General features: G+C 45.7%; 3 protein-coding genes across 13 annotated transcripts in view; 1 reads left to right on the forward strand and 2 right to left on the reverse strand.

The window, feature by feature from the left end:
• Window positions 1-49326: 49326 nt before the first annotated feature.
• On the reverse strand, window positions 49327-52533 carry THAP11 (THAP domain containing 11). The gene has a single exon (XM_075577131.1). The coding sequence runs from the start codon at window positions 52396-52398 to the stop codon at window positions 51526-51528; it is 873 nt and encodes a 290-aa protein (XP_075433246.1). The 5' UTR covers window positions 52399-52533; the 3' UTR covers window positions 49327-51525.
• CENPT (centromere protein T) lies at window positions 51953-105517 on the forward strand. Of its 6 annotated transcripts, none has more exons than XM_075577127.1 (22): window positions 51953-52508; window positions 54296-54421; window positions 55253-55394; window positions 56307-56448; window positions 56981-57074; window positions 57339-57481; window positions 58447-58519; window positions 60088-60230; window positions 62306-62704; window positions 82552-82704; window positions 83420-83572; window positions 86998-87174; window positions 87475-87681; window positions 88641-88817; window positions 89482-89688; window positions 90658-90825; window positions 91505-91711; window positions 93222-93422; window positions 95757-95853; window positions 99758-99925; window positions 102000-102104; window positions 104772-105517. In XM_075577127.1, exons 2-22 carry the CDS (start codon window positions 54318-54320, stop codon window positions 104893-104895), a joined length of 3384 nt encoding a protein of 1127 aa, XP_075433242.1. In that variant the 5' UTR covers window positions 51953-52508; window positions 54296-54317; the 3' UTR covers window positions 104896-105517. The 6 variants fall into 6 exon arrangements, with proteins under 6 accessions (XP_075433242.1, XP_075433240.1, XP_075433244.1 ...); XM_075577125.1 differs by lacking the exon at window positions 51953-52508 and adding an exon at window positions 52576-52671; XM_075577126.1 differs by lacking the exon at window positions 51953-52508 and adding an exon at window positions 52716-52849.
• Window positions 105518-120134: 14617 nt separating this feature from the next.
• Window positions 120135-144179, reverse strand: part of TSNAXIP1 (translin associated factor X interacting protein 1) — a 93669-nt gene continuing 69624 nt past the window's right edge. For 5 of the 6 annotated variants that reach the window (XM_075577133.1, XM_075577132.1, XM_075577136.1 and 2 more), the window contains exons 11-16: window positions 143318-143446; window positions 142474-142632; window positions 139829-139938; window positions 138630-138753; window positions 137225-137328; window positions 120135-121214 (exon numbers count right to left, since the gene is read on the reverse strand). In XM_075577133.1, coding sequence (XP_075433248.1) covers window positions 121010-121214; window positions 137225-137328; window positions 138630-138753; window positions 139829-139938; window positions 142474-142632; window positions 143318-143446 — 831 coding nt within the window. In that variant the 3' untranslated portion in view covers window positions 120135-121009. Of the gene's footprint in view, window positions 121215-131760; window positions 134790-137224; window positions 137329-138629; window positions 138754-139828; window positions 139939-142473; window positions 142633-143317; window positions 143447-144179 lie in introns of those variants that run through there. The other variant, XM_075577137.1, reaches the window with a different exon arrangement.

Consider the following 144179-nt stretch of genomic DNA (forward strand, 5'->3'; position numbering starts at 1 on the left):
CCTTGAGCCCTCCCCGGAATCAAAACTGCTCAGTCTTTCCCCAGTCCGGTTCTCACCAACCCCCAAAGATCCTTCCGACACCCCCAAACTGGATGATGATCCCCGGGAACAGGTGACTGGGACAGGGGCATTAGCTAGGGCGTGGGGTTGGGCATAGGGACAGGGAATGGGCACCCGCGGGGTTCCGACCCGCTCTCTGCCTTCGGATAGTCCCGTATCATTGTGCGGACGTGCCGCTGGTTGGGCCTCACCCGACTCAGCTCTCCTCGCAGCCTGCCAGCTCTTTGTTGACACAGGTGATCGGGAAGCACTGCCCGATCGCCGAGGCGTTGTGGTTCTCTCTCTGGTCGTTCTGCTACCTCCGCCGGAAGTGACGTCATCACCGGAACCGGATACTCCGCCATCTTGCGATGGATCCCCAAGCGGGATCTCTTCCTCCACAACGACATCCGCCGCCGGAAGTGATGGGTCTGCTCTCCGCTCCGCTCGGGCCTGGGCTAGGCCTTCCTCCGCCGTTGCCACCACCGGCGCCTGGGAAGGGTAAGGATGCATCTCACCGCTCCGTCGGCTCGGGATGGAATCCTCTCCTCCTTCCGCGCTGCAAGTCACCACGGCCGTGGGACTCCGCCTCTCGGGTTGATTCTGCACCGGCGACACGAGTCTCCGCTCCGCCGCGACACAGGTAAGTGCCGGTTCTTTTCCAGCACCGCTGTAGTGGTCCGCCGGTAGGCGCATCACCACCGTCGTTAGGATCGCTTGTTCCTCTTTCGAGGAGCCGAACTCCGACTCGGGGAGTGGCACTCCCGCAGGGGACCGACGGTGAGGTTCCGGGTTCTCACCGCGGTTGTAGACCCCTCTCTCTTCAGGCTCCGTTCTGATCATTAGGAGCGATCCCCATTCTTCGGGATCAACTGGTTCGGTGCAGGCCGCACGCGGGGCTTCAGCCGTCAGCATGGCTGTGTCCGCCCCCGCCTTTACTACCAGGGAGCCTCCTGGCAATAAATAGGAATATACCCCAATGTCCACCTCACTCTTTGTTGTGCTGGTTACGGGAGACACTTTGCACAATGGTCTCTCCTGTTCACCAGCTCGCAACTGTTGGACAGGAAGCTCACACCCAGCTCCTCCCTCAGACAACTCGGGTCTTGGCTGGCAGAGATAGAGACCACTCCCCCTGGTGAATATTTGGGGAGGGTCCCACAAGTTAATTGGATGCCCCGGCACAGGGGCTGAACTGTTCACAGTCCTGGGGGGCGCGGCTTCAGGTTTCGCGCCATACCTCCCCGCAGGGTGGAATTTTTCTTTTGGCGCCAATCCCGGACAACTTTCTGCAAGTTTTGCATTTGCAGCATTTTCTGCAACTGGCCCACGCGGTCTCCCCGGGTAGCGGGAACCGCCATTTTGGATCGCTCTGCAATCCATATTCACAGCAGCTGCAACTTCATATTCCTCTATCTCATCCACTAGCCTCCCTAGGGACAGGGGATCACCCCGTATCCAGGAGCACAGCATCCTAGCCACGACAGGATGGTCAGGTGACGCTCCTCTCAGAATTCGATCACAAAAGTACACCTCCACCTCAGTGGCCTTAATACAATCCCCCTTTCGCATCTCCTGTAAGACGGCTCCAATCCGCAGGAGGAACCCAGGTAGATCCTCTCCGTCTTCCTGATAAAGACTGAAGTACCGCTTCATCAATTGTCCCATGTTCTTTTTACACGCACACACACCATGTGCGCTCTCTCCATTAGCCTCCGTCCGCCATTTTGGACTATCCGCACCGCGCGGATCCTCCATTCTTGCGGTCGCCATTTTCTCGCACCAACTATCGTACATGGGGCTCCGTTCTGCGGGGCAGCCACCACACCGGTACAATAAAGATTAGCTTCAGATGCACCACCACATGTGTACCTTATCTAGGTGTGACCCAGTGTTGCACTACCTCAGGCTAGGCTCACTCTCTCAGTGTCTGCTGTGACTCCTTCCTCCCAGTCTGTGCTCCCTACGGTGAGTGTCTGGAATGGGCTAGGTACTCTGGCTCTGCCATGCAGTACTTGGGGCGTCTACCTGTCTTGGTCAGCCTAGCGCAGACCCTCTCCAGGACTCCTGACCAAGTTAACAGGCTATCCCTTCTGGCATCCTACCAACTAGCACTGCCTCAAGGTGACTCGGTCAGCTATAACCCGGCTCCAGACCCCTCACTCCCTTCAGGCCCCTAGGTCATCCCTGCGAACTGACATACTCCATCAGCCCCCTGACCACCCCTAGGTCCGTCCCTACGCAGCACAAAGTGGCAGCAGACACTCTCCCTGTTCCCAAGTGACCTAGCTAAAGCCTGTCCTGTTGACAGATCTGATCTCAGCAGCTCGCCTCCAAATGTAACGGTATTTCTGGCCCGGCCTGACCCACCCAATCTCACATTGGCCCCTGTGGTCTAACCGGACCCCATTACAGTGTAGATATGCCTGATGGTGCACCTGTTGGCTACAGGACTCCTGAGTCTCCCGCATGATGGTGTGTGGGGAGGACCCGTCCAGACAGGCAGCTGAGGTAGTGTGCTGAGTCTCACCTAGTTCCAGTGCAGCGCCTCCACCTCACCAGGGTCCCTGCGTCCGCAAGGGGATGATCCTGGCGAGGAACTCCTCCGTGGTGCTCCTCTCTGTACACTCATTCCAGATAGATACACGAGAGGGTTTCTGGCTGAACTCATCTTTATTGACACGGCAGGGCAGCTGCCCTCCACAAGGAGTATCTTCAGCCGCTCATCTCGCCAGTGCTCCCTTTAGATAGGTATATCACCTAGATCAGGGATTCACTATTCCCGCAGGAATCACTGTCCTGTGCCAGGTCCCTGGACACAGCCTCCCATGGAGTTACTATATCATAACTGACAGAACTCTTCCTCAACTGGACTTGAACTAGACAGCAACTCTTTCAGCACTCAGGTAGAACTTTCCAGCAACTAACTTTGCAACACAGTGCTGTGCCTTATGTAAGCTTCTGAGGCTGACACACCTCTGACATCACTAACCATGGAGTCAGAGCATGTGACCAGTCCCAGCCATACACAGAGCACCCCACCAGGGTGTGAGGGAAAACCTCCATGATTACTGCTGGCATGCCCACACTTACCAGGCCTTACTGCCAGCAGGAGAGATGACTGTAGGCATTTTACATGACCGCTACATATATATACAGTGTTCGACAATTATATACATTTACTCGCCCGGGGCGGGTAGATTTAACCCCAGGGCGAGTAAATATTGGCCCAAGCAGCACACGTGTGTTTTTTAAATTTCCCGCGCTCGCGCTGCTGCTTTTCCCGCGCTCGCGCTGGAGAAAAAAAAAAAAAAAGCCGGAGGCGGGTTCATGTTGCTGGGGGAGATTACCCCGCCTCCGGCTCTCTGAGCAGTGGCCTCCCTCCTCAGCGCTTCTACTCCTCCCCCTTCCGGCAGCCAGCCGCTTCCATGCCTGTCTGCCTCAGGCCCCTGCAGGGCCATCTGTCACCCCTCCCATCGGGCCACCCGCCCCCCCTCGCACCGGGCCACCCGCCCCCCCTCGCACCGGGCCACCCGCCCCCCCTCGCACCGGGCCATCCGCCCCCCCCTCGCACCGGGCCATCCGCCCCCCCCCTCGCACCGGGCCACCCGCCCCCCCCTCGCACCGGGCCATCCGCCCCCCCCCCCTCGCATCGGGCCATCCGCCACCCCCCCACCCTCACACCAATCTCTCCCGGCCTCCGTGACCCCCCCCCCCTCACCCCACGCGGCGTCGGTGTGCCGCCTCTACGGACAGTCTGCCGATCTGTCAGCTGTTAAGGAAACCCCTGATGGCCAGCTCAGTTGTTAGCAGGGGAAATCCTCTAACTGGCTCTTCTCCCTGCTCTAAGCAGGGGAAATCCCCTAACCGGAGCCTCTCCCTGCTTTAAGCAGGGGAAATCCCCTAATGGTGCCTCTCCCTGCTCTAAGCAGGGGAAATCCCCTAACGGTGCCTCTCCCTGCTCTAAGCAGGGGAAATTTGCGCGCGCGTCTGCTGCTCCTCCTCTTCCTATATATCCTCCTGTATAATTGTGTCACCTCCTACTTACAAGACCTGCACTGATCCGGCCATGGAGAGGATTGTGGACACATGCTTGAGGTGTGGGGAATTTAATGCCTTTAATAAATATTTATACTGATACATCCGGTCCCCGGCGCTCCCGCTGCCCGCGCGGCTCATGTCTTTCTCTTCCCCCCTCCCTCCCGCTGCCTGCGCGGCTCGGGTGTTTCACCCCCCTCCCTCCCTCTGCCCGCGCGGCTCGGGTGTTTCACCCCCCTCCCGCTGCCCGCGCGGCTCGGGTGTTTCACCCCCCTCCCTCCCTCTGCCCGCGCGGCTCGGGTGTTTCACCCCCCTCCCTCCCTCTGCCCGCGCGGCTCGGGTGTTTCACCCCCCTCCTTCTGCCCGCGCGGCTCGGGTGTTTCACCCCCCTCCCGCTGCCCGCGCGGCTCGGGTGTTTCACCCCCCTCCCGCTGCCCGCGCGGCTCGGGTGTTTCACCCCCCTCCCGCTGCCCGCGCGGCTCGGGTGCTTCACCCCCCTCCTGCTGCCCGCGCGGCTCGGGTGTTTCTCTTACACCCCCTCCTCCCCTCGCTCCCGCTGCCCGCGCGGGGCGGCAGGTAGTAGCAGGGTGTTTCCCCGTCCCATCCCGTGTGTGTGTGTGTGTGTGTGTATGTGTGTGTGTATGGGTAGGAGAGTGTGTGTGTGTGTGTATGGGTAGGAGAGTGTGTGTGTGTGTGTGTGTGTGTGTGTGTGTGTGTGTGTGTGTGTGTGTGTGTGTGTGTGTGTGTGTGTGTGTGTGTGTGTGTGTGTGTGTGTGTGTGTGTGTGTGTGTGTGTGTGTGTGTGTGTGTGTGTGTGTGTGTGTGTATGGGTAGGAGAGTGTGTGTGTGTGTGTGTGTGTGTATGTGTGTGTGTATGGGTAGGAGAGTGTGTGTGTGTGTGTGTGTGTATGTGTGTGTGTATGGGTAGGAGAGTGTGTATGGGTAGGAGAGTGTGTATGGGTAGGAGAGTGTGTATGGGTAGGAGAGTGTGTGTGTGTGTGTGTGTGTGTGTGTGTGTGTGTGTGTGTGTGTGTGTGTGTGTGTGTGTGTGTGTGTGTGTGTGTGTGTGTGTGTGTGTGTGTGTGTGTGTGTGTATGGGTAGGAGAGTGTGTGTGTGTGTATGGGTAGGAGAGTTTGTTTGTGTGTGTGTGTGTGTGTGTATGAGAGAGTGTGTTTATGGGTATGAGAGAGAGTGTGTGTGTGTGAGAGAGAGAGAGAGAGAGAACATGTAGGACACCAGAAGTACCCCCCACGCCACCCAATCAGTCATCCCCCCACCCAGTCAGTCATCCCCCCACCCAGTCAGTCATCCCCCCACCCAGTCAGTCATGCCCCCACCCAGTCAGTCATCCCCCCACCTAGTCAGTCACCCCCCACACCCAGTGAGTCATCCCCCCCCCCACCCAGTCAGTCATAGTCAGTCATCCCACCCCCCTGCCCTGTGCCCAGTCGCCCAGTCACCCCACCCAGTCAGTCAGTAATCCCCACCCAGTCAGACACCCCGTCACCCCAACCCCCCAATAACCCCACCCGTCACCCCACCCAAACACCCAGTCAGTCACCCCAGCCCCCCAATCACCCCACACCCCAATCACCCCACCCAGTCACCCCAACCCCCACAGTCACCCTCTCTCTGTCTCTCACCTGTCCGTCTCTCTCACCCTCTCTCTCACCCTCTCTCCGTGTCTCTCTCACCCTCTCTCCGTCTCTCTCACCCTCTCTCCGTCTCTCTCAACCCCTCTATCACCCCTTCTCTCAGCCCCTCTCTCACCCCGTCACCCTCTCTCTCACCCTCTCTCCGTCTCTCTCACCCTATCTCTCACCCTCTCTCCGTCTCTCTCACACCCTCTCTACGTCTCTCTCTCACCCTCTCTCCGTCTCTTTCTCACCCTCTCTCCGTCTCTCTCACCCTCTCTCCGTCTCTCTCACCCTCTCTCCGTCTCTCTCACCCTCTCTCCGTCTCTCTCACCCTCTCTCCGTCTCTCTCACCTTCTCTCTCCGTCTCTCACCCTCTCTCCGTCTCTCTCACCTTCTTTCTCTCACCCTCTCTCTCACCCTCTCTCCGTCTCACCATCTCTCTCACCCTCTCTCTGTCTCACAATCTGGATATTTTATTTACCCTGTATATCTTAACTGCCCTATACCTACACCGAAATAACCTATACTGCTTTCTTCCAGATCTGACTCAAGCTTCACACGGAAGACATCGGAACCCCCCCTAACCCAGAAGACAGGTAGGGAACACATTCCCTCCAATGTATAACATTGCAGGAATGAGGGTACCTGGACATTGAGGGACTGCGGATCAGGTAAGATCCCAGGCGGGATTGCTGCTTTAAATATTGTGAAGCGGGGACGTCCAGGCACTAGTTAAGGGGTGCAGGAAACTAGTCATTCACACCTGGCTTTTTTTTCTAGATTCGACATTTATACACACATACACACACACACACACACACACACGTAACAAGGACTAATTGTGGTATAATGTAATACAATAAATAAACTTATGTCAAAAACGAATGTTCTTACTAGAAATTTATTCAATTTATTTCATTTAGGGTTTTTTTTAAATGCGGGACTAGGGGCGGGGTAGGGGCGGGGTAGGGGCGGGACTAGGTGGCGAGTAGATTTTTTTGTTCGGCGAGTAGATTTTTGGGTGATTTGTCAAGCACTGTATATATATATATATATATATATATATATATATATATTTTTATATATATATATATATATATATATATATATATATATATATATATATATATAATCAAAAAATAAATAGATGATACCGTTCTGTGGCTAACGAAATGCTTTTATTTGTGCGAGCTTTCGAGATACACTGATCTCTTCTTCCGGCGATGTTACAATGAATGAAGCAAGGATAACTTAAAAACAGTGTCTCTTGGAATGTTATCTGTGCTTGTCCTTCCCCCGGTGTGGATGTGTTTTATGGCTAGAGGTGTCAAAGGGTAACTGAAAGCAAGTGAAGAAAGAGTGTGTATGTGTATCAGTGTGAATAAAAATGAATGGAGAGCCCACAGTATAAACAGTGCTCTACACAAGGTGTGTGTGGAGTGAGAGGGATATAAATGGTGTGGGTGGGTGTGGAAATGTGAGAGTTTGTAGCACAACTAAAAGTTACCCTTTGACACCTCTAGCCATAAAACACATCCACACCGGGGGAAGGACAAGCACAGATAACATTCCAAGAGACACTGTTTTTAAGTTATCCTTGCTTCATTCATTGTAACATCGCCGGAAGAAGAGATCAGTGTATCTCGAAAGCTCGCACAAATAAAAGCATTTCGTTAGCCACAGAATGGTATCATCTATTTATTTTTTGATTATTGAAGCTCGGCTAACACGGTACTGATACCTCTACACACACATATATATATATATATATATATATATATATATATATATATATATATATATATATATATATATATATATATATATATATATATGTATGTATGTATATATATATATATATATATATATATATATATATATATATATATATATACAGTGTTCGACAAATCACCCAAAAATCTACTCGCCCAACCAAAAAATCTACTCGCCACCTAGTCCCGCCCCCAACTCCGCCCATAGTCCCGCCCCCAACTCCGCCCATAGTCCCGCCCCCAACCCCGCTTTAAAATAAAATATATAAACAAAATACATTTAATAAATTCCTAGTCAGAACAACACAGGGAGAGGGGAGGGTGACACAGGGAGAGGGGAGGGTGACACAGGGAGAGGGGAGGGTGACACAGGGAGAGGGGAGGGTGACACAGGGAGAGGGGAGGGTGACACAGGGAGAGGGGAGGGTGACACAGGGAGAGGGTGGGTGACACAGGGAGAGGGTGGGTGACACAGGGAGAGGGGGTGACACAGGGAGAGGGTGGGTGACACAGGGAGAGGGGGAGGGTGACACAGGGAGAGGGGGAGGGTGACACGGAGAGGGGGAGGGTGACACAGGGAGAGGGGGAGGGTGACACAGGGAGAGGGGGAGGGTGACATAGGGAGAGGGAGAGTGACACAGGGAGAGGGAGGATGACACAGGGAGAGGGAGGGTGACACAGGGAGAGGGAGGGTGACACAGGGAGAGGGAGAGGGTGGGTGACACAGGGAGAGGGAGGGTGACACAGGGAGAGGGAGGGTGACACAGGGAGAGGGTGACACAGGGAGAGGGAGGGTGACACAGGGAGAGGGAGGGTGACACAGGGAGAGGGAGATGGTGGGTGACACAGGGAGAGGGTGGGTGACACAGGGAGAGGGAGGGCGACACAGGGAGAGGGAGGGCGACACAGGGAGAGGGAGGGCGACAGGGAGAGGGTGGGTGACACAGGGAGAGGGTGGGTGACACAGGGAGAGGGTGACAGAGGGAGATGGTGGGTGACACAGGGAGAGGGAGGGTGATACAGGGAGAGGGTGACACAGGGAGAGGGAGAGAGGGTGACACAGGGAGAGAGGGTGACACAGGGAGAGGGTGGGTGACATAGGGAGAGGGAGGGTGACACAGGGAGAGGGAGGGTGACACAGGGAGAGGGAGGGTGTCACAGGGAGAGGGAGGGTGACACAGGGAGAGGGAGGGTGACACAGGGAGAGGGAGAGAGGGTGACACACTCACACTCACTCAGACACACTCACTCAGACAAACTCACAATCACATAATCACAGTCTGTCACTCACACACACAAACACTCACCCGTAAGGCAGGGGGTCGCACATGGCTGCGGGGGCCTCCGCACGGCAAGAGGGCCTCTGCAAGGGGCCGCGCCCCCTCCAGAGTGGGACGCCGACGCCGCAGTATTCACTGATAGATGTACTGTAGAAGGGCCGGTAGGGGATTTCCCCTGCTTAGAGCAGGGAGAGGCACCGTTAGGGGATTTCCCCTGCTTAGAGCAGGGAGAGGCTCCGGTTAGGGGATTTCCCCTGCTTAGAGCAGGGAGAAGAGCCAGTTAGAGGATTTCCCCTGCTAACAACTGAGCTGGCCATCAGGGGTTTCCTTAACAGCTGACAGATCGGCAGACTGTCCGTAGAGGCGGCACACCGACGCCGCGTGGGGTGAGGGGGGGGGTCACGGAGGCCAGGAGAGATTGGTGTGAGGGTGGGGGGGTGGCGGATGGCCCGATGCGAGGGGGGGGGGGGCGGATGGCCCGGTGCGAGGGGGGGGCGGGTGGCCCGGTGCGAGGGGGGGGCGGATGGCCCGGTGCGAGGGGGGGGGCGGATGGCTTGGTGCGAGGGGGGGCGGGTGGCCCGGTGTGAGGGGGGGCGGGGTGCGAGGGGGGGGCGGATGGCCCGGTGCGAGGGGGGGCGGATGGCCCGGTGCGAGGGGGGGCGGGTGGCCCGGTGTGAGGGGGGGCGGGTGACCCGATGCGTTTCCGATGGGAGTGGTGACAGATGGCCCTGAAGGGGCCTGAGGCAGACAGGCGTGGAAGGGCTGGCTGCCGGAAGGGGGAGGAGTAGAAGCGCTGAGGAGGGAGGCCACTGCTCAGAGAGCCGGAGGCGGGGTAATCTCCCCCAACAACATGAACCCGCCTCCGGCTTTTTTTTTTTTTTTTCTCCAGCGCGAGCGCGGGAAAAGCAGCAGCGCGAGCGCGGGAAATTTAAAAAACACACGTGTGCTGCTTGGGCCAATATTTACTCGCCCGGGGGTTAAATCTACCCGCCCCGGGCGAGTAAATGTATATAATTGTCGAACACTGTATATATATATATATATATATATACATACGCGCACACACAATCACACTTCTCATTATGCTTTACAAACATAGAAACTGTCAGACAGTAACATACACTCACTCAGATACACACATTAATGGTTATATACAGACATATGCTCCCTCTCATTCTCACTACACATGCACCCTCTCGGTGTACAAAAAAAACAATGCATATACAGTAAACAAACCCCAATGCGTATAAACAAACCCCAATGCATATAAACAAACCCCAATACATATAAACAAACCCCAATGCATATAAACAAACCCCAGTGCATATAAACACACCCCAGTGCAAATAAAAAAAAGAAACCAATGCATAGAAAAAATAGCCCATTGCATATTTAAAAGCCCCCAATACATATACCCCCCCTCCCATGCATATAAAAACAACACCCCCTCCTCCCCACCCCCCTAATACTTTTAAAAAAAAACAGACTTACGTTGTGGATGGTTCGGACTGGCCCGGTGTCTGCAGGGGCCCCGGCCGGCGCTGCGAGTTCTGCAGGTCTTCTCTGTGGGTCCCGGCTCTCCCCGCAGCTGCAGGTCTCTCTGTCCCATGTGCTTTTAACGCTGGCGCACACGAGAAACTGGGCCAAGCTTACTTCCGGCACGCTGACATCAGAGATGTGCGCCGGCATTGGAAGCTTCGCGTGAGACAGAAAGAAGAGGCCTGCAGCAGAGGGAGATCCGGGACCCGGCCACGAGAGTACTGGCAGCCGGCCAGGCTAGAGGCCCAGCTTGCAGCGCCGGCCGGGCCCCCCGCAGACACCTGGCTCGGGACACCTGTCCCGGCTATCCCCCCTGTCAGGGAACGGGCCTTGAAGGAGTCTATTACTCTGAAGCGTTGCTAACATTGCGAAGCAACGTTGAGTTGTGAAGATTGTTACTGTTTGAGTGCTGTGGACAATTGGCTTAACCGTCAAACGCCCCATACAGCACCAGGACATGTATAGGAGTGAGGAATACATGTGATCACATTACTACTGTATCCTCTGTATCACAGGCATGGAAGGAGGAGGACAGCGACGAGGAAGAAGCAAGAAACAGCGCTTCACAGGTAAATGGGAATGGCGGAGCTGTGAATCTGTCGCACACACGGTGCTATTAGCTGTTGTACAGGACACTATTTATGGAAAAGTCTGCAACACTTTACAGTGTAATAATACACTTCCCTGAAGAAGTAGTTAATTCTACGAAACTAGTTGGATGTAACATTCTATTGCCTTATATCTGCTTACATTGGCCTTTGTCTATGTGTTGGCCTGTCCTGTTTTTATTTCATCCTGTGTGCTGTTTTGGACACTTGTGAGAGACTCTGTAAGACTGTTCAAACTTCCCTATTGAATCCACCACTGCTGTGAAGACAGCAGCAAGCTGCGTTTTAACCTCTGTGCAGAGGATACACCTGCCGAGGTACAGGAGCAGCTTCATATCGGCTAGGAAGCAGGAGCGATTTCACCGAGCCCCAGTACCAGCTGCTGAACCTGGCTGCATGAAGGGAAATCCCCTTGGGAGTGAAAAGACTGACGTCCTGCCCCAGAATCAACTGAGCTGCAGCAGCAGAGGGAAGCAAGCACCTGAATCTACAGCTAACAGCCGAGTGGTAAACAGTGTGATACACACTACATGCCTTTTACCAACCTTTTTTATGTACGCAGATATATTACCCCCTTTTTAATTCTATAATATATTGTTGAATTTGCTTCACTATTTGGCGTTGTGCGCTGTTTTCTTTTGTTTCCATTCTCTTAGTGTGTGTGGGGTGCTGAGCCACCCCTGCGTTTACAGCTGCAGACGCCATTATCCCCAACACGGTTATGTGGCACTTATTATTTAATGTTTAATTATCTCACTGTGGGAGTTGTGGTTTAATTTTTTATACATTTTTTATCACTAAATTGATGGTATAGTCACTGTACTGTATATATTTATACATTTAAACTTTATAGGTAGTTAGGTAGTAGCGCACAGTTTTGTTTTTTGTGTTTACTAATAATACAGAACCTGCTGGAGATGTTTTAATGAAGGTTAGTGGGTCCCTGTTTCCTCGGGTCTCATGGGATGGGAGCGTTCCCCAAATCTGAGGTTTGTGATCCTATTACATGGGGGGGGGGGGAGAAATACATAGAAACAAAAATAAGGAGGGACAGAGATAAATAAAAGAGATTAGATTAAAGGTGGAGAGAGAGACTGACAGGAGAGAGATAGGAAAGGCAGAGAGTAGGGAGACTTCTCATCCAAGGTGATGAAACAGCTGTGACACATGGACACCTTCTCTGAGAAACCTTCCACTACCCATGTGGCATTACACCTCCACCATAGGGGGTCCTGCGTCTGGGGAGGGTGTGTGTAAAGGATCCTGGGGAGGGGCATATAATGGAGTTCTGGGGAGGGGTATATAATGGGTACTGGGCCTAGTGAGGTGGGTATAACGGGTACTGGGCCTGGGGAGGGGTGTATAACTGGGTACTGGGTCTGGTGAGGTGGTTATAACGGGTACTAGGCCTGGGGAGGGGTGTATAACTGGGTACTGGGCCTGGGGAGGTGGGTATAACAGGTACTGGCCCGGTGGAGGGCGGTATAATGGGGTATTGGGCAGGGGGTATAAGTGGCACAGGAACTCTTGCAATACAGAGTATCACTGTCCCTGGTTACAAACAGTTCATGTCTCCTGCAGGTCAGCGGACGCACAAAGGTGGTGCCCTTTGTCCTAGAGGACGATGATGCGGACGATGAGGCAGACGACGAGGCGGACGATGAGGCGGACAACGAGGCGGGCTACGAGGCGGGCTACAAGGCGGGCAACGAAGCGGGCTACGAGACGGGCTATGAGGCAGACAGCGAGACGGACAGCGAGGTGGACAGCGAGGCGGACAGCGAGGCGGACAGCGAGGCGGACAGCGAGGCGGACAGCGAGGCGGACAGCGAGGCGGACAGCGAGGCGGACAGCGAGAAGGACAGCGAGAAGGACAGCGAGGCGGACAGCGAGGCGGACAGCGAGACGGACTTCAAGGCGGACAGCGAAACGGAAAGCGAGACGGACTTCAAGGCGGACGACAAGTGGGGTGACGAGGGGGACAACAACGAAGGGGAATACGAGAGGTGTGGAGGGATGTGCTGCTTCCCCTTTCACAGGCTGGGGAGAAGATCCCGGGTGCAGGTAGCAGAGGGGCCAGGGTGTAGAAACAGGGGTATTCTAGGGGCCCTGAGAAGTTGGTTTAACGGCAGGAGAGGCAGATAAGATCAGGAAGGCTGCGGGAGAGCAGTTACTAGAGGGAGATAGGGATATTGGGCATGAGAGGGTGAGAGAGAACAAGGAGCAGGGCCGGTGCACGGGTTTCATGTGCCCTAGGTGAAACTTAAAATTTGCGCCCCAGTTGTATTAAAAAATAATAAGATAAATAAAATAATAAAACAAACAGTGGCGTAGCTATCGGGGCTGAGACCGCAACCCAGCGCGACGCATAATAAAAATAAAAGGGCGCCAAAATACTGGATAAAAAAAAGAAAAATAATTTAAAAAAAAACATAAATAAATAAAAAATAATAAGAGGAAACAATTATAATTATTATTAATGCGCCCCTAAAACCTTTGCGCGCTAGGCGACCGCCTAATGGACGGCCGGCCCTGTGAGATATGCGGGAGGAAAGGGGGTGAATGGGATAGATATGCAGGGGGATGGGGGAGCAGGTGAGTTATACACAGGGGCACAAGGGCCCCATCACCCGCATCTCTATATACTGAGTGTGCCCCTGTGTATAATAACGCTGATCTGTGCTGCTCCATCTGATCTCACTGCGCAGTGATCCAGGGACCCTCCGATCGCCATTTAATGGGGTCAGGAAGGAATTTTTTCCCCCATTGCACAGCAGGGGTTATGTTTCGCCTTCCTCTGGATCACAGCAACAAACTGCCCTTTGTGCATGACTTATCAGTGAGATCTTTATACACCCTGCATTGGTCTTCACCCCTTTGCTGCCGGAGGGGCCTGCAATGCATTGCTCTGCGTGTTACTATATCGCTCTGCAATGTGCTGCAGGCCCCTACCAGCAAAGAGATTAATTATTTCAATAAAATACTCTCTTTAATCCAACCTATGTGTAGTGTCTTTTCTATCCGTTGTATCTATTGCTAACAGCTCAGTGATTTATACCCTGGACGCTGCACTAGTGTCACGCTGCCAAGCCCGGATGTGAGACAGGTTTATAGGGTCACATATACACTTCTGCCAAAACACACGTGCAAACAGGAAGCCCCTCTGATCTGTCATATCTTTTATTACACAAAACGGTATCTAAAAGGGTAAAAAGAACATACATGGGATTCTGATACAAATATCTCTCTAATTACAAACCAATTAGCAAATCATTCAGATTAGAGTCGAGCGAAAAGAAAGGGTTAAGTATCTCATGTACAGTATATGCAGTGCAGGCTGTTCTGCAGCATTACATGCAGGGGGCAACGTGTAGGGGATATAAGTAATGCTGATCTCAGAGCTGACCGGCTGACCTGCTCTACTGGCTGACCGGCTGACCTGCTCTACCGGCTGACCGGCTGACCTGCTCTACCAGCTGACCGGCTCTAATGGCTGACCGGCTGACCTGCTCTACTGGCTGACCGGCTGACCTGCTCTACCAGCTGACCGGCTCTAATGGCTGACCGGCTGACCTGCTCTACTGGCTGACCGGCTGACCTGCTCTACTGGCTGACCGGCTGACATGCTCTACCGGCTGACCTGCTCTACTAGCTGACCGGCTTCCCTTCTTTCAGCTAAATGACCTGAATTGTGGCCCCTATCTCCCAATTAAACGTGTTATTGGCATATTCTTGTTTGACTCGTTCTATACAGACATTTTCTATATATTTATTGTGGGATTTGATAACATCTGTAAGATCTCTCAGAATATCACATTCTGTACGTTTGTGCTGAAGATTTTACCATTCTCAATGTACTTAATATTAGTTTTTGGCTTCAATTATTTATATCGAGTCCAAAATACCTTTATACAGAATGCTGTTCCCTTTAGCCCACAAATGCTGCTTCATTAAAGCCCAAGGGTGGCACTTTATGCATTCGCAGACTTTTAGGCAACATCCCCAATTTCCAAAAGTGGGATAAAATCTGTGCATTTTTAAATGGTTAATTTTTACATTTATCCATTGTGACAAAATATCAATTTTCTCACTCAGACTACTAAATCCCTCCCCAAATACACTGGCGACACACTTTATTCGAGCTTGGCTAGTCCCACGAATTCGGGTATACCCGGGTGTATTGAGGTTTGTGACTGTTTTCTGCCCGAGTGCATTGAGGTATTTTCCAAGCAGGGATTGAAGCATTTTATTCCCGCTGGCTGCAATACTGCACAGTATATATATATATACTGCATTACAATTCATGAATTTATGCCATCTGGTAGACACGCGAAGCATTGCAGCCTATTAAATTCTAATCATTATCATTTAACAGATCAGCCGCCCATCAGCCAGGCATGAACCCAGGCTGGGAAGGCAAACGCAACGGGGCTTGTCAGAGGTGAGGAGCGGCGCATTCCAGGTATCTGCCAGGTACATACCGGGTATTTGCTCGAATAAAGTGTGTCGGTGCAGTATATCCGTTTCAAATAACAGTGTGTGCGCATCTCCTTCCGTCTCACTGGCACGTCGTCCTTACGGGCGCCACTCCTTGTAACTCCACGCTGCCCTCCAGTGGTAAAAGAAATAAGATACATCTACTATACTCGTCTGGCAGCTGCTCCCGTATAAGGTGGGTAACTCTGTATTAGGGGTCTTGGTTAGAGTATATTTTATACATATGTCGGATAGATGAGGAATTAATATTCCTAACGGGTTAGTGTGAGAGGCCTTAGATCTTATCCTATATGCACGCAGCCCTCGCCTCTCTGACCTTGAACACATACTTCAATCTGATTTTTTGAGACTTGAAACTGGATTTCCCAAAACAAACTGATTTTAAACACTGACAAGACTGTAACAATGGTATTTGGGACCAGAGCTAAATTGCTAAAGCTTCCAATGACAGAGCTTCAGATAAAAACCAACTCTAATACCATCCTAGCCCCTGTTACTTGTTTGAAATATCTGGTCATATAGTTCAACTCCCATTTAACATTTGGGTTGCACATTGATACCCTGACATCCAAATCCTATGCCAAACTTGGTATACTTTATAGAAACAAATCCTCCCTAAGGCCCTCATGCAGTAAGCAGCGATAAGCCACTTCTCACCAGCTTATCGCCAAAAAAGCCTACAGCGATTCAGTAATCCCAGAGAAGCTGGCAATAAGAGCAAAAATTACCGGTTTTTTTGCCGGAAAAAAAAAAAAAAAAAATCGGCAGACGCGCGGTGATAAGCCACTTTTCGGCACTGATCGCCAGCTTTTCAAACATGCTCAATTCTATAAGTCCTGATCAGCTTATTGCGGCTGATCGCCACTTTAAAATTGCTGTTTCTTCTGCAAATTGTCCTGCCACAAAAGTTGGCAAGAAGGTGGGGTGAAGCAGCGATGAAAATAAAATGCACGTGTCCCGGAGCTGATATCCATTAATATCAGCACCAGAGACCCCTGGCATGAATCTGATGCATAAAAAATGCATTTACCGGCAACTTCATTACAGCCAAGGCAATGAAGGGGTTATACACCCGTGCCAGGCTTATTGTGGGTAGCGGGGGTGGGTGAAGGTGGTATTTGGCCCTGGGTGAGTGTTTAGGCCTTGCAGGGGGGTTGCGGGATGACTAAGCCTCTTCTTTACCTTAGCGGTTAATACCGCTAAGGTAATGAAGGTGTTAACCCCTCCCGCTACCCCCCAACCTGGTAGGCCTAAACACCCTTCCTTGGGGCCAAAACCCCATTCACCCACCCCCACTACCCACAATAAACAAAAATACACAAAACAGCCCCACTACCCACCTCCTAGGTCCCTAATAAACCATTACAATATTCATAAAACCATTATTTTTTTTACACACAGGATTAATACCGCAGTCCAGCAGGGGACCCCGGTAGTCCAGATGGGTGTCCGCAGGTTCCACAGTTCACCCTGGGGGGTGCCCACCGGTGTCCGGGGGACTTCAGGTTGTCCCCGCTAGGTTCCGTGGGCCTCCAGGTGGTCCCCGTAGGTGTCCGTGGTCACCAACGGCGTCCACGTGGTTGTCTGGGAGCCTTCAGGTGGTTCCCACAGGTGTCTAGGGGCCCTCAGGTGGTTCCCACAGGTGTCTGAGGGGCCCTTGGGTGGCCCCGTGGGTGCCTGGGGCCCCCACAGCTGTGGGGCCACCGGTTCTTCCCCGCAGGTGTCCCCTGTGGTTCCTCAGGTGGTCCCCGTGGTTCCTCAGGTGGTCCTTGGGTTGTCCCCGTGGGTCCCCGCTGGCCTGCTGCACCTATCCTGTATATAAAAAAACATGGCCTACATTTACATCAATACAGCTCCCCCACCCCACCAAACACATTCAGTACAGTAATGGGCAAAATAACTATTATCAAGATACGTGGTCATCTCTCCCTCTTTACTATACAGACTTGCACAGACGATAGTTGCGGGCTGTGACTCCCAGACAGGCAGAAAGCTGCAGTGATACCCAGGGGGGGGTGGAGAGACCCCTGATCGCTTCCTCTCCTGCAGCATCTCCTCCAGTGTATCATCCCATACAGGAGTCACATCCAGGGGGGGGGGGGGAAGGATCCCATCCTATATTGCAGAGGAAGGATAGCTGTGCCTGTCCTACCCCTCCTTGTCACATGGGATTAGGGCTATGTTATTGAGTGAGGGGTTGTATGTTTGTATTAGTAGGGACAGGCAAGGCCGGAGCCAGAAGGGTTTCTCCTGCCTCTGTCCTCCCTGTCTCCTGACCCTTCCTGTAGCCGGACATACAGAATATTGATAACAGAAGAGGAAATAAAACTAAGAGGTGCCGGCAGGAGAAGGCCGTGTCATATCTATTCTTATTACATTTATATCATGTTTTGTGCCTTGATCCTTCATTTAATTAACACAAAGAAAATATGAAACAGAGGCAGTTACAGGGGCAAACTCTCATATATTCCCTTTATAATAACGCGCAAAGCAGCTCCTCCCCTAACTGCTCCTTTTATGTGTCATATCTCCTCCTCAGCCCCTAAGGCTAAGGCCCCGCTCCCAGAGTCAGCGCACCCGCACTGCAGACAGGCGGTGCGCTGACATACACAGACCGCGATATGCGGTCTGTAGGGAGCCGGAGCGGGAGGTGGGCGGGAGTGGGAGGCTTGACAGGGAGGGGGGGCGTGGCTTGAGCGGAGGGACCCGCTACTCTCCCCCCCCCCCTCCCTCCACAGACTCGGGCTGGAGCTGGAGCTGCTGAGGGTAACTTTAAACACACACACGCAGGCACTCATACACACACACACACAGGCAGGCACTCACGCACTCATACATACACACGCGCGCACAGGCAGGCAGGCACTCACGCACTCATACACACACACACAGACAGAGACAGGCACGCACGCACTCAGACACACACACAGACATGCACTCACCTGCTTTCACTCCACACTCCTCCCCGCTCCCCGAAGCCTCTCCTCCTCCCGAAGCCTCCCCTCCTCATTGGCTCACAGCCACACCACGTGACGCGTCAACGCTAGGAAACACAATTCTCTTGTGTCTCCTAGCGGCTGACGCGCCACAGCGTGTAGACATTTATTACAAGATTTAATAGGGCATCAAATGAAATAAAAAAGATTTTAACTAAGCATTGGGGGATTTTACAAAATGATCCAATTTTAGGTAAAGTCCTGAAAAACAAACCAGAGATCGTGTTCAGGCGGGCAAGGAACCTGAAAAACGTCCTAGCTCCAACAATTTTAAGGAAATTAGAACCAGACATGAGGGAAACCCCAATACCAAATACAAATATGTGGTTACCAGCACCCCCCCAAGGATGTTACAAATGTGGAAGAAATAACTGCTTGACCTGCAAACACATAACTAATAAAAGTATCGAATTTAAATCAAAGACCACAGGAGAAGTTTTTAAAATTAAGCATTTTATCAACTGCAATACAGATTTTATTATTTACTTGCTTACCTGCCCCTGTGGTCTCCACTATATAGGAAGAACCAAGCGAAGTCTTAAAGAAAGGTTCACTGAACATAGACGAAACATCCTAAAAGGCTTCACAGGTCATGGAGTTTCACGCCATTTTTTAATTAAACACAATATGTGTACAGAAGGTTTAACAGTCACGGGTATAGAACACATTGGAAAAACAAATATGAGAGGGGATAGACTTTTAAAATTGAGAAAACAAGAGACGTATTGGATTTTTAAACTACAGACACTAAGCCCCAAAGGTCTAAATGAGGACTTAGATCTCCTTGCCTTTCAATGAAGGTGTGGGTTTTTTATATATCTTATAATATAGTTTTAAACACAGATTTTTAAAACTATATTTATATTTTTAACATATGTTTTTATTAATCCAATACGTCCCCCTCCATCTAGGTTCTCCAAATGTTATTTTAGTGTAATGTGGGTTTTTTTTTTTTTTTTTTTTTTTTTACCCAGGTGATCCATACTCTTCTTGTATGGGATGCAATTTAATCATGCATTTAAGGCTATTCTGTTGAACATCACAGGACTCACCGATTGGGTATCCAATTAAGTAAGGGAGTTCATCATTTAAGTGTACTCTTGGAGTGTTGTATAGTATTTTTAGCACATTTTTATTATATGCCATTTATTGATTTATATACTTGTGGCAAATTTGAGGAATATCCCAAGATGTAATGTTGAAATGTTAAATTGAGTTAATGAATTCAGGATTTACATTTACTCTTTATGTGTTGTTTAGTGTTTGCATATTTGTTATGTAGTATAAACAGTGGGACTTTGTAATGTTTAATAATAATGTATCAATTCATTCAAATGTTATGTTGTTGTATTGTAATTTTTCTTTATACACCTTGTTTTTTTGTGACATGAACCATTACATGGGGGTTGTGCTGAGATGCACTGTTGTACTGAGGGTGTGAGATTGTCATTGGAAGCCAATTAGGCTAATTGATGACCGCTGTCTAGATGGGTATTTATAGTTCACTCTAAACACCCCCATGGTATCCCTGATGAAAGCACGTCACGTGCTGAAACGCGTAGGAGGAGGAGTCTAGAGGGGTTGCAGCTCTTGTGCATCCCTGTCTCATTGCCCCAGTCCTGGTGGTCTAACGTGGAGTCCCTTGGAGAGTGTACTGCGGAGGCTGTGGAACTTTGAAGCTGTGTGAGGTGTGTGAAATTCGGCTCTCAGCCCCTGTGTGCTGCGGCAGCTCCAGGCACAGCCGGGAAGGGTTGGTGCGTCACGTCCGGCCGTGACGTCATACCCGGAAACCCGGCGCCCTGTGAGTAGTTCCATCCCTGGTGTGCAAGCCCAGGAGAGCTGTGCAGCGGAGTTTCTGCAGCGAGGCTGTGAAGGAGGAAACAAAAGGAGCCACCAGCGCAAAGAGTTTGAAGTCTGGGTGGGCTTTTTCCATATTTGATGCCTACGGCACCTTCCCATTTCTACACACTTCATTACCTGCACAGTTGGTAGCGCTTTCCATCCCAGCTACCACTCTGGATTTATACCTCTCAAAGGTCACTCTTGCCCGAGTCTGTCACATCAGACAGGGGCATTAACTTGCACTTACATCACCTGGACAATCTCCAACTGGCAGAGACTTGTGTTACTCATTTTATATATTATATTTTTGTGTATTCAATCATGCTATTTTATGCTATTGTTTTATATGTGGTTTATACATAAAATTGGCTGCTGAGCCTGATCCCAACTAATATAGCGCTTCCCTGGTTGTTTTCTTGATATGCGGTCTGTAGGGAGTGGGAGCCGGAGCGGGAGGTGGGCGGGAGTGGGAGGCTTGACAGGGAGGGGGGGCGTGGCTTGAGCGGAGGGACCCGCTACTCTCCCCCCCCCCCTCCCTCCACAGACTCGGGCTGGAGCTGGAGCTGCTGAGGGTAACTTTAAACACACACACGCAGGCACTCATACACACACACACACACACACACACAGGCAGGCACTCACGCACTCATACACACACACGCGCGCACACACAGGCAGGCAGGCACTCACGCACTCATACACACACACACACACAGGCAGGCAGGCACTCACGCACTCATACACACACGCGCGCACACACAGGCAGGCAGGCAGGCACTCACGCACTCATACACACACGCGCACACACACAGGCAGGCAGGCACTCACGCACTCATACACACACAGACAGAGACAGGCATGCACGCACTCAGACACACACACAGACATGCACTCACCTGCTTTCACTCCACACTCCTCCCCGCTCCCCGAAGCCTCTCCTCCTCCCGAAGCCTCCCCTCCTCATTGGCTCACAGCCACACCACGTGACGCGTCAACGCTAGGAAACACAATTCTCTTGTGTCTCCTAGCGGCTGACGCGCCACAGCGTGTAGTCAGCTGTGCCGCCAGGGGGGACCGGGACCGGCTCGCGAGGATTCCCCTGCTGGTGGGGAACTCGCGACATGGCCGCCCGCGCCAACGAGCGCAGCGGGACCGAGGCCTAACACTGCCCCAATAAATGTGTGCATGCTGGGAGGAGGTGCTAAGACTACAGCTCCCAGCATGCTTTGAGCCGAAGAGACCTGATTTCTGTCCCCACCCCACAATCCTTCTGTTCTAACATTGAGATGCCTGATAACCAGACTTGTACTGTATGTATGTAGGTCTTTATTTATATAGCGCCATTAATGTGCATAGCGCTTCACAGTAATAACACACGTGACAATCATATACCGTAAATAACAAATAATACAAATAGCAAATGATGGGAATAAGTGCTTCAGACAAAAAGTAACATTTCGGAAGAGGAGCTCCGAAGAGCTTACAATCTAATTGGTAGGGAGAGTGTACAGAGACAGTAGGGAGGTGTTCTGGTAAGTGCATCTGCAGGGGGCCAAGCTTTATGTATCATGTGTATAGTATTATCCACGGTGCTACTCACATGCTTCTTTAAGCAAGTGTGTCTTAAGGTGGGTCTTAAAGGTCATTCCAGAGGTGTGGGGCAGTGAGAAAGGTTTAAGGCGGGAGAGAGCTTTAGATAGAAAGGGGGTACAATGCAAGAGTCGGGATGGTGCATAGCAAGAAAATAGGGCTGAGATGTAAGGAGGGGCAGAAGAGTAAAGCTTTAAAAGTGAGGAGGAGAATTGAGTGTGAGATACGGGATTTGATAGGAAGCCAGGAGAGGGATTTCAGTAGGGGAAACGCTGAGACAGATTTAAGAAAGAGTGGAGGGGCGTGGTTTGGAGCCTGACAGGGATAGTCGGGTTTGGCTGAAGCTCCCTAAGATAAACATTGACTGAGTAATACTAGTCCAAACTCAGAAAAAATAATAATTATTATATGCCAAGAATCCCAGAAGCAGACTTGCTTGCGATCGCGGGCTATTCGTGCCCCTCTGCTGGACCACCCATGGGTCGGGTGACCGAGGGGGTGAACACCACGGGAGCAGAATAATAGTGAGTGGCGAAAAAGGCAGTGACATTGCGGGACCACCGAGCTCCCAGTACCTCCTAACACACACGGCCGATCTTACAAAATGGCCGCTGGGCACCAATAAAGAAGATAAGAGCCAGCGGCTATAGGCGGAGCGGTCTACGGCTATCTGCGCCACCGGGGCTTTCAGACTTGCCTCCCATCTAAGGGCTGGACTGTAAACGGGATGTGCGGTGGTGGTGCGGGGCTCTGGTTCGGCTTTGTGGCATCTAAAATGGCCGCCATTGTCCTGTGACAGAGAGGGAGCTGTGTGCTGGGCTTACCTTCAGCCCTGCCCACGCCCCCCTCCGCCTTCCTGCGCCCCCGCTGTGAGGAGGGGGACAGAGCAGAGCAGCTGATTGACTGAGCTGTCTTGCTCCGTGCGTTCCAGCCTGCGTTTCAGCCGGATCCAAGATGGCCACCACCAGTTTGAATTAAAGGCACAGCTTCCCCAGGAAAAATAAATAAATAACAAACACAATTTTTTTTTTTAAAAACAGCCTGATCCTAATTAAGGTGCTGCTGAAGCATAATAGTAACATTCAAAAGCAGCTATACATGCCTTTGCCACTAGGCAACGCCCACGCCTGAAAACCAAATTGCAGTTTTATTAAAGTGGCTCGTCTACAGAGGAGTGACACAGCAGTCACCTGCAATATTGAATGACTTTGCTCTTTAAAAATGTTCTAAGGGGAGCGCATGCGCGTCGGCAAGGTAAATAGTTGCCTAAAACTTGGGCTCCGCCCCCAGCGGCAGTAAAAAGAATCTAAAGCGGCGGATAAATATCGCAAATCCAACAGCGGCGGCAAAATCAATGGGGTTTGTCAGAGTAATATCCCCCTTAGTGATATTACTTGGTTGTTGATGGTTAGGAGGCTGGAATATATTGTTGATAACCTTCCAGAAGTTAGCTGGGTTTGATGTATTCTGGTGGAGATTGTCAGAGTAATATTGTGCTTTTGCATGCCTTGTTTGCCTTGTGCACACGTTCCGCATGCATCTGTAGTGATTGAGATCCTTGGTAGTGCCAGTTACTTTGTAGCTTTTCCACAAGGCATCCCTGAACTGGTAGAGTGCTATAAGGTCAGGTGTAACCCATGGAAGGTGGGCCCCCCGTACCCTTATTTTGCGTAGTAGAGCATGGGTATCGCAGAGTTTTAAGAACTCGGATTGGAAATAGTCGAGCGCAGAATCGGGGTCGGGAATTAAATCGATTCTGTGCCATAGGCAGTTGCTAAGGTCATCCAGAAACTGTTGTGGGTTAAAGTTTTTAAATGTTCTAGTGAGGAGAACTTTAGGGCTTGAATGGGGCGTTTTAATTTTCCTTACACAGTACACTATTGCATGGTCACTGAAAATATCAGGAAGGATGCCAGAGGATTGGATTCTGCTGGGGTTTGAGGAGAGAATCCAGTCTAGCAAGGAATGGTTATGCGATTTCAGGTTTATCCGTGTGGGTTGGGAAATGAGTTGCGATAGGTTAAGTGACTTGAGTTGTATCTGGATTTTGTGGTTTTTAGGGTCAAGCCAATTGAAGTTGAAATCTCCAAGAACTAGCAGCTCACTCTTCTCATTCAGAGAGGAAATGGAGCCAAGCAACTGGGTGATATCAGTCAAGGATTGTAGAGGGGCTTTAGGGGGGCGGTAGATGCCAGCAAGCAAGATGGGCTTAGAAAAGGGGAGGCAGATTTTGCCAACTAGAGTTTCAAAAGAGGGTGGACTTGGTGGGCAATTTAACAGTGTAAATTGTAAGGTGTCTGCAATATAAAATAACACCCCTCCTCCTCTCTTTGACCTATCTCTCCTAAAAATGGAGTATCCCTGAATGGCGATATTTGCATTAGGGGTTTTAGGGGATAGCCATGTTTCTGTAAGAACGATGGCTTTGGGTTTATGCATAAGGCACCATGCCCTTAGTTCATCCAGTTTGGGCAGCAGGCTCCGGATGTTTATATGGGCAACAGATAGCCCTTTTTGGAATTTAAAAGTGGAATTCTCAGGGGCATGGGACAGAGCGGAAATGGGAGGACCTGGGTTAGTTTCAATATCACCTGCTAAAGAGAGTAATAGTATGAGTAGAAATTTGGGTAGTTGTTTGCAAGTTGTACATTTGTGGTGTTTGCCATTTGAGTGAGAGGTGGTTGGTGTGCTGGTTTTTAGAGTTCTCCACCAACATTCAGTAGATAGTGCAAGGCTTTTGAGTAGTCCAGGGTGTATGGTGATGTTGGGTGTGGGCCAGGATGGAGGAGCATCGCTGATGACTTTACAGAGCCCTTGTTCAGCGCAAAATATTCTCTGAGCTTTTGCTTAATCTCTATCTCTACATCTATTTGGTTTAACAGAGAATCGTTTAGTTTCCAATTATATTGGTTATATTTATAGAAGGGGAGGGAGAGCGTCAGTGAGACCGGAGCATGGTCCGACCATGTTATAGAACCTATGTCTGACTGGGAGGTTGCCTGGAAGATATCTTTGGTGCCCAGAAAATAATCAATCCTTGAATAGGTCTGGTGCGGGGGAGAGAAATACGAGTAGTCCCTCTGACCCTGATGCTGCGCCCGCCAAATATCTATCAGCGAAAACTCTTTCAGTATGTTCTGAAACCTTTTGGCGTTTTTTGTCGTAATGCGTGGGTGGGGAGTACCCAATGGGCTCGTCCTATCCTGGTCAGGTTCTACAAGCATATTAAATCTCCTGCTAACGTAGTTCTAGGTTGGGGCGCTAGCTTGTCACATAGATCTCGCAAAAAATCAGCCTGACCCTCATTTGGGGCGTATATATTAACAAGGGTAATCTCCACATCTGATAGTGTGCCTTGCAGAATAAGGAATCTACCTTCTGGGTCTAAGGTCTGTTTTTGAAGTGTGAATTTGACATTTTGTCTAAATAAGATAGCTACCCCTTTTTTTTTGGTGGAACAGGATGCATAATATGCCTGGGGATAGAATCTCTGAAAAGTGTTAGGGGGCGATATCGTATTAAAGTGTGTTTCTTGTAAGAATAACACATCCCCTTTTGTTTTTTTTAATTCTTGTAAGGCGAGCTTTCTTTTGGTTGCTGAGTTAAGTCCCCTAACATTTAGGGACACTAGTTTAAGTGTTGTATTTGGGGCCATTTTTGGAGGTGTGGTGTCTTAGGGGGCTTACCTTTCCCTCCACTTTCCCAAGGTGGTGGGGGGCTTCATAGTCATACCTGATCTTGACGGGCGTGTGATAGTTCTGCTTGGTCTTGGCTTCCTGGGTTGTTGTGTGCCCTCGACCGTATTTGTCCCTGTTGGTTGTGTATGGATAAGGGAACAGGTTTATATGTAAGTTGAACTTAACTTTTCTTAGTCTCAATACCTGATAGGCGTGAGTGTTGGTTCTTAGTCGACATCTGGTTTTCCGGTTGCGGACGTAGATGTGCGGGGGAGTGTGGGGGGGTTGGGAGAGGGTTGGGAGGAGAGAAAAGTGAGAAGGAAGTTGAAAAAGAAGAGAAAAGAGTGGGCTGTTAAAGAGCCCAATTTTGGGGACCCTCATCTTCCTAGAGATAAGGGTGGTGGGCCTAGTGCCTCTGGGAGACTTCCCTGAGCACCGCCTTCTGAAAGCCTTCCGGAAGGTCGAGGAGCCCTCCTATAAGAAAATAAACCCGCGTTTATTTCAGAGTTTCTCATCCTTATATGTCTCAGTCCTCTAATTTACTATTACATTGGTTATTTGGGTCTGCCAGCACTGAGCTGAATGCGACAGTAGATGGCGCTGCTCTACCATTTACAGGCTGATTTATCTTTGCTGGAGGTCTGTTATGTAGACTGTGCCTAATATAACTTTTCAGGGTGGACTAGCAAAACACATATGAACCCTGTAACTTTGAAACATTAACCTATTAAACACGTTTCTTGTTTGGGAGTTTCCCTTCTAACTGCTATACAATATGTGGTAAATTTAACCTAACTTGGGGTGAGACCCGAGTCCTCACATGTCCACCCCCCTGGGTGTTGCTTAAATCTCTGGACATCACACCTGAGTTCTGCTGCAACATCATTCGCCTGTCCCCCTCCCGGACCCGCCCCAAGAGAGGGAGTGAGGGGGAGGGGAGGGGGGGGGGCATCTGAGCTGCCTTCTTGCTGAGCTGCCTTCTTGTTCTTGCCGCTCATGCTGGCTATCTTCCCCTCAGCTTGTGTGTATTTTTTGGGGGGGTATGAGCGCTCGATTGGGGTGAGTTATCTGTTTATTCAGGGGAGGGCTCCGGAGCGTTCCCCTCAGGCTTCCATCAACGATGACGTCACCGGAAGTCTCCCAGTCTCCACTCTTCTAATGTGACAAAAAGAAAAGAGGTTGGGGCGCTCCCTATTTGTATAGGCTTGTGATGTTGCCTGTGAGGTAATGTGTAACCAAAGAAAGGGTAGTGTATACTTGCCCTTGTTGTTTTCTGCAGCTGGACCAGTAGAGAAGATAAAGCCCGGAATCTTCTTGTTGTTGCAGTGGAGGTGGAGGGTTGGTCAGCGCACGGGATTTTGCTCAAACGTAGAGATAAGAGGATAGGAAGATATGGAACACGGTATTAGTGTTTTAGTAATCGAACGGTACAATACAGCCAAAAGAACTTTGGAATTAAAAATGTATGAAAAATATATTTTAAAACTCTTTGGAATTAAAGAACCTTGGTAATTAAAAGTAAAAATATAAATATATAAATATATGAAAAAATATATTCTAAAATAGCTTAAAAATAGATTAGAAAATCCTTATCCTTTGGGACAAGACAGCCCCAGCCTCGATGTCAGAGGCATCTACCCCCAAGGTAAATGGAAGTTTAGGATCTGGGTGGGTGAGGATAGGGGCAGACACAAAAGCCTTTTTCAGAAGATTAAATGCCCGTATGGCGGCCTCAGACCATGATGAGGGATCTGCACCCTTCTTCGTAAGAGCAGTTATGGGAGATACCGTAGAAGAAAAATTGCGAATGAAGCGCCGATAATAGTTTGCAAAACCTAGAAAGCGTTGCACGGCTTTGAGGGTGGTCGGACGGGGCCAGTCCAAAATAGCTTTAAGTTTCTCTGGATCCATATTAAATCCGGTGTCAGAGATAACGTATCCCAAAAATGCCACAGACTTGAGATGGAACTGACATTTTTCCAATTTCGCAAAGAGATGGTTCTCCCGGAGGCGTAACAGCACCTGTTGAACGTGTTTGATGTGTTCTTGAGTGGATTTAGAAAAGATTAGGATGTCATCTAGGTAAACGATAAGAAATTTGTTCAGAATGTCCCGAAAAATCTCATTGACGAAATCCTGGAAAACTGCTGGTGCGTTGCACAGACCGAACGGCATGACCAGGTATTCATAGTGGCCGTCATGGGTGTTAAAAGCAGTCTTCCACTCGTCCCCCTCACGTATCCTTACTAAATTGTAGGCACCTCTTAAATCCAATTTAGAAAAGATAGTTGCTCCCTGAAGACGGTCGAAGAGTTCCGGTATCAAGGGCAGTGGGTAGCGGTTCTTGCGTGTGATGTTATTCAAACCCCGATAGTCTATGCATGGACGAAGAGAACCGTCCTTCTTTTTGACGAAAAAGAAGCCTGCTCCAACTGGAGAAGAAGACTTTCAGATGAAACCCCTCTCTAAATTCTCTGCAATGTAAATGTTCCTGGCTTTAGTCTCTGGGAGAGAGAGAGGATAGGATCGTCCTCTGGGAAGAGGTGCCCCGGGTAGTAGGTCAATAGGACAGTAGAAAGAACGGTGCGGAGGTAGAACCTTGGAACGTGCTTTGTCGAACACATCTCGGAAATCCAAATACACAGAAAGTAGGGAGTCGACCTTCTCTGGCAGGGTAGACAACCCACCAATCTTGAAAATCCTGGTACATGTCTTTGCACAAGAAGCACCCCACTGGATGGGTTCCCGATCCGTCCAGTCGATGCGAGGATTATGGAGTTGAAGCCAAGGAAGACCCAAAATCAGCTCAGCAGAGGGAGTGTGGATAACATCTAGGGTAATGATCTCTGTATGACTGTCGACGAACTGCAATAGGAGAGGCACCGTCTGTAGCGTGATGAATGCCGGCTGTAAAGGTCGACCGTCAATGGCCTCCAGACCTACTGGCGTCTTCTTATTGATAAATTGAATATTGATCCGTCTAGCAAAGGTCTCATCGATGAAATTGCCTGCGGAACCGGAGTCAATGAACGCCCGTGCTTGAGTGTGAAACCCCTCTCCGGACAGTGTTACTGGCAACATTATCCTGGTGGGAAGGACGTCTTTGCTGATGGGAGAAAGTGTCAGTATTCCCAATGAAACTCTCCGGGGTTTCATTGGGAGTTGGCATTTCCCGGCTTGTGGGGACACTGGGGTAATAAGTGACCGGGATTGCCACAGTACATGCAGAGACCAGCATTGCGTCGACGTTGTTTTTCGGCAGCAGACAGCTTGTTACCTCCCAACTGCATAGGTTCCGGGACGTCCCCGGAAGAAGGTGAAGGCGCCATGAACGATGGAGCAAGATGCCTTGAAACCCGTGGACGGTAACGAGAACGTTCGGTCCTCCGCTCCTGCAGACGCTGGTCCACTCGAACGCACAGATCGATCAAATCCTCTAGGTCAGTGGGGCGTTCCCGCGCTGCGAGCTCATCCTTTAGGGATACCGACACACCTTGCCAAAACGCTGAAGATAGAGCTTCATTATTCCATCCCGTCTCAGCAGCAAGTGTGCGGAACTCCACGGCGTACCGGGCGACGGGTCGATCTCCCTGGGTTATGTGATGAAGAGACGATGCTGCCGTTAATTGCCGTGCAGGGGTGTCGAAGACTCTTTGGAACTCCTCGACGAAGAGATCGATGTCCCGTGTGAGAGGACCTTGTTGTTCCCAGATGGGAGAAGCCCATGCCAGCGCCTCGTCGATGAGAAGAGCCACGATATAGCCGACCCTGGAGACAGAAGAGACAAAACGAGAGGGCGAGAGTCGAAATTGGATGAGGCATTGGTTAAGGAAGCCTCTACATCCTTGGGGATCCCCGGCATAGTGTTTGGGGGCAGGAATACGAGGTTCCAAAGCAAACGGAGGTGCTGGAAAGGCGGTTGCGGAAGCTGTGGAAGCCACGGGTGAGGGTTGACGACTGAGAGTTCGGACTTGAAGGGTAAGGGAATGAACGCTTTGCTGTAACGTATCCATTCATCAGCTTGTTCCAGATAAGTCTCTAGCCTGGTGAAGAGATTTGTATGGGCATTTAAAGTGCGCTCCACCTCAGCGGGGTCCATGTTTGTAGGGCTGAGCATAATGTCAGGGCGTGTTCACCACAAACGAGACGGGACCGTGGTGCTGAGGTGGGATATAATGCCACCCACAGCCACGAGGGCACGTCTTGAGAGTAGAGTGGTCTGGAAGTCCGGATCGGGGCAGGACAGGTATGGATGGTAGAGGGTGCTGTTTGCCAAGTCCGGGGTTAGAGAGAGGGACGTTGTCGTTTACCGTTTGCCGAGATTGGGGTGCCAGAGGTGCGGAGAGTCGTGTTGCCGTATGCCGAGTTCGGGATGCCAGAGGTGCGGGTAGACGTAGCGGAAGCCGGTTCGGTACACGAGGAAGACTGCAAAACAGGATAGGACAAGACAGGACTAGGGAGGCAGAGAGTGATGAGAACAACTGGTTCTATACTCAGCCGACGAGTTAATGAAGCTGCAGGGTATATATAGGCAAGAGGGTCCAATGGCAGAGTAGCAAGGTGGGGGGGTGTGAATGGGCCAGGCTGAGACAGGGATAGGTCTAGATGAGTTCCTGGAGGAGGAGCTATAGATCCTAGAAGAATTGGTGTATTGAATTGCAGCATTGGAAAAGGGTACTGTGCCTTTAAGAGGCTGGTGCGCCTCTGTGTAGCCGCGCCTCCGTGTGGCTGCGCCTGTGGATGCGTGCGCGGGCACACGCAGTGAACCGAGGGCAGAAGAAGGGAACTGATGTGCGCGCGCGCGCACAGGGGAAACGGAGCTCGGCGTCTTAGAGGAGGAATCCGTGTGAGCCGCGGTAGACCCTGGCAGGGCTGCAGGTGAGTGAGGAGCACGCCGCGAGCGGCGTGACTCCTGAATCCTTACAGAATCATCACAAGGCTGCATCACGAGGCGGGCGGAGCGCCGCGCCGTGGGGGCACCCACTGAGGATGAGGGAGGAACGGAGGGGAGAGCCACCGGAGGTAAGGGGACGAGTAGAGACCGAGGGGGGCCGTGAGCAGGGAACGCCGCAGCATGGCGCCGGAGACCGAGCAGGTGCGCGATCCTTGCGGGGAGCGCGCGCTGGCGCCGGGATAGCGTCAGAGGCTGCTGGAGAGGGACAGCTGCAGGTAGAGGAAGTGAGGCTAGCAGGGGAGGAATCAGAGAGGGTAGGCAAACGTGGGACGTCAGGGACACATGGAGGGGAAGGAATCCCCTGAACCGTCACAGTGATGGACAAATTTCCAACCGGGTGGGGGAAACCCCATTACACCACTTAAAAGGGCCACTAACTCCCTGTTAAACTACACCCCGTATGCCACTTAAAAAGGGCTACTTTAGGAGGGCGTGGCTTGGAAGCCGAACAGAGCAGACGCAGGTCTACCAAGCTCCGTCGGCGAAGAAGAGCTGCGGGCTCTCCGGCCCCCTAGATGCCCGGAGAGGACCGGACACTGGCGGGGATGAGTGGAGGCACCCCCTCCACCTCCCCACCATCTGAGGGGTGAAGGAGAGAAAAGTGGGCGGCTCGCGGCTGTGCTGAAGGCCGTGCCACCGGGAGGGATTGTGTGGCGACCTTTTTGTTTTCGGCCGTGGAGTCCTCTCCGAGCGCTGGGGACTCTCCCCCCCTTACCTCTCCAGAGCTTTAGAGGAGCAGAGCAGGCACCACTCCGGCCGGAGGTGCTGCTGGAGGACCATGGAGGTTAGGTCTGATGGGCTGGCTGGTTCAAGCCCCAGCCCCATGCCTTAAGATGGCTGACACCTACACCAGTGAGGAGTAAGGGAGTCCAAGGGAGATGTGGCAGGCAATGGATGGGACACCTGCCTAAGGGGCCTATGCAGAGAGCTGCGAGAAGCCCAATCTCGACAGTTTTTTGCCAAATATGCCTACAGCAATTTAGTAAATGGCGAAAAACTGGCGAGATGAGGAAAATCCGCCAGTTTTTGTTTATTTGAAAAAAAACTCGCCGCGCGGGTGGCGACAAGCAATATCTCGCCAGTTTCAAAACCCGCCATATTCAAGTAGCCCCGATCAGCATCTCGGCGCTGATCGCACCAATAAAATGGAGAAATTTTCTCCAAATCGCTCCGCCAACAAAAGTTGGCAAAAAGCTGGAGCTGAGCGGCGATAGGGGACATAAAAAAAAATCAGGCCCTTTTCCTGGCTCGGATTGATGCAGGGGGGCTTCAGAGCTGATACCCAGGAATATCAGCACCGGAGCCCCCCGGCATGCATCCGAGGCAGGAAAAATGCATGGACAGCCCACTTCATTACCTTAGCAGCTAACCGCTAAGGCAATGAAGGGGTTAACCCACCGTGCCAGCTTTATTGTGGGTAGCGGGGGTGGGTGAAGGGGGTATTTGGCCCTTGGTGTGAGTTTAGGGCTTGCGGGGGGGTTGCGGGTGCACGTAACCCCTTCACGACCGTAGCAGTTAATACCCCTCCGGCTAACCCCCCGCAAGCCCTAAACAACCACCGTTGGGGCTAATACCCCCTTCACCCACCCCCACTACCCACAATAAAAAAAAATAACACACAGCAGCCCCACAATAAATAAATAACTCTAAATAAATAAATAAATGAATATAAATATATATATATATATATAACAACACCTATAACCCCTAACATACACATATATGCACATCAATGATACTATAGGCCGGCAGGGGCCCTCGGGTGTTACCCACAGGCCTGCAGTACCAATTATGTGCCCCCCCCCAAATTAATGAATAAACACATACATACTTTGAAAGAAATAACCCCACCCACCCCCCCCCCCTCTAACACATACAGTACAGTTATTGCCACAATTACTATTATCCACAAAGGGATAATAGTGAATGTGTGCATTTTAAATACATAAACAGCAATAAATACATTAAATACATATAGTACTCACCCATGTCCGGCTGCCACGATGAAGGCCATCCTCCTCTTCATCAAATGATATACCACAAAAAAATAAATACACCTGTAAAAAAAACATTAAAAAAAATTAACAAGTTCAATTAAATACATTTCTTTAGTTCACTTACCATTACTTGACCCCACCGACTCCAGCTTACTCACGAACAAAACCATAAAAAAATAAACATTAACTAAAAATCCAAATCAATCCACGGGTCTTCTAATTGTAATCCATCTTCATCTGTATTCTTCTTTCTTCTATCTTCTTCCGGGGTCTTCTTCCCATCTTCGGCCACGCCCTGTCCTTCTTCTTCTGTAGGAGGTCCTTCCTCCTTGGCGTCTTGCTTCAAAATGAGACGACATAGGCTTTTAAAGGCCTATGACGTCACATTTTCGTCACAGTTCCCATGGTCCTGATTGGGCCGTGAAAACCATGTGTTTTGGCCGATTAAAAAAAAAAGGATGACGTCACTTAAAGGCAATGAAAGCACAGCCAATCAGAATGGCTTTGCTTCAATTGCCTTTAAGATGACGTCATTAAAAAAAACATGGCCGTCCACACATGGTACGGTAGCCAATCAGAGCGTGAGAACTCCATCCCTACTCTGATTGGCTCTAGTATACCATGTGACAGAGGCTTGGGGGAGAACGGACGTGACGTCATTGAAAGCCTGTCATATGGTACAGAAGAAAGAAGAATACAGAAGAAAGAAGACCAGGGCGTGGCCAAAGACGGGAAGAAGACCCCGGAAGAAGATAGAAGAAAGAAGAATACAGATGAAGATGGATTACAATTAGAAGACCCGTGGATTGATTTGGATTTTTAGATTAATGTTTATTTTTTTATGTTTTTTTATTTTATGGGTTCCTGTGCCTGGTGGTTTTGTTCGTGAGTAAGCTGTTCAACGGGAGTTGGTGGGGGCAAGTAATGGTAAGTGAACTAAAGAAATGTATTTAATTGAACTTGTTAATTTTTTTTAATGTATTTTTTACATGTGTATTTATTTTTTTGTGGTATATCATTTCTTGCCACTGTATGTATGTACATATGTATGTCTAGAGAGATATATACATACAGGGTAAGAAATGCTGTTGTTTTAAAAGCTTGATTTGATGTGTTTTAAATTAATTTGACTATGCAGCTATGCTTAAATGTGTGTTTAAATTATTTTCAAATTAGATGTCTGTAATCGTTGCTATTCTATGTTGCACTTGAGGTCAGGGTTAGCCTTGGTTTTCAATTTTGTATGCTTGTTGGTACTTATATTTTTTCTCAGGCTAAATTGTTAAGTTCCGGGCTTGAATTAGTTAATTGTTTAATTGTTAGTGATGGAATGTAAATTGTTTAGGGATGTCATTAATGGCTGCTAATTGATTTATGTTTACTGAATTGGTTAAAATAGTATACTTGTTTGGAGTTATCTGTACTGTATTTTGCAGAATGTATATGGTGCTTAGATTGTATGCATCATATATACAATGTAAATGCAATGTGTTGATTGTCATTTGAGGTTTTTGATTGGCATTTGATGTTTTTGATTGTAAGATCAGTTAGGATTATGAAAGGAAATTACTTTTATTGTAGTGTGTCTGTATGGAGAAGTGTTATTTTGAGTACAGCATGTTTTTGATAACCCTTCTACATTTATTTGTATATTGGTTCATCATGTGTGTGTGTATATATATATATATATATATTTGCATGATGAAGCCAATGTACAAATTCATGGTGAAGGGTGGGTATCGGGCCAGTGTGGCTTAACCCCTTAATTACCTTTGCGGTTATTATCCGATAAGGTGTTTAAGGGGTTAATTGATATCTGAATGTAATTGCAATGTACTTGGCTTTGTATTGGCTATGTTTTTTGTGGGCAAGACAAGGATGTTGCTGGCGATGGAGACTTCTTATTGATGAGGTCAGTAGTACTTTATTTATTTGATTATGCTAGTTAATGTTTTTAATAATGGGCAAATAATCTATTATCCCTATCTGGATAATAGTTATTTTGCACATTATTGTACTGTAGGTGTTGGTGGGGGGGGGGGGGGTGTATGTATTGAACGTATAGGCCAGGTTTATTTTTTTACATTCAGGGTTTGTTCCGTGGTTCTGCGTGAGACCTATGGAGACCACCTGTGGTTTCCTCGGGTATTTCACGGGTATCAGGCTGGTGGTTCCACGGGTGACACATGCGGGGATGAAGCGGTTGCCTCACATCTGTGGGGGCACCGCGGACCCGTAGTCTGCGGGGATGAAGCGGTGGTCCCACATCCGTGGGGGCACCGCCGACCCATAGGTGCGGGGATAAAGTGGTCCCACTTCTGTGGGGGCACCGCGGACCCGTAGTGAGCACTCGTGAGTTCCCCAGACCCCCGTGGGAACCACCCGAGGCCCCGCAGACACCTGTGGGTCTGACCCGGGGCTCCCAGACATCCTTGGGCCTACCGTGGGGACCCAATTGTGGCCCACAGTGACCCAAGGAGACCACCTGGGGGCCATGGCGCTTGGCGGGACCCACCAACAGGCCTCCAGAACCTGTTTGAAAAGGGCTGCTGGTACCCTGTCAGGTGCCCCGCTAGCCCACCGGGGACTCGCGTGGGGCTGTGTTATGAACCCTGTTTGTAAAAGGATAAATCTTGTATTTATGGGGGGGCACAGGGGGTGGGTAATGTGTTTAGTAAATAGAATGAAGTTTATTGTGGGTCACTGTATTGTTTTATTGTGGGTACTGGGGTGGGGGGGTTCCCCAACGGTATGTGGGTAGGCCTCCCTTGTGGGTAGTGGGTGAGGGTGGTTAGGCCTCACAGGGTGGGGGGTTAGTGTGGGAGGGTATGTAGGCGTCCTGAGTGGTGGGTGAGGGTGGGTTAACCCCTTAATGACTGTAGCGGTTAATAACCGCTATGGTGATTAAGGGGTTAGGGGACATTACTTTGGATGTTTTCATTCTTGTGTCTGTTTTGCAGCAGCGGAGGGGGCATGGGCAGGATGAAGATGAGGATGGCCTTCATCGTGGCAACCGGTAATGGGTAAGTGCTATATGTATTTAATGTATTTATTGTTGTTTATGTATTTTAAATACACAGGGGGTGTATGTTGTTTATTGCAATGTTTATTGGGGGCAATTGTCCCCAATAAACATGCTATTCTGCCTTAACCCTTCATTGCCTTAGCGGCTATACGCTATGGTAATGAAGCAGCATTTCTGTATTTTAATAATATTGTGCGGGAGCAGGGGGTCCCCTGAGCTGAACCGCATTGATTTGTGGCTCAGAGACCCCCTGCTCACAGTACACTATTATTAAAAATACATTCATGCTGCTTCGTTACCGTAGCAGATAGCCGCAAAGGTAAGGAACGAGTGTTTATTGATATGTGTGTTTTACTCATAGTGTAGATGTGCATAGGGTCTCCGGAGCTGAACCGCTTTGGTTTTAGGTCCGGGGACCCCCTGCTTCCCGAGATACAGGCCCCTTTATGGGGTGCCGGTATCCCTCTGCTTTGTTTACATTCCACGGTCACGTGATCGGGACCTTTAAATGCAGAGGGATACCGGCACCTCATAAAGGGGTCTGTATCTCGGGAAGCAGGGGGTCCCCGGACCTGAAACCAATGCGGTTCAGCTTCGGAGACCCTCTGCACATCTACACTATGAATAAAAATGTATTTTAAATAATTTTTAATCTGCCGATGTTTGCGCAGAGAGAGCAGCGGATCTCTCTCTGCTGCAGACATATCTCGCCAGGGGATGGCTTCGCATATCTCGCACGCGGGCTACCGGCTTCGCAGCTGGGGTGCGTTGCCCCTGATGGGGTCCGCCGGAATGCAGGGGTTCCGGGCAATCTGGTCTGATGTGACCAGGGCGGTTGCAGTTGTAGCACCGGCGCTCGTGCCGGAGCTCCCCCGCCTTCGGTGGACTGCTTCCCGCAGGCGGCATCTGAGTCCATTGGGGGGTAGTGGCCGACTTTTTGGCTGGTGCCGCCGCCACCACCGCCTTGGCTACTGTTTTGGCGGGCATCAGGGCTCGGCTGGCCACATAGTCGTCTGCAAGCCTCGCCGCCTCCTGGTAAGTCTTGGGCTTCTTGTCGTACACCCAAGCCCTCACCGCTGGCGGGCACTGCTGCATGAGCTGCTCCTGAAAGTTTTGGTCCAGCAGGCGTTGGTAAGTCCGTGCCTCATAGCCCACCACCCAGCGTATCCCGTACAAAGCCATCCGGGTCACGTAGGTAACATTGCACTGCTCCCGGGAGGTGCACTCGTTCCGTCCCCGAGATTCCGCCGCCCCAGCACTGGGTTCCTTCCCTGATCTCCGGGTGGTTGTATAAGGGCAAGCTGAGCCGTATCCTGAGGCTCTGCAAGCCGGGCTTCATAGTTACCGATTGTATCAACCATGTCTGCGACATCCTGGTTCTCATAGGGCAGTCCATATTCACGGCACCTGTCCTTCAGCTCAGCTCGGGTCTTCATGTTGGATGAGCCTTCAGCCTCGCTCATGGTTCACGGTCGCAGCAGTGAGGTGGTGTTACAACTTGTGTTAACTGTTGCACTACTGTGTGTTCAATATCTTTAGTCCCAGGAACTCGCAATTACTCTCGAGTTCCCACTATATGACAGAGTCCCACAGAACACTGTAATATAGGTTCACTTCAATCCCACCGCTGCCACCAATTAATTATAGAGCTTGTCACGGTAGCTTATGACAAGATATAATGAACACCAAATATCTGGGTTGAACTGAACGAGGCTTAGATATAATAAAATATATTTATTCCTTAAAAAAGAAGGTGAACACAGCAATATAGTACAATTAACAGACAAGAAGGTAACACTTACTTAGGGTTGGGGGATGGAGAAGTATCAGCTAGCAATTCTCCAGCAATCCAGTGACATTCAAGATGGTATCAGAAGAAGAACTAAAAACTGTAGGGTTGACACAGTTTATATACCTGTGTAACCCTATTCTTAACATTGAATACAGACTATTGGTGAACAATTATCTGTATCCAATCCCTAACGTGGAGACACAGATTAACCCATGCCCCCCAGCTAATTAGCCCATGTGTACTGGGACTCTATGGGTAGCCCCATAATTAAATCAGGGGCGACGACCAATCTACCAAATGAAGTATCTGCATTGTTTGTAGGTGTAGACATAACACTTACAAACCACTCCAGTTTGATGATTCTCCGCCCTCAGGTAACAATTAGAGTGGCAGAGTCTTGTTGATTAGTACTTGATCTGTTCATTAGTACTTAGGCTCAATCATCCGGCTGCCCTTCCTGACCTATTTAGCATAGCAGATGGAGTCTGCATTTTTCAGAGCAGATCGAAAATACCATACATATACTTTAATATCTACACATATTAATAAGTTCCAATCTGGTGGGCTCAGTGGGTCGAAATTTGCCAGTTCTTAATGCCTACAGTGACTCCACACATTGGCCAAATATCAACTCTCTGCGACCTCCAGAACTGGAGATACAGAAATGCACTTTAAAACATTAAAATACAGGATTATAATGAAACATGGGAACAAGGGAACATACATTTTTCATGACATGACAAGGTGTAAACCACATTCCTGGACCGCAGTCCAGTTAACCCCTTGCCTCCCTGGTGAGGTCAGGGGGTGGCCATATGGGGTGCAACCCCTTTAATACCGGGCCAACCCCCTCTCCCTCTACACTGGGACAGTCCCATGTGTGCAGTCCCTCCCCTGGAGGATTCTGGGACATGTAGTCCTGCTGCTGTGTATGCAGAGCCAAAACTAAAACGGCCACCGCATGCCTGATTGCGCATGTGCACCTCGCTGCACTGCGCATGCGCAACTAGCAATATGGCCGCCCCACACTCCCGATCGGGCAGAGCTGCGAACGGATCAGCACAGTTCCCCTTCACTGGAAGTAAGGAGGGGGACTTGGCTATAATAACATCAGATCAAGCTGTGATCTCCATATAGGAGGAGAAGAGCAACAATTGCCTTGAGGGCTCAAAGAGTCTTTAAAGCTGAAATTAGAGTCAGTGTGAGGGGTTGGCACAATCACCAGCAGTGTGTGTTATGTGTAACGTTTATAGGGAGTCCCGTTTTCAATCCATGGAGATGAATAAAATATATTACCGGTCTGGCAGATGATAGACAAATCCAGTTGCTCATCAGTAGTGCAGTTATTACTGGTTCTCCTACTCCTAAAGTGCAGAAGACAATTGTGCTGAATCGGGAATGATGTCAGTCACATACCCGTCAGGTGAAGCCTCCGCAGGTGGATGGAGTTGGCTCGGGAGACCAAAGTACTGTATGTAATTGCCATCTGCAAACGCTGAAAATATGCAAACCAGATGACTTGCCAGTAGATGTGATGTCCACAGTTGTACAACAGTACCATGGAACTCCGAGGATTTCCGTGACTGGCGTTAACTTGCCTTTAACTGGCTGGACTGTATTGTTTGTCAATAAACCCTTCACAGGAAAAGATCCGGAGAGAAACAACTCACAGTAGACCTCTGCTCCTCTATGGGGAACTCCTCACACAGCTGATCTGGTCAATGTGATGATGTTATCCCAATGGGAGTTCCCCATAGAGGAGCAATTGTCGTGCTTCAGAGGGATCCCAGACGTGATTGGACATCTCGTGTGGAGTTACACCTGGCATGCAGCGGAAGAGTTATGGTGAATAACAGGGGGTGGGGTTGGGTTGCGGGAGGGGTAAGGGTGAAAGGTTTGGCTGCTCCAGTGTATAATGATGCACACAATGTCATAGGTTGACGAAAGGAGGGGGGTGATTGGACGCGGATAACTCTGGAGGAGCGTGGATGGGCGGAGCTGCGTGATGGGAGAAAGGCACCCTGCTATGGGATGGGGGCGGCCTGCGTTTGTTGCAACAGAATGGTGCGGCTCAGGGACAGGGATGGGAGCAGGCCCTGCTGATTGGATGGGAGGAAGCAGGAAGGGAGCAGTTGATTGCAGGGAGGAGTCAGACGACGCTAGACCGCATGTACACGAGGTGGGACGGGTTACCGGAGAGGACCACAGGGAGATGCGGCGACAGGCAGCGGGGCAGGACCCTCAAACAGAAGGAAAAGTAAGGTGAGCGTATTGGAAGAGGGAATAGTCATGAGAGCAAGGTGTAATGATTGTGAGCAAACAAGTAGAAGTATTGAGAGAGTGTGTGGTAGATGAACAGTGGGGAGGATAGTGGTGCAGGCTAACAAGTGTAGAATATTAGTATTTTTATTTTATTTTTTTCCCCTTTAATATGTGCATCAATCCAATCCACACAATGATAAGTAATTAGCTAAGTTGCCGATCGATTCGTTCTCCTGTGATTGACCGGCGAAGATTTGGCTCGGGGTTCACTAAATGGCTGTCAGAGCAGCAGAAGAGGACCAATGATGCAAAGTTCTGTGGGACAGATCATGTGACCAGGCAGTCGCTTGATACAATTGGTGCACTGCTAGAGAGAGGGCAGGGCTAAAAAAGAGGAAGGGGATGTGACTTTGTAAATAGTTGCTCTAGAAACAAAACAGGCTTGTTACATTATAATACATAAAACATGTAATTCAGAGTATTTTCTCATAGTATAGAACTGATTTATTAAAAAACAAAACACGTAGGATATTGTTTGGTCTGCAGCTTTAACGCTCAAAGTTGCAAAATAGGCATACTGTAAAATAGATCAAAACAATCTTAAAAACACACAGTTGTACATACTATTGTACTTCTATAGTACAGTGAGATTAAAAAGGTGTTCACCCAAGGGGATAATGAGAGCTGGAGTGATGATAGTGGTGACTCACGTGGGTGAAGCACATGGAGGCCTTTTAAATTGAAATTGAGCAATAGTTCCCAGCCTATCAATATAAGCTCAGTAGGGAAGGTGTATCAAGGTGTTCTCTAAATCTTAATACACTGTATTGCTATGAATCACAGTGATATGAATGCACACTAAGGGGTTTATTCACTAAACTTCGATAAGTGCAGTGCATTACCGAGCGGGTTTGCATTGTCTTACCACACTATCAAAAATGTGTGTCAAAACGGTATTCATTAAGAAAAATCACACATTTTTAAAGTTCGGTAAAAAAAATGCAACATCGCATTACTTGTTTTTTTTTTCAAAGACTTATCACACAACTTCTGTTTGCTTAAACTGCAGCCTGGAAGAGCTGCACAGAGTGCTGCATCTCCCTGCACAGCTCTTACAGGCGATCTCCCTGCACAGCTCTTACAGGCGATCTCCCTGCACAGAGTGCTGCATCTCCCTGCACAGCTCTTACAGGCGATCTCCCTGCACAGCTCTTACAGGTGATCTCCCTGCACACAGAGAGCATCATCTCCCTGCACAGCTCTTACAGGCGAACTCCCTGCACAGAGTGCTGCATCTCCCTGCACAGCTCTTACAGGCGATCTCCCTGCACAGCTTGCTGCATCTCCCAGCACCGCTCTTACAGGTGATCTCCCTGCACACAGAGAGCTGCATCTCCCTGCACCGCTCTTACAGGCGAACTCCCTGCACAGAGTGCTGCATCTCCCTGCACAGCTCTTACAGGCGATCTCCCTGCACAACTTGCTGCATCTCCCTGCACCGCTCTTACAGGTGATCTCCCTGCACACAGAGAGCTGCATCTCCCTGCACAGCTCTTACAGGCGATCTCCCTGCACACAGAGAGCTGAACCTCACTGCACAGCTCTTAGGCTTTGGTCCCGCTGCGTCCGGCCGCGTGCGCGTTACTCACCAGCAGGGGTATCCTACCGAGCCGGTCCCAGTCCCCCCTCGCTGCACGGCTCACTACGCGCTGTGATGCGTCAGCCGCCAGGGGATGCAAGAGAATTGCGATCCCGAGTGGTGACGCGTCACGTGGTGCGCTGGTGAGCCTGTCAGCGACGGGTCTGGAGTTAGAGGCAGCTTCCCCAACCTCCAAAAGGGAGGGGGGGAAGGGTGTGTGTGTGTGTGTGTGTGTGTGTGTGTGTGTGTGTGTGTGTGTGTGTGTGTGTGTGTGTGTGTGTGTGTGTGTGTGTATGTATGTGTTGTGTGGGGGGGAAGGGTGTGTGTGTGTATGTATGTGTATGTATGTGTTGTGTGGGGGAGAAGTGTGTGTGTGTGTGTGTGTGTGTGTGTGTGTGTGTGTGTGTGTGTGTGTGTGTGTGTGTGTGTGTGTGTGTGTGTGTGTGTGTGTGTGTGTGTGTATGTGTATGTATGTGTTGTGTGGGGGGGAAGGGTGTGTATGTGTATGTATGTGTATGTATGTGTTGTGTGGGGGAGAAGTGTAAGTGTGTGTGTGTGTGTGTGTGTGTGTGTGTGTGTGTGTGTGTGTGTGTGTGTGTGTGTGTGTGTGTGTGTGTGTGTGTGTGTGTGTGTGTGTGTGTGTGTGTGTGTGTGTGTATGTAGGTGTATGTATGTGTTGTGTGGGGGGGAAGGGTGTGTGTGTATGTATGTGTATGTATGTGTTGTGTGGGGGAGAAGTGTGTGTGTGTGTGTGTGTGTATGTATGTGAATATGTGTATGTATGTGTCGTGTGTGTGTGTGGGGGGGGGGGGGGAGGGGACCGACGGAGGAAGAGGGGGACAGCATGGAGAGCCCTCTGCTCAAACCACGCCCCCCCCCCCCGCTCCAGCTCCCTACAGACCGCATATAGCGGTCAAGTGCCTCTCCACGCGCCGCCTGTCTGAAGTGCGGGCGCGTGGTCTGAGGCAGCGAGGCGTTAGCCTTACAGGCGATCTCCCTGCACACAGAGAGCTGCACCTCCCTGCACAGCTCTTACAGGCGATCTCCCTGCACACAGAGAGCTGCATCTCCCTGCACAGCTCTTACAGGCGATCTCCCTGCACACAGAGAGCAGCACCTCCCTGCACAGCTCTTACAGGCGATCTCCCTGCACACAGAGAGCAGCTGCACCTCCCTGCACAGCTCTTACAGGCGATCTCCCTACACACAGAGAGCTGCATCTCCCTGCACAGCTCTTACAGGCGATCTCTCTGCACACAGAGAGAAGCTGCATCTCCCTGCACAGCTCTTACAGGCGATCTCCCTGCACACAGAGAGAAGCTGCATCTCCCTGCACAGCTCTTACAGGCGATCTCCCTGCACACAGAGAGCTGCATCTCCCTGCACAGCTCTTACAGGCGATCTCCCTGCACACAGAGAGCTGCATCTCCCTGCACAGCTCTTACAGGCGATCTCCCTGCATACAGAGAGAAGCTGCATCTCCCTGCACAGCTCTTACAGGCGATCTCCCTGCACACAGAGAGCTGCATCTCCCTGCACAGCTCTTACAGGCGATCTCCCTGCACACAGAGAGAAGCTGCATCTCCCTGCACAGCTCTTACAGGCGATCTCCCTGCACACAGAGAGCTGCATCTCCCTGCACAACTCTTACAGGCGATCTCCCTGCACACAGAGAGCAGCATCTCCCTGCACAGCTCTTACAGGCGATCTCTCTGCACACAGAGAGAAGCTGCATCTCCCTGCACAGCTCTTACAGGTGATCTCCCTGCACACAGAGAGAAGCTGCATCTCCCTGCACAGCTCTTACAGGCGATCAAGCAGTTTTAATGTAAATTTTAATAACAGTATTGTAGCAGGGGGTCTCCTGAGCCGAACCCTCTTTTTCCCGAGTTACAGGCTCTGGTATGGGGTGCTGGAATCTCCTGTGCGTTTAAATCTCCCGGTTACGTGATGTGGGACATTTAAACAATTCGGGGAGATACCGTCACCCCAAACCGTGGCCTGAAACACGGGAAGCAGGGGGATTAAAAAGGCAAAACACGTGTAGGATGTAGGCAAACGCTGGTTTGATTGAGCATCCAGTAGTGGCTTTATTTTCATCCTATATAGCCATGTGTTTTGCCTTTTTGTCAGAATCCACAGGAATGTTTTGCACTCATGTTTTTTGATATTTTTATTATTTTTGGTTATTGCTGCACAGGGTTTGAGTACTTTTCATCTTATTTTCCCCTGTGTCTCCCCCTTGGTTTAAGATATAGTATTTTTTCTTATGTTCACTATTGTGTATATAAGTTTATTCATTGTATATACTTAATTATTTTTTCTTTTGGGTTTAGTTATATTATTTGTAGCTAGGATCCTTAGGGGGTGTTGTAATCCTTTAGCTCATTTGTATCACCTCATATTTTTGAGAGGTATATTATTACATTTTTGATACATTTAAGCTCCTGGTTTTACTTTCAGCGATATTAAATGCATTATTTTTCTAGTCACAGCTTTTTTATTTTTGTTATGCTGCCTACAGTGTGTTTGTTTTTAATGTTAGTGTGTCTTATTGCTCGTTAAAATCATTTCCTTTTTCTATTTTGACTTAGAATCCAAGTCTTTTTTCTTTATATGAGATTAGTTATTCTGTGGTATATTTAGAGTGCTATTTTGGGGATTGTCTCAGTCTTTTTGTGTGTTATATCTGTATATATGTGTATATATATTTGGGGCTGGTAATTAGCTTAGCTAACCACCGAGTTAGAGAGGGCTGGACTACATGCGTAGATATTCTCCAAAGTGGAGTAGGTTTTCTTTTTTCTGTGTTAAAGGGACAGGCGCAATAAAGCCTAATTTTAGTTTCATTTTAAACGGTCTCCATTGCGTACCTCTGAACACGTCTCTTAATCAATACCCCCCCCCCAACCACCACCAAACCCATACAGTACAGTACAGTAATGTGAAAATTAACATACAGATATGGATAATAGATTATTTGCCCATTATTAAACACATAAACCAGCCTAAATAAAGTAAATAAATACAGTTCTACTTACCACAGCAATATGATGGATGTCAGGATTCAGCAGGTGTCCTCCGTTGCCATACAAAAACATTGCAAATGCATTGTAATGTTCCCAAACCCCTTAATTACCTTATTGGTTAATAACCGTGAAATTAATTAAGGGGTTAAACCACCCTGCCCCAATACCCACCCATTCTAAGCACTCTGTGTGCTCTGTCCATCGTCCAGACCCGTTCCTGTGATTCATTAGTCACATGGAAGAATAGCTTTTGTAGGTATGGGACCAGTTCTTGGGGTTCTACCATTTCGAGTATACCCCTAATTCTTATGTAAGAATGTCTCCCTCTATTATCCAGGTCCTCTATATGCAGGAGCATATTTTGCATAGTCTCTTCCTGCTCCTGTACAGTATTTTATGAGTTACATACTCCTGACCTGTTGAGACCGTTCTGGATTATTTTTCCAGCTCGTCCACCCTGTCTCCCAAAATAGTAATGTCCGTTTTAATCTGACAGTTCGATTTTAAGCATTAGCGTCAGGTCTGTCATCAGCTTTTGTTTATCTTCTTTTGTCGCTAAATTCGTCAGGTCTGCTTTTGTGGCATAGTCTACCTAGCCTTCAGTCATTTCGGGTTCTCTTTCTTTCCCTTACCCCGTGAGCCTTGCGGAGAGCCGGACGGCGCTCACGAACCCAACATGCTCATGTGCTTGGGCCCTACCCCGGCTGCCGGAACATCTGGAGTGTGCTTTCCGTACCTGCAGCCTTTTTTATAGTACTTGACATTATTTCCAGTTCTACTGCTGCCTTGCGTGTCTGTTTTATTTTATTTAGCTTTAGGGCAGTGTGACAGGGTCATTGACTCTGTGTATGTTAGTAGGAGATGACAGTATGCATGCTTTCCAGTAGACGAGGGGTTAACCCAGCTTATTAAGCAGTCCACAGGTGATTCAAATTAAGATAGCTCACCTGCTTTAAAACAGGAAGAGGAAATGCCTCTGGGGCGGCAGTCTCTCTCTGAGGCACAGAGAGAAGACAGAGGAGTGTTGACAGACAGACACCAGCTGCTCAGATTGACCCTGTCCCAAGGGGGGGACAAAGCTCCCAGGTAAGGAGCCAACTGGTTTTGTTTAACATATGTTGGGCTGGACTAGGTTAGCTAGCCAGCCAGGTAGATAACCTGCACTTTTGTTTAGTCAGTGCCCCGACCGGGGTTAGGTTTTTGTTTACGTATTTCATTTAAAGGGACAGAATACCCATTGTTTTAGTTACCCTTTTTGGACAAATAAATCCACCAGCACTATTTCACCAGAAAAGTCATGTTGTCTCCTCACTTACCACAGCCATCCTGCCACAGCAGATTTAGTTGATGCAAATAGAGAACTGCTGAGCATTTATTTTGTTTGGCTCATGTAGTGTTCCCCTGTGGTCACAGTACCTCATTTAGGGGCCTATGCAGAAAGGTCCGAAAAATTGCATTCACCAGGGTTTCAATTCGCCAGGTTATTGGCGTGTTAACCTCGCTGTATGCTGTAAGGGGCGAATCCCTGGCGAATGAATTAGCCACCACCATTTGATAAAATGGCTAGTAACCGGTGGCGAGACGGCTGCCTGGCGAGGCACGGTAATCCTGACGGGACAGCTGGTATTCTTGGGCTCTGAGGGTAGGGAAATCACCTCTTACCTCTCTGCTCACGTCCTGTATCCTCCTCCTGCTCCCGTCTTCCACAATCCTTCTACACTTCCCCTCCTAGGGTGCCACCGAAGACCAGATATCCACGATAGAAGAAACGTTGCTCCAGGGCACTCACATTGAATCCTAGTGTCCTTAGGCTCGTACAAAAAGACTGGGGTCCCCGAGTATAGTGATAAGTACAGGCATACCCCGCTTTAACATACGCAATGGGACCGGAGCATGTATGTAAAGTGAAAATGTACTTAAAGTGAAGCACTACTTTTTTTCCACTTTACGATGCATGTACTGTACTGCAATCGTCATATATGTGCATAACTGATGTAAATAAGGCATTTGTAACCAAAATAAATACAATAGGCTTTATTCAAATAAAATGAATGGGAGCAAGCAAATAGGTGAGAGGCGCGCACGCAGGTCAGTACTGTATAGCAGCTCTCTCCTTCTCGCAGTCACGTGCGCCTTCTCGCTGTCTCTCTCTCCTTCTCGCAGTCACGCGCTCCTTCTCGCAGTCTCTCTCTCCTTCTCGCAGTCTCTCTCTCTCACTCAGTCAGTCTCTCTCTCTCACTCTCTTTCTCACTCAGTCTCTCAGTCACTCTCTCTCACTCAGTCTCTCACTCTCTCTCACTCAGTCACACACTCTCACTCAGTCACGCACACATGCACTCAGTCGCACACAGTCACTCAGTCACACACAGTCACTCAGTCACACACACATTGTCACTCAGACACACACACACACACACTGTCACTCAGTCACACACACATACATTGTCACTCAGACACACACACACACACACATACACACACACATTGTCACTCAGCCACACACACATTGTCACTCAACCACACACACATTGTCACTCAGCCACACACACATTGTCACTCAGCCACACACACATTGTCACTCAGCCACACACACATTGTCACTCACTCAGACACACACACACACACACACTGTCACTCAGTCACACACTGTCACACACTGTCACTCAGTCACACACTGTCACTCAGTCACACACACTGTCACTCAGTCACCCACACACACACACACTGTCAATCAGACACACACACACACAAGCAAAGATTGCAGCAGACGATCTTCTCCTCCCACTCACAGCAGACAGGAGCGAGCTCTGAGGAGGGAGGAGGGGGGAGACGCGGGGGATCGGAGGAAGCAGAATCACGGGCTGCAGTAAGTGCGGGCAGAATTGCTGGTTAAGCTGCAGATTTATGGAGCTTGGGTGCAGGAGGAACGGAGACAGATGGGAGGGGGAACAGAGACAGATCGGAGGGCAGAGGGAACAGGGAGATCGAGCATGAAGGAGGTTGCAGGAGTGTTGAGGTGCGCACGCCGCCCCCTGGTGTCCGTACTCGCGAAGCACGCGTACGTACACAGGGGGTAAGGTGCAACAAAAAAAAATGTACGTACTAGTGAGTGTACGTAAAGCGAGTGTATGTAAAACGGGGTATGCCTGTAGTCAAATTTATTGTTGCATACAAAAAAGGTGAACAGGTAAATCCTCCCACGCGTTTCACGCAGGAGCTGCGCTTTCTCAAGGAGTAACAAAATAGTAGGAAGTAAGCACTCTATATAGGTGCTGGGTAATTAAAAGATTGCAAACAGGTCAGTTTGATTGCAACACCAGAGATACACATGAATGCATACTGGACTGTTAAAAATAAAAGGAACATATAGAGATGAAGACCCGTTAACACAGTAACGTTGAATACGGATATAGTAACAAAAAACTGAGATATATGTGACATCAAGGTCCAATTTATGATTTTATATCATAATTGATATTTACAAGTTTAGTTACATGTGTATGGATTTTAGCTTCAATTTATAATGAAGGGTAGATTCCTACATTAGAGTTACAAAATGGTATACATATTCTATCAAATGTATCAGCTTTTTTGTTACATACACCCAAGATACAGGCCCCGTTATGGGGTGCCGGTATCTGCTATACATGGAAATGTCCCGATCACGAGACGCAAGACATTTCCATGCATAGGAGATACCGGCACCCCGTAACGGGGGCCTGTATCTCGGGAAGTAGGGGGTCCCCGGACCTGAAAATTAATGCGGTTCAACTCCGGAGACCCCCTGCTACATTACTGTAATGCTGAGCATTAAATGAAAACGCCGCGATCGCCTGTTAAAGGTGCGCAGTTAGAGTGACTGATTCAGCCTACTACTGCGCGTCTATTACAGAAAGGAAGAGCCCGGTAGGACTCATTCAGCAGGGACCCCTGCTGAGTTAATCCGATGGGCCATTAGCCTGCCGCAGCAAATTTTGAGAGAATCTCGGGCAAATCTCAAATTCCATTTCGAGAAAGGTTCGAATAACGGCCGCTGCACCTGTACACCACCCCCAAATTTAGACTAAGGGCTAGCTCCAAATAGCAACTGTGCCAAGTATGCAGCACCGGAGGCGGATTTGTTACACTGTCTATGGAGGTGTGCTGTGATCCAAACGTTTGGACACAGGTGGCAGATTTTAGCAAAAACTCCCAATGTATAAAGATCCGTCTGACCAAAGAACATGTGATCTTCAACTACATAGAGATAACTAATGGAGTGGACAGGGAGGCGACAGAGACAAAAGCTTTCAATAGACAGGCAGATTCTGGCAATGGCTGCCAAGAAAACAATACTCCAGCAATGGATACACCACACTCCGCCCTTAATAGATTTATGGAAAGGAAAATTATTTAACTTATTCAATTTAGATTGGGTGGAAGCGACTACTGACAGAGAGAGGAAAGCCAAACACCTTCTTTAAAACTTGGGAAAGATTAATTGACGCACTATCCAAGAAAATTAAACAGCGGGTGCAGGATAACTTCCAGCACACCACTCGGTACGCTTCAAGGATGCTTAGAAGAGATCCAGCAGTTAGAATATAATCAGGGCCTCAGGAAAACAGGGAAAGAGAAACACACATATTGTACAACATACACATAGGCAGGAAATCCTTAAATAACTGTAGCACTCAAAAGGCAAGAGTAGTAACAGAATAGATTCAGGGGCAATATACACAAACTAGAGGCAAAAAGATCCGGACAAGCAAACACGACCCAGAGAGAGTGGAGAACCATATACGTAGGAAAAGGGGACAGGAATATACAACAAAAAAAACAAAGAAGCCCAAAGCTACATCCAATATGACAAAAATACAGTGAAATACCTGTATATCTCTTGAAAAAGGGTCATTTAGTCAAAGTCCTTTGGCCAAAGTATTTTAAGCCTGAAGCCACTTCAAGGCATGACCAAATATTGCAGGTCCTAACACCAACGGATTAAAATTCTTATATAACTCTATAGTTAGAGGAAGAACGATCACATTGGATCTGTCACAACCAGCTGCATGAAAGACCTGCTCACTTGGAAAGTGGGGAGGGGCGAGCTTAAACCCTGGGAGGAGCCACCAACCTCCAAAACGGCTGAGACCAGCTGGACAAAGTTAATAAACACACAGATACCCAGCAAGCCTTTAGGGACAGGAATATACAATGCAAACATATAAAGACTAGGTAACGGAGGGGACAGAGGAGAAGAGAGTTGACAGACTAGGAGTTAAGGTGGCGTGGCAGTGGTAACGTGGTCGCAGAAGTTGTTAATTACGAATTATTCTTTGAGCTTATCTTTCATATAGTACACAAGTTCTCTGAAAGAAATGTATTGCAGATAAAGAAATGTTCAACTGAAACAATGTACTGACCAAAGTTTAATAGTTTAGCTTTATATAAAATAAAAAGGTCGAAAGTCATAAGTCTGTAAATGGAAAATAACCTGTTATGACCAAAGAAAATATTGACCATTTATGATCTGAACAAATGTTGACAATGCAAGACTTTCAATAAAAAACACTAAAAAAAAAAAAAAAAAAGACACGATGTTTTTATGTGATAGATCATATCAAAAAGTAAACATTCGAAATATATTGGTAAACTCTAATTAAACGATTAATAAAAACCACAGTGCATTTGTGGCACTCGAGTTTGTGGTATGTTAGAAAACTGAAATAAATCAAGAATACAGCAGAAATAGGGACCCTATTAGACAAACACCATTATAATATTTATTTTTAAAGTGCTGTCATTTGTTTTATAAATAATTTTTTCATGTGTCACGGGTTCCAACTTTTGAAAACATGGTCACCCTAGAGATAGGGGATGAGGGGCAAGAGAGAAAGGGGGTGGGGGGATAGAGGGGTTAGAAAAGAAATGCTGTGGGGAGGAAGAAAGGGGCGATAGAGATGGGGGAGAGAGGAGATGGGGAGAAGGGAGAGAGATGGGGATGAGGGGGGAGAAAGAAGACGGGAGGAAGAGGGGATGGGGAGAGAGCAGCAGTATGGGGAGAGAGCAGCAGTATGGGTGAGAGGGAGAAAGATGGGGGAGATGGTATATGGGGAGAGGGCGAGAGAAAAAAGTTAATGAGAAGAGAGTGGGGTGGGGAGAGAGATGGTATGGGCAGAGGTGATATTTGGGAGAGGGAGAAAGATGGGGAGAGATGGTATATGGGGAGAGGGTGATACAAAAAGTTGGGCAGAGTGGGATAGGGGGAGAGGGAGAAAGATGGGGAAGAGGGGTGGGGGATGGTATATGACAGAGAGTGTGAAAGAAAGAGGTTATATGTGGGAGAGGGAGGAGGTATGGGGGGGACAGAGGGGCGAGAGAGGGAATGTGGGAGAAAGAGGGGATGGGGAGGAAGGGATATGGGGAGAGAAAAAGGGGATGGAGAGATTAGATATGGGGGTCGCTGCAATCATAGGCTTAGTATGTAAAAATTTAATTTCCTAGCTACCGCCCCGCTGATGATGCCGTGTGGCCCGGGTCTTGCAGTCAGATTTAAAAATTGCCCCCCTCAACATACTTTGAGTTTGATGGACCTGGTCAACATAATGCTTCTTATATAGTGTTACTCTACATCAAAAACTTGTGCACATTTTCATGGGGATTCGGTGAGAAATATGTAAGATATATTGAAACAACGAAAGGGTCCCTTTTTTCCAGAACATGTGTGTATGTACATTTTTAACTATAATAAATACATTTTAAAAATATAAAGTTGGGCCAATTTTAAAGAAACATTTTTATTAAAAAAAAAAAAAAAAAAAAAAATAACACAAAAACTGTTCCTTTCAATGCAGGTGCCATCTTTCTATTCCAACGAACTGTTCTCCCATCACTCATCAGCAGACTTCCTTGCATCCTACAAAATTGTCTCAGTTCAGACTTGCCTCCCAAGGGGTCTAGTAACATTGCGCCACTGTGAAGGTTTTGCTCATCATATACCCTCATCAAGTGGAATTATTATATACATGTTCAGGTTTGAAAATAAAATAGGCAGTTTCCAAATGTTTCCATTTCATATAAAACATGTCCATGTAAGGTCTCCGTGACTTCTCCATAAATGGCAAATGAAGCATCTCCATTAAAGTGTCATTTTTTAGAAGATCAACTTATATCAAACACTCAACCTGGTGTCTTACACAAGAGAAACCCCACAGCTGCCCACCACCATCATCACCAGTGCATGGTCAACAATGTGTTTCAAGCTACTCATCAGCATCTTTGAGGTCCAGCTCTCTCATCCCACAGATGAGCACCAGGCCTTGACCCTCTTATCTCACATGCCATGCTTCTTCTTCGTCTCCGCCCCGCATGGGACCCTGTCTCGCAGGCGGATCACCTCCCTCAGCTTGACCTCGGTGACCCTCAGGTGCCGGATGCTGGACTTCATCTCTTTCATCTTCAGCTCCATCAGGGCGATGATGTCCCGCTGCTCGTTCAGCTTGCGCAGCAGCTCGTCCGACGTGGTGCCCGACGACATGGAGTACGAGTGGTCGGTGGACAGAGGCGACGGGTGGGGGTCGTGGACCGCGTAAGCCTCCTCCCCCACCACTACTACCTGCAGCTGGTGGTGCCCCAACCCCTGCCCACCTGTTTCCAGCTTGACGGTGAGGTTGGCCGGGTTTGGGTCAACCATGGACCCTCCTCCTCCATCCATGGCACCTCCTACCCCCGCTGCCGACCCTTCCACCCCAGCCATAGCTGCCCCCATCCCTGCAGTTGCCCCCAGCAGCACCACCTCAGCCCCCCTGGCCGTCAGCTCCAGCACCTCCTGCTCCTCCTGCCCTGGCAGCCCGGTTACCAGCAGGGTGGTGGCCCCCGGGTGATAAAGAAGCTGCTGCTGCGGCCTCTTCTTGCCCCTCTCCCCGGGGTTCTTGCGGTTCTTCCTCTCGATGACCCCCCGGAGGGGGAAGATGGTGGGCACCTTGATGCTGTAGGACTTCCTGCCGCCGTGGAAGTGGAGGCTGCACACCCGGTGGCCGCTGGTGGGTAGGAATGTGCTGAAGCAGCCGGTGACCCCGGCCCGGGACACGTTCTTCAGCCACAGCCGCCGCAGCTCTTCGTCCTTCGGGAAGGTGTAGAAGTGCAGGCCTTTGTCCCGGTGCGAGTTGCTGTAGCAGCCCGGGACGCAGCAGGTGAAGCCGGGCATGGCTGCCTCTCTCTGCCCGTACGGAGGCGGGTACCGGAGACCTGACAGCTGTGGAAGAGGAGGAGTGGGTCAGCGGGAAACTACATCTCCCGCAATGCAGCCCACTTCCGGTAGGTTCTGCGGGCGGGGAGCAAGAGACTGCAAATACCGGCATGCACCTGTGCTGAGCTTCCTGTGGGGGAGGGTGCTGTGACGCAGCCTCTGTGTTCTCGCGAGGTTCTGCGTGATGTGGTTTTGAAGGGAGAAGGCGGGTTTTTGTTTCGCGGAGAGAAGGTGAGAGGAGGGGGAGATGATAGGGGCATTGGGGGTGTCGGTAAGGGAAGGTGAGAGGCCCGTTGGGGGACGGGAAGGTGAGAGGCTGACAGGAAGGAGGGAGCACAGGCAACACAGTTTTCCTGGCCCTCAGGCGGCACAAGGCTTCCCGCCCCCCTCGGGCAATGGTTAAGTATATGTATGTATATTGACTAACCATGTATTACTATGAACAACACTGCACAGGTAAAGGGGGAGGTGCCCTATATAGGGTCTGTGCAAGGTTTCATCCTGTCCTACCTGAGGAGGTGGACTGAAGGAATTGGCGTTTTCCAGTATGCTAACTAAATGTGATTGTTGTGGCACATATATGTACATCTATACTGCAGAGAGGTGGCACATATATGTACATCTATACTGCAGAGAGGTGGCACATATATGTACATATATACTGCAGAGAGGTGGCACATATATGTACATCTATACTGCAGAGAGGTGGCACATATATGTACATCTATACTGCAGAGAGGTGGCACATATATGTACATCTATACTGCAGAGAGGTGGCACATATATGTACATCTATACTGCAGAGAGGTGGCACATATATGTACATCTATACTGCAGAGAGGTGGCACATATATGTACATCTATACTGCAGAGAGGTGGCACATATATGTACATCTATACTGCAGAGAGGTGGCACATATATGTACATCTATACTGCAGAGAGGTGGCACATATATGTACATCTATACTGCAGAGAGGTGGCACATATATGTACATCTACACTGCAGAGAGGTGGCACATATATGTACATCTACACTGCAGAGAGGTGGCACATATATGTACATCTACACTGCAGAGAGGTGGCACATATATGTACATCTACACTGCAGAGAGGTGGCACATATATGTACATCTACACTGCAGAGAGGTGGCACATATATGTACATCTACACTGCAGAGAGGTGGCACATATATGTACATCTACACTGCAGAGAGGTGGCACATATATGTACATCTTTACTGCAGAGAGGTGGCACTGAGCACAGTGTCAGGGGACCACCTAATCCAGGTGGGTGACCACTCAAACAGGGTCTGGGGGTAAGTGCTCCAGGAAACCTCAACGTTTATCCTTGGTGGTGGCAAGAAATGATTGCAAGGACCGTCCATTCTGAGGCACTTGCTCCTGTTGGGAAGTGAACTTCTCTTGCCCCCTACACAAACACGTTTGAAGTAGCCAGTGGGCCTGGAGTTTGCCCAGCCAAAGAGTAATGGTGGTGGTTGGCATCCAAGCCCAACGGCGATGCCCTAAATCAGGGGTGGCCAACTCCAGTCCTCAAGGGCCACCAACAGGTCAGGTCTTAAGGATATCCTTACTTCAGCACAGGTGGTACAATTGTTGATTGAGCCACCTTTGCTGAAGCTGGATTATCCTTAAAACCTGACCTGTTGGTGGCCCTTGAGGACTGGAGTTGGCTGCCCCTGTGCTGAATGAAATAAAAATGTTTAGAACACTAAGTTCAGGGGGCAGAACAAGATGTCCCCAAGCCTACATGATCTGACAGCAACACATAGCTCTGCGGTTTACAATTCATTTTTTACTGTTATAGATAGACATGGATACATTTTGTTTTTTCAGTGTTTTCTGAAGTGGAGAAAAAATGGCAGATCCTTCTGAGGAAGATTTCACTCCACGAGTGCTGCTCAGGAAGATTCTGTCGTCTGAGCCTTCTCGTTCAGCTGTAAGACACCAACCCAAGCTTAGGTAAGGTTTTTTTTCCCAAGGGCTATCGCTCCTAGGATCAGCGTGTACCAATGGCAGTGACGTGCTTAGCCAGGGTTAATCAAAATCCCACACCAATAACGGACGCTTCACTGTCATTTTTTTGCTAGTTTGGGAACGTTGAATCCTGAGCCTTTTGGAGGAGATTAATTTCCAGTGGCTACTGCCTTTTATGTGATTATATATTTTAATTTCAAATATGTTTTTTTATGTGATATATATTTGAATGCGTTTGCATAAACAAATAGTCCCTCCTTTCCCCTCCTCTTTATTGGCTCCCTTGTAAGGATAGGGAAGCATAAGGGTAGCGGAAACGCTTGGTTAAAATACACTCGATACCCATTCCGAGCCCCAAAGAAATTGAATTTGTTTAATTTCCAAAGGAATAAAATGGACCCAATTGTACCTTTTAAGCATGGTTTCATTTGTTTAAGGAAGCTTATTACATTCTACATTAGGGGTGGGCAACTCCAGTCCTCAAGGGCAACCAACAGGTCAGGTTTTCAGGATATCCCTACTTCAGCACAGGTAGCTCAATCAGTCTCTGCTTCAGCAAAGGTGGCTCAGTCTTTGATTGAGCCACTGATTGGGTCACCTATGCTGAAACAGGGATATTCTGAAAACCTGACTTGTTGGTTGCCCTTGAGGACTGGAGTTGCCCAACCCTGTTCTACATGCTATAAAGATTGATAAACCACACATTGAGTCAAGTTGTGTTATTGCCGTTTCAGAAGGCTTCTAGAGTTTGTATGTGGGATGTTCAGTCCTGTTCTCACAGTATATTGTGTTAATTGCGCTGCTTTGACTTTCTAGAGCTTCCGAACTTGAGCAGCCCAGTACCCGCAACTTGAGAAGTACGCCGAAAAATCTGAACAGTGATATCAGCATTTTATCCCCATCAATGAAGCTGCGCAGTAAGATGAAGCAAAAAGTCCGACATTCTATCGACAGAGCGGTGAGTGAAATAAAGAATTCTTTCACATATACGTTGTCCTGGGAGGATACACATTGTATGTAATCCCTCTTTGGTATTACTAGAGCTTTAAGGGGTTAACTGAGTAGGCCCACACTGAGTAACGCCCCTTCCCTATCACATGGTGCTGGGGTGACTCAGCAGAAGTAAAGCCCTGCCCACTTCTGCCTGGAGACATTGATGTCACGGTTGGATATATAGAGTGAGGGGGAAGCTTCTGGAATTCTGATCCCAGAGGAGTTGAAGTAGTGGGATCTCACTGAGTAGTGTATATATGTTCATACGTATAGTATGGGGTAATGATAGCCCTTTTATTGTCTTGTAGTTAGGGACAGTACCCTGTTGGCGTTCCCAGGAATGGCTACTATAAAATTTCCCCGATAAGCAGCCTGTGCCCAAAGGGAACTCAACAGGCCGTAGCCCAGAGACCTAGTTGGACCAGCCCCATGGGACCCTATACCCTATAAGTATGTATAAAGCCTCAGCACCTTCCTCGCTGGTCGGGATAGGGGCAGCTAGAGAAGAAAGGCTCAGACAGCACAAGGGGGGATGCAGTTATGACCATACCAAGATATCACAGTGTATATGGGTGTAATAATAAAGCTGTTATTGAATTCATAAAGTTCCTGGTGCCCATCTATGTTCTATCGTCGCACAACCGCATGAATCCAACACCCTGACAAGATAACCAACCCTGAGTGAGCCAAGATAAGAAACAAACTAGGAGCCGAGTGCGCTACATGTAAATATACGCAGGGCCAGAATACAGTATGTACCAGCCAAGCAAAATACATTCCCCAAACCCACAGTGTTTTAGAGAAATACATTTTTATCTTGGTGTTTCTATACTATCTTGGAGAACGCGTTGGTAAAGCCATGTCTCTCGCCTCCTAGACTTCAGTAGGTCCAACACGGAAAAGTGTTTCCCGAATCGATTCAGCAGTCAAACAGAAGACACGCCAGGGAAAGTTTCTCAATGTGGAAGATTTAGACGAGATCACACCAAGGACACTCTTAAAAAGAATCATTCAAAATGGTAAGATCTTTATTGGAATATAAAAAAGTGCTTTGTAGGTTTGAAGTCCAGGATCCAGTGAAAGACCTGTATTTGCAGTTGATACAGTACGTCCTCGGCTGCTGGCTCTGTCCGTGTCCCTCCAGCATGTCGTCGGAAGCAGACCTGTTATACTACAAACATAACTATGCAGCATCCATAAGATATCAGCATCTTGAACTATCTAAATATATGCCCCAGGATATCTGGATTTAAAGTTTACTATTTTACCTTAAACGCTGAAGATAACTAATACATTTTTTACATATCTACTAGTCAGAACAACATTTTTTTTACCTCTAATACAGGGGTGATCAACTCCAATCTTCAAGCCACCTCCCCAACAGCTCAGGTTTTCAGGATATCCCTGCTTCAGCACAGGTGGCTCAATCAGAGGCTCAGTCGAAAACTGAGCCACTGTGCTGCACCTGGGATATTGTGAAAACCTAACCTGTTGCGGCGGGTGGGGGGGGCGGGTCGCACCCCTGCTCTAATATACTGTTTATTTTTCCAGAACCCGAGGTCTCAACAATAGTTTCTCAGAGGTCAGCGGAAGTGATTTCTGAGGAGAGAGAGGAAGGACGTCGTTCAGACGCTACCCGGAGTAGGTGAGCTGCTTCACACTTTGTACTTAATGTAACTTGGAATAACTTTGTCCTCATTTGTAAGATTTTTCTGCCGAATTAAAGCAGCAGAACATGTAGCAAAACAGAGTATATGGTGCAAACTGGATGCTGATAGTATTGGTGAGTGGTTATAACCCATGCAAAAATGGAAATCAAGAGTTAGAATGGTCTCATACAGCACAATCCTCTGTTGGTGGCCCTTGAGGAGTGGACTTGGCCTTACTTTTGTCTGTCTTGACTTTGTAGTGCGGGTAACATGGAGATAAGTCTGCCGGAGTTTCAAGAAGACGATGCCCGCGCGCCGGTGTTTGGTACCACGCGGAAGAAGAAGCGGTTTAGCATTACCCAGTTTCAGAGAGGAGTAGAGGAAAGGTTGCCCCAGACTCAAGGTGAGATCCTTTTCGTGTCAGAGCAGGACTTGGGCGCAACTCGACTCCCGCGGTTCTGGTAGACTTCTAAGGCTGTAGCCACGTTGGCGCCGTCGGTGCTCATGCTTGGAGAGTGTTGACGTCACCAGCTATCCAAGCATGAGCGACGGGTGTCCTTTCTATTTCGCGCACGGGAGGGGCTTTGCAGGCAAACTGAGCGCGGTTCAGAGTCAGTTATTTTTTTGTTTTTATGTATACCTCACTATCTCTTCCCCCCCCCCCTCTCTCCCCTGGTTTGTGGGACTAGAGGATTTGATCAGTGGAAATTCAGAGAGATAATCGATGTGAGGAATATCCTCTTACATGCGATCAGGGACGGGATGTCTCGGTTGATGCTGTTTATGTATTTTGATGTTGGTTGTACCTTGAAGTTTTCCAGACTACAGTTGTTATTTTATTAATGAAATGTAATGCTTCAGGCGACCTAATCACATTCTCCCTTCCTTGTTCATCTTTCCTTTTGATGTTCCCTACTCCTTTTTTGTACTCCTCCCCACTCATTTCAGTATCTTAATACCATATCTGTTAGAGGTGTCTGTGTGTCCCCAGCATCCCTTATCTGAAAAGATTAAGACCTTTATAGTCTGCATGGAAAACCGCTGTGTGCTGCCTGGCGAAAGTGAGAATGAACAGCAGGAGTTGCTATGTGGACACTACTGCAGGCTTTGGGCCTTTTAAATAAAATAAAAATCCTGCTAGGGAAAAAAACTTTTTTAGGTTGGTAATCTGCTTTAAAGGGTGTCACATTGCTATTTCTGAAATGTTATATTGGGGGGAGGAGGGGGCTGCATAGTTAATGATTTGCAACCTGGTTGAAGACTTTAACTTTATTTCTGTACCCCTTTTACTTGTTAACTTCCACAAAAATACTTCATAAACTAGAATGCTTGTGTGATGTGTTAAAGTATTCATGTGTTTTGTTACAGAGAGCAGCATGAGCAAGTTGACCGAGCAAAGTGGAAATATGTCCACGTCGGCAAGTCTGTCTGTCCTAACCAGGTGATTAAAACATTGTAGTGTGTGCTGTTGCATGAGACCCTATCCACTGTTACAGGGTATAACAACGTGCTTTCTGGAAGCGTAACAAGACATTGCAAGACGGTGCATCAAATTCAGCGCCTCCGGGTGTCACGGTTTAAACTTTCATTACTTGGAGTGCTACCAACAGGCCATGTTTTAGGGCAGGGTGCTGAACTTCAGTCCTCAAGTCCCCCCCCCCCCCCCCCCCCCCCAAACAGGTCAGGTTTTCAGGATATCCCTGCTTCAGCACAGGTGGCTCAATCAGAGGCTCAGTCTTGATCTGAGCGCCGCCACTACAGGACCCATAGTGGTCAAACTGCCTTACTCTCTCCTGGGAGCATGTGAGTTGTTTGGAGCTCACTGCTCATCATATTTTTAACTATAAAATTGATCTGCCCCATGCACATCTCTCTGCTCTTTCATACCATTGGGAAGTCAAGCCTAATTCTACCACCACCTCCAGCTTTTGATCAGATCTATCTGAGACGTGCTTGATTAGACCTACCCCATGTGAGTAGGCATTTGGAAGTCTGACATATTTGGAATCTTTGTTTTTAGCATGTCTGCACTATAGTATGCTTTGTATGCTTTTTTTTTTCACATACCGCGGAGTCCCTTGCGCTAAGGAAGCCCTGTGTTCTCTATGTAGCGCCCAACAAATTGTGTCCTGCAACTTCTGTATATTTTCCCAGTTCTGAGGCAGCTATCACTCCTCAGTGTATGTTACTAATGTAACTATTTCCTTTGGCTTCTCCGCCTGTTGCCTTGGCAATTCCCCTTTGCTTAATTGTTAGTTGGGCTGCCCCCTCCTCCCCCTGCTAGTTGGCACAAACCTGACTTTATTTCCTGCTTGTCCAGACAAGTATGCTTCCTTTTTGGAATCGGCAGACTTGTGAGTAACATCCCTTTCACTGTTATCCAAGAACAAGGCAATCATTTTCTACCTTCCTCTCTCAAATGCTACCTGCAAGTTGTTTTATGTTTCTGTTAACCCCCCTCCAATAAAGTAAAAAAAAATAGAAGGACTCTGTGTGCATTTAAAGGGGACCAGTTTTATACAGATGAAAAAAGTGCCTGGGCGCTCTCTTAATGGTGTGTCAAACTTCAAGTAGAAAGTAACAAAAGTATACTACCTTAGAGAGGGGTTAACACTTCCCCTTATGATTGGAGTTTACTACTGGGGCTCAACCCAACCTGGATCTATCCGGGATCCTTAACATACACAAAACGAATTGGGGAGCACAGACTCCCTAATTCTTTTTGTGTTTAAACTGCCTGATCCTACTCATTACCTACAATGGACCTAGGTCAGAACAAATTGGCTTGAGCACCTTTGCTAAAATATTACTTTATATAAAGTGTGTATTCTGCACTGTACATTAAAGCACTTAATGACAAAGTTATTACTTCCAATTGTGGGACGGAACGGGGTACACTGCGTCCCCTGCCCTACCTCTTTGTGGGAAATTACTTACTGCCAGCCCCCTTGCATTAACGTCCATAAGGGAGACTGCAATAAATGCCAGTGTTTTTATTTGTATATTTAGGTCTCTACAAATCAATTTAGACACACCTGATGTGCCAGAGTCTATAGAGAAGCGTGGGTTAGTCCGCAGACCACAGAAACGGCGCTTAATCTGCTTACAAGATTTTGAAGAAGGCGTGGAGAAGAACTACCAACAGTTAAAAGGTTTTTGTTTTTGCTTTGTTTCAGCTGTTCCAGTTATTGGATATTGAGATGTGTACGGGCTCTAAAGACAATACATACCATAGGATATTTTCTACTATCATTTGGTGTCGGCCAAAAACATTCCCATCTCTTTTATAGCCATCGGCAGAGAGATTTGCAAAAGTTTCCTGTGAGCATAAACTGAGTATATTGGCTATAGGGCTTTTCCAAGTATTGGCCCGTAAATCTAGACAGGATTCCTGGGTAATGGGACTGATTGAGCAGTAGTGAGTCCATATTTTTGGCAATAACCACAGAGCAGGAGTGGCCAACTCCCAGGCCTCAAGGGCCACCAACAGACAGGTATTGGGAATATCCCTACTTCAGTCTATGACTGTACCACCTGTGCTGAAACTGAGATCCTTAAACCTGACCTGTTAGTGGCCCTTGAGGACTGACATTGACCACTCCTGTTTTAGGAGTACAGACACAAGAGACCCAACTAATCCAGCCACGGAGACCAAACCTTACCACATTTAATTGGCGTAGGGTGAAGATCTGCTGTGTTTCTCCGTGGCCAGGACACTTCCGATTCTGGGGTGAATTTAGGAATCGCCACCTGACCTGTCCTGTTGGCAGTCCCTTGCTATAGCACAACAAGCTTTTTCGAGGAAGTTAGATATGTATTTGCTAGGATGTGCGTGAACGTCCGGTATTTGTCTACCCAATAAAAATGACCAACTGTAGGAATATGAAAACCAAGAATTCTTACAATAGGTAATGGACTTAAAAAGTAGCCCTGGATTAAAGAGGAGTGCTCTTCTGAAGGGTTATTATACACTGGCAGATTTCAATGAAATTATTTCCAGTGGTTAGTTCTTGAACAATTTTTCATACAAGAATGAAATCGGACCAGCACCAGGGGATGTGTAATACAAATATTGACTAAAGAAGCGAGTTAAAAAAAATAAATAAATAAAATCAATTTGATGCCATGATTACACAAACCTAGAAAAACCTGTAGATTTGACGATTGTATTTGGGGGGGGGGGGTGGGTGGAGGAGATCTAAAGCATTTTACAATAAAATAAAGGAGAAATGGCTGTATTCGGTTGCAAACGTGCAAAGTATCTTCAGTTCTTCAGTATCAGCTGATATATCAATTGTTTACAATAGAAATGGTAGTTTATCAGTATTTTTAAATAATTGTTTATCCATTTTTGTTTTTTTAAATGAAGATGCCTATCACTTATTTACGCTAATAAACATTAATGTGTAACTGTACGAATCAATTAAGTGATGCTGCCCATTTGAATACTATTGGCATGAGGTCTTTCTAAGGCCTCGGTCCCGCTGCGCTCGTTGGCGCGGGCGGCCACACGCGAGTTTCCCACCAGCAGGGGAATCCTGCGGAGCCGGTCCCGGTCCCCCCTGGCGGCACAGCGCACTACACGCTGTGGCGCGTCAGCCGCTATGGGACACAAGAAAATGGTGATCCCTAGCGTTGACGCGTCACGTGGTGTGGCTGTGAGCCAATGGGGAGGGGAGGCTTCGGGAGGAGGGGAGGCTTCGGGGAGTGGGGAGGAGTGTGGAGTGAATGCATGCTTGTCTGTGTGTTTATGTGTGTGCCTGAGTGCGTGAGTGCCTGCCTCTGTCTGTGTGTGTGTGTGTGTGTATATGAGTGCGTGAGTGCCTGCCTGTGTGTGTGTGTGTGTGTGTGTGTGTGTGTGTGTGTGTATGAGTGCGTGAGTGCCTGCCTCTGTCTGTGTGTGTGTGCCTGTGTGTGTGTGTGTTTATGAGTGCCTGTGTGTGTGTGTGTGTGTGTGTGTGTTGCTTACCATCAGCAGCTCCAGCCCGAGTCCGTGGAGGGAGGGGGGGGGAAGAGTAGCGGGTCCCTCCGCTCAAGCCACGCCCCCCCTCCCTGTCAAACCTCCCACTCCCGCCCACCTCCCGCTCCGGCTCCCACATATCGCGGTCTGTGAATGTCAGCGCACCGCCTGTCTGCAGTGCGGGCGCGCTGACTCTGGGAGCGGGGCCTTAGCCTTAGACTCTTCATCCTTTGTCATGAACATTGACATGTCTTTTGTTTCAAACAGGCTCCCAGGACTGCTTTATAGAAGACGGGTCTGGACCTCAGTTTGACACCTCACCAAATGAGACAGCGCAGATGAATACAGAGTTGTATGCCCAGTCTGCACCCAAGGAGAAGTCTGGCAGACAGCAGGAGGAAATAAGGGAAGATCCTGGGCCATATACAGATGGGGGTGAAGAAGATGGCGATGAACTAGTGGCGATGCGTTCCACAATTAAATACAGTTCGGGGTTTAATGCAAAAGATGGTGGTTCCTCCATCGAAAACATTGAGCATGTGACTAAAATGGCAACATCCATCAAAAAAGGGCAAGAAACGCAGTATTCATTTGCGCTAGCTGGGTCTTCCCAAGAGGACCGAAGAGGAAGGAGCTTACCCCTAACACACGGGCTTGTGGACAGTGGTGAGTTGCACTTCTTCTTCTTTTTTTTTTTTTTTTTTTTGTGTGTTTTATTAAAACGTAGACTCAGAAATGGTGCTGCTTGTTCCTAATGTGAGAAGGTTCACAGCTAATTAAAGGCAAAGCACTGTAGCGATTACGGTGTGTTCACATCCAGCCTGGTTCATCCCTACTACATATATCAATGTAAAGGGAGTTGCTGTGACATATTCATTTGGTGTTAATTTAGGTTTAATCAACATTCTTCATTTTAAAATATCCTTTTTTATAAACTTCCAGTGAAACCTCCCGTTTTCTGCCACATCGCTTTGGCTGGATGCAATTTTATGAACGTAATGAAGGACGTCTAGTCCCAGCCCTGAACACATAAAGGAGCAAATGCTCCCCAAAAACCCGCCGGCGCCTCGTAACCAAACACTGGGTCCCCTGAGCTGAAATTAACCACCGTTCAGCTCCGGAGACCCCTTGCTTCAATCCTATAACCCTACAAAATATAAAGCGGGATGGCTGCATTAACTCTTGTAAATACAAAGTTAATTTCAACTGGATAGAGATCCCCATTTCACATGAATGTCATTTCATGTTGGATAACATTTCCACATCGACCTTAATTTGGTTATAAATGCCAGGTATGTTCACCCTTTTATAAATATAAATTTTTGTTAAAAAAAAAAAAAAACACTTCTGAGTTATGCCTTCTGTTTTCATTGGCTTTTATGACTGGAGAATATGAATTCTTTTATGCGCCCTTCCTTATTGAGCGATACTTAATACTGTATCACTTTACAGTTGCCCACTGACATCTTATTTTGGACGAGATCGCAATTGCAACCTTTATACGAGCGGTGGGCAACTCCAGTCCTCAAGGGCCACAAACAGGTCAGGATATCCCTGCTCCAGCACAGGTGGCTGATTGAGCCAACTGTGCTGAAGTGGGGATATCTTTAACCTGACCTATTGGTGGCCCTTGAGGACTTGCATTACCAACCCCGCTACACTCACACACTCGCACACCCACACATTATTGAAGTGGTTACTCAGTGCTCAGCGTTTTTCTTAGTCACGTAGCCTTTGATTTATTTGTTTTATTTATAAAGTGTTACCAGGAAGTAATACATTGAGTTACCTCTCGTTTTCATTATGTCCTGGGCACAGTAATTATTTTTTTAACTCAGATTTTTATATAAGTGTATAAGTGTCTTCCACAGAGGTAACATCGATAACTCATACCACTTGCATTGAGCAAAGTACAAATCAAGAAACAAAAAAGAAAGGGGAGGGGGGAAGGAGAATCCGTCTGTCCTCCTCTCGGTCCTTTCCTTGTTCCTAAATTGGATGATTTTCAGATTCCGGGACTCTGGTCCGATCCCTCCGTGTGGTCCATATTTCTGTTTCTCACGCTAAGGCTGAGTCCAGGGTCAGCGCTGACTCTTGTCAGTGAGCCCCTGCAGCCGCAAAGAGAGCGGCTTTAGCAGGGGCGTGTTGAGGCGTAGCTGTTAAAATATTTATTAGTTTAAGTGCAGGGCCGGTCACGTGAGCGGTTCGTCCAATGAGGGCGAACCAGCTCCATGACGTCACTGGCACGACCCCGGACGGCGCGGGAACTAAGGCCAGGGAAACCACCCGCTTTCCCTCAGCGCGCCTCTGCACGGCTCCAGTCACCATGGACTCGGCCACAATCTTAATCTTGTTTCACCCTTCTGTTCCCCTTGTGTCAGTGGAGAACGTGCTTCTAATACTATCATAGCAAAATGGAAGTACCATTCACTCCTGAGATGTCCGTTTGTGCTAGCCACTTGATCCAGACTTTTAGAAATTTAGCGCCAGTATCATTAACCAAACTCGTTCATTTTTCCATCTGGCATGCGAACCAAATCCTGTTTCTGATTGAGGTAATAGCTGGGATTTCAGTCTGTTTCCACAATGCTGCGATCTCGCACCTCGTTGCTGTTGCGAAATGCGCTACTAATTTGTTTTGTTCTGGTGAGCCCCTCAACTGGTCTGCCCAAAAGGAACAGCCAGGGGTCCAGTGGGATAGTGAGGTCCAAGATCCTCTGTAGCCAATCTCTGATTTGCTCCCATAGGGACAGCACCCGAGGGCAAGACCACAGCATATGCAAGAGATCCGCTTCCCCTCCACATTGCTTTGGACACAATGGGGAGTGACCTGATATAAATTTAGATAATTTCATCTTAGTAAGGTACCACCTCCATTAATACTTTGTACACGTTCTCCCTTAACGTCGTGCATATAGAACTTTTAGCCATGGCCATGAATATCTCCTCTAAGGTTTCCCCTAGATCCTATTCCCATTGTGCTACTTACTTTAATTTCCCTGAATGTGCTGCCCCCGAACAGACTACCTCTCCGTATAGCAGAGAAAGAAGTCCTTTTTGTTTCTGTTTTTAATCTACAGAGTTTTTCAAACTTTGTTAATTGGGGACGGGGCGACAATGTGTTATAAAATGCTCTAACCTGGAGGTATCTAAAGAATTCCGTGTGTGGGATGTCCTTTTCAGACGCAATGTGTTCAAATGTTTTGATGCTGTTTCTACTCTCCAGATCTGAGTCGCAAAAGACCTTTCTGTTTCCAATTTTGAAAGTCCCTACAGTTCAGACCTGGAGTGAAATTCACGTTACCAAATATTGGGTCATTGAAGTATTTTTCGTCGTCAGAGCGTACCTAAATTTAGCAGCCTCCCAGATTGCAAGTGAGTTTGTCATTGTGGACAGCAGCTCTTAAGAGGATTTATACATCCTTTTTGGGGTCCAAATCAGGTTGTGCAATTCTAATGGGGCACATAATACGTTCTCCAATGACAGCCATCTTTTACGGTTGGTATCCAAATGCAACTGTGTAATTTGACATAATTGGGCAGCCTTGTAATAGGATAACAAGCAAGGTACTGCTAGCCCCCACCTTAATGTTGGTCTCTTTAATATGGTTCCCTTAATTCTTGGCCTTTTATATCCCCATATAAATTTTGGTTATTAACAACTGAAGAGAGGCTGAAAGATATAAAATACGAGGAAGGAGATTCATTTTGATACAGTATATTTTACCCATCCATGAGATTCTGTATGTAGACCAGCGTCTAATATTCTCTGTGTGTCTGAATAATTTTTGGGAAATTTGCCCTATAGAGGGATTTAAAATCCATAGTGATCTGTACCCCATGGTATTTAATGGACTCGGGTTGCCACTTGACATTAAAATTGATGGTTATTAATTTCACCACTTCATTTGGTAGGTTTATGTTTAGCGCTTCCGATTTTGTTTGGTTAATTTTGAAACCTGAGATCCTGTTAAATTTGTCCATCAGGTTGAATAAATTGGGCGAGGAGGTTGGCGGTCTAGAAATTTTGAGGAATATATCAGCATCTAATGCCACCTTTTATGTGTTTGGTCTTTTAATTGGATGTCTGGATTTGACCGAATCTGTGCCGACAAAGGGCATCCTTGTCTCGTGCCACTTTTCATTGGGAATATTTCCGATGGGAAGCTCTGATGGATAACTTTTGCTGCCAGGCTCCCATACAGTGCCATAATTGCCTTCAATATTCTACCCCCGAAACCAACAGCTCCAAGCGTGGCCCTCAGATATGGCCAGTCTATCCTATCGAATGCTTTTTCGGCGTCCAGGCTTGGCGCCATCACCCATATCTGTTTTGAGCTTGCTAATTCAATTAGATCAATAATGCGTTTGGTGTTGTCGGACGCTTGCCTGTCATGAATGAATCCAACTTGATCTGGGTGAATCAGCCTAGGTAGGATGTGACTCAATCTGTTGGCCAGCATTTTAGAAAATATTTGGATGTTCGAATTTATTAATGGAATCGGCCGATAACTCTTACAATTTGTTGGGTCTTTACCCTGTTTATAGAGTAGTGAGATTGACGCTTGGCGCATCTGACCCGGGAATTAAGCTCCTGCTAGCACTGCATTGAACATACGGAGCATATGGGGGGTAATTGTTTAACACTTTTTTTGTAGTATAAATTTGAGAAACCATCAGGGCCCAGGGCTTTGGAGGGCTTTAAGTGTTTAATCACCTGTCAATTCCTCCAACAAAAAGTCCCTTTTGTAGCGCTTCTCCCTCCCCACTCATTTTAGGCGCGTTTGAGGCTGCCAGAAACTCCTCTAGAATCCGGCTTGTGTTAGCATTGTGGCTGACATTCTCACCGTTGTAAATGCCTCTACAATTAATTTTGGGTTAGAGGGTCAGCGTGCCCGATTTTCAATTTAATAGCGTGAATACCATAATTGGATTGTTCCTCAATTTATTCACTAGTAGAGTATCTGGCTTGTTCGCTTTCTCATAAAATTTCCTCTTTGACCAACTCAACGCTTTTTCAGCATGGGAGGTAAGTAACAAGTTCAATTCTATTCTGGTATCTTTCCATTCTTTTAATATTTCTGCCCTTCTAGTCCTCCTATGTAGGTCCGATAGTTCCGATTAATTTCTGTTGAAGTTTTAGAATTTGAGCTTCTCTCCTTTTTTTTACGCCCTGCCGCAATGCTAATAAGTGTGCCTCTTAAGGTTTCCTTGTGTGCCTTCCACAGGGTGACCTTTGAATTGACACTGTTTGTTTATCCTAAAAATGTACTAGCTCCTCCCTGATCAGTTGTTTAATTTCTGGGATTTTTAGAATTGCCTCATTCAGCTTTCAATTCGCTCCAGGTCTGTCTAGATTAAACAGAACGCACCGGAGTTCGATTGGTGCATGGTCTGACCATGAAATATCATGGGTTTTTGCATATGCTACTTGCAGAACCATTCTATTTGATGCAAAGTAGTAGTCTAGACAGCTATAGCTGTCATGGTGGTGAGAGAAAAAAGGGAAACCCCTTTCTCCCGGTTGTAGCTCTCTCCAAATATCTATCAGGTGTCTTTCTTTCACTTCCTTAGACAGCGCAGATGACTTCTCCTTTCGGAAATGTCTCGCTTGAGAGGATCTGCCAAATTCAGGATGTAGGCTCCTACTAAAGCCTCCACCTAGGACCAATTGTCCCTTGGCTACTATGTCCAGAACTTGTTGTTTTTTTTTTTTTTGACAATCTTTTTCCTTTATTGGAGAATTGCAGCAAAGTTACAGAAAGAAATAACATTGTAGAATTGGCAATGAAGTCATGCGCACATGCCTGCAGGTGTTACAGGTTAATCCAATAAACCATTTTCCTTTTGAAGGTAGGTTGAGGAGAAGACAGAGAAAGGGGGATAGGTGGAACGACACAGGAAAGATGGGCGGGGAGGGAGGGGGGGGAATGGGAGGGAGGGGGGAATTGATGGAAGAAGATAGTTTGGGTGTCACCAATCACACTCATCCTGGGGGAGGGTCAGTGTTGGGCTAGGTATGTCCAGAACTTTTAAAGAAATTTGAGAAGAATGTCGGGTCCTGCTCACATGGGGCGTAGATATTTGCTATTGTCAGTAGCTGACCTTGAATTGAACCCGTTGGGATTATAGATCTACCATCTCTGTTTTTCTTAATCTGGTCTGTGATGAAAGAACACCTATTATGGAAGAGCACTGCCACACCTCTTCTTTTGACCTTGGCTGATGAGTAGAAATTATTCCTGAAATGTTTATCTATGTATTTAGGAAAATTTGTGTCACTGAAGTGAGTCTCTTGTTATAAAACATCAAGTCTCATTCTGTGATATTCTGCCATGGCTACCTTTCTCTTGCTTGGGCAATTTAGACCCTTCACATTATGTGACACTGTTTAGAGCCATCCAAGAATAATTAAGATCCCTCTCACCTCTACCTAGACCACGCGGAGGGCTCCACCGCCTCTTCCGGGCCCGTCTTATCTTCCATATTATTCTGCATTTGTGCGAGACTCTGATCGAGAGGGAGGACTGGACTTGGGGATGGGAGGGGGAACATACTGAAAAACATACAAAAAAATAATTAAAATCAACAACAAAGAACAGATATTGAAATAAGAGCCACCTGTGGCCCTGAACGGCCTCGGCTCTTATGCCCTAGGACTAATCATCTCTACTGGACCCCCACAGCCGGGGATCCAGTTACCTGAGTCACAACTCCCAGGTACCATTTTTTTTTTAAATCTTCTTTCCCTCTATTTTTTAATTTTCCTTTATTTATTTATTTGTTACTATTTTGGTCCATTCAACCAATCACCGTGCCAAGCTCCCTAACACCTGGCATATGGTCCTCTGAGTGCCCTAAGGCTAAGGTCCCGCTCCCTCCATCAGCGCGCCCGCACTGCAGACAGGCGGGGCGCTGACATACACAGACGCGGTCTGTAGGGAGCCGGAGTGGGAGGCTTGACAGGGAGGGGGGGCGTGGCTTGAGCGGAGGGACCCGCTACTCTCCCTCCCCCCCCCCTCCCTCCCTCCACGGGCTCGGGCTGGAGCTGCTGATGATAAGCAACACACACACACGCAGGCACTCATATATACACACACAGGCAGGCACTCACGCACTCAGGCACACACATACACCCAGACAGGCACTCACGCTGCTTTCACTCCACACTCCTCCCCGCTCCCCGAAGCCTCTCCTCCTCCCGAAGCCTCCCCTCCCCATTGGCTCACAGCCACACCACGTGACGCGTCAACGCTAGGGATCACAATTCTCTTGTATCCCGTAGCGGCTGACGCGTCACAGCGTGTAGTAAGCTGTGCAGCCAGGGGGGACCGGGACCGGCTCGGGAAGATTCCCCTGCTGGTGGGGAACTCGCGTGTGGCCGCCCGCGCCGCCGGGCGCACCGGGTCTCGGGCCTTATGTGCTTCACGGCTCACCTGACTTGGCATGGATGTATGCTGTAGTACCTATAAACCACCATCAGGTGGTGCTAGCACCTCACCCTGTTCTGTATCAGTGACGCTTATAGCACTAGCTGTAATTTTGACTGCACTTGTGGACCGCATGTCTTGTTCATTGATGTCTCACTATTCTACCTCCAATTCAGCTCATGTGAGGGAGATAACCCTAACTTTTCGGAACCCGGAGCCCTAAACCGTTTTTAACAACTATGAGCTCTAACTTAGAACCCGTATCGGCCTTTGTGACTGCAGTGTGAACAAGACACACCTGCACCCAATCTCTCCTTAGCTACCCCCTATGTGTTTCCCCTCAGCCTCCCTCCAGGTGAGTTTCCTTCTCCTCCCCCCCCTTTATTTGACACTATGTAGCCTCCTCCATCTCAATATTTATTATAGCCCGTGTGTATATATCCATGTATAAGGGGTATATTTGTAACACTATTTTTGTGTATTATGTATATTTTTTATTTGTTTGTGTAGCATGTATGTGATTAGCCATGATCACCTCCTCCCACCCACCATACACATCAACATACATGTACCCACAAACCTATACAGCTGCATATACAGTATATATATATGTATATGTATATATATATATATATAGTGTATTATTTATACATTATCTAGCTGGGTTATTCTTTTTGTGTGTCTGTTTTGTCTGCCGTTCCCAGGTGACTCTCCAGACTCCCTCCGATCGCAGATATTGCATCTTTCCCTCTGTCTGAGTCCCTGCCGGTGCCATTTTTCCTTCTCCCTTTTCTTTCTTTACACTCCGCACCGCAGTCCTCTAAAGAAAACCCAGGCCAGGATCCACTTTGTTCAATGAGAGGGTAGGCTAGTAGGAAAAGGGGCTATATAGCTTTAAGTCTTAATTGGCAGATCTTAACTGCAACTGTGTCTTTTACATGAACAACTTCTTCTTAACTGGCAGCCATTTCGCTGCTGCCTGGTGGAGGGCTGTCTGCTTTTCTCCATGTCAGCTCCAGATCAGGATTTTCTGCTTCTTGGTAAGCAGATATTTCTTTTAATCCTACTTTCTTCAAGAAAAAGTCACTATCCTCTGGGGATCTCAGGAGAAGGATTTGCTGTTCTTTATTACCAACAAGGCAAATGGGAATAACCATATATATTTTACCCCATTGGTAATGGGTTGGAGGCTCTGCCTAGAGTTACAGGGGACAGATCTTGAAAGAGCAGCAGTCTTGTACCTTCAAACATTATAGGGTTCAGGTTTCTTGTAACCTGAATCAAGACTTCTTTAGTTTTATAGTAATGTAGCCGCAGGATTATGTCCCTGGGCAATTCATTTCCCTGAGGCTTTGCTCTCAGAGCTCTATGGCAACTGTCCATTGCCAACTCCGTCTCCGTTTTATCCGGCAGCATGGATTGTAACCATTTTGAAATATAGTCCTCACACTCTGTGACAGACTCTGTGACTCCCCTTATCCTCACATTATTCCTGCTTTCTATATTTTCGAGATCTTCCTGCTTGTCCGACAAGTTCTGAGATTTGTGTTTTCAGGGTTGTTGTTGTTGTTGTTGTTGTTGTTGTTGTTTCCGCCGTCTTTTTTTAAAGCCTTGATTGTGACGTCCGTTTTTTTTTTTTTTTCCTCCAACTCATCTGTTCTTGTCCCAATACTGGATATATCGCGCCTCAGCTCTTGCATCTCTGTTTGGAACAGAGTTTTAAGATTCATGAACAGGTCTTTTAGGTCCCTTTTTAGATCACTTTTCTTGACAAGTTCTGTCCATGCCGACACTGCTCTCCCGCTCTGAGTCGGAGCCATATTGAGGTGCCGATCCTGCCAGTCTCCCTGCACCTGATGTTCCAGGCATGTGCCTGTGGCCTCTCGTGTCCGTTTTCTGTTTTACATGTTAGGCGATTTTTGGGTTGTTTGATCTATTTGATTGCGCTGGTTACGACGGAACTTAGTAAATTGCCACCATACCCTTAGCAGCCACGCGTGCGCCTCACCCCTGGGAACAGTTATGATGACAAATACATAGTTACATTAAGTGAGCAGGGTTGTACATTATATACAAGACACTGCAGCACAGTTGGAGATAATATATTATGGGCGTATGTAACAGTTACAGACCAGATTAAAATGTGAGACAGCTTTAGTTTTGAAAGAACTTACACTAGTGGTGGCTGTGAGTCTTTGGTAGATTGTTCCAGTTTTGGGGTGCACGGTAAGAGGAGGAGCGGACCGATACTTTGCTGAACCTTGGGACCACAAACAGTCTATTGAAGTCAGATCTCAGATAAGTGCTGCATGTGGTTGGGGTGAGGAGCTTGTTCAGATAGCCGGGTAGTTTGCCCAGAAAGTATTTGAAGGCAAGACAGGAGAGATTTACTTTTCTGCCTAGACTCAAGTGATGACCAATCTAGTTCTTTGAGCATTTCGCAGTGATGTGTGTTATAGTTGCATTGGAGGACAAAATGGCATATTAATTTCCTGTCACTGGAGACCTGTACTTTTAACGCCGGGAGCACTATCACCAGACGAGACAAAAGTTGAATAAATGGAGTTTATTCTGGCAAGCCAGCAGACATAACAAAATACACAATGCACTCACCGCCTGGGGGGGGGAAGACTCTAGCCTTGACTAGGTGCAGAGACCTGCTCCAGATAGGCTTACCCTGTCTGCTTCTTGGCCTGGTTCCTCAAAGTGCTATTCACGTAATAGCAACTTTGAAAATCCCGCCAGATGGATCACCGTCAAACTCTAGAAATGTTCTGGTACTCTAATCGGCAGCGCTCCTTACATAGCCCTCGGTGGCTCTTTACTATGGAGAAGGAGTCACCGGCCAACCAGAGCACAGATTGAGATGGTGCAGCCAAGGCTGCAATACTGAGAAACCTGCTCCTCATGCCACTTTCTCACTTGATAAAGACCACTGTAGGTTGAAACGTCGCTTTAAACATTGGCTAATAGATTTAAAGAAAACGCAGTGCCCTGGGATGCTTTTCTGCAGCCAAGGCTGCACCAGTCGGAAGGGGCATGCTAAGGCAGCGGTGTGCAAACAGGGGGCGCGAGATTTTTTTTTTTGCGGGCGGTTGCAGAGGTCCCTGTGACGGTAGAGGGAAATATGGCTGCTGTTAATAAAGGTTAAGTCTGCCATTACCCCTACCTGTCAGTAATACATTGATATTGTATTATGTTACGTATATATGTATGTCATTGCTTGGTTCCAGCACCTCAGGAATCGGGGGTTAATGTTTATATAGAATTGTTGCAAATGTTATGTTGCTGTCCTACCCACCCAATCAGGGCCTGGACATGTAGGCAGCTCCTGGCCCTGACTGTTGCAATATTATTTTTTAAGTTTATAAAAAGGTGGAGAGGGAGACCCCTAGCAGACAGAGCCTGCAGAGAGTCACAGAAGTGTTGCTGTGACAGGGAAACTGCAGTGTCTGCTCCAGTGCTGGTCTCCGGCCTGAAAACCAGTCCTGTAGGCACTGCAAAGAGAGAACGGCAAATCTCTGCAAGTTGGTTCCTGCGACTAGTTTGGGGGATACCCTGCCTGTTTCCCCAGTTGGGCATGTGTTTTGTATAGTTGTGGATGTTTTTACAATAAAATAATTTTATAAACTCTTGTGTTCTGTTTGGCGATCTGTTTGGCGATATTGATCCCTGGTCTCCCTTGACAGTCCCGCGCTCTCACCCCAGGCATTTAAATGCAATGCCGGGGGGCCCCGCGAGGCCTCTGCAACCTCTACTTACCGGGATTCAGCTGGCTTCAGCACGCGTGATTATGGCAACGCGGCGTCAAATGACGCCATGGTTGCCCTGGTAATGTGACGCTGCGCGAGGTAATGAGTGGGGTGGCCAATGGAGAAGGTAAGGTGGGGCACCGCAAAAAAAAGTTTGCGCACCCCTGTGCTAAGGTACTCAGGACCGCCCTGTGGCAGAGCTCCGGGCAAGTGGAGAATTCAAACTGGCCAATGGGAATCGTGCCTACAAGCTCCATCTCGACAACGGCTTCCCCTGGCCAGCCCTATACCTCCCGCTGGGTAGGCGTCACAGTGTTTTCAAATTGTATCTGCACATAGACCGCCAAACACACGGTTTTAGGGGTAGCTAACTGGGCTTCACCATTTATGTGAGGCCAGCTCCCCCTACCATCACAGTAGATGGTATCAAGTTTGCTAAGGTGGGTTTGGGGTGCCATATACTGTCTATAATTGGCATTAGCATCTGCTGTGCGATGTGCTTTCTGACCAGCAGACTTAGAGATGATTTGGTCCTTTTTTTAAAGTATTCCTTGTTTGGCATAGGTTTTGGATGTCAGGGTATCAATGTGCAACCCAAATGTTATATGGGTGTCAAACTATATGCCCAAGTATTTCAAACTAGTAACAGGTGCTAGGATGGTATTGGTGTTGGTTCTGATCTGGAGCTCATTCATAGGAAACTTTAAAAATGTTGCCTTGGTCCCAAATACCACTGCTGATCTTGTCCATGTTTAAAACAGTTTGTTGTGGGGCGTGGCCAACCACGGAGCAGGGCAGACGTGAGGATCCTGTGCTTTGTGCCCCAGCGAAGATGGCCGCCGTCAAACCTTAAAGGGATAGAAGACAATTAAATCTATATGAACAATAAAAAATAGACAAAAAACAGAACAAGTGCCTGCATACAGTGGGTACGCTAACACAAATACACAAGTAGCTGGAGCGGAACTTGAAGACCCCCCACAACCCCCCCCCCCCCCCTCCAAAAAAAAAGGGGGGTATAAGAAGCCGCCATGTAGTGTAGCACCACTGACAACTGTGCAACCCAGAGCTTGAGAACACTAAATACTAAAGCGCAAAATTAACCCTAAAGCAGAATTAAATAAACCTGGCAGCTGACCCATTATATACCAGAGTGACCCTATACCAGAATGACGACAGCCAAATCACGCAGAGGGACCGCTCAAGAGGCCTCCAGCTTCTTTAAGAAACAGACAGCGGCTACCGCGACGCAAGAGGTCGGATCCCCAGGAAGCCTAAAGGACCGAGAAGCGGACGGAGAAGGTAGACACCACGCATAGCTGACAAAGCAAGACATGCTTTCCATGATGCAAGACCTTAAAACTGAACTAAAAGAGACACTTCAGACTGAATTGGACAGATCCCTGGAAAAGTTCAAAACGGAACTCACTGGATTGGGGGAAAGAACTGATGCTGTAGAACGCAGCCTAGAGAGAGTGCATCAATTCCAGGCGGGGGCTGACCAGGAATGACTGTCTACGCAGACAGGTAGATGGTCTGCTTGAAAAAGCGAAAGACAGCGAAAGACAGCGAAAACAGATCTCGCCGCAATAATCTGCGTATCAAGAACATCCCAGAAGAAATAGATGCAACTAAATTGGACTCGTATCTAACCGGTCTATTTCAAAAACTGCTACTACAGTTCGACGAAAACCAAACGATCATGGACAGAGCCCACAGGGCCTTAAAGTCAAGATATGCTGACCCATTTAAGCCAAGAGATGTGGTGGCCAGTTCCTCAAACTGTCAGTCTGGGGATTCTCCTCCCTCTCCGTCTCTAAATTCTAGTCACCCTCTACAAAATGACTCATACTTTAAGAACTGGTACAACACACTAACATTCCTAACCCAAGAAGATAAATGGGGCTGAAAATCGTATCCCAAAATGTTAGGGGTTTAAATACACCCCAAAAGCGTAGACTGGTAATCACGGAAATAAATAGATAGGGAGCTGAGGTCGCTATGCTCCAAGAAACTCATCTGCTATCTAAAGATCAAAAAATACTAGTTAGTAAAGATTTTCCCTCAATAATACAGGCTTCACGACAACAACAAAAATGTGGAGTATTGATACTATTTCACAAAAAAATTAATTTTCAACCAGACATGATTAAAGTGGATAGAGATGGTCAGTTTATAATGGTCTCTGGACTTCTAGATAAGGTGCAGGTCACCTTGGTTAATATATACGCCCCTAACATAGAACAATTCAAATTCTTCAAATAATTTAATGAGCGAAGTGGACAAATTTAAAAAGGGTAAATTAGTAATGGGAGGGGACTTCAATATGCCTTTCGACCCCAGAGTGGACAAAACAGGCCCAATAACTTACACATCAACAAACAACCTCAGAAATGTATTCAAAGACTCTTTTCTCTCCTAGACTCTTGGAGAGTCCTTACTCCAGGAGTGAAAGATTACTCTTTTTACTCTAATATCCATGGATCATTCTCTAGAATAGACTATATAATGGTTGAATCTTCATTCTGTAACTGTTTTGCTGCAGCAAAGATATGCCCCACCGCCTGGTCAGACCACAGTTCAATAGTAATACATTTTAAAAACTGGGGCCCCACATACAAACCCACAACATGGAGACCAAGGGAATCGCTACTATGCAATCCAGAAGTAGTACCGTAGATGAAATTAGAGAAACGATTAAGACCTACTTCGAAATTAACGATACTGATTTCAGTGACACAAATGACCATCTGGGACGCCCTCAAGTCTGTTATCGGGGGCAAACTAATAGCGATTGGGGATTGGAAAAAGAAACAAAAGGTACAGGATATAAATAGACTAACCCAATAACTAGAAAAAGCTGCGACTACATAAAACAAACCCTTCAGACCCGCACTTTAAACATATGACCTAAGTCAAAGAACGACTTAATTCGCTATTATTAGACAAGGTAAAGAAAGCCATGCGTTGGACGCAACAAAAGTATTATCAAAAAGGAAACGAGACGGATCGCCTCTTAGCAAATTAATTAAACCAGAAAAGGAAGATATCCCAAATATTCTCAATCAGAAATAGAATAGGACAAAAAATATACGACCCAGCTCAAATAGGAATAGAATTTAAACAATATTATGAGAAACTATATAATCTCCCTAACGCTACTAAAAAAACAGAAAACAAATCAGACACGTCCTCTTACCAAGGATAACGGATGTAGATAAAGAGAAACTCGAGTCCCCAATCACAGGCCTAGAGATAGCGGATGTTATCAAAACACTGACAAATGGGGAAAAGTCCTGGACCAGATGGGTTCTCGGGTAAATATTACAAAAAAAATTGCACAATACTAGTCCCCCACTTGACAAAATTGTTCAATACATTCCTGAAAGGAGCAAGCCTCTCAAACGAGATGTCCCAAGCCACCATAGTAGTAATAGGAAGGACCCCCTGAACTGTGGCTATCGCCCCATATCCTTGCACAATTCTGACATAAAAATATATGCCAAGGTTCTGGCCAATTAATTAAAATTAATTATGCCCACCGTAATCCATCCTGATCAAGGCTTGCTAATATTATGCATATAGCCCAATCAAATAAATCAAAACTGGTGGTCTTAAGCCTAGACGCGGAAAAGGCTTTCGATAGGCTAGATTGGGAATTCATGTTTAAAACATTGGAGAAGTTTGGATTTGGCTCAATATTTATGAATGGGGTGAGAGCCCTCTACGATTCCCCAACTGCAGCTGTAGCAGTTAACGGACAACTCTCCAGCCCTCTCTCCCTTGCTATTCGCTCTTTCAATAGAACCACTTAGCTCTGCAGTACGTAATTCTAAGGCTATATCGGGTATCAAGGTAGGGACAGAAGAATTCTAAATAGCTCTATTTGCTGTTGATGTGATTTTGACAATCTCTAAGCCTTTGACATCCCTGCCCAATCTTTTCGGTCTATTGTCTGAATTTGGTATGTACTCGGGATTTAAAATTAACCAGTCAAAAACTGAGGCATTTGCTATCGGCCTTCCTCATGATCTGACAAAGTTGTTACAACTTTGATTTTAAATGGGACCCCAAAACACTCAAATACTTAGGCATTCAATTCCCGAAAGAGATAAGCTCACTATAGTCAATTATACACATCTTCTCAAAATATTAGAGAGATTACACAATGGTCAACTTATCAAATCTCCTGGATAGGCCGAATATGGGCAATTAAAATTAATATTCTACCACGGCTCCTTCCAAAAAACGCTTATTAAATTTATATGGATAAAATAAAAAACCCTGAATTAGAAGGGATATACTATATCGTCCAAAGGAGCTCGGAGGCTTGGCTATGCCAAATATTTTTAACTTCCATCAGGCAGCCCAATTGGGGCAGATAGTTCAATGGCATGTCCCCCCAGCATCCAAAAAATGGGTGGAGTTGGAGGCTAGTCTGACCTTACCGATACCATTGGCAGATATAATCTGGCTAGACAAAAAGACCGGCCAAAGATAGTCTCAAATAACCAGATTCTAAAGCACTCCTGTGAAATATGGGACTCAGCCAAGTTTAAGCTGAAACTCGCACACAAAAAATTCCTTGATTCCGCTAGCGAACAAACATAACTTCCCTCCAGGATTCCATGAAAACTATCTGGACTGTTGGAGTGGTAAAGGCATTTCAAAAGTTGTAGATCTATTCTCACACGCTAAGTTACAAACGTTTCAAGAATTGCATGAGCAGTTTGAGCTGCCAAGCACAGATTTCTATCGTTATCTACAAGTTAGACACTATACTGAGGGTCTGAGGAGAAGTTTGATCGGGATGACATACCAATTCTCACGTATTTTGAGAAAATGTGCATACAGGCCTCGGACAGGGTTAAAATTATACCATCTTAATATGATGGTATAAACACAATAGGCTCGCAGGATAAATATGGATACATGTTGGCTTGGGGGAGGAAATTGAATGGGAAGACTGGCGGGACACATGGCATGCTGCGGCCAAAGGGTCCACCTGCATTTTAATAAAGGAAAACTCCTATAAACTTCTATACAGATGGTATAAAAAAACAACTAAATTAAATCTAATAAATCCAAATATCTCTCCAATGTGCTGGAGAGGATGCGGACAGAGGATCTCTGTCCCATATCTGGTTGGACTGCCCAAAAACTCAACCCCTATGGGAAAGTATATTTAGGCTTATCTTGACTACTGCGGGAGTCGAGATACGAAGAGACCCATGGTTTCTACTGCTAGGCAAACCATTAGAGGGTGTGAATGAAACTCTCAAAATGAATAGGACATAATATTAGTGCAGTTAGATGTCTAGTTGCCAGGTGTTGGAGGCAGGCAAACCCACCCACATACAGAAAGGTTAGGGAACAAATATCCACTGGCATGATGATGGAGAATCTAACGAGCTATCTAGAAGATTCCATGATTAAATTCCGGAGCGTCTGGGATCCCTTTCTATAATAGGGCTATATGTGCAAGAGCGGAAAGAAGTAGCAGATTTTTGGGCCCCTTTCGCAAATAGAATATTAGAAGTATTAAGAATAGGAATATGATGCATAAATATATTGATATGTTGTGCTGAAGATGAGATGTTTAGAATATGTAATGACATCACGCCCCCCCCCCCGAACACCTACCCTCTTTTTTTCACTTTCCCCCCCCCCCCCCTGGTTTATATTTCTGTGTCCCTAAGTCCATGTTATATGCTTCCTGCTATTAAAATGTATACCTTTATTATAATTTGTTAGCTCCAAATGTACAATATAATATAATTAATAAGTGTTAAGAGATAACAGATACATTGTCATTTATAGTTATCTGTTAAAATGGATATTTTTATGAAAATACAAATAAGGAGATTTAAAAAAAAAATCCATGCAGTCAGCCTAAGTATTTGCATAGGAGCCATGATTTCAACCTAGCCACCTGGCCTCAAATGTCAGAGGTGTTGGCCATTTGGTAGCAAGGAGGGGTAGAGGAAAAGTCCCCAACATCCACTTTGGTTCTCTCACTCTGCGGAGCCTTCCCCACAGATAGCCATGCCCTTTTCCCTGACATCAGTCAGATGGGCTGTGCTCTGATTGTTAAAACATAGGAGACCGTAGTTTATAAAAGGGGCTACCGCACTAGGTGTGGGGCAGTCTCTGTCTTTTCAGACTTATAGGTAATCTTGGGACTGGTCCAGTGAGGCGCCGGTAAGGTTCCATGGGGCATTGTGGTGCTAGGGAATTCCTAGCCAAAGCCGAGGACTAGCTCTGAGGAGGAAGGTTACTGTTCCAGGCTTATTCCAGTGACGTGGAGTGAACAAGGTAAGCCTTTGCTGAAGCAGGTGCCTTGCACCTAGAAAAGCCTAGATTTTACCCCAAGACCCAAAGTAAGTGTGTATATTCTCTGTATTTTTTGTTTTTCTGTGTTTCCAAGGTCTTATCCAAATAAAACTCATTTTATTTCACTGCCTTTGTTTTGCCTTGTGACTGATCCCTTAAATATAAATGGTGTTAAAAGACCTGGTCTACCGTGACAGGGGTTTTTCTCAGTTGTATGGGACAGAGTTGAAAAGGGAGGACCTGGGTTAAGTTCAATATCACCTGCTAAAGAGTAACCGTATAAATAGAAATGTGAGTAGTTTGCAAAGTGTAAATTTGTGGTGTTTGCCATTAGAGTGAGCGGTGGTTGGTGTGCTTCTTTTCAGAGTTCTCCACCAACATTCAGTAGATAGTGCAAGGCTTTTGAGTAAGCCATGGTGTATGATGATATTGGGTGTGGGCCATGTGTAGAAGAGTTTTCAGAAAGATCCAGACCCAGTCCACCTAGTTACATAGTAGATGAGGTTGAAAAAAGACATCCATCCATCAAATTCAACCTATGCAAAATTTAAACGACCGATACTTAATCCTATATCCGTACTTGCAGTATATAGATCCAGTGGAAGGCAAACAAAAAGCCCCAGTGACATATCATCCAATAATATCTCATAAGGGAGAAAATTAATTCCTTCCTGACTCCAAGAATTGGCAATCTGATTACTCCCTGGATCAACATCCTTCCCATGTATACTTATTTGGTATATCCCTGTATACCTTTCCTTTCTAAAAAGGTGTCCAACCCTTTTTGAACAAATCTATTGTATCTGCCATCACAGTCTCCATGGGTAATGAATTCCACATTTTAACTGCCCTTACTGTAAAGAACCCTCCCCTTTGTTGCTGGTGAAATCTCCTTTCCTCCAACCTTAAGGGATGACCCTGTGTCCCTTGTTCTGCCCTTGCAGGTAATCAACTCACATTTGGTAAGATATAAAATGGCATTCACACTTTTGGGGAAGTGTGGCAAAGCTGCTTGTCCGATAAGGTCCTTCTGTTTCTCCTGCTTGCCTGTTTGAGGCGTGACCACCGATGTAAGTGCAGTCCCCGTGTAATCTACGTTTCAGACCGTCTCCAAGTGGGTGCCGGCACCGTGTAAAGTGTAAGAACATGTGAGGGTGTGTCACATACTAGCCTGGAAAGACCGCAGGGCATCTCTTCTGAGAATTCAGATAGACTGGTCGTTCCCCCAAGGGGAACAAGGAAAGGGCAAGCAACCTCCATCAACCATAAATCAATGGATTATGGTGGCTTTCAGGAAGGCCCATACTATTCAAAAGATTTCACTTCCAGGGCTGGTGAAAGCACATTCGACAAGGGTCATGGGCAACGACTGCACAGGCTTAACCCACAGAATTATGCATGGCCGTAGTATGGACTTCAATTAATACGTTTTAGTAAGTATAAATCTTGTGACGTACAGGCTTCAGCGGAAGCAAATTTGGAAGAAAGGTCCTGCAGTCAATTGTCACCACTTAAATAAAAGATTATTTTGAAGTGACCGGGAATGTTGTATTTATTGAAGTACCCAACTTACCGTAATCTTTTCCTGGAGGGTCCATCCATGGCAGTGCTCACCAATTCCCTCCCAAAGTTTAGATCTAAGATACTAATGTTTCTTGTTTATACATTGCAGCTTTTATACTGAGAGGAAAGGAGGGGCTATTTATAGGTCCTCCCACAGGTAGAGTTTCTGTCCTCTCTCAGCTGGAGGGTGGAACTTAGCCCATTGGTGAGCACTGCCATTGAAGGACTCAAGGAAAAAAAGTTGGGTGTCTGTTTTCATTGACAGAAGCCAGGATTCTGTCGTATGTAATCCCTATTTTTTCTTTGCTTCACACTTTGAAAACCCTATTAAAATTAATTTGATTTCTGTTTGGCTGGGCTACATGTTAATTACTGAATTAAGTGAATTTGCTTCTGTAGCTCAGCCAATGCCACATATCTATTAAATGAATATTAAGTTTTGGTTTAAAACAGATTTTTTTCCATCCTGGTATGTTCACGTTTATGGACCTTCAAAAGACAGTATTTTTCTATTGCAGCTTTGCGAGTTTGAGGAAATAATGCATTAACGGGCCTCAGTGTCTCACAATAGTTACAGTTGAGGTACTATATACTGTATCTAGAATTTTCTTGTACAACTTTTGTCACTTCTCATATTGGGATGTGTCGTTCTTATCTTGCAAGGGTAATTTAAAAACCGCATTTGATTTTTAAGGATTTTTTTTTTAAAGGTGGAAACGGAATCCTGAGAGACAGTTTGTGGCTCGTGACTGAGAATAGAAATGTTCCGTGTTATTGGGTTTCAGATCCAGTGGGAGTTTCCGTGAGCAAGGGGTTTTCTGTGGAATTGCTGCGCCATGGCTGTTTTACCATTTTCCGTGAACAAGGCTAAGCACCAGAGGCAGGTTTCACACCGCCAACGCAGTGCTAAATCTCTATAGAGCTCTGTGAGAAGGGTGCACCGTGCAACCAGACTGCAACATGTATATTATGGCGGCCATCCATTATAATAATAATAAAAATCTGCTTCTCTCGTCTGACCAAATCAGAAAGCAGGGATATATTCATATTTGCATGAGGATGCCGGTAAAGCCATACAGTACCGGATTAGACATGTATTTAACCCCTATCCTGCCAAAAGGCACATTGGGAAAGGCGTTTGCCTTCTTTCTAGGTACCTTTCTGCTAGCACCAGTCACCATGTCCATCCAACAATGTAAAAAAATGAATTTAATTGTCAAGCCGTTTTTGGGTGACTTAATCCCTTCACTACCAGATTTGCCTCTTTGCAAGCAAAGGAGTTGAGGGTATTCGGAAGCAAGTATTAACTCATTATTGGACACTAATTCCTGTACGTTCTGCTGACAATGGGCACTTTCAGATGTAACTGTTGGAAAAGACTTTTGAAATGTTTCCAGAACTGATCTTTAATACAACGTCTTCTTGAATTGGGCAGTTCCTCGGCAGTCTGGAACATCAAAGCCAGCAACATCCATGGATCTGGGCCGCTATTCACAAGCAAAGGGATCTGGGAACAAGCGGACCAGTGAGAAAACATCAGTTCATAATAGGGAAGAGGAGAAGGGCACTGACACGCCTAAGCAAAGGGGTAAGTCTGTTCCAGAAGGGAAAGGCTGTATAATATCTCACTTAATAAAGAGGTTTTATGGTTACAGTGAAAACTAATTGTAATTCCAGTGCAATTTCGATTTTGGCATTTATTTCTGTTGTAAAATAAATGAACCTGTGAGTTATGAGCAGTCGCCAGTAATAAGCAGGTCACTGGTAAGACCCTCACCTGTAGAGGGCCAGGCACAGCACAATTCGGGATTAGTGGGCATATACATTGCAGGGTGTACATGAGGAAACCAGCCATAGCCATGACCCTGAATCATCTTGTGCAGAAGGTACCTAATGGCAGCCTTAAGTTACATAATGACGGAAACGTTCTTTCCATTAAAAGAAAATAACCCCAACCCTCTAATAGCGCGTCTGAGATATGATGCATTGTAAGGAACCTCAACCCTTTCTATATTTTATATTCTTCTGTATTTGGTTCAATTTTCAAATGACCTGAAAATTGCAGGGAACCCTCTAGGGATGCCCTGGGAACCCAAGGGTTGTAGAAACCCCTGTTGAAAAACACTGACTTGGTCACCAGCCAAATTATTATATTTAAATCTAGCGTTGCACTATGAAACATGGAGTATGGTAACATTACTGTGCATAAGAAACAGGATACAAATCCTTTTACACAGTCAGATGTGACTGTTAAAATGTTTCCAGAACTGATCTTTAATACAACGTCTTCTTGAATTGGTCAGTTCCTCGGCAGTCTGGAACATCAATGCCAGCAACATCCATGGATCTGGGCCGCTATTCACAAGCAAAGGGGTCTGGGAACAAGCGGACCAGTGAGAAAACATCAGTTCATAATAGGGAAGAGGAGAAGGGCACTGACACGCCTAAGCAAAGGGGTAAGTCTGTTCCAGAAGGGAAAGGCTGTGTAATATCCCACTTAATAAAGAGGTTTTATGGTTACAGTGAAAACTAATTGTGATTCCAGTGCAATTCTGATTTTGGAATTTTTCTGTTGTAAAATAAATGAACCTGTGAGTTATGAGCAGTCGCCAGTAATAAGCAAGTCACTGGTAAGACCCTCACCTGTAGAGGACCAGGCACAGCACAATTCGGGATTAGCGGGCATATACATTGCAGGGCGTACATGAGGAAACCAGCCATAGCCATGACCCTGAATCATCTTGTGCAGCGCAAAGGCGAAAGGCACCTAATAGCGTTAAGTTACATTGTTCTCACCACCTCACTCAGTCTGGTCCCCATTATCTTAATACATATCAATTAAATAGATTTTAATTTACTCACTATTCCTTACACTCAGGACCATTAATGCTGATTTTTATCTGTATATCTGCTCATTATCTATGTGACAGTCTATATGTCTAGTTACTTTCTCACACACAGACATTGAGTGCACGCAACAGGACCTTATCCGTTTTGGAAGCGTCTGCTCCAACGGTGTTCTCCTCTCTATGTATCTATTGTTTTCAATAGTGCGTCTGTCTGTCTGTGTGAGCTCTGATCACTGTGGGTAGAGCAGGTTCATCTCTTGTTTAAATTACATAACGTCGGAAACTTTCTTTAAATTAAAAGAAAATAAACTGAGTTTTTATTGCAGAGGCGAATCTGAGAAGGATGTCTGATTTTACTCTGTGCAGTGAAGACCTAATCAAAGGCGTCAATTATTGAGTTTAAATATTTTAAACACCCCTGTTATTTGGTGGCTTTGAGACTCCACCATTACCTAGTCACTAGCCAAATTGCTATATTTAAATCTTGCGTTGCTGTGACAGAACCACATGGCCCGCCCAGTCTCCGATCTGATTTAAAACGTCCGAACATAATTGATTATTGGCTTCTTTCATGTTCAGGATTTGCCCTTATGTCTATCCCAAGAATTTTTTAATTAACATCCTGTTTTAGCCCCTAACAGCGATTCCACAAACCCACGACCCATTACATGAAGTACTTCCTCATATGTCCCCTGAGGTCCTCTTTCTGATCTATGCGTCCCTCTTGTAATTTGTTGACACCCTTTATGCATTTGAAATTTTCAAGCATATCCCCCTCTCCCTTCTATTCTCTTAGCTTTACATAGTGCGTTGTATTAGTTTTTCCTGATTCGATCCATGCTGTAGATCCCGCACCATCTTAGTAGTGCATCTTTGTGCCGTTTGGCCTCCCGGAGATATGGTTTCCAGAACTGAACACAGATCTTAAGGTGAGATGTTACCAATGATCTAGAATGTGGCATCACCACCTCTCTCTGCTAATATATTCCCCTACACAACCTAAGATCATGTTGCTTTGTTTCATTGCTGGCCAAGGAAGCTGAAACAATGACTCCCAGGTCCCATTACTCTATAGTAGTAGGCATGGGGCCATCAATCCTGTATTTTGTATTTTTGTAACCCAGGTGCATTATTTTGCCATTTTCTGGCACTAAATAGTAGTCACACTCTTGACCAATCTACCGAAATCATTTATTTAGCCCCTCTCTCCCCCACCGTGGAGTGTCAGCCCTGTGCCAGATAAAGACCATTTGAAATGTCACTAAGATTTGAAAGCACACCGGTCCTAGTAAACATACCCGAGTTACTCCACTGGCCGCCTTTACCACAACTTTCTGACGCCTATTCTTCAACCGACACCCTACGCCACCACTTTAGAATCCAAACCCAAGCATTGCAACTTAATTATCAGTCTTCTATGTGACGCAGTTGGAAAGGAGTCACTAAAATGTAGCTAATGCTACATCAACTGCTCCACCCGGTTCTATAACAACAAGTCACCCAGTCACAATAAGCAATTTCTTTGCCGTGACCTCTGTCTAGGAAATCCATACTGCCTGGGATCTTGTAACTTGTTGGACTATAGATCTTCAAACATGGTTTTTTTTTTTTTAATTTTTTCTCAATCGTTTCCACACTACTGATGTCACTTAATGGTGTGTAGTTACCCAAGTCTTTCCAACTTATACTTTTGTAACCTGGAATTATACTCTTCCAGTCATCTGGAACTACACCTGTTAATAGTGACTGGTTAAATGGATCTGGTAATGGTGTTGCCAGCACACCCCTAAGCTCTTTTAATATCTTGGATGTACCCCATCTGGCCCCATTGACTTGTCCACTTTCAGTTTTGTTGTTCCCAATTGGGCGCTCTCCTCCTCTGCTAATGAACTTGTGTCCAACTCCTTTCCATTTATAGTCCTGGTAACCAGCTGTGGTCCCTTCCCCTTCAGCTGTGAAGACATACATTATATTCCTGTGCCAAGAGATGGGTTTTTTCAGGTGCAGTCACTTCTATGACAAAGTGTGTGTGTTTTTTGGTGTGTGTGTGTGTGTGTTTTTTGGTGTGTGTGTGTGTGTGTGTGTGTGTGTGTGTGTGTCTTTTCACTCCAATTAAAACTTCGACAATAATTTAACGTTTTCTACCTAGTTTCGTTCATGAGACTGTAGACCAGGGGTGCGCAACGGTCACCAACGGGTCAGGTTTTCAGGATATCCCTGCTTTAGCACAGGTGGCCCAGTCGAAGACTACCACCTGTGCTGAAGCAGGGATATCCGGAAAAGCTGACCTGTTGGCGGCCCTGGAGTTGCCCGCCCCTGCAGTAAAGGGTTGTACATGCAAATACATAGTGTGAATTAACGATTTTCTTTGCCGTTTGTCATTAGCCGAAGAAAAATAAAGGGTGAGAACCATCATTAACAGATAAGTTCAAAGTATATGGCATCACATAGATTGTAAGCTCTCCGTGGCAGGGATTCCTTATCCCATCTCGTGCTGTTCTGTTGCTAGTTTCTACTAGCCGGGATTTGCTGAGCTCCGGTAAGCGGCATTGAAGCCTTTACTGCCATTTACCTGTATGACCATAAACGCCAGATCGGACTCCGATACCCCCATACCTCCTGGGGACCTTTGTTAATTACCCCCCCCCCCCTCCCACCACCACACTGTAATAAATAGGAGATAGGAAAGATGATAAAGTGCTGTGTAAATTGTTGGCACTACATAAATTACAAATAAATTTCTACGTACATCAGAAGAAAACAGAACCATTCATTTTCCCCATGGCACAAGTTCCATTTTTACTTTTAAGGGCGATTTTCATCTTTTTAAATGTCATGAGTAAGGGGCAGGAGTGCGAAATCAAACAGTCCATTATTGCATAAAATAAATCGTGCTAGCACGTCTTTGTATCTCGCTATCTTGCTTTTGAAACTTCTAAGGGGGGCACTAAAGGTGTTTTATGGGCCATATATCTGTGTGCACATTACTCTTACGATACAATGAAATAACCTTGTATTACGACTGTTATTAGGTTTGCAGTACTCTGCTAGGGCAGTGCCGGAAACTTCCACGAGCCGCATTGAGCCACCTGTTGCCAAGTCTGCCTTCTACTCCACAACAAAGAGGCAGAGTGTTCAGCGTTTGGAAGATGGACAGAGGGAAGAGGCGGGAGAGCAGGTTACTAGCGGGGACGAGTCAGAGATTGAGCGTAAGGTTCTCCGTGTCTTTCAGGCCACGGAGTTATGACTTATACATATATAAGCATTTTGATACGTTGGTGTTGGGCGCTGCATTCAAGCTCACAAGCTACCAATTTTACATCGCATTTTAACCGTTCTTTTTTTATTCTGTAGTTTTTCTTTGGGTGTTGTTATTTATTTTAATCAAGTCAAATTTTTTATTAAGTATTCAATTGCTTGTTTTAACCATGTTGGTGTACCAACAAAAGGGAGATTTGCATTTGGTCTCTTCCCTCCTTTCAACTTAATTTTATTACGACTGTTATTAGGTTTGCAGTACTCTGCAAGGACAATTTCGGGAACTTCCACGAACCGCATTGCGCCACCTGTTGCCAAGTCTGCCTTCTACTCTCTAACAAAGAGGCAGAGTGTTCAGCGTTTGGAAGATGGACAGAGGGAAGAGGCCAAAGAACAAAGTGTTGATGCTGATGAGGCGGGAGAGCATGTTACTAGCGGGGAAGAGTCGGGGGTTGAAGGTAAGACTCTCCCTGTGTCTCAAGCCCCTGAGTTATGGCTTATACTTATATCAGCATTTTGACTGTTGGGTACACAATTTTTTTTTTTTTTTTATTGCAATTGTTACTTTTTTATTCAATTTTCTGATCTTATTTTCTTTTTTCAATTGATTTATTTAAATTAAAGTATTCAATTGCTTGTTTTAACCACGCTGGTGTACTAACAAGGGAGATTTGCGTTTTGTCTCTTACCTCTTTCAGGTTCTTTCTTCAAGGGTAGAGCGCAGGAAATTGGGATCCCTCCCCTGTGTCTAAGGAATAGATGATAATTTCCTTAATATAACCCCTTCATTTAACACTTTGAGTGCCAGACGGCCAGTGGCACCCGAGTGACCCCGTTTTCTGGCCCTCAACCACATGATCGTCGGCTCCCCCAGAACGTGAAAGGAAGTGTAGGACTCGCCACATCCCTTCCGATCACATTTACTGCTCCATTGTAGCGGTGAACTCGGTCGCCTCCTACAAAAGAAGCATTTCTAGCCCTTGAGTGCCGGCCCTTATGAGGGGCAGGGTACGTGTTGGGGCGCTCTGAGTTAAAGCACGAGGTCCACGGTAGCTGAAACACTGCACCCCTCCTGGATTGGCAGAGAATTTAATTTATCTTGCAGTAATTGCAAGGAAAAACAAATGTGGCTGCAGGGTCACTCAATTGGAAGCCGTACTGTATGTAATCTCCCGATGTCACAGCATTCTAATGGCTGACTCCAGTGGCCATATTGTTTGTCCCCGACAAATTATTCTAGGATTTTTATTTATTTATATATTTATTTATTTTTTTACATTTATTTTCCACATCTTTCTGTTAGTATCTCACATTTTGCTGTTCTAGCTTCTGATGGGGTCACTTTATGTGCCATATATCTGTGTGCACATTACTCTTACGATACAATGAAATAACCTTGTATTACGACTGTTATTAGGTTTGCAGTACTCTGCAAGGACAATTTCGGGAACTTCCACGAGCCACATTGAGTCACCTGTTGCCAAGTCTGCCTTCTACTCTCTAACAAAGAGGCAGAGTGCTCAGCGTTTGGAAGATGGACAGAGGGAAGAGGCGGGAGAGCAGGTTACCAGCGGGGACGAGTCAGAGATTGAACGTAAGGTTCTCCGTGTCTTTCAGGCCACGGAGTTATGACTTATACATATATAAGCATTTTGATACGTTGGTGTTGGGCGCTGCATTCAAGCTCCCAAGCTACCAATTTTACATCGCATTTTAACCGTTCTTTTTTTATTCTGTAGTTTTTCTTTGGGTGTTTTTATTAATTTTAATTAAGTCAAAAAAAATGTATTAAGTATTCAATTGCTTGTTTTAACCATGTTGGTGTACCAACAAAAGGGAGATTTGCATTTGGTCTCTTCCCTCCTTTCGACTTCATTCTTCAAGGGTAGAGCGCAGGAAATTGGGGTCCCTCCCCTGTGCGGAGATTATTTAATCTAACCTTTTCCAGTAGTTGCAAGGAAAAACTGATGGCTGTGGGGTCACCCAATCGGAAGCCATATGTCCCCTCGTGATTGTCACAACATTCTAATGGCTGACGTCAGTGGCCAGATTGTATGTCCCCGACCAAAAATTATTTGTAAGGGAATTTCAAAGTTAAATATTTGTTTGCATGTCTTCGTTAGAAGCTTTGACCGTAAAATGTGAGATCCTTGGGGGAGGGCAATTTGATGCAAGAGAGTTTAGGGCGCCACATATCTGTGTGCACATTACTCTTACACTACCATTAAATAACTTAATTTTATTACGACTGTTATTAGGTTTGCAGTACTCTACAAGGACAATTTCGGGAACTTCCACGAGCCGCATTGCGCCACTTGTTGCCAAGTCTGCCTTCTACTCTCTAACAAAGAGGCAGAGTGCTCAGCGTTTGGAAGATGGACAGAGGGAAGAGGCCAAAGAACAAAGTGTTGATGCTAATGAGGCGGGAGAGCATGTTACTAGCGGGGAAGTGTCGGGGATTGAAGGTAAGACTCTCCCTGTGTCTCAGCCCCTGAGTTATGGCTTATACTTGTATAAGCATTTTGACTGTTGGGTACACAATTTAAAAAAAAAAAATTATTCCAATTGTTACGTTTTCATTCTATTTTTTGATCTTATTTTCTTTTTTCAATTGTTTTATTTAAATTAAAGTATTCAATTGCTTGTTTTACCACGCTGGTGTACTAACGAGGGAGATTTGCGTTTTGTCTCTTCCCTCTTTCAGCTTCATTCTTCAAGGGTAGAGCGCAGGAAATTGGGATCCCTCCCCTGTGTCTAAGGAATAGATGATAATTTCCTTAATATAACCCCTTCATTTAACACTTTGAGTGCCAGACGGCCAGTGGCACCCGAGTGACCCCGTTTTTTGGCCCTCAACCACATGATCGTCGGCTCCCCCAGAACGTGAAAGGAAATGTAGGACTCGCCACATCCTTTCCGATCACATTTACTGCTCCATTGTAGCGCTGAACTCGGTCGCCTCCTACAAAAGAAGCATTTCTAGCCCCTTGAGTGCCGGCCCTTATGAGGGGCAGGGTACGTGTTGGGGCACTCTGATTTAAAGCACGGGGTCCACGGTAGCTGAAACACTGCACCACCCCCCCTCCTGGATTGGCAGAGAATTTAATTTATCTTGCAGTAATTGCAAGGAAAAACAAGTGTGGCTGTAGGGTCACTCAATTGGAAGCCGTACTGTATGTAATCTCCCGATGTCACAGCATTCTAATGGCTGACTCCAGTGGCCATATTGTTTGTCCCCGATAAATTATTCTAGGATTTTTTTATTTATATATATGTATATGTATGTATATTTACATTTATTTTCCACATCTTTCTGTTAGTATCTCACATTTTGCTATTCTAGCTTCTGATGGGGTCACTTTATGGGCCATATATCTGTGTGCATATTACTCTTACGATACAATGAAATAACCTTGTATTACGACTGTTATTAGGTTTGCAGTACTCTGCAAGGACAATTTCGGGAACTTCCACGAGCCGCATTGAGTCACCTGTTGCCAAGTCTGCCTTCTACTCTCTAACAAAGAGGCAGAGTGCTCAGCGTTTGGAAGATGGACAGAGGGGAGAGCAGGTTACCAGCGGGGACGAGTCAGAGATTGAGCGTAAGGTTCTCCGTGTCTTTCAGGCCACGGAGTTATGACTTATACATATATAAGCATTTTGATACGTTGGTGTTGGGCGCTGCATTCAAGCTCCCAAGCTACCAATTTTACATTGCATTTTAACCGTTCTTTTTTAATTCTGTAGTTTTTTCTTTGGGTGTTTTTGTTTATTTTAATTAAGTCAATTTTTTTTTATTAAGTATTAAATTGCTTGTTTTAACCATGTTGGTGTACCAACAAAAGGGACATTTGCATTTGGTCTCTTACCTCCTTTCGACTTCATTCTTCAAGGGTAGAGCGCAGGAAATTGGGGTCCCTCCCCTGTGCGGAGATTATTTAATCTAACCTTTTCCAGTAGTTGCAAGGAAAAACTGATGGCTGTGGGGTCACCCAATCGGAAGCCATATGTCCCCTCGTGATTGTCACAACATTCTAATGGCTGACGTCAGTGGCCAGATTGTTTTTCCCCGACCAAAAATGATTTGTAAGGGAATTTCAAAGTTAAATATTTGTTTGCATGTCTTCGTTAGAAGCTTTTACCGGAAAATGTGAGATCCTGGGGGGGAGGATGGGGGGGGGCGGGAATTTGATGCAAGAAAGTTTAGGGCGCCACATATCTGTGTGCACATTACTCTTACACCACCATTGAATAACTTAATTTTATTACGACTGTTATTAGGTTTGCAGTACTCTACAAGGACAATTTCGGGAACTTCCACGAGCCGCATTGCGCCACCTGTTGCCAAGTCTGCCTTCTACTCTCTAACAAAGAGGCAGAGTGCTCAGCGTTTGGAAGATGGACAGAGGGAAGAGGCCAAAGAACAAAGTGTTGATGATGATGAGGCGGGAGAGCATGTTACTAGCGAGGAAGAGTCGGGGGTTGAAGGTAAGACTCTCCCTGTGTCTCAAGCCCCTGAGTTATGGCTTATACTTATATAAGCATTTTGACTGTTGGGTACACAATTTAAAAAATTTTATTGCAATTGTTACGTTTTCATTCTATTTTTTGATCTTATTTTCTTTTTTCAATTGATTTATTTAAATTAAAGTTTTATTATCAAGTATTCAATTGCTTGTTTTAACCACGCTGGTGTATTAACGAGGGAGATTTGCGTTTTGTCTCGTGCCTCTTTCAGCTTCATTCTTCAAGACTAGAGCGCAGGAAATTGGGATCCCTCCCCTGTGTCTAAGGAATAGATGATAATTTCCTTAATATAACCCCTTCATTTAACACTTTGAGTGCCAGACGGCCAGTGGCACCCGAGTGACCCTGTTTTCTGGCCCTCAACCACATGATCGTCGGCTCCCCCAGAACGTGAAAGGAAGTGTAGGACTCGCCACATCCCTTCCGATCACATTTACTGCTCCATTGTAGCGGTGAACTCGGTCGCCTCCTACAAAAGAAGCATTTCTAGCCCTTGAGTGCCGGCCCTTATGAGGGGCAGGGTACGTGTTGGGGCGCTCTGAGTTAAAGCACGAGGTCCACGGTAGCTGAAACACTGCACCCCTCCTGGATTGGCAGAGAATTTAATTTATCTTGCAGTAATTGCAAGGAAAAACAAATGTGGCTGCAGGGTCACTCAATTGGAAGCCGTACTGTATGTAATCTCCCGATGTCACAGCATTCTAATGGCTGACTCCAGTGGCCATATTGTTTGTCCCCGACAAATTATTCTAAAAAGTTTTTTTTTTTTTTTTTTTATATATTTTTTTACATTTATTTTCCACGTCTTTCTGTTAGTATCTCACATTTTGCTGTTAAAGCTTCTGATGGGGTCACTTTATGGGCCACGTGTCTGTGTGCACATTACTCTTACAGTACAATGAAATATACTGGACACCTAACAAGCTTGTTAGGTGTCCAGTATATTTTACAATTGTGTTTCAGCTAGTCCTGGCTGATTGGAGGTTGGCAACCTCCTACTTAATTTAAGCTCACCCCCTCCCACATTTAAATGGTTAAGGGCTCACTCCATAGCATCTTCCACACAGGGGAACTTGTTTGCTTGCAGGATGGTTGTGACATCTCTAATACAGAGTGCCTTTCCTGGTAATGTACAGGTTAATAAAGGCTTCAATCAGACTTAGAACTTTGCAACTAATATTGACAGATTTACTATAAATCATTCTTCCTGTTATTACACAGGTTATTAAGAATTTATATTAGCGTTAGGGACCCCTGAATTGTGGTCTGCCGTGACGTTGGCTCAGGGGCTTACAACAATTTTGGCCAAAAATGTCAAACTAAAAGACCATTTTACTTAATAGATATTTATACATATATATTTAGGCACTGTACCGTGTATGATTTTCACTGGATGTGCTAAAACTGAGTTTTATGTGCTGTCTCTGGTTTTAAGTACAATGAAATAACCTTGTATTACGACTGTTATTAGGTTTGCAGTACTCTGCTAGAGCAGTCCCGGAAACTTCCACGAGCCGCATTGAGCCACCTGTTGCCAAGTCTGCCTTCTACTCTACAATAAAGAGTGCTCGGCGTTTAGAATATAGACCGAGAGAAGAGGCCAAAAAACAAAGTATTGAAGAAGACAACGATGATGATCAGTTTACTGACGAGGAGAAATCCGAGAGTGAAGGTAACTTTGCTCGTAAGCAGTTTCATGCTCTTAATGGCTGCCGGTCCCTGAATTGGCAATCCCTACTACAAAGTGTACTAATGGCAGTGACATGTTTAGGGGCCACGTCTGGGTGATCTTCCTTTTTTTTTAATTTTTAAGTCATTTTAAGTTGCTTTCAGGGTCACACGAGTGAAATTGTCAAATTTAGTAATAACTACTTCATGTGTTTATTTATTTATTATTTCCATGAATGTTTTCAACATTCACCAATTCGACTTGAAACATTTTTTTTTTTAATAATATTAATAATTATTAAAAATAATTAAAACCGCAATAATTTGATGTTTTGTGGTGAATTTGAACTTTGGGGAAATATACTGTTACCAAATTATCTAGCAGGATATATTTCTAACGTATATTTCCTTCTATCTATGGAGAGCTGAGTTATGTGAATGACATTTCTGCCCATGGTACGTTGTACTTCCTGTACTATAAATTACATCACCAAATATAGCACCTTTATTTAATACTGCCTGAACTGGGGGAGATCCCTAACCGTTGGGTAACCCCCCTGTTCCAAAGATAATTTAGTTCCTGCGGGGTAAGAATACTGGCCCTTTTTGTACACAGTGGCTGCGGGGTCAGCGATGTAACTGTCCCATCACCGGGCACCTCACTGCCAGAGATCCCCGAGCTGCAGCCCGACAAGTCAATGTCCGCTGCCACGAGAACCTGGAGCTTGGCTCAACCCTTCTGTATCCCCTATGGGTAGCCCCGAGACCTCGTCACAGCTATCCAGGCACGGGGAGGTAATAAACCAAGCATGTCAAACTCACGGCCCAGCCAATATAACGGTGCAGCGGGCGTGTGGGTCGGCGAGCGCGTGGTCGGCGGTAGCAAGCGTGTGACCGGGAGTAGCGAGCGCGGTGGCGGTGCGGATGAGGCAAGCACAGCCGAAGGAAGAGCTGGCCTGCTGGGGCTGTACGGTGGCCGGGCGCAGTCATTCTGCAAATGTGCCATGTGTGGGATGTGGAGAGGACAGCGGGGGCGGAGCCAACACCCCGGCGGAGAAAGCTTCAGAGATGTCTGTGGGACTGCCTCCTGCCTGGGAGCCTGGGAATAAGGCAAGGACAATATTTTTTAGGGGGGGGGGGCCGAGATCATGGGGTGGGGAATATTATGGGGCATGGGGGCCAGCCTTGGTAGCTAATAATGATGGGGGCCTGGGGGTGGGGGATAAGATGATGATGGGGAATGGAGGCCAGCCTGGGCAGATGAAACGATGGGGGGCAGGGGGTGGGGGATAATATGGGGTATGGGGGCCAACCTGGGGTCACCCACCCGGCCTCACCCCCTGCCCCTGTCACCACATGCCCCTGTCACCCCCTGCTCCCCTGTGCCCCTGTCAGCCCTTGCCCCTGTCAGCCCTTGCCCCTGTCAGCCCTTGCCCCTGTCAGCCCTTGCCCCTGTCAGCCCTTGCCCCTGTCAGCCCTTGCCCCTGTCAGCCCTTGCCCCTGTCGCCCCTGTCGCCCCTTGCCCCTGTCGCCCCTTGCCCCTGTCGCCCCTTGCCCATGTCGCCCCTTGCCCCTGTCGCCCTGTTGCCTGTTTATTTAGCCCGTGTTAGCCTTTGAGTTTGACATGCTTGTAATTAACGTTTGCTTTATTATTCGTCTGGTACCACATGGAAATTCAACACAACCCGTACAGCTAAAGTAACGGTGGTTACTTCCACAGCATGCGGCCAAGGCTTTGCGATTCTGGGCTCTTTTTTACTCCGTGTGAGCGGCCAAGCTGAGCTCAAAGTCTTCTGGCCACTTTTCTCAAATGTCCAGATGATCGTGGCTGGTAGCCGTCCGGGGGTCCACTTGGTCCAGAGTGGTTGGTGGCTTCCTGGCTACTCCGCTGGTGTGGTGATGACTGCAATCTGCCAAAGCTGGATGCCCCGAACAGATTAGCTCCCTTCCAGGTAAACCAGGAGTAGAGTGGCTAATGGCCTCCTGGCTACTTTGCCTGGTGCGGTGTGGACTGCCACCCGCCGAAGGTAGGTGCCCCAAACTGAAGGAAGTCTCCCTGGAGGCCACCGGAGCATGGCGCTCCAGATAGCCCACCCCTCGGGGCAGGGGATGAAGTCCATAGGAAAGGAGAAGCAAAATGCAAACGCTGGGTGGTCTGTTGTTCCTGAGACCGGCCCACAACACACTCATACGTCCGGGAGTAAAGATGCACTCCTGTGGGGTCTGCACATGGCTTGCAGGCTCCCTGCGCTGTGGTCCCCTACTGCTGCCATTTAACTTTGGTTTGTTACAATCGTAGGTGCCTCTTAAATAACGTCATTCAAATTTATTTTTTCAGAGCTTTCCCAGATGCAAAGCCAAAAAGTCCCCATTAAGCCACAAGTGCTTTCACCGTTGGCCAACACGCCGCTTTACATTAAAAATGCTCGCTTAAAGTAAGTATCTATTCAGTCCTGTAATCGCTGCGTGCTGTGTGCTTGTTTTGCGCTGTATTTGTATGGTACCTTTTTTGCATGCGTTCTTGGCGACTTCTTCTATAGTACACTTTACATAAGAGTTGGGCAACTCCAGTCCTCAAGGGCCACCAACAGGTCTGGTTTTAATGATATCCCTGCTTCAGCACAGGTGGCTGACTGTTGGTGGCCCTTGAGGACTGGAGTTGGCCACCCCTGGTTGACATGATGTACTTAGAGGGCTCTACCCTTGGTTGACTATTCAAATGCACGAGCGACATGCCACTTTTACACCAATGTCATTTTGGGCATATCTGGCTTTAAAACCCCTTTTGCTTCCGGAAATCCAGAATCGCACCGATCAGGGAACATCACATGGGCAGCCTTTGGGTTAAAGGAGGGTGTCTAGCTGGGCTGCACTATTTGTAGCTCCAGGGAACGCCCTGGTTCCCTTGGATATTTACGTTTTTCTTACTGGTTAATGTGCTTCCTATTCGGGGGGCCAGAATGGCTGCCAAATCTGCCTTTTACCTGTAGGCAAGTATGAAGCCACAAAATCATTGGAATGACCCTAGATGCCATCTTTGCTTTTACTGGTGACTGGAACTAGTGGGAGGTGGCGTTATCCCATCCCAGGAGCTAAAAATAGTTCCGCTCATCGCCGGAAGATCCCGGTTTGCCACCACCAGCCAACGTTATGACACATGGCCCCCCGTACTCCCATATACTGTGAAAATATGGAGCGCCATTCGTTTCAACTGCTCGCGATCAAAACTAGCCTTCGCAATACTCTGTTGTAGCTCATTAGGCGCATACCTGGCGTCTATGAATTTTTGACCTATTTCTAGTAGTTCCATTCGATTGGAAGGGTCGTCATTAATTCTCATTCTAATCATCTGGGAGTATGGTAACTCTGCATGCAAAAGTGTGAGCATTTTTTTATCAGTGTTACGGTATACTTGTGTGTGCAATTTTTGATCATTCAAAGAAAGATGTCTAAAAAGAGACCAGTTCTCACTACTCCAATGTAATAGCAGTCGAGTCGTAGTTGGCAATCTGTTTGGCTGCATTTGTTGCTAGATTAGTTTTTCTACTGAACCAGACCAAAGAAAAACAGATCTATACACTGATTTATAGCATGTCCCATAGTGTACAAAATGAGGAGCTGAAAAAATATGTTCGGATTCATAGTGATACAATTATTTGCACATAGGATGGGGCAAAATTAGAGCCCATCACCGTGTCGGTAAACTGTAAATAAATGAAAAAAATATTTATAAAATGTTTTACCAGGAAGTAATACATTGAGTTACCTCTTGTTTTCAAGTATGTCCTGGGCACAGAGTTATGATGACAGATACATGGTTACAAATACATGTGTACATTAAGTCAACCGGGTACAGGCAGTCCTCGGTTATCCAACGGAATCCGTTCTGGAAGTAGCCTTGGATAGTGAAACCGTTGCAAAGTGAGTCCCATGTTAATCAGTGGCAGTGAGTGTTGGATAACGCATTCAGGCGTTGGATAATGCATTCCGGAGTCGAAAAATGGCCCTTAGGGTTGTGTTGGATATGCCATTCGTTGTAAAGTAAAACGATGGTTAGCGAGGACTACCTGTATACATATATATATATATATATATATGTGTGTGTAGACACTGCATGAACAATTAAAGATAAAATAAATTATAGGCGTATGTAACCGTTGCAGACAAGATTAAAATGTGAGACCGCTTTAGTTTTGAAAGAACTTAGACTGGTGGCGGCTATGAGTCTCTGGTAGATTGTTCCAGTTTTGGGGTGCACGGTAAGAGGAGGAGGAGCGGCCGGATACTTTGAGCCTTGGAACCATGAAAATTCCGTTGGAGTCAGATCTCGGATGAGAAGTGCTGCATGTGGTAGGGGTGAGAAGCTTGTTAAGATCGATGAGTAGCTTGCCCAATAAGTATTTGAAGGCAAGACAGGAGAGATGAACTTTGCGCCTAGTCTCAAGTGATGTCCAATTCTTTGAGCATTTCGCAGAGCAATGCAATAATGCTCGTTATCAGATTTAAATTTTTTTTTAATGTAACATACATATAATTAGAAATAGCAGAAGCACAAGGCGAACCTTTTTATATAAGGCAACATTTTTCTAACAGCCTCTATACCTGCATCATGAGGGATGCAGGTAGGAACATCTAAAATTATAGACAAACAATTTGGAAATAAAGTAGGATCTGAATTTGCCTACGAAAACCAGTGGAATCCTTGGGGAAATCTTTCATACAAATCACAACCGGTTGAAGAAAAAAATAGACATACGGGGATCGAGGTTGATAGATGGACACACTTGTCGATTTCAATCTGTCTTCCTGATGGCTTTGTGGGGTACTTATTAATTTTGGGACATATTTTTTTTTATCAAAAATTCACATGTAGTTGATCCAATTGGCAAAAGCCGTTTCTATAAGGATATATATATAATTATTTATTTATTTATAATCTGAGTTGGATCAAAAGTTAGACTTCTAGGAAGTAATATCATCAAGTTTGTCTGAGATCGTCATTGTGATAATTATAGTAATTAAGAATATCATAATTATTAGCCAACGTTTTGATCGTTTTTCACCAGAGGTTTCAGATTAGAATACAAGTTGTTTATTTATAAGATGATTGGTTACATCATGTGACAAGTCTACAAAGGATTGATTATAGAAGGATTTTTGCTTGTACTGTAGGATCAAAACTACTTTTAACTTTAAAAGGATTCCTGAATAATGACCCCCTAAAAGCTCTTCATTTTAAGATGACGTTGCATCTCATACAATTCTACTTCCCATTCAGATGTTGACAACCCGCGAGTAGGAATGAAAGGAACCCATGTGTTACAAAGTAGCTTTCCTTACATTAATGGAATACAACGAACGGTTATATATTACTGTTTGGCTCACGAGACCTTGGTTTTCTTGCCACCCCTGTTACTGTATTAAAGTCTAAGTCACTGAGTGTACGTCTGTTTGCTTAGGTTGCCGGGAAGGGCTTGCTGGGAAAGATTGATGGCTGTTTTTACCAATTCCCTGCAGCACCTATAAAAGTAATGCTCTTTGTAGTCTAACGTGGCTTTCTTAAACGTGGCTTTTTTTAAAGGAACTAGAACTTTCTGCTTCGAGACCTGCGCAGTTTGTCTCCCTAACCAATCCTGTATTGAGTAAGGTTTGCGGTAAACCCCAAAACGTTGACCACTGCTTATTATATAACCTTTTGTTTCACAAGACCACAAGTGCTCTCATTTTCTCAATCCATATGGTCACTGCCAACAGAGTCTCTCTAAATGGTCTCGAATGGAAAAATATCCGATTTTTGCAGCCGCGAGCTCCTTACCCACATCACCCACGCCTTGTAGCATGAGACCAGGATTCCGCGCCAGCGGTTGCAGAAAGTCCGCTTATTGCGCCCAATTGTTGTAATATTCTTTTTCTGAAAACGCGTGGGATTATTTCCTTACAATATTCGGACAAAAACACCATGAAAATGAAGGTCGGCTTTCTTGAAACGCAGCAGCTCGCTGTGCGTATTTGGTTGTGGAACATTGCAGGTCTCCTCGAAAGGATCTTCAAGTAGAATCGCATCCGTTTCAGAAACGTTACAATGTCATGAAAAGTTTTAATAAAAAAATAGCAGGACGGGAAGTCTTCTAATCAAAAATAGGCGACGGCAACCATCTAAGTTCTGTGTGTGTGTGTGTGTGTGTGTGTGTGTGTGTGTGTGTGTTGGATTTCCTCATGTGTTGCGCCATGTGAACATCACAATGATTCCATGTCTCGGTGCCCATTCTGGCACTGAAACGGACACGCTGGAGAGGTTGCAATACATGGTTATTTATATCCCCTACTTTCTTTCTTAAGGTTTCTCAACAAACGTCCCATTGCTAAACGGGCAACAAAGAAGAAAACCGACCCGGGTGCTGGCAAAAAGAATGAGCCTGCATATCCGAAAAGCTTGGTGAAGCAGATCTTTTCACATTATGCCCAAATGCCGGTGTCCAAGGACGCCTTCCCGGTTGTTGAAAAATGGTAAGTTACATTTTCATTCAAAGATGCAATACGAGAGGGTTTTGTGGTGGTGGGTAATGGTGACACAACCTCCCACCGCACAGCGGAGACAGAACCGGAGGCCTTTCCATTCAGCACTGGTTCTTTTAGCATCACAGAAGCACTAGCAATTGACCCATCTCATTATTATTCGTTTCATAGAATTCCATGCTGATCCATTCACCCACTCCTTAAATCGGTAAACCAAGGGGAGCCACGGAACAGACACGTGGCGCCACAATCTTCTGTAAAAGTGAAGTTTAGTGTTTAACAGTTTCTTTAAAAAAAAAAAAAAACAATAGAAATCTGCAACGCCATTTCACCTGCGCGAGCTCTAACATCGCGGCCATTTTGTGGGCCCCGGACAAGTATTTTTTGTTGCTTTGGAAACGGAGGGTCCCAGGAGGTTGGGTGACCATGGATTAGTTCCTGGGGGAGGGACCCAATAGTTGATGTATGGAAATAAATATATATATTTACTAATACTTTATATATAGAGGATTGTTGATAAACCTGTAAACAATTAACTATTCAAATATTGGGGTAAACAGTCCATAGTAAAATATTCAAATATGGTCTCATTTAAAATCACCTGGTAAATAAAAAATAAACAAAATTTGTATTGAAAATAAACTGGAATAATATGACGGATTGTTTCCGTGTCTGTTGGAAATACAAATGTAATCATGTATAAAGTGATCCAAGAGATCCATTGTAGGGGTCTTTTGAGACGTCGCCATTCTTATCGATTCTGTACATTGATGTTTGCCAGCCCTCTGCTCATGCTGGATTTCAGGAATAAGCAATGACCGGCTGCCGTTATCTTGTATGTGAATATGGGATCTGCGGCTTATCTGGAAAACCTGTTTGTCCTTGCAAAGTCATACCTATATTTTGTAAAACTAGATTTAATTAGGCTGTCGTTGCAGTGGGCTTCGCCTACCTCCGCCCCATGCGGCAGCGACATTAAATGTCCACCCCCCACAGTTACTGCCATAGAGATTTAGAAGCCACAGGCGACATGCGCAGACACCAGGGAACTAGGGTCTCACAGTTTTCAAAAGAGCGAACCCCCTACCCCCCCCCCTCAATATTGAGATGTATTTGGTTCCCCCCCCGTCCCTTTCTATATCGTAAAAGGAGTTTTTAAAATCGAGAAATAGGAATTTAGTTTGTTACTGTAACATTTCAGTAATGAAACTTCTCAAAACAGCCTCTGTGTATATTTGCACAAGATTCCCTAGATCATGTAGATTGTAAGCTCTGCGGGACAGGGATTCCTTTTCCTAATGTTTTATGTCGGAAGCGTTTATTGTGACAGAGTGATGGTGCAGAAGCGTTTATTCCCATTGTGTGATATATTATTATGTCACGTTTATTACTGCCGTGACACGCTATGTACCTGGCACCCTATAAACAGATGTACACACACATTATGAAGTCACTCTTATCTCTGCTTCTACCCATAGAAAAGGCTCTCCCTTTGCTGTACACACGCAAGTAGAATATAATGACATTATCCGCGTAGGTGCTCCTCTACCATTGGCAATGCACGTTTCTTAAAGCGGTCATGCACGCTGATCATTTATTATTTTTGGTGTTTTTTTGTTTTTTTTAAACGAGTATTTAATCTTTTTAACCCTTTCCAGTGTTGGTTTTTATTTCTAAATGTATTGCTCCGTTCAGGATATAGAAGCGTTTGGAATAGTAAGGAGATTAAAATGAGCTCTGGTAACCACAGAAATTCAAAAATTAAGATTTCTAACACACAACAAAAGCAGGCAATGAAAGGAGAGAGATAATAACGTCTCTAGGATTGTGGGGGAGGGGTAACTGCGATACAGTAAATTAGTGAGTGCTAATGAATTACAAGCTTTTATGCAGCATTTAGTTGAAAAAATAAGCAGTTTGTTGTGGTTTGGTTGTGTGAATGTCGGTGTCCTGTATTGGAGCGCGTGTGTCACTATTGTGTTTGCATAGAAGTGTCGGTGTGATTCACAATGATTACGTATACTGGGCGCACTTGGCAAACCTGTGATTTGTTCCCTGCCTATAGTTTGGACCTGTACATGAAACGGATGTGTGATGACCTGGAGGCGTATGCTCATCATGCCAAGAGGAAGACTCTGATTAAAGCGGACTTTGAACTTCTGTTTAGGAGGTAGGATGAGCTTCATTTATTTGTGCGTAATCTGTTGACTGTAACGGACATCCCTATGGAACAGTGGTGGCCAACTCTTCAAGGGCCACCAACAGGTCTGGTTTTAATCATATCCCTGCTTCAGCATAGGTGGCTGTTAGAATGCACAACCTGTGCTGAAGCAGGGATATCCTGAAAACCTGACCGGTTGATGGCCCTTGAGGACTGGAGTTGGCCACTCGTGCTGTGGAATATCAGCAGATGGGGCAGGAATACAATCGCATGGCTGTGTTCGATGTTTAAAGCTGCAGTTCAAGCTCCTTTTTTTAAATTTATTTTTTTACTTCAATAGTTTCATGTAGGCAATCTCTACTTACCTAAAGAACTGCATAGCTGCCGGTCAATTCGTTCTCCATGTATTAATCAGTGAAGTTTGGCGACATCTTTAAATATGGGGAATGTATTTCCTCTGTTTCTGTCACTCAGTGGAAGCTCATGAATATTCATGAGCACTCCTGCACTGACATGTGCAAGAGGGAGGACAGGGCTCACAAAGGGGTGTGCCAGGGCTTGTGACAGGACATGAAGGGGCAGTGTCTTAGCAAATGGCTGTTAACATAGAATACAAGAAAATTGGTCTTTCAAAGTTGTTGTTTTTTAAACAGAAAATGCTAAAAGTATTTTTTCTTACTAAAGAACTGATTTATTAAAAAAAAAAAAAACACATGCAGGATATTGCTTGAACTGCAGATTTAAGTTAAAAGCACAAAAAACACAAGCTGCTAAAGGCTTGAAACAAAAACAAATGTTGCCAAACATGGTTTGCATAAAGGTGCAATCCTGCATAGTCATCCAGAAAACATCAATGTAGGTTTACCTGGCTACCCTAAACCAATCTAACGATGCTAATAACAATGGTTTGGCTGCTATAATTGTTTTGGAAATTAGTTAGAGGTTGAATTTATCAAAATGGGGAAGTGTTTGTCAGTAGTCTTTAATTTCCCTTTATCCCCTTGTCCTTATCAGAGAGCTGATTAAAGGTGGTGGGGGGGAGGGCTGTACAAGCACTTACTGCTCACACTGTGACCTCGCACAGTTCAATTGGTCCAAGGAGGGAGGGACTGTCTCTTTAAAGACATACAATACAAAGCGGCTTCCAAGGCTGAACCATGTTGCCTTATCCTAATTTACTCTCTAAGGACAGGGTGGGTTATGGGGAAAGACAACACTGAAACATTTCCCCATTCAGAGGCCCCTAAGAAATGCAATGTGTAGTTTCAACCCTGGTTAAAAATAAAACCTCCAACGCGTTTCACACCACCATGCATTCTCAATAAGTACAATGGCCCCGGGGTAATTGCGCTGCGTAATGGATATATACCAATATGTTTTATGACCGTTAAGGGTATAAACCCTATACCCCATACGTGGATGTACAGAAATGTGTTTAATGGCTGTAACGGTAGCCCCGGCCAGGCCTCCCTTAGGGCAATCGGTAAAACTTTTGGAAACTGGGCAAAATCTTCTTTTAATTTTATTAATCACATATTTTCCTTTTTTTATGTTGTTTTTTTTTTTTTTTTTTTTTTAAAGAATCTTGTGGTTTTACCTTGTGTTTTTTTTAGATCAGTATTGCAATTAATATAGAAAAAAAGGCGTTTCCTTTTTTAATTTAAGAAATCGTACTTTCAATAAATTGCATTTGTTTCATAATAGGGCAGCGCTTCAACTGTGTACAAATTCAAATTCTGTACAAAAGGATGTTTTCTGGGCAGCTATGTGGGATTTTAAACTAATCGTCAAATGTAAATGCTGCTTTTTCCTGGTCCCGCACGCAGACACTTCCACTAGCAAATATTCCCAAAGTTGGAGAACTAGACACGTGGGACTTCATTCTGCTGCACAGATTAATATACACCCCTCAATCCGCTTCGTAACAAACATACTGACCCATACCAACCTCTTACATCAGGGGTGGGCAATTATTTTGGCTGCAGGGCCACTTGGCGAGCTTCGCGGGTCATGCAATGTAGAACCTATATTGTTTGTGGCTCACCAAAGCTCACCTCCTCACCAGCCTCTCCCCTATATACTCTTCTCGTCTGCATCTCCCCTGTCCTTTCTCTCTCTCCCTAACTCTCTCTCTTGTTCCCCTCCCACCCCTCCTGAGTGCAGTGCAGCAGTAGGCCACACAGGCGGTGATTACAGAAGTTGGGGCCGAGGTCCGGTCGGTCCTAACCTCCGTGTTGGGGCCTGGGTGGGCTCCTGCCACAGGTGAGGGCCGAGCCGCCGGTCCCCATCTGTCACGGGCCGCGGGATACCTTTCCGGCCCGCGGCCCGTACTGTGCTCACCCCGGTCTTAGACCATGAATATCTTTGAGCATCTTTTTGCCATGCAAATGTTTTTGAAAAGCAATAGAACCTGTTTGTGTAAATAGTATATAACCTCTATACTAACCTTTGTGCCTAATCTTTGCCATACAGTATTTTGAGTGTTGTGACGTTCCTCGCCACAAATACCATATACTAACTCTAACCCTATACATCATTTTATAGAACATACCATTTTCCTGAGCTATTACTTGCATATTCCTGTGAGATATTTCCAGTGTACTTGTGTTCATACAAGTAATTACGTCCTACGCCTGATGTAAAAACCGCATTTTCTCTCGTCTCTCCTATTAATAGGCAGGGCCATGTGACGGATAAGAGGCCTCTAAATGTCCTTATTGAGCAATACCTACCTCTGGAATACAGAAAACTCCTTATTCCTATGGCTACGAGCGGAAACAAGGTTTTTCCTAAAATGTAACCGTTGCATTTGGTTAAATGTGGATAAATTAGCTATTTGTTGGTTAGCAAAAAAAAAAAGTTTATTTCAGATTTCTGCTTTAAGATATGATTTGAAGAATAGCTTTAACAATTCTCCCAGCATGCAATGTAATACTTTATGTACATTACATATGTAGAAAGAGCATGAACTTTTCCAGGGTCTGCTTTAGGCTTTGTCCATAGTAGGAAGCGCTAGCTTCCGCGCTCCTCCTCATCGCGCTTGCAAAACTTGTTTGTATTGCGTAGCGCCGCTCTACCTGAAGCGCATGTACACGAGCACTATGCACTACTACATTGCCGTCCTAGTGTTTGTTTCGGCGCGAGCAATGTAGCTTGCATCGTAGCCTGCACTATGAACGCAGCCTTGGTTGGCTTGAGAGCACATGGCATGCTACGAAGTACAGCAATGGGACTTGCTCATAGACAGCAGGAGTAGAAAGGCCACAGGCTTATGGTAATGGCATTTGGAAGACCTTAAAATATTGTATTTCAATGCAAACATTCATAACCTCTGTCCTATAGGCTTCTTCATTAGCTTAAGTTATCAGTGACTTTGTGTAAAAAAAAACTGCAGCAGCAGAAAGTCCAGGGCGCCCAAACGGCCCCCCCCCCCCCCCCCCCCCGTCATGGGTCTGCACGCGGCCCCCCCCCCCCCCCCCCCGTCATGGGTCTGCGCGCGGGACCCCCCTGTAATGGGTCTGCGCGCGGGACCCCCCTGTAATGGGTCTGCGCGCGGGACCCCCTGTAATGGGTCTGCTTTTTGCAGCCTGTCCATCTTACCATGCATCCCTATAAGCTGCTGCCTGCCGCGTTACACATTTTCAGCACAGTCTGGGTTAAGTGCAGAGCCAGTAACCCTTCTCACGCAGCGGTTTCAACCTTATGGGTCTCATAATTACGAAGATGGCTGTGTAACGTTATGGTGGGTAAAAAAAAGTGACTCTCCCATTATACTCTGCACAGTGGGGGGGTTGTCGGGTTTTTTTTTTATTTTGTACATTTTTTTTACCCACCATAACATTTTTATTTCTTGGGATGGTAAGTTAAGGTTATTACTCTGTATGACTTGTATAAACCCCCGTGTGGTATTGTATAAACCCCCGTGTGGTATTGTATAAACCCCCGTGTGGTATTGTATAAACCCCCGTGTGGTATTGTATAAACCCCCGTGTGGTATTGTATAAACCCCCGTGTGGTATTGTATAAACCCCCGTGTGGTATTGCAGAAACCCCCGTGTGGTATTGCAGAAACCCCCGTGTGGTATTGTATAAACCCCCGTGTGGTATTGCAGAAACCCCCGTGTGGTATTGTATAAACCCCCGTGTGGTATTGCAGAAACCCCCGTGTGGTATTGTATAAACCCCCGTGTGGTATTGTATAAACCCCCATGTGGTATTGTATAAACCCCCGTGTGGTATTGCAGAAACCCCCGTGTGGTATTGTATAAACCCCCGTGTGGTATTGCAGAAACCCCCGTGTGGTATTGTATAAACCCCCGTGTGGTATTGTATAAACCCCCGTGTGGTATTGTATAAACCCCCGTGTGGTATTGTATAAACCCCCATGTGGTATTGTATAAACCCCCGTGTGGTATTGCAGAAACCCCCATGTGGTATTGTATAAACCCCCGTGTGGTATTGCAGAAACCCCCGTGTGGTATTGTATAAACCCCCGTGTGGTATTGTATAAACCCCCGTGGTATTGCAGAAACCCCCGTGTGGTATTGCAGAAACCCCCGTGTGGTATTGCAGAAACCCCCGTGTGGTATTGCAGAAACCCCCGTGTGGTATTGCAGAAACCCCCGTGTGGTATTGTATAAACCCCCGTGTGGTATTGCAGAAACCCCCGTGTGGTATTGCAGAAACCCCCGTGTGGTATTGCAGAAACCCCCGTGTGGTATTGTATAAACCCCCGTGTGGTATTGCAGAAACCCCCGTGTGGTATTGCAGAAACCCCCGTGTGGTATTGCAGAAACCCCCGTGTGGTATTGTATAAACCCCCGTGTGGTATTGCAGAAACCCCCGTGTGGTATTGTATAAACCCCCGTGTGGTATTGCAGAAACCCCCGTGTGGTATTGCAGAAACCCCCGTGTGGTATTGCAGAAACCCCCGTGTGGTATTGCAGAAACCCCCGTGTGGTATTGCAGAAACCCCCGTGTGGTATTGCAGAAACCCCCGTGTGGTATTGCAGAAACTCCCGTGTGGTATTGCAGAAACCCCCGTGTGGTATTGCAGAAACCCCCGTGTGGTATTGCAGAAACCCCCGTGTGGTATTGTATAAACCCCCGTGTGGTATTGTATAAACCCCCGTGTGGTATTGCAGAAACCCCCGTGTGGTATTTATAAACCCCCGTGTGGTATTGCAGTGTTTTGCCACGGTTGAAGCCACGATGCTGATTGAGGGCTTTGACACGGTAATACCAAGACGTGTTCGGTTTGCAAACTGCACATGATGGAAAAAGAAACCAGCCAGAATGATCTAAATGCCTCAATTTGCACACTGTTCCCGCAAATGTAAATGTTTTTGTTCCTGTAAAGAGTTTTGTACATACTATGTTCTATAATGTATGATTAAAATAAAAGATGACATTGTGTTTAGTTACATCAGATGGCTTTCATTTTGTTCACGCTTGCTCATGACATTTTGGGAAAACAGAGCACAGTACTTGTTCTGGTATTACTGATGCCACTACAGAGCTACTCCAGATATATAGGTACCAATATTTGTGCCCACTATACTAAGCAAGGGGTGCTCAACTCCAGTCCTTAAACCTCCCCCCACCCTCCACCCCCCAAACAGGTCAGGTTTTCAGGATATCACAGCTTCAACACAGGTGGCTCAGAGGCTACCTACTACCTTTGTGAGCCACCTGTGCTGAAGCAGGAAGCAAGGATATCCTGATCTGTTTGGGGCTTGGGGGAGGGAGGCTTAAGGACTGGAGTTGTGTGTGTGTGTGTGTGTGTGTGCGTGCGTGCGTGCGTGCGTGTCAAAATGTTAGTTCTAAAAAGTAGTACAAGCCATATCAGTCGAGGCCCACAATCCTGTCTTCCCTGTATGTTTGACAAACCATGTGTATTAGGCTATGAATAAACTATGACTTTGTGTAACTACGTTTTACCTAATAAAAACGTTTGAGAAAAGAAAAAAACGCCACGTTAGACTACAAAGAGCATTACTTTTATAGGTGGCTGCAGGGAATCGGTAAAAACAGCCATCAATCTTTCCCAGCAAGCCCTTCCCGGCAACCTAAACAAACAGACGTACACTCAATGACTTAGACTTTAATACAGTAACAGGGGTGGCAAGAAAATCAAGGTCTCATGAGCCAAACAGTAATACAGTATAGCATGCGTATTGTATGTATACACCCGCTAGTATTAGATCTGCCAGCGCAAGCTTCAAAGGATGGTGCCAATTCCCGAGACATCCCCTGACCATCAGATCCAGGGGGACTGAGGGGGACACTACTTGCTATAGTTACAGGTTAACATTGTTATAGAATACAGGTCTTTTACAACCAATAATATCCGTTCTCAATATGAAAAGGGTAAACATGCACTATTTGTAATGATTAACATCTGAAGATGTTGCAAATATCAGATAATTAGTTTCCCTCTTACGATGGACTGTTACAGTGATGTCTATTTCCGTTATTCGTCATTCTTCTCTGAATGCAAAGATGGAGGTATCCTTAATCTGGTGGTTACAGTGAGAGAAGCCAGTCTATGGCCTGGGACATGGTGATATGAAGTGCGCTGGGCAGCACTGACGCTCATGCTCTCCTGCTCAAGCAGGAGATTTTTCGTGTCCCTGCATGAGCGTCAGCGAGCGCGCTTGTGTGCCGGGTGGGAGGCCGGGCTAGGGTGCCACGTCACGGCGCCAACGTCATGGACTGCCATGGGCTTCTGGCAGTCACGTGACCGGCCCTGCGCTTTCCTCAGCGGCAACATTTAAACTTGCCTGTCTCCTGCATTTCCACACGCCTGCAGAAGCGCCGTCTAAAGCCGCGCTGATAGGGATAATGTTTCCGGCAGCGCGCCTCAGCACGGTCTTTTTGACCATGTCCGAGGCCTTCGCTGTCGGTGATAAATGGCAGATGAGACCCACACAGTCCGGTTCTGTTCTTGGTCACAGGCAAGCTTTGGGTTTAAAAATAATTCAGATGTGTTATAACTGAACACGTGGATTTTCCTACTTCCTACTGCGGGGCCCCTTGAAGGATCCGATATACTTTGTTGGGTATGTATTAGGTTTTCTATTTTATTCCTTTTACTTGGTAAACTCTGCATCTATATATACACCGTGTTACTTGTAATGAACTGTAAGCCTTTTGTAATATTACTTTTAATAAGCAACCTCTTTGAGCTCTAATTGAACCTGTTATCTTTGGGGAGACTGTTTGCTGAGTCAAGTGACTCAATCTATTTTGTCCGACACATCTGACGGGTCAAAAATGGATCCCGAGTATATTTTGTAAGGAAATTGTGAAATCTGTTGCCTTGTAGAATAAGTGAATTGTTAATGGAACATTTTGGGTACAATATGGAACCTATCCGTGGCCAAGATAAGAACATGGGCTGTGTGCCCAGAACTTCTGTAAGATTCCGATGGAGGACAATATGTTCTGCTAATCTTGTTTAATGTTTCATACAAACACTGTATGTACCGTTTGGCTGCTATCCAGGAGATTTCTTTATTAGGTTTTGCTTAGAACCATTTAGTCAGAACGAACGATTTAACATCCAGGAACAAATGCATATACGCTTGTATGGCTATTTAGTCTGTATATCTGAAGTTTAATTATTTTTGCATCAACGAATAAATATTATGAACTGCTGTTGAGATCTCTGTCTGGTGCTTCACTTCTACTGAAAGGTTTCACAGGGATGTATATACAAATACAAGTAATGTCCATCATTTTTCAGTTGCGAAATTGGATTCTTGTTTTAAATTGCATATTTTCCTAGCAAAAAGTGTGTGTGTGTGTGGTGGATTTTTGAGGTTTAAAGCCTCAAACGATCCTGCTGGTGGCTGCATAATGTGGCTGTAAGTGCTCCGTTTCTGTGCCCTGCGGGAAGGTGAGCATGGGCAGACTGGGTGTTTCTAGCCCTTTGCACACAGGTAGGCGTGTACATGACCAGGTAATATCTTTAATAAAAGATGGTGTAGGCAACGCTCTAACAATTAGAAGCGTGTGAAATCTTAAGTGATACAAGTGTTCAAGTAAATATTTCATTTTATATTGATCATATTTGATCAACATTGACACGTGACAATAGTGCAAAGAACAAATTAATAAATGTATGGATGTACAGGTACTACTTGTTCTCTCCACTCTAGTTCTCGAACATCGTAGGAATATTAGGAATGGAATTACCAATCGTAGTGTATCTAGACATGGTCATAAGAATCCTGAGGATATCAATGAAAAAAAAGGGATGGGATTGGAGTATATACACCACCTTCCATTTCGGGAGGCGATCGGTTTTAGACTCTTGTGCAAAAGTGAAATATTTTTGTATTAAGCTTAAATGTCTGGCACCCGATATTTTTAATGAACATATTGATACAAGTACATTAGTACTATGGTAGATATAATTAAACCAAAATTGATACTGTCTTAAGTTTTCTGATGGTAGTTATTCTAAATTATTGCAATGTGGTTGTTTTTATGGAAAGTTCTAACACTGTTGTGTTGAGGTTCTTATTCATATTAGTCTGTTATACTCAGATATTTTTCCGTTGTGTAATACATTATCTATCAATTATCTAAGGTGTATTAATGTATTTGTTTTGTTATTTTTAGATGTTTATATAAATTATTTTGTGTTTGCCAATTTGTGGGTTTATCTCCTGGTCTCCTGCAGGATTGCAACAATGTGATTTATATTTTTGCATTATAAGTGGTCATTTAGTTTAATTTGACTTGCATTTTTATCATTGCGATCCATTAAGGATCTGATTGGACACCACGTGTTGGTTTGGTATACATTTTTTCCTGAACTCTGTGTGGACTTACCCCATATGAAGTCAGAACAAGTGATGAAACGCGTTGGACTTCCACATTTTCACTGTCCGCTGTTTTGAAACAAGTGGGAGAGATTACGTCTCTCGCTCCGTTGACTGTAGTAGTTATTTAGATTTTTAATGGCAATCATTTTAAATATTGGAAGAACAATATCCCCTACGGGCAATTTTTAAGAGTGAAAAGAAACTGTACGTGTGATATGGACTTCCAGGAACAGGCTTAACTACTGTCAGACAAACTTACTGAAAGGGGTTATATTAGAAGGGTTATAGTGGAGGCATTGGGAAATGCTAACATGAAGGACCGTATGAGTTTAATCTAATCAAACAGACATACAAATGGAGTTACTGAAAGTAAAAATCAGGGAACGGAAGATCAGTGTCTCTATCACTAAACATAACAGGGGAGCTACTAACATTAGAAAAATTGTGCAGAAACACTGGAACGTTTTATTTAATGACCCCATTCTGAAAGATAATCTAATGGAAAAGCTAAAAATTGTTTTCAAAGAAGCATGAAAAACATCCTTGCACCCACTGCCCTAAGCAATGTGCATCAATCTAAGGAAAGTGCACAGAATGCTAACAATACATTAGAAAAGAGAAGTAAGTCTAGAGCAAGTGATGAAACGCGTTGGACATCCACATTTTCACTGCCAGCTGTTTTGAAACAAGCGGGAGATATTTTACGTCTCTCTCTCCGTTGCCGGCGGTTCATGGGCGGATAATTTATTGAACCATCTAGTTACTCAGGATCCGTTTTGGACACTCCTGCATCTATTCCATCTTGTTGATATTGGAGTTAAACTTCTGCATTGAAGCAGTCTGCTCTGACACCCATCATCACCATATCTACAGGACACTCCTAGGAGTAATCCAGCTGACCCGAGACCTAATAATTGGATTTTCGGTAGAATTCATCTAGTTGTTAGTCCTGTTTACAGAGGTGGTGTCCTGCCTGTCTATTCTGCTGATTTCCACTACCGTTGCTTCATAAAAGCACAGCTGCTGTATGCCATTACTTACCTACGGTACTTTGTTATATGTTCTTGAGGTATTGCTCTCTGGTCAATTACATGGCAGTTTACATGTTTTTAATGATTGACTATTTGTGAGTTTATCAGCTCTATTTTTGGCTAGTAAATATGTCTGCACCTGACTACACCTTGGGGAGCGCTTCTCATCTTTGTTTTTAATAGCCATGCTGTGTGAGAATACATTTTGTTAAACTATATAATTGAATATTGTGCAGTGTCATTTCTAATTGATTCCATGCACTTAATGGACATCAGGGTTTACGCCATGTTGACCTTGGCGTCAGATTTTGACGCACCTTCTACTTTTGGAGCAAATCGAGACACTTCAGCTTAATCGGTGTGCGCACAAGCGCAATTTAAAATGTGATACCTGGGCACCAATTTTGCTCCAAAAGAAAAACGAAACTAACAGTTGAGTAATTTATTTAATATAATGCTTTTCTTCCAATAACTCAAAGCACTTCACAATTACAGTATAGTGTACGATACGCAGCACATAGGAATTTTTTTACAGACACAATCACTGACCAGATGAGGCACAGATATATAGGCCCTTTGTGGTTCCTTTCCTTTATATCACAATACTGTAAGTATATAGTCGCTTTGTTTTTCTAGTCACAAGAACACTGCTGAATTCTGATGATTCCCTGTGTTTGGAAAAGCTGCTTCACTTAGTAATGTAAGACATATGGCCATTTTATTTGTAGCTAATTTCTTTCATTGCACATCAACCGAAAAACATGGTGAGGAGATTGAATTTTGGTGAACAGTGTACAGTACATTTCCCTGTCCTTCCGTGCACACCCACACTGCCAAACAAAACACTGCCGCTGGTGCACAGTAGATTTAACTAAGACTAAAAAGACACATGGGTAGATTTTTAATTAGCAATGTGCTTGGTATTAACCGCTCAAGATGAGGGATAATGATCTTGGTGTGAGTTACTTGTTTAACATACATGTCAGGATGACCATACACACGAAAACATACAGTTGAGACATGAGCATGAAAATACACACGCCATATTGTCTTGTTAATCAGTGAACCTTAAGATACTGTTGCTGCCTAAATGACAACGTAAACATATGCTGTTTGTGTATACAGTGTACAGTAGTATTTAGTCCTTGACGAGTTGCTAATTAATGATTTTCTCCTTTCTGCTCACATTTTGTATACCTGAAATATTATTTGCCAAGTGAAAAAAAACTCGCTGAACCTATGTATATGAAAAATTACCTAGATCGTTTGAGAACAAAGATGTACTGAAAAAATCCTGAATGAGGTGCACACCACACACAAATCAACTGCAAGTGGAATGATTGTATTAAAAGTAATCTATATTGCAAAATACTGGTACCGAGTCTGTTTGCAAATCCTGAAGCCATATGCCAGGAATGGAATTTAACCTATACCAAGCATGGTGTGATACTACTCCCAACTGTTTATAATGACTGCTGAAATCCTTACGTAGAGAGAAAACGCTTACAAGCCAGATGCATATAAAATACCTTTTAATGAGAACACGTTTAAACATTTGATTTTAGCAGCGTAAATATTATTGTTACAATAGTATGGTTCCCACATTCTAGGATAGCAATGGAAGTCTGTTCCGTGCCTCCGACTAGCGTACATGCTTTATGTCCCATCTCTGCAGGGCTGGGGCCCTACAAATGTTGATAAGTGTAAATGCTATGGACTGTATCCACATTGGAGAAGACAGGTGCAGTCCTGTAGGTGTGGGAGCAGATATCCAGCACATTTAGAATACAAGTAACTTTAATCTTTTCACTGCCAAAGCAGCCTGGAACACATTGCATTGTGATACCCTCTGATGGTAACGTGCCGGCATTGCTCAAGCCAGTGTTTCCCAACGCCAGTCCTCAGGGAATCCCATCAGCTCTTAAAAATATCCCTGCTCCAGCACAGGTGGGTCTATCAGCTGCTCAGTCACTTTGACAGCCACCTGTGCTGGAGCAGGGATATCCTTAAGACCTGTTGGGGTTCCCCGAGGACTGGAGATGGGAAACACCAGCTTAAGCTCTCTTAAATTACACCACGTTTCTAAGTAGCCATGTTACATGGTAGCAGCTGGACTGTTATAGCTTGGTATTGGCATTAAAAGGCAAGTGATGGGGATGTTCATTATAAACCCAGATCTGAATGTTTATTGTAGCTGAATTACTTACAAACAAAATGTAAAATAGACTCGCGAAACTGCCCCCGCGGGTTACCATGACGACGCGTCGCTGGGAGGGAAGGTAAGTGTGTTACAGAGGCCTTGCGCGGTCCCCGGCATTTAATTTAAATGCCTGGGGGGAGAGCGCGGGACCGCTAGAACAGCCGTGCCCCCCCCCCCCCCTGAAATACTAGCCCCTTAAAGGATGACCCTGTGTCCTTTGTACTGCCCTTGGGGTGAATATTTCTTTTGAAAGCTCCTTCTACTGTCCCTGAATATATTTGTATATAGTTATCATATCCCCTCTTAGATGCCTCTTTTCTAATGTCAATACATCTAATTTAGCTAGCCTCTCCTCATAAGTTAGAATGTCCATCCCCTTTATTAATTTGGTGGCTCTTCTCTGCACTCTCTCTAGTTCCATAATGTCTATTCTTAGGATTGGTACCCAAAATTGTACTCCATATTCAAGGTGTGGTCTTACTAGTGCTTTGTAAAGGGGCATAATTATGTTTACTTCCCTTCCATCCATTGCCCGTTTGATGCAAGATAAGATCATGTTTGCCTTTGCAGCTACTGCACTAGATGACATTTGGCACTATTGCTAAGCCTGCTGTCTATAAGCACTCCTAAATCCTTCTCCATCAAGGATTCTCCTAATTTATCCCCATGTAATTTGTAAGTCACCTGTTTATTCTTGCTTCCCAAATTCATAACCTTACATTTATCTGTATTAAACCTCATCTGTCATTTACCTGCCCACGTTTCCAGTCTCTCCAAGTCCTTCTGGAGGGAAATTACATCCGGCTCTGATTCTATTACCTTACACAATTTAGTATCATCAGCAAAGATGGAGACTTTGCTCTCGATCCCAACCTCAAGGTCATTAATAAACAAGTTAAAAAGCAGGGGTCCCAGTACCGATCCCTGAGGTACTCCACTCACGACTTTAGCCCAACCTGAAAAAGTTCCATTTATGACAACCCTCTGTTGTCTGTCCTTTAACCAGTTTTCAATCCAGGTGCATATATTTTTACCGAGTCCAATTTGCTTTATTTTGTACACCAACCTCTTGTGTGAAACCGTAATCAAAAGTCTTTGCAAAATCTAAGTAGACCACATCAACTGCATTACCCTGGTCTAAATTCCTACTTACCCCCTCAAAGAAACAAATAAGGTTAGTTTGGCAAGATCTATCCTTCATAAATCCATGCTGACTATTACTAATAATTTTGTTTTCCATTAGGTAATCCTGAATATTATCCCGTATTAAACCTTCAAGTAGTTTCCCTACTATTGAAGTCAGGCTTACAGGTCTGTGATTCCCCGGTTGTGATCTAGCTCCCTTTTTAAATATAGGCACCACATCTGCTTTACGCCAATCTTGTGGTACTGAGCCTGTGGAAATGGAATCCTTGAATATTAAATGTATTGGTTTGGCTATTACTGAGCTTAACTCCTTGAGAACTCTTGGATGTATGCCATCGGGGCCAGGTGCCTCATTTACTTTAATTTTATCAAGCAGACATCAGAGTCTGGTGTGTCCATCTCAGCCTAATTTACTGGACAGAATCTATAACCATTTGATTTATATCAATTAATATAGGAGTGCACCTATCAATAGGATCAACCAATGTTCCAGCACCCACTGACTCTACCGAAAAAATGTCAACCAGGGAATAAGCCAAAAATGAAAATAATTTAATGCACGCACAAGATAACAGCAGCTTGGAGAGATGTCGCACAAGTGGATACTAGAAATGAGACCTGGGATCTACGTGGTATGGGGAAAGAACACAGGGTAAGGGAGTGAAAGAGACAATAGACAGGGTGTGTGGGGGAGGATAAAATAGGGGCAACGTTTCGAGGTGGATACCCCTTCTGGCCCGTTTCCTCTGGTCCAGATGGACCACAAGGTACTTCCCTTATCCCTCTTTCCCCAACCAACAATCAGCAAAATCCCACAATCATAGATAATTTGATGCACAGCAAAACAGCAACAGCTCAACGTAGCCAGAGTCCAGAACCAGCAGGAGTTCCCATGCAGTGAGCAGCAAAAACCAGAAAAGCAAACCATGTGATTCTTAACAGAGCAGCTGTTCCGAGGAGCATACCGCTGTGGGAAGTGTGAGCGGGGGGTCTCTTTACAGTCAGAGATTGCTGATCTGAAGAGGCAACTTGCAATCTTGAAAGGGGTTTAGAGCTCACTGAGCAGGCCCTTGCTTCGACTTGTGGTGCAGATGGTGGCGCTGTTAGTGAGGAGCAGGTAGGTAGCTTGGTTGCTGTTAGTGAGGAGCAGGTAGGTAGCTGGGTAACAGTTAGAAGGGGAAACAGGGGCAATAGGGAGAGGCAGATCGTTTCTGAGCTGACCCATCCCAATAGATTTGCCATGTTGAGTGAAGATATTGGGAATGTCGGGGCAGAAATGGCAAGGCTGGGGGTGACTAATTCCTCTAGCAGCCAGGGGAATAGTTCCTCCAGCACAGTGGGGATGCTCAGATACAAAGAAAGATTGTGGTGGTAGGGGACTCCATTATTAGGAAGGTAGATAGGGCAATCTGTTGTCGTGACCGCATGAACCGAACAGTTTGTTGTCTCCCGGGTGCTCGGGTTCAGCACATTGCGGATCGGGTAGACAGATTTTTGGGGAGGGGGGGGCTGGGATTGACCCGGCGGTCTTGGTACACGTTGGCACCAATGACAAAGTTAGAGAAAGATGGAGGGTCCTAAAAAATGATTACAGGGTTCTAGGCCAAAAGCTTAAGGCAAGGACCTCCAAGGTAGTATTTTCTGAAATACTGCCAGTGCCATGCGCTACTGCAGGGAGACAGTCAGAGATCAGGGAGGTTAATGCATGACTAAGAAAGTGGTGCAGGAAGGAGGGTTTGTGGTTTTTAGAGCACTGGGACTCCTTTTCTGAGAGATGCCATCTATATTCTAGGGACGGATTGCACCTCAATGAAGAGGGATCTTCTGTGCTAGGGGGGAGAATGCTAAAAAGGTTGGATGAGATTTTAAACTAGGATGGAGGGGGGAGGGGAATGAAACATAATGAACTAAATGGAATAGAGGATACAAGGTGGTATGGAGGTAGAATGGGGGCAAGTGTGAGGTTGACAAGCAGCGAGACACCCATAGTAAATACAGATAATACTAGAAAACTTCTAAAGACTAAACCAAGTGGGCGCAGAAACGAAGGAGCAGATAAGATAATAGTCCAGGCTGAAAAAAAACTGAAATGCATGCTTGCTAATGCAAGAAGCATGACAGATAAAATGGGGGAGCTTGAATTAATAGCTGCAAGGGAGCAGTATGATATCATAGGAATTACTGAAACATAGTAGGATGAAACTCATGACTGGACAGTTAATTTAGAGGGTTATTCCCTTTTTCTGAAGGATTGAACAAATAGAAGGGGAGGTGGAGTATGTTTATATGTTAAACCGGATCTAAAACCTATTATAAGGGATGATGTTTATGAAGGGAATGATGAAAATGTAGAGACTTTGTGGATAGAAATTAGCAGTGAAGGTAAAACTATAAAGAAAATGTTTGTGGGAATATGCTATAAACCACCAAATATCTGAGATTGAGGAAGCTAAAATACTTTTGCAAATGGTGAAGGCATCAAAACTGGGTCATGTTTGCATAATGGGGGATTTTAATTATCCAGACATAGACTGGGGCAATGAGATTAGCATTACAACAAAAGGAAATAGTTTTTTTGGGGTGCTTAAAGACAATTATATGACCCAAATTATTGAGGAACCAACCAGGAGAGGGGCAGTACTGGATTTGATCATATCAAACAATGTAGAAGTAATAACAAATATTTAAGTCCTGGAACATTTGGGTAACAGTGATCATAACATGGTCTCGTTTGAAATAAATGATCAAAAAACAGATTACTTGGGTTCAACAAAGACCTTAAACTTTAGAAAGGCAGATTTTAATAAACGGAGGTCTAATCTAGTAGTAATACAATGGGATGATGTTTTTGCAGGGAAAAATGTAGAAGATACATGGACAGTCTTTAAAACATTGTTAGAAAAGCACACTTATCAGTGTATACCCTTGGGTAATAAGTATAAAAGAAATAAGACAAAACGAATGTGGCTAAATAAACAGTTAGGGGAGGAAATGGACAAGAAGAGGAAGGCGTTTAGATTCTTTAAGTCAGAAAGGTCGGAGACATCGTATCAGAATTATAAGGAATGTAACAAATATTGCAAAACGGCAATCAAATTAGCAAAAATGGATAATGAAAAAAGGATTTCAATAGAAAGTAAAGTCAACCCTAAAAAGTTCTTTAAGTACCTTAATAACAAAAAAATGAGAAAAGAAAATATAGGACCCTTTCAGTGTGAGATGAGTAGGCAGATTATTGGAGATAAGGATAAAGCAGAGTTATTAAACAAATTCTTTGTCTGTGTTTACCAGGGAAGAATCAAGTTCAATAGTAGTGCCGCAGGAGGAAGCCACAACCTCCATATTAGGTTAACTGAGGAAGAAGTTCATAAGCGACTTGAAAAAATTTAAGTAAATAAGTCACCTGGCCCCGATGGCATACATTCAAGAGTTCTCAAGGAGTTAAGCTCAGTAATAGCAAAACCATTATATTTAATATTCAAGGACTCCATTTCCACAGGCTCAGTACCACAAGATTGGCGTAAAGCAGATGTGGTGCCTATATTTAAAAAGGGAGCTAAATCGCAACCGGCGAATTACAGACCTGTAAGCCTGACTTCAATAGAGGGGAAACTACTTGAAGGTTTAATACGGGATAATATTCAGGAATACCTAATGGAAAACAAAATTATTAGTAATAGTCAGCACGGATTTATGAAGGATAGATTATGCCAAACTAACCTTATTTGTTTCTTTGAGGAGGTAAGTAGGAATTTAGACCAGGGTAATGCAGTTGATGTGGTCTACTTAGATTTTGCAAAAGCTTTTGATACGGTTTCACACAAGAGGTTGGTGTACAAAATAAAGAAAATTGGACTCAGTAATAATATATGCACCTGGATTGAAAACTGGTTAAAGGACAGACAACAGAGGGTTGTCATAAATGGAACTTTTTCAGGTTGGGCTAAAGTCGTGAGTGGAGTACCTCAGGGATCGGTACTGGGACCCCTGCTTTTTAACTTGTTTATTAATGACCTTGAGGTTGGGATCGAGAGCAAAGTCCCCATCTTTGCTGATGATACTAAATTGTGTGAGGTAGTAGAATCAGAGCAGGATATAATTTCTCTTCAGAAGGACTTGGAGAGACTGGAAACGTGGGCAGGTAAATGGCAGATGAGGTTTAATACAGATAAATGTAAGGTTATGCATTTGGGATGCAAGAATAAAAAGGCGACTTACAAATTAAATGGGGATAAATTGGGGGAATCCTTGATGGAGAAGGATTTAGGAGTGCTTGTAGACAGCAGGCTTAGCAATAGTGCCCGAAGTCATGCAGCAGCTGCAAAGGCAAACAAGATCTTATCTTGCATCAAACGGGCAATGGATGGAAGGGAAGTAAACATAATTATGCCCCTTTACAAAGCATTAGTTAGACCACCCCTTGAATATGGAGTACAATTTTGGGCACCAATCCTAAGAAAAGACATTATGGAACTAGAGAGAGTGCAGAGAAGAGCCACCAAATTAATAGAGGGTGGACAATCTAACTCATGAGGAGAGGCTAGCTAAATTAGATTTATTTACATTAGAAAAGAGGCGTCTAAGAGGGGATATGATAACTATATACAAATATATTCAGGGACAATACAAGGAGCTTTCAAAATAACTATTCATCCCACGGGCAGTACAAAGGACTCGGGGGCATCCCTTAAGGTTGGAGGAAAGGAAATTTCACCAACAACAAAGGAAAGGGTTCTTTACAGTAAGGGCAGTTCAAATGTGGAATTCATTACCCATGGAGACTGTGATAGCAGATACAATAGATTTGTTCAAAAAAAAGTTGGACATCTTTTTAGATAGGAAAGGTATACAGGGATATACCAAATAAGTATACATGGGAAGGATGTTGATCCAGGGATTAAACCGATTGCCAATTCTTGGAGTCAGGAAGGAATTTATTTTTCCCCTTAATGGGGTTTTTTGTTTGCCTTCCTCTGGATCAATAAGTAAGTATAGATATAGGATAAAGTATCTGTTGTCTAAATTTAGCGTAGGTTGAACTTGATGGACGTACGTCTTTTTTCAACCTCATCTACTATGTAACTGTGTTAACAGCATCTCTCCCCTCTCTCCCCTCCCTTCCCTCTCTCCCTATTGTAGCAATAGGATTGTTTTCTCTCTTATCAGCTTACTTACTTACTTTAAAGCACAGACTTACTTACTTTAAAGCCCATTCCACTGAATGGGTCTTAAAGTGCACCAAGGCGTAACCGTTTAGGAAATCTGGGTCCACGGGTAAAAAGCTGGAATTAGGTCATAAAAGAACATCTTGCACATGCTCGAAGAAACACAGGATGCCCATAACTGCCTTTGTAAGCTTATTTGTGAGTAACGCTGAAAGTGAAACCCCAAGGTAATTCTGCCGCACACCTGGAATGCATTGAACTCTGGCCTGTACACTACTTTGATCAGAACCTTCTCCAGTTCCAGTCTCTCTCTGTGATGATCGACATGATATCTGCTTTAGCAACTATTTCCTGTATAATCTATTACATTGATCGTTATTTTTATTGCGTTTTTTTTATATTGCAGTAGATCCTTCTTCCCCTTAAATAAAAGCACTTGCCTCGGCTTATCCCAAGTAAGAGCTTCTGAACTAATCTACATTTGATTTACTATTGGTGTATGAGCATAGTCATACCATTCTGATTTGAGTAATCGTCATCATGCGATGGCTGCTGCTCCAGTCTTCCTGACGTTTCTTGCATAGAGACGCTGAAGGGCCATTTTTGGAGCAATCGGCTCTGCCTGCTCCAACTGGCCATTGGGTACTTGGAAGGCTTGGGAGATATAACTCTCCAGAGTTTGGGCATCAATGGCTGGATCAACTGCAAGTAACGCCATCTTCAGATCCTCAGGTCTAACTTCCCTGATGAATACAAAATATATTCAGATCATCAATTTACTACAGGTTATTGGATTAAACATTCATATTGGAATCATTATATACGGAATTGTAACTGTGATGTACACTAATAGCGCTCTACCTACAAACATTCACACAAAAATACCTGTGATTGATGGTGCTTAAAATAGCTAAATGTATGTAAACAAATACAATCTGCAATAGTAGCATAGCAGATATACCCTGCTCAAGCGAATGAAGAGGGACTGATGTACCAAACAGTATAGAGGAGGGGTGGTGCTCACAGGGAATAAATAATAGACTAAGTAAGAGGAAAGACAGAATCCCTATATTGTGGCACTAAGAGAGTGCACCCTAATTAAAACTTAATATTTATTGAATGATCTTAAAATAAAACTGTTTGGAGTAACCATAAATGCAGGACAAAAGGTTAATTAAAATTGTAAAAGACCGGAGAGGTGGGGTAGTACATAGGGTAATTATATATAAACCCTATTGTCAGTCTATTTAACCCTTTAATGGTTTATAAGTGTAGGAGAAGTGTCATACAGGTAAGTATAGTAGGATATTGTTGTATCACTAGTCCCTTGCAATCAAATCCTGAAAGGAGGCTGAATGGGGATAACTATAGACTTACAAGGAGTAAGAGGAGGGATAAATGAATCCTAGCTATATAGATGAATATCTATGTCTAGAGCAGCCATATAGATAGCCCTAGCTCTATCTAGGTAGCTAACCTCTTACTAAATCAGTATGGACACAACCACTTTATTGAAGCAAACTGACACTGAAGTCTGTGTGCTCTTTCTGCCCACGAATGCAGTCTACGAAGCACCCAGACGGTACACAAACCCACACCACTCCGATGAGCCAACGTCACGTGATGGGTGACGTCAGACGTACCCTACGTACGTTTCACCGTGACGGGCTTCATCGGGGGCGGGTTCCAAGTGAATCTGGTAGGTTTTTATTGGTTCTCATTGCCGAGGTAACCGATTGATGCCATCTTCTCATTGGAAGTGGCTAACAACCAATCGTAGCTCGTTGCGTGTAGACGCTCCCTCTAGAGGGGAGGGAGGTAGGAGGAGTTAATTCCCCTGGATTGGCTGTAACTGTCAGCCAGTAATAAACATGTGAGTTACATTCCTTGTTTACAGTGACGCATGCAAAGGTATATTAGTAGCGCAAACGAATTTAAATTGCATAAAGCACCAGAGGTATACATATATAGTGGGGATGTCTTAATTAAGGACAATGGATGACTATATTGTGTGTGTATAACTACAGGTGACGGGAGAGCTCACTAATGCACAGAAAATGGTACTGGTCAGATATAGATGCTACATAAGCGATGTTAGCATGATGTTAATGCATAGATAGGTTGTTATAGATAAATGTCTTAACAGCAGGTAACCAGGTAAACATCTTATATTGTGGAAACAATGTCTGGAGTTATTACAGAAAGGGGGTATAAAGAAAACCCTCATTCATACCGTTAGGGGTCAGGGTGGACAGTAAAAATCCACCTTGACTCCTTTTGCAGAAGTGCTTTGTCCCAGTTGCCCCCTCTACAACTCTGTCAATGCCTTGGAATGATAGGGATTTGGTATTGCCTTGATGATGCTCTCTGACATGTCTGGAAAACGGGGTGTCCGCACAGTTTTTTATGGAGCCAATATGCTCCAAAATGCGGCGACGGAATTCCCTCACGGTTTTACCAACATATTGTAAATTGCAGCAACATGTGATCAAGTAAACAATTTGTGTGGATTTGCAATGAAAGAAAACCCTGGTGGTATATTCCTTGCCATTGCTGGTGTGTTTTTTACTGACTTTGATGTACTGACAAGCTTTACATGAACCACATGTGTAAGTTCCCTGTGGTTTAGGTGGAAGCCATGTATACGGGGAACTGATTTTATTCTTGGTGAAGTGGTTATGAACCAACACATCTTTGAGGTTACGTGACCGTCTGCTCACCATGGATGGCTCGCTATTCAAAACTTCGTTCAAGTCAGGATCTTGAAGTAGAATGTGCCAATGTTTGGAGTAAATGTCTTTAATATTTATCCATTGTGCACTATAGGTACCTATGAAACGTACAAGCTTGAGCAGGGTATATCTGCTATACTACTATTGCAGATTGTGGGCCTCATGCAGAGAGCATCGTTATTTCAAAACTCGCCATTTTTTGTACAATTTCGCGCAGAAAATTGCAGAAAATGGCGAGTTACGAAAAATGCGCCAATTTTTTTTTCTATTTATAAAACTCGCCTCGCGGCTGGCGAGAACCTCCATCTCGCCATTTTTAAAACTCTCCGAATGCAGAGAGGTACGAACGGCATGTAGCGGCTGTTCGCGCCAGGAAAATGGCGCGATTTTCTCATTTTTGCCGCGCCAGGAAAAGTTGGCAATAAGATGGCGCTCGCCGCCTATAGCAAAGGGGACAAAAAATGCGCGATTTTTTTTTTACACATTTCTGAAGCGCGCATCTTTCCCATTTAAACTCGCCACACGCATCCATGTTAAACATAGCAGAATTCGAACTTTTCTGCATATGGAGAATAAAACTCTCCAAAAAAGCTACTTTTTATGAAATTCGCCAATTTGAAAATTCGATGCTCTCTGCATGAGGCCCTGTATTTGTTTACATACATTTACTGTGGGGGTTTCTTTACCCCGTTCTATACACTCTAGCTCTCATCCACACTATGTCAGGATTCATAACTACAGATATTAACTTTAGTTCATGGGTAACGGAGTCAGAAACATTATTTGATCTTGAATTAGATAGAACTGAGGCCCCAGGTATAAAAGACTACTTTAGAACTCTAGAAAAAACTTTTAAACAACAATCTAGACTTTGGTGGGACATCACAAGTCCGGAAATGTATATTTCATCTAAACTAGTCCCCAGAGGTCTACGTCCCAATGTAGCCCCCTCTTACATGTGTGTAGAGGCAAAATTTATTTCTGAATGGGAAAAGATCCTGTTAAAATGTTCCCATGATCTAATGAAGTTAACTATCAAATACGAAAATGAATTACTTGACACAGTTAAAAATGACTTAAGCAAACTTAAAGCAGACGTCACAAAGTGGAATATGAATGAAAAATTCAATGAGTATGAACTACAATTAGAAAATACCATTGACAAGTTTACTGAAGAGTTAAAAACGAGAAAGCATAAGAAACTCTTAAGAGATACCCAAGATTTCAAAGAGGGAAAAATCTTTAAATATCAAAATAAAAAAACAAAATCAAAGGAACAAATTGTTGTTCCAAGTGATCAGTCCACTGATTGGGATTCTTCCGATACCGACAGCTCAACCCAACCACAGCAGAAGAGATCCTTTATTAACACTAGATCCAGAAAGGCACAAGAACCATCTACTACTACTCCTACCTCCTCTTTTTTAGGGGTAGTACCTCCATCAGACCCACCAGACCTATATTCAAAGGAACGAGGCGGGGGAAGGGGAGGAAGAAGAAGGGGGCCAAAGAACAGAAGACAGTGGGGCTTCAACAGAGGGGGGTATCACTAGTTGACAATTTATCAATGAGTGATAACTTCATTATCAATCTGAGTCCCCTCGACCTCACTGACTCACACATCAAAGTACTTAGCAAGGGCCTTTCTTTCTCCCCCACTAAGACCATGGATCTATTTGAAAGTGTAAAGGATACGCAGCTTTTTGCACGCAAACTTCTATTGCATAAACACTTCAAACGATTTCAATTAAATCAAGCCATACATGCAGGAATGGAAGATCCAAGTGATCTGGATGCAGCCTGCTATGATACACTCCTGAATTTATGGGAGGAAGGTGAAATCCCACCAGGTATGGGACCGTATACACAACTTAGACCTCCCAGTAAATTTACACCAGGAATGTACAACAGCAGTAATATTGACACATTTGTTAAACTTGTTACACAAGACCTCAGTAGATTGCCTAACATCAGATATAATGGGGACATGAATCAATGTGAGAGGGTAGCTACTCATTTAGTAAGAGGTCAGCTACCTAGATAGAGCTAGGGCTATCTATATGGCTGCTCTAGACATAGATATTCATCTATATAGCTAGGATTCATTTATCCCTCCTCTTACTCCTTGTAAGTCTATAGTTATCTCCATTCAGCCTCCTTTCAGGATTTGATTGCAAGGGACTAATGATACAACAATATCCTACTATACTTACCTGTATGACACTTCTCCTACACTTATAGACCATTAAAGGGTTAAATAGACTGACAATAGGGTTTATATACAATTACCCTATGTACTACCCCACCTCTCCGGTCTTTTACTATTTTAATTAACCTTTTGTCCTGCATTTATGGTTACTCCAAACAGTTTTATTTTAAGATCATTCAATAAATATGAAGTTTTAATTAGGGTGCACTCTCTTAGTGCCACAATATAGGGATTCTGTCTTTCCTCTTACTTTGCTTAAAATAGCTTCAACTTCTACGCGATACGATATGAAAGTGACCAAATGCGTGTGATGAGAAAAATGTCTTCAATGTCGCTGCAATGTCACTAAACAGAGGCTTGCTGCCTGGATAACTGAGACTCCCAAACTCCGTTTCACAAAGAGGTTGAAAATTGGCCTTCTCCTGGTCGCCAAGTTCTCAGTCAGCATGCGCCTGGATAAAGACGGTTTCCTCCGTGTGATGGAAGTTGAGTTGTCACCCAGCCAGTTCCTCACGTGTGATATGTGGGGGGGAAAAGTAAAATAAAACCGTAGCATAATATTGTTAGGAATAAAGTGATTGCCTACGAGATCTATAGATTCTGAATACACATTTACTGCGCCTTTAAATCAGCATGTGGATATAGATGGAAGTGGTTCTTCTAATCCCACACTTTTGGCCACTTTAAAGACACAGTAAATGGGAGTTCTGAGTCTATAGATCTCGCCGACAATCACTTTATTCCTAATAATATTATGCGATGGTTTTTATTTCACATCACACACGTAAGGAACTGGCTGGATGATAACTCCATCACACGGAGGAAACCTCTATCCAGACGCATGCTGACGGAGGCAACTTTGTGCCAGGGAGAACTCCATTTTTCAAACATATATGAAATTGTGTTAAGCAGGTGTATGTCATTAATACGTCGTTAATGCTCTTATTTCAATGTGTGACTGGGGGGAGTCGCTCAGTCGTTGAAATCATGAGTTTATCTTGCCTGAAACCATGCAAAGGGTTAACAGTACATCAGTGCATCGCAGAAAAGCTACATTTATCTTAACATTACAGAAGCCAAATACTCATTTGTACTAACTGCAGAAGTTACATTTTGCCCGGGAAAAAGCGATCCTATACAAGACACGGACCATCCCACATACATTGTAAAACATTTGAAAATTGTGCATTTGTGGCTGTGATGTTAGAATCCGAGTGGGTAGTAATTGGCCTGTTCAGAGACCTGCAATGCGGCAGCTAAGGACTTAAAGAACTGCCAGGGAAGGCTGGGTGTACGGCACCAAGACCTGAAATCATTCAGTAGCTGTGTATGGTATACACCTGTATAAAGATCACTAGGAACATGCATTGCATCCGTTACATTACTCACACAGGGGAGCCTGAGCTTCGCTGCCATTTCAGAGTCAGACCCGATTTTCATTAACTAGAACTTTAATAAAGCCTTTCAGATCCAATTGAAACCTTTGAATATTGTATTGATCGTGTCCACTTATAACCCTTTCACTGCCAGACAGACAACAATGCTTTGTAGGCCCCTATGGCAGCGAATGGTAGAGTTTGTGGTTTCAAAAAATTGACTTAAAGGACTTATGTTTTTTTTTTAAAGGTATATGTTCCCCCTTAGGATTGAAGCGGGGGGTCTCCGGAGCTAAACCGCGTTGATTTCAGCTCCGGGGTCCCCCACTTCCCACGATACTTACCTCCGTAGGTGCTGCCGGTATCTCTGCGCAGTTTAAAGCTCCTGTGTTACGAGGGCCAATAGGAAGCCGCAAAGAATGACATCACAGCTTCTATCAGCCCGCAGAACCTTTAAATCGCCATATTGGGTCCGCAGCCTGAGCGGCTACCTTCCAAGGTATGTATCTCTGGAAGCGGGGTCCCCGAAGCTGGATTTAACACAGTTGAACTCCAGAGACCCCCACTTTAATCCTAGTATAACACACACGAGGTAACGCTCATATAAGAAAAAAATACATTTTTATTTAAAAACTTGTTTTTGACCGTACGGCTTGGAATATCGCCTTTTCAACTCCATTCTGTCAGACGTCAGTAAAACGTTTGTTGACATTAAGGTTAATCATTCAATGCTCATCTTTTTACTATATATTTCTGAAAGTGTCCTATCTGTCCGTGTCTGTATGTGTCTCCCTGTGTCCTTAGCGGCAATCTCATTGGACCTTGGGCCAGGCCAATGAGATTGCTCCCTTGGGCCGCCCGCCCCCGCACACCTCTCATTGGCCTGAGGCGGAGTGACGGGCCAACACACACACACCCCTCCCCGATGCTCCACTCACCCCCCCTCCCCGATGCTCCACTCACCTCCCCCCCATGCTCCACTCCCCCCCCTCCCTCACCGATGCTCCACTCACCTCCCTCCCCGATGCTCCACTCACCTCCCCCCCCCTCCCCGATGCTCCACTCACCCCCCCCCTCCCCGATGCTCCACTCACCTCCCCCCCATGCTCCACTCACCTCCCTCCCCGATGCTCCACTCACCTCCCTCCCCGATGCTCCACTCACCTCCCCCCCATGCTCCACTCACCTCCCTCCCCGATGCTCCACTCACCCCCCCCCTCCCCGATGCTCCACTCACCCCCCCCCCTCCCCGATGCTCCACTCACCCCCCCCCCCCTCCCCGATGCTCCACTCACCTCCCCCCCCATGCTCCACTCACCTCCCTCCCCGATGCTCCACTCACCTCCCTCCCCGATGCTCCACTCACCTCCCCCCCTCCCCGATGCTCCACTCACCCCCCCTCCCCGATGCTCCACTCACCTCCCCCCCATGCTCCACTCACCTCCCTCCCCGATGCTCCACTCACCTCCCTCCCCGATGCTCCACTCACCTCCCCCCCCTCCCCGATGCTCCACTCACCCCCCCTCCCCGATGTTCCACTCACCTCCCCCCTCCCCGATGCTCCACTCACCTCCCCCCCCATGCTCCACTCACCCCCCCGATGCTCCACCATGCTCCACTCACCTTCTCCCCCCCTCCCTCCCCGATGCTCCACTCACCTCCCCCTCCTCCCTCCCCGATGCTCCACTCACCTTCCCCCCCTCCCTCCCCAATGCTCCACTCACCTCCCCCCCATGCTCCACTTGCCTCCCCCCTCCCCGATGCTCCACTCACCTTCCCCCCCCCCTCCCTCCCCGATGCTCCACTCACCTTCCCCCCCTCCCTCCCCGATGCTCCACTCACCTCCCCCCCCCTCCCTCCCCGATGCTCCACTCACCTTCCCCCCCTCCCTCCCCGATGCTCCACTCACCTTCCCTCCCCGATGCTCCACTCACCTCCCCCACCCCGATGCTCCACTCACCTCCCCCACCCCGATGCTCCACTCACCTCCCCCCCGATGCTCCACTCACCTCCCCCCCTGATGCTCCACTCACTTCCCCCCGATGCTCCACTCACCTCCCCCCCAATGCTCCACTCACCTCCCCCCCTGATGCTCCACTCACCCCCCCCCCCGATGCTCCACTCACCTCCCCCCAGCCCGATGCTCCACTCACCTCCCCCCCGATGCTCCACTCCCCCCCGATGCTCCACTCACCTCCCCCCTCGATGCTCCACTCACCTCCCCCCCCGATGCTCCACTCACCTCCCCCCCGATGCTCCACTCACCTCCCCCCCCCGATGCTCCACTCACCTCCCCCCCGATGCTCCACCCCTCCTGTCCACTGTCACCACCCCCTCCTGTCCACTGTCCCGTCCCCCTCCTGTCCACTGTCGTCCTGTCCACTGTCCCCTGTCCCCGTCCCCTCCTGTCCACTGTCCCCGTCCCCTCTTGTCCACTGTCCCTGTCCCCTCCTGTCCACTGTCCCGTCCTCTCCTGTCCACTGTCCCCTCCTGTCCACTGTCCCGTCCCCTCCTGTCCACTGTCCCCGTCCCCTCCTGTCCACTGTCCCCGTCCCCTCCTGTCCACTGTCCCCGTCCCCTCCTGTCCACTGTCCCGTCCCCTCCTGTCCACTGTCCCCTCCTGTCCACTTTCTCCCCCCCCTCCTGTCCACTGCCCCCCCACCCTCCTGTCCACTGTCCCCCCCCCTCCACTGTTCCCCCCTCCTGTCCACTGTCCCCGTCCCCTCCCCTCCTGTCCACTGTCCCGTCCCCTCCTGTCCACTGTCCCCTCCTGTCCACTGTCCCGTCCCCTCCTGTCCACTGTCTCCCCCCCCTCCTGTCCACTGCCCCTCCCCTCCTCCTGTCCACTGTCCCCCCCCCCTTTCCTAGCGGGAAATTTAACTCACGGGCAACGCCGGGTCTCTCAGCTAGTCCTTAATATAATGTCCTAGTCCCACAAAGATAATCATGCAGCTGTGAATAGCAGTAGTGGGTATCACATTAAAAGCGCAGCACCTGAAGCTTCTTGTAAGATAACGAATACTTTTATTTACCAGGAAAAACATTTTAAATCTGCCTTTTAATGTTCCCTGGTAACCAGATGCTTTGGATGATTTATCTATCCCATTTAAATTAAATGCTGGGGGAACACGCAAGGCCTCTGTAAGTTCCCTTGCCTCGTCTCCGACAGCTTCGGGCGACACGTTGCCATGTGGCATCAAATGACCCCGCGTCGTCATTTGGGACCAGAGACAAGGTAAGGATGGGGGAGGGGGGGGTGGGCAGGAGGGCACAGGGGGAAAAGTTTGCGCACCCCTGATCTATTCCACTGTTTTTCAACAGGGGTTCCTAGGAACACTGATCTACAGTATTCTCTTCCCAGATGAGACAGGGGAAGTTTGCAAGCAAAGCGTTGCACCCCGGCTAAGAGAGGGGGGACGGTAGCTTTTGACAAAATAGTTAATGTTTATGCACTGCTTTGAAAATGAAAAACCTTTACTGTTTACAGGAAACAGAAGTAAATGATTAACTTGAAGGAAGATCTGAATCATTGTAACACTAAGTTGTTTCAAAATCTATTTCACAAGTAGAGCAGATCCAGCCGGACGCCCAAAGATCAGTCAGGACGACATTTTATTTCTAGTTTATTCAAAGCAGAGCTGGGGTACAATGTTTCAGGGACAAAGTCCTTTGCCAGGTGCATTTTTCCTCTAGTAAGTGGGTCTGATTTATTAAAGACCAAAAGTACCAATGATATATTAAAAGAAAACTAAAAGCACCTATAATCCCCAAATCAGCACCACTAATATCCTTTAGGTCTACAGAAGGATTTTCCCATTACTCAAAGAGGGCAAAATTCCAGATATTCAGACAATCCTAGCAATGGTTTGGAAGTAGAGGCAGTAAAACCGTAGCGCCTGATGAAGCACTGCATAGTGTGAAACGCGTTGTGGTAGCAGCCCCCGCCTTGTTGTCCTGTGTACTTGCACATTGAAAGATCCATGATCGGAAGAAGTTGTGAGCGAGTGAGACGTGCACTAATGAACCCGGAAGCATCACCGAGTAGAAGCTGATCCCAGTGTGCGGGATTTCAGGCTCAACACCCCGAACCCCCCCTGCACCTCCTTCCACCTGGAATCTTTACTTGAAAACACATACATTTTATTTGAATCTTCTGAACTGCAGCTACATTGAATGTAAGTTTCTACTTGCTTATATTTGTACTGCATAATACAATCTTTACCAACCAATCTGTTTCCTCTTTTTATGGTCTGCCATCCACGAACCCTGCAAGAAGTTGATGCTACACATTCATCCTTAGAAAGCCCGAGCGCGGATCAGAAACTCTTCTGCAGTAAAACAGTCTTATCAATGGATCATGTTGGCATACAATATTAATGAAAATCACTGATTGGATGGACAAGTTTGCATTTTTTGTCATTGAAAAACTGCTGATGTAGATTATATTTAGATGACATCACAGGTTTTATTTTCCAGTGGTTTGAACAAAAAAAGAAAATGAGGGATGTACATGGAGTTTTCTGTATACTGAAAAAGTACTACCCTAAATTGTTTCAAGACGAACCGTTTTAGCTTAAAGCAGCAATGCATGTGACAATGTATCATTCTACATTCTTCCCAAACTGCTGTCCCCCATCTGACTTTGTGCTGCAATCTGTGACATGCTGCAGCTGATGTGTTACACTTCATAAGGTTACATATTATTGTTCCAGCTTACAGAGTAGTACAGTCTGCAATAGATCTGTTTGTGATACTTTGTTGCCAAAGGGCAGAGCTAAAAAAAGGTGTGATGTTCTCCCGCAGAAAGGATGCGTCTCTCTCTGCTCCCTGGATTCACTCAATCCAGAGAGACGCGTCCTTTCTGGGGGCGAACCTCCGGGAGCTGATCCGGAAGAGCAGAGACCCTGTGTGAGACGTCACTGTCCAAGAGAGGCTGTAAGAACGGAGCTATCCGATATCCCGGGAGTTCCAAGGATTTCCATTACACGTTTTAAAGAATATACACCTAATGGGTACATTTTATTTTTTAACTTATATTTTATTACATTTTTTCAAACATAGATGGGAGGGGAAAAGGATACAGAAAAGAAAAAGGGAAGGGGGGACAACCATTTTGTATAAAAAATCTTTACGAGCATCAACAATCCCATTACATATTATACAATATCTTATAGACCAGCGGTGCAGAAACTGGGGAGCGGGATTTTTTTTCTGGGGGGGGTTGCAGAGGCCCCGCGCTCTTCCCTGAGGCATTTAAATGAAATGCCGGGAGACCGCGCGAGGTCTCTGCAACCTCAACTTACCGGGATTCAGCCGGTTTCTGGTCATGTTGCTATTACGTCACGTGGTCCCGCTGCGTAATTTCCATGACGACGCTCACGTCAAATGACGCCACAAGGTCATGTGATGCGAGCTTCTTCATGAAAACTTGCGCCAAGGTAACGTAATATCACGTGATCCTCTGCGTCATTTGACGTTAGGTCACAGGGGAGGGCGGGCGGGAGTTCTGGAGCCAGCACATGGGGGGTGCAACAACAAAAACTTTGCAATCCCCTCTTACAGACAGTACATTCCGTACAAAGCACTCCCAAATCATCGCTTCCTCCGGGGACACCCCCCTATCCAACATCCCAGGGATCCCAGACCGTAGCGTACTTCTCAGTAGTATGGTTCAGAAACGAGGCGAGTCTCTCCATTAGTTGGACATCATTATCCCTACTAGTAACCTCTCTTCTGGAGGGCGGGAGAGGGTTTTTTCCATGCTGCAGCTACAGCACATCTAGCCACCGTTAGCATATGCAGGATCAATATAAGTGTGTAGTGGTTCACGGCTTCCATAGGTTTAGCCAAAATAATTCAAATTGGATCTAACGGCATCTCAATCTCCGTTACGTCTTTTATCAATTTTAAAAGTGTTCTCCAATATATCTGCATTACTGGGCAATATTACCAAATATGTGCTAGATCTAATTGTCCACATCCCGTTCAACATCTATCCGAGGTCACCGGGAACATTTGTTTTACTCTTTTGGGGGTGTAATACTAGCAAAACCGAATTGTATAAATATTCTCTTTTGTTACCGTACAAATAGAGGTTTTTACCTGCGGTTTCCCAGATATCTTCCCAGTCCTCCCTCGTTATTTCAATCTGAAAATTCAAGGCTAACTGGTCCATATATTTGTGATCCGGGGTATCCTGTTTTGGGGGTACACCCTGATAAAGAGACAATAACAACCCCCTTTGATATTATTTTGTTTTACGTAGATCTTCAAATCGGGTGTAATTAGGAAATTCCTTCTCATAGAAACCCTGAAACATAAAATGTCGAACCTGCATATACCTAAACAGCTCAGTTTGGGGGAGACCATACTTTCTCATCAACTCCTCAAACGACATTAGCTTGTCCTTTTCTATTAAATCTCCCGCCTCCAGGATCCCTCTTTGCCTTCAAATTTCAAAACTCTGTCCCCGAAACCCTGGGAGAAACCCCGGTTACCATACAGGGGTGTGAGCCTAGATGGAGTCAACATAACCCTATATTTCTTTTTGGCCATCTGCTAAAGCTTCAAAGTAAACACGATTACTGCCGGTTCCACTTGTCTCCCAGAACCTGTCCCAGATTCGGAGCATAATAAAGAGGGCAGCCCAATCGGGTATTGAGCGAGCTTCCCAAATCCACCCAGGCATACACCCCTCTCGGGGAATGCCAATACACCATTTGTTTCATATGTGAAGCTATATAGTATTTAAACATATTTGGGACTGCCAGACCACTTCCTTCTTTAGCAGCTAACTTAATTGATCTGGCTATTCTCGGTTGTTTATGCTTCCAAATAAATTGCATAATTCGGTTATGATAGTCTAGGGAGAATATTCATCTTTACAGCCGTAATCCGCCCTAGCCAGGAGATACAGTGAAAGTTCCAAATCTGCAGATCTTTTTTATCTTTGAAAAAAGATCAGGATAATTCTATGTATATAATGAGTTACATACAGTCCCTAGTAAGATATATCCCCAGATATTTCAGGTGGGTCTTTTCCCATTTATAATCAAAATGCTGTTTAAGGACCTCGACCTCCTTTTCAGTTAGAGTCAAATTTAAAACTTCCGACTTTCCCATATTAACTTTATACCCAGACAGTTCACTAAATCTCTGAAGGGAAGATTGTAAGTTCGGGAGGGATGTCAATGGGTTAATTATAGTAAAAATAATATCATCTGCAAATAGTGACAATTTATAGTATTCATCTTTTATTTTGATCCCTTGTATATTTGGGGAGGCTCTTATGGTGGCCGCAAGAGGCTCAATTATTAAAGTAAAAAGAAGAGGAAAGGGGGCACCTCTGTCTCGTACCATTCTTAATTGTACCATCCTTATCCTGTGAGTGTTCATTTTTAATGGTAATATCTATATTAAAAGAAAAGGTTTTGTTTCGTCTACTGCTCTGCTTTTTCCTGGAGGGTTCCCCAACTTACCAGACTACCACTACAAAAGATCTGCCACAGTTTGGGGTTTGCCTTATATATTGGGAAATATGCGAGGATCACTCTGACAACCAGACCCTAAGAATTGCACATTTAAGAACACATATTGCACTATATTTGCAATACTGCGATGTATGATCCTGAAGGTTTGGGGAACCCCCTGAGATGACTGCGTTGCCCGTAAACGCTTAATGGAAGCATTTCTGGGATTTGATGGGACCTCTGTGATGTAAGGCCTTTGGAGTGGACTGTGCTCGAACGCAATTGCATATCCTGTTGTCACCGTTTGACATATCCATTTGTCTGTTGATGTTAGTTGCCACTAATGATAACTCTTCCTCCTGATGAGATAGCCCTTGGGTCAGAAATCCCTGGACTTAAAGACTGGAGCAAATGAACCCCATCTTCCTCTTGTGAGGTAGGTCTTAAATCTTGAGCAGCCAAAAACGAATTCTTCTTTTCTTTTTGTAGGACTGTGCATATAGATTACAATTCTTTCAATCTTGTGTATAATCTGCATAGGAGATTAAGGGCATTACACAATTTCTGCATAAAACCCCAAAATAGAAGCATATACTGCCGTCCATATATAGCCAAAAATACATAAAGCCGTGGCATACATGCAATACTATATAATATACTACTTGTATATACAGAATGCTACATGGGTTTCACCTAAGTAGGTAGCTGGGTAAGTAGGTAGTAAGTAACTGGGTAACAGTTAGAAGGGGAAGCAGGGGGAAGAAGAGAGGGCAGGCCAGTTCTGAGCTGATGAAGAAGAATCAGGCACACGGTCTTAATCATCAATGAAAAGGGGGATTTATTGTGCCAAGGAATCCAACGTTTCGGCAGTAATACTGCCTTTCTCAAGGTGTAAAATCTCAAGGTTCTTCTTCACTGGATCTATTTGGGACATCAGGAGCTCCTCAGAACCAGCGCACCGGCGGTTAAGTACCCCACTATCACCTGTTTGTTAGAGTGCGTGCACTACCATGATTCCAGTTCTGAGCTGACCCATCCCAATAGATTTGCCATACTAAGTGAAGATATTGGTAGGGTGACCAGACGTCTCAGTTTTTAGGCCTCTGTCCCAACTTTTTGGGCCACTGTCCCGGTTTTCTATTGGCACTTGCCTGCTGCTCATCGCGTATGCAAAATCAAAAGAGAATATACCGCTCACTAATTGTTAAATGAAATGAGTTTTGTAAATATGATTTTATCCCTAATGCCTAGAGTGGCACTGGGTGCTACCTAAGTGCTGAATTGAAAAGTATTTTCAAAAATAGAGAAAAAGTTGGTATTACCAGCCAATCTCTAACAAGAAGCACATTGTATGGTGCACACCATGGCTGTTTAAAACTTAACATTGTATAAATCTACAATTAATATAAGTTAACACATGCAAATAAATGTTATTATATTTTATTGTGTGTATTTTCTAAAAGTATTTACCAAAAGGTAGGATAAAGAAGCTGCTATGTACTATGTATTCTTTCAACACAACTAATTATCAATAAACGGTCATATGGTATTGATGGTGTATGAGATCTATATGACAACTTGGTACACTGTACCTATTTACAAGATGTTTAATAGTTGTATACCCCATTCATTGTATTTTCTCACAAGAATGTACAACCTATAGCACAGTGTACCTCTTTACAAAGATGTAGAATAGTTGTGTACCCAATTAGTGTTATTCTCTCACATAAATAAATAACCTATAGCCCAAATGTAAGTTCAATCCCAATGTTGATCATATGGGGAGCACATAGGCAAATATGTGAAAAATAAGGGGTTATAAAATGAACTGTCAGGGTTGTTGTCAATATCACAGCATACCATATGCTCACCACCAATTGGGAAATAAATACAGGACTCCTTTGTTACTCCTTAGTATTTACAATAAGCTGCTGATAGACCGTGTGATTAACTTAACTATAATTAAACTAGCGCTAGACATAAAAGCTGTGACGGACACAACACAGCTCCAACATCGCTGCATAGTTTTACTCCTACTCTAATAGATAGTGCAGGCGCTAATGGTATTGAGCAGTGGTTAGTAGTCCCTGCTATATAGATGTTAGAAGTCAGCACAATTAATGGTGAGTGGTATGTGGATTGATCCTGTGTCTATTGACATCCGTATAGTGCAAATTTCACATAGTAGTGCTCAGACAGGTTATGTGGTGTAATGCAGAGGTGCACAAACTGGGGGGCGCAAGACTATCTGCAGGGGGGGCGCGGGGTTTACAGAGACCCAACGCGCTCCCCAAAGGCACTTAGGTTAGTACAGGCTACAGAGCTACAATCCCCCGTACACACCGTTTAAGCCAATGTGTGACGTCCGTTCTGGTATCTGGTCCCGTACCATTATATACCAGGTCAGAAGAGAGGTGGGTGGATGGGGGGGGAGTTGGTGCACCACTACCCCAAGCAACGCAGATCATTAAGTCGAGAAATGACGCAAACCCTCCTGACTTTCTGGGCAAAAACACTGCGAAACCAGACCCCGCTGCCTGTACCGCTGAGAGAGCCCAGGAGAGAAGGGAGTTGCAACCCTTCCCAACCAAGGCCACGGATAAGTTTGATGGAAAAGCACCTAGCATCATGACAATGTAATAGCCGACCTTGCTTAACTGCCCCTTTAGCTACCCGTGCAGGGAATCTGGGACAGAAATGTCCACTCCCTTTTGGAGCTGGAAACAAAATAATAAAAACGTGCTGTACCTAAATACTCCATGCAACCTGTGAGAGGGCAGGAAATCACACTGAGGGAGTAACAGAGGAGGGTCATATTATAGTGGTCCAGCAGAAGTTGTATCATGTCCAACCCAGGGGGGCGGTAGAAACACCCCACAGATGTGCCAAGACGTGGGACAAAGACAATCCAATAATATGCTGCAAACTGGTATTTCGGTTTGGAACATTTTTGCAGCTACCACTTACTTGTTTCCAAGTTTATTCCCCAATTCTTTCAAATATTCCCTTTTCTCTTCAGCAAACTGGTTCGTCAGCGCTGCTAAAAAAGAGCTGGGAGTCCCCTCTTCATCCTGCAGTGGAACAAAGAACCAATTACACCAGATTCATCGTCAAGGAGGCAACCTAAATTACTTGTGGTTCTTACGATACAAAAAAGGAAAGGGAAAGTTTCAAAAGAGAAATATTTTTGATCAATCTAAGGGGGCTGAAGCTTTATTCTCCTTTCTGGAAGTATATCTAAAGACACATGATTATTGTTCTGATCCACTTTACCGGGGAACTTGCGGGGCTAAAGGCAGTACTATTGCAGTTAGCCTCCTTACCATGTGCGTTAAAGGGCCTACAATCTCCTGGCGCTTACGACAATAAGACCAAAACAAGAGGACATAATCTTCCATTCCTGACACCCAGGGTCGGATCAGGACCATCTGAGTGATCTGTGACCCATTTGTATACTAAACACACAAAATCTAGCAGCAATCAGCAAAACTGTTTATACAAACATTGATTGTGATATGGTGATCCAAGGCACGGTGTCGGCCGCCTAACATAGGATCATTATCAGTGTTACTTTTTGCACAGTGATGCTTTTTGCATCCCTTCTCACTACATCATTGGTACCCAACGCTCACATAGTTCTCTGTCCTTGAGATTTTGAGTGTGCAACAAACCCTCCTTGTCAGGCGGCCAATAGGAAGAAGGGAAGGTGGGGTGTACACCTGTCACCCAGATTTAACCCTATGCCACTTCATGCCCCCTGATGAAGCTCCTATGAGTGAAACGCGTTGGGCTATCCACGTTACCCCTGTGGACCCATTTGTGACTTTTTTCAAAGTCTTTGGAAATCGATGTTCCTCCCTGTGCGCCCTGCACCTCTGCAACATCAGGCGCAGATCCGGATGTGACGTTGCGACTACAAGACAAAGATCTAAACGAGGACCTATTGAGGAGAAAGCTGTAGCATTTCTGCCAGATTTTGACTCTACATTGTGCTCTCAATGCACTTCCTATATGCAGCTTTGTAAGTGTGGATTTTTCATGTTCATTGTTTTTTAATATAAACTTTTTTTTTTACACAATCTACCTTTTCTTTTTAATGGGATTCTGGAGACCTACCTGATTTGGATAATTCATACCCATGTACCCGAGTATTCCACACGCTTGATTACATTGGACAGAGTGCGAGTGTGATACATCCACGTACATTGGAATTGTTATCACCTTCCTGTGTTGCACTATATGTTGTCTTTATTAATTTCATGTAAATCTTAAGGATTCTGTTTGCACTCTGACATCTGGTTTACTGCGCTCAGCTGTGTTTAGTGGGACTGCCTCTATAAGAACCCAAGTGTATTGTGATAGTGACACTCACCTCGGTGAACAGAGACTTATAGGGGATGCTGTCATCATCTGTTTTGATCTGGGATTCGGCTATGCCTAAAAGCTCCCGGAATTCATCAGCACTTTTAAGAGGAAATGCATTTCTCAGTTGGAGGCTGTGGGGAAAGAGAGACAAGATTTATAAAACGCAAGGACGTTTTTACTAAATACTACAGAGTAGTGCAAAGCCTCTTTATTAGGGTTATTATTACTACTAATCTATTTCCTGTTCGTGTCCTTGGAATAGGTTCATCAGGCAAGATCATGCAAAGGTTACATCTTTGTTAGTCTAAAAAAAGGAGATGATGTTGACCTCAGTATTATTATACCAAAAGATATTTATACTATTTAAAATGAATAATGGGATCTATAGGGGAATATGTCAACGAGAGTGCGGGACAGCTTGGGTTTTATGACCAAAATAATAGATAACTACTGTAGGTTTTGTAGTTCCTGCCAACGATATTTAGTTTTTCCTATGTTATATATCCCCTTGTTTGAGTATAAGAGGGCTCAGCTACAGCTTCAAAACGTACACAGCCCGATCCTCCTGTATTCTGTTCATTTATTCACATGGTTCTCAATTAAGTTAGCTTGGAACTAGACATTCTCCTGAAACCTGGTGAACCTCAGAATTGTGTACACACACACACGTAAATTAACCCTTATGATGAACCAGCTACGCTCGTTTTCTAGGGGTGATGGGGGTCCCTACTCCCATGAAATGGCCAGACCGACATAAACAGAATCGAAGCCCTTCCCACTTCCCTTTTCGTCATCCGGGCACCATTCGCGGCCATGTGAGCACTCTTGGAGCGATCACATGACCAGAAGAGCCGGAGATCCGATGGCACACTGTAGAGCAGCGGTGGCCAACTCCAGTGCTCAAGGGCCACCAACAGGTCAGGCTTTAAACATATCCCTGCTCTAGCACAGGTGACTAAATCAATCAGTGGTTCATTCACAATGACTGTGCTGAAGCAGAGATATCCCTAATCCCTGGCCTCTCAGTGGCTCTTGACAATCGGGGTTGACCACCCCTGCTGTAGAGGTTTAAACAAATTAGTGGAAAAAGCCCTGGGCATTCACAAAAATGTCTCCAATTTTGGCCAATCTGATTTGCGCTTGAAAACGAGGGTTAAACTGGCAACACAGGATCGATGCTCCCGTTGTGTTGCGTTTCTGTCTTACCTGAATTGTTCTCTGCTCAGAAGACCACTATTTGCACCATCAGCATTGACTAGCTCCGACAGCAGGTGTGAATAGGCGTGAATCAGGGCATGGTACACCTCTTCATCCACCTGTGAAACATACAGTCGTCAGCACCCACACTCCAGCAATGGTGCCCACCAAGTCGGTTCCTAATCTCAGTGGTTTGAAGCGGCTTAAAATAGTAAATGGTGCGGTGTCTGGTTTTAAGAAATTCTAAACCCATTAAACACTGGGGCGAGGCTTTTAGGGTCCAAAATGTATATACTGTATTATTATTCTGTAAAAAAAAACAAAAAGGAGAATTTCGAAAATATATTTCTGAAACAAATGGTCAATGAAATTGGCTTTCTTGGAGAGATTAAATCACCCTTAAAATATTTGTGTTTTGTTGTTGTTCCTTTTTTATCTTGTGGATGATTGATGGCAGAATCACATAACACAGGGGGTGAGGGGGGGAGTGTGAATTATCAATATTGAAATTAAACATTTTTGTTTCACAAAAGATTTGGCTTCTTTGGAGACATTTCAGGTTAAAAAAAAAGTATTAATCTGTGGCTTATTTTGTAAATGGTATTAATCCCCTTTGTTTAAACCTTTAAACAAGCCACTGTTCTCTTGGATCTTGGTATGGATTGTCTGTTTAATGTAGGAACTATTCAGCAACCATCTTTAGGAAGAGGTCATGTCAATACTGTAAATCGGGTGCGCAAAGTTTCTGCGCTGCGCCCCCCTGCCTGCCAGCCCCAGTGCTTGTACCCCCCCCCCCTTTCCTGTGAACCGGCGTCAAATGACACAACGGGTCATGTGACGCCCCCCAGTTTGCGCACCACTGCTGTAAAATACAGGTACCTGGGCGCGTAAAGCAGGAATAACAGTCACAGTGCTGCCTGGAACACAAGTAACAGAGGCGTATTTAATAGGTTACAGCAGCAATCCCCCCAAATACATTTTTGGTTACAGCACTGGAACTGGGGGGGTCCCCCGAACTGAGGTACGCTATTTTCAGTTCCAGGGATCACCCGGTTCCAGAGGTTGGTGAAGTTACTGAGTTTAAATTCCACCCCAGGGGAAACAAAATGGCTGCCAAATATCAGTCCAATAAGAAGGTGTAAAACCATTAGTCGCTGCTTCATGTTGGACAGGCATTTCAATAGGTTTATTTTTTTATTAAACAAATCTGAACACATATTTTTTTTAACTGTTAACATTTTCATGGTGAAAAAAAACTGTTGGGGGTTTTACATTCTTTATCTAATGTAATTTGGTGATACAACTTTCTGTCAGGCGTGACAAGTGTCAGGCGTGACAAGCTTGGCTCTGTTCCCTTGGTTGCAGTTATTCTGAAGCCTTCATTAGTCGAGCAGATAAACAGAACTAGCCGATAAGCTCTAATCCAATGTTCCCGACGAGAAGCGACACAATCATTTCTCACAAGAAAGAAAACCATTACTTTAATGGCAATTGAATTTTTCTAAGGAAGCCAATTATACGGAGAAACTTTTATTTAAGCCGCTAATATGCACTGCTTTTTTAATAGCTCATATTCTCATTTAAAACTAGTTTCCTTTGCGATAGTATGTCATGTTTCATGAATGCTCCATTTTGTAACCAGTTATAGCAAGAAGTACCTCTCTCTGAAGGATTGTTACTCAACTCAAGAAAATATTTAGCCTTGATGTTTAAGTAAATCTGGGAATTTAAAATGCCCGCCTTGTCAATGCTACCAACAATGGTTCTGATTCTAAAGTGGGGAGATACCTAGTATCAATGTTAGAAAGAGGCTTAGAAGTGGGTTGGTGCTGTGGATGTTGCCTACAGACATGCACAAAGAAATTTCCTGGATGGGACCCCCCAACCTCCCCAAAAAAGGGGACGTCAAAATTAAAGGAATTGTGGCTCTAATGTTTTTATCCTTCTGAATGATCCATCGATCTAACACTATTTTTGTGAGAATAACGGAACATTGTTCCCTTCACATGTAGTTCAAAGTTCCGATAGCCGTATTGGTGCTGGAGAAGTGGCGATTCATTGTAAGGCTAATATTATAGTACTTACTTGCACGCGCACCAAGGACCGCATGGCCTCGTGGACGCCTGTGTCCCGAGCGATGGGTGAACTGAGCTGCAGGCGATTGGGGAGGCGATGGGGAACGTGGCGTACGCATCACCAGGCTGGTTCACCGTGATTGGCTGAACCGCTCACGTGACTCGGCCGTCGCTTGAAAAGACAACATTTTTGGTCTTTTCAAAACGCGGTCGCGCCATCGTGCTCTGTCGTGTGCGCACTAGGGGTGGCCTCATAGGGATTCTGCAATTTGTTCATGTCGTGAGAGCAACATTGCACGGACTATAATCTCAGCCTAAATTGTGAGTATCTTCATATAGTATATATACCATGCAAAGGTGACAGAGACCAGTGGGGTTTCCTAAGCCCGGTACAATAACTGAACACTCGTGTTAATCTCCTAATGTTACCTCCATTTATATTGTATGTAAACTAAGTGCATTCAAGCATGTTTGGAAATTCCTTAGGCAGTTCGAAAACTTGGTCTAGCTGGGTCCTACACCTACACTTCATGGTAAAACTTGGATATGGTTTATCAAGTGTCCCTTTGGGTTACCCACCTGACCCATCAGGATATTGTAGAAGAGATACATGCGGTCATTGGTTATGTGCACTTTGCAGGTCTCGTGCACGCCATACGACCACTCAATAGCAGAGTCTCCAAACCTCTTCTGCAGGTAGGTGAGGAAGAACTCTGACAGCAGGGACGGCTTAGCCTTCTACAAAATAAACATGTCGTACAAGAGAAATCAAGGTCATCAAGGTCATCAAGGGAAACATTAGATGAGGATAAATGTGAACTTGAAGTCACCATACACTAGTGCAGTGGTTTTAAACCGTTTTTGGTTAGGGAACCCCAGAATTCGATTTTGACATTCTGGGGAACCTCAACCCACACCCCCCACCTTCCCCCCCACCTTCCCCCCCCCCTCCATCCCCCTGTCTCACCCCTCACACTCACTCTCACATTCCCCTTGCGCGCGCACGCACGCACACACACTCTCCCCCTCCCACACTTGCTTACACACACACAGTCTCCCACTTACACACGCACACACACACACACTCCCACTTACACACACCTCTGAGAGCGTGCATGCGCCCGCCCGATCCTACCTCTCCCTCATGTTAACCAAAAGTGCCGACTGGGGCACGCAGTGAGAGGAAGTATAGCAGTGACCGGGCGGCTGCTGCTGCTGAGCTCAGGAGCCGCCGAGTCACTGCTATGTGGGGGTGCCCCCGCGCCGATGGGCTTGGGACAGTTGGGAAAGATGTCCGGCTCTCCTCCCCCCCTGGCAGACGTGGAACCCCGGTTGAAAACCACTGTAGTGGAGGATGGATGCGTCTTTTATCACAGACACGTCAAAAGGAAATACTGAACAGGATTGCCTGCTGTATAGTTACCTGTTGGTCTGATGTGGTTTTCTCCTTCCACACTTCTCTTAGTACACCATACACATCTTTTGTGCTTAACTTTAAGTTCTTAATTGGTCCTTCATGGCGCAGATGAACAGGAACATTATCCTCTCTACCCTGGATATTATGAGAGGAGAGTTACAAGGGAATGTAGAACAATCAGACATATTTACTACCAGGTGGCAATATTAAGCACACCTAGGTTTAGAAAATATGGGTCTATCTGTGTATCATTAACTTGAATAGACCTTAATGAACAGAGGTCTATGTCCGAAGCGTAGCACAAGTATTCAGTGATCCAGATATAACCCCTTAAACATGTCGCTGCTATTAATATACTTTGGTCAAAGGAGGGATAGCCCCTTTAAGTGGTTTTCTTTTTAAAGCAGAAATTCCCCCTATTCATTTTTTTGGGGGGCCCCCATCTCAATATCTGGGAACCAGGCGGTTTCTGGAGCAGAAACACGTTCATTTCATCTCCAGGGGGCCCCGATTCCCAAGATGCATAGAACCGGCACAGTCTCCACCAGGGGAAACCAGATGGTTTCAATCTCGCCCGCATTACAAGGGCCAATAGAAAGCAGCATCATAATCCACTGTAGCTTCCTATTGGCCTGTATAACGTGGGGCATTTAAACAACCAGGAAGTACCAGCACTATCGTTACCGCTAAGCATCTCGTGAACCTGGGGGTCTGCGGAGCTGAAATTACCACTTTTCAGCTCAAAGGACCTTCTGCTTCCCGCCTATGAAAAATTAGGAGGGGGCTTTAGAGAATAACTGCTGTTCTAATGTTAAGACGTACACTATATAGCTAGTCACTGTCATGGACCAGAATGAAGGTTCTTCGC

This window comes from Ascaphus truei, chromosome 19 (genome assembly GCF_040206685.1).
Source record: "Ascaphus truei isolate aAscTru1 chromosome 19, aAscTru1.hap1, whole genome shotgun sequence".
Classification (NCBI taxonomy): Eukaryota; Metazoa; Chordata; class Amphibia; order Anura; family Ascaphidae; genus Ascaphus; species Ascaphus truei.

Coding starts and splice junctions, on each gene's coding strand:
- CENPT (XM_075577127.1), top strand. CDS start 54,318: ATGGCAGATCCTTCTGAGGAAGATTTCACTCCACGAGTGCTGCTCAGG. Junction 57,482..58,446: donor AAGGTTGCCCCAGACTCAAG/GTGAGATCCTTT, acceptor GTTTTGTTACAG/AGAGCAGCATGAGCAAGTTG. Junction 82,705..83,419: donor TGACACGCCTAAGCAAAGGG/GTAAGTCTGTTC, acceptor TGAATTGGTCAG/TTCCTCGGCAGTCTGGAACA.
- THAP11 (XM_075577131.1), bottom strand. CDS start 52,398: ATGCCCGGCTTCACCTGCTGCGTCCCGGGCTGCTACAGCAACTCGCAC.